The 144,179-nt window shown below is 43.0% G+C and overlaps 2 protein-coding genes across 7 annotated transcripts in view; one reads left to right on the forward strand and one right to left on the reverse strand.

The window, feature by feature from the left end:
- Positions 1-8,696: 8,696 nt before the first annotated feature.
- On the reverse strand, positions 8,697-91,388 carry OPA1 (OPA1 mitochondrial dynamin like GTPase). 6 transcript variants are annotated; one of them, XM_048865483.2, is made up of 31 exons: positions 91,227-91,387; positions 87,566-87,884; positions 87,120-87,216; positions 86,204-86,311; positions 84,652-84,705; positions 83,935-84,002; positions 75,086-75,196; positions 67,206-67,259; positions 65,095-65,199; positions 63,849-63,935; positions 62,937-63,050; positions 60,683-60,763; positions 59,598-59,672; positions 59,293-59,364; positions 59,098-59,197; positions 58,254-58,384; positions 57,487-57,559; positions 57,322-57,394; positions 56,735-56,850; positions 50,665-50,729; positions 49,866-49,942; positions 47,163-47,328; positions 46,286-46,438; positions 43,433-43,541; positions 42,985-43,064; positions 41,216-41,356; positions 39,516-39,632; positions 37,579-37,672; positions 36,234-36,344; positions 11,724-11,801; positions 8,697-9,132 (listed from the first exon to the last, which is right to left on the reverse strand). In XM_048865483.2, the coding sequence occupies exons 1-30, from the start codon at positions 91,247-91,249 to the stop codon at positions 11,737-11,739; spliced, it is 3,039 nt and encodes a 1,012-aa protein (XP_048721440.1). In that variant the 5' UTR covers positions 91,250-91,387; the 3' UTR covers positions 8,697-9,132; positions 11,724-11,736. The 6 variants fall into 6 exon arrangements, with proteins under 6 accessions (XP_048721440.1, XP_048721441.1, XP_048721443.1 ...); XM_048865484.2 differs by lacking the exon at positions 84,652-84,705; XM_048865486.2 differs by lacking the exon at positions 75,086-75,196 and having other exon boundaries at positions 91,227-91,386.
- A 13,628-nt stretch (positions 91,389-105,016) lies between these two features.
- The window catches only part of LOC125643199 (putative cation-transporting ATPase 13A4), a 73,992-nt gene continuing 34,829 nt past the window's right edge, over positions 105,017-144,179 (forward strand). The window contains exons 1-15 of the mRNA XM_048865481.2: positions 105,017-105,421; positions 114,989-115,162; positions 117,984-118,121; positions 120,639-120,709; positions 120,801-120,881; positions 122,411-122,480; positions 124,265-124,399; positions 125,581-125,653; positions 127,307-127,438; positions 128,572-128,742; positions 131,809-131,966; positions 135,049-135,237; positions 136,858-136,919; positions 137,689-137,839; positions 142,463-142,549. Coding sequence (XP_048721438.2) covers positions 105,359-105,421; positions 114,989-115,162; positions 117,984-118,121; positions 120,639-120,709; positions 120,801-120,881; positions 122,411-122,480; positions 124,265-124,399; positions 125,581-125,653; positions 127,307-127,438; positions 128,572-128,742; positions 131,809-131,966; positions 135,049-135,237; positions 136,858-136,919; positions 137,689-137,839; positions 142,463-142,549 — 1,755 coding nt within the window. The 5' untranslated portion in view covers positions 105,017-105,358. The remainder of the gene's footprint in view (positions 105,422-114,988; positions 115,163-117,983; positions 118,122-120,638; positions 120,710-120,800; positions 120,882-122,410; positions 122,481-124,264; positions 124,400-125,580; positions 125,654-127,306; positions 127,439-128,571; positions 128,743-131,808; positions 131,967-135,048; positions 135,238-136,857; positions 136,920-137,688; positions 137,840-142,462; positions 142,550-144,179) is intronic.

Raw genomic sequence — 144,179 nt, forward strand, 5'->3', positions numbered from 1 at the left:
GGATGTTGATTTTCACATGAACCAGAACAGACCCATTGTAGAGAGCTGCAGTGAATGTGCCATATCTAAACACCAAGCGCTGCAGGAAATCACACTGGAGATTTGGCAAAACGCTGTTTTAAGAATTCTGAAATACCTGGAGTAGACTGTTCTTGCACAATTTTCCTCATATTTGGAAAGATTAATGACGGAGAATGGCATTAAAATCAACTGTTAGTTATTGGGCTGGATGCAGGACTCACTGGGTGAAAGTCTCTGGCCTGGGCTACGCAGAGGCCAGACTAAGTGTTCATAATAACCTCTTCCAGCCTTAAAATCTAGGAACATCTTGGCTGGGACAGTTCCTGTATGGTGGAGGCAGCAGTAGGTGCGCTAACTGTGGTTCAGGCTGGCTGGAAGGCAGAGCAGATTCTCCAAGGATTGTAGCCAAATCTTGGTCTACTCTTCCTGCCCTTCTGGAAATGCACTGGTTTTTAGACCTTGATAAATGAAGTATTGCAGCCAGTTGCTTCCTGAGAAAAAGAAAAGTATGGCCGGGGAGGCAGCATACCAGCTTGTTGGTCAGTGACAAATTAGTACCGGGATTATGAGGTTCCCTGACAGTGATCCCAAGACCCCACAGACTAGTTGGATGAGGATGTGGGGCCAGCTGTAAACAGGACAGGTTTGATCATTCACAAAGCACATTCCTGCTACTAAACTCCATTCTACACTTCACATTCACAAAAACAGAGGGACCATCACAACTGAGATGTTTAGTGTAACAAATTCTGTTACAGAAAAAGATTCCATAACAATCACCAAAAGGGCCTGACTCAAAGCACAATGAGGTCCGTAATTCTGAACTGATTTCAAAGGGCTTTGAATGAAGTCCAGAGGCCTGGCATTCCAGAAGTGTTTCCATTTCTCAACAAGAGACCAATGAAAACCTATTAATGAGCTTTATTATACACTTGAACATGTGAGGAATATCCTTATTTATGCGGCGTCCCAAACTCTGAATATCTCACCCTCTAGAAATATATTACATGAACTTTATGTATTTTTCAGCCATAGCTGTGTTCACCTAAAATATCAGATGAATTGCAACTAGTAATAACAAATAAAAATGCCCAGGTGATCAAATATGTAACACCGCACCTCTCGCCGGCTAAGAGATCAACTTGTTTCTTCTATTTCAAGTCTGACTACACTCTAGATCAGAATGCTTTGCTTTCAGCACATTTCTAGGTCTTTTAACTGTCCTGTATCTGAACCTCTAGATAACAATCTCTAGAAGAAAGAAGTCAGTGTACTTGAAAAATAAGCAACATTTCTGAAATGCTTTTGTTACTTTTTCATTGAAGAAATTCCCGAGAAAGCCTGGGTACATTCGTTCACCATTACATGAATGGGAAACGTCAATGCCAGGTAATATGTTTACAGGATAGCAATCGCTGTGCATTGGAAAGGAAATCACCCCTACTGTAGACAGCTGAGGGGTCAAGAATGAACCTATATCATCTCTCACAAAGCTGCACTAATGTTATGGCTTAATCTTTACTGCTTGAAGTATACAGAAATTACAGTTACATTACACAGCCTCTGAGAGGTGTCATGTTTAATGTAAAAACATTACATGCTTTTACAAGTCTAGTGCAATCATAAATATAAAGTGCTGGGAATGTAAAAGGTCACAGTTTAAGGTCGTTTCCCATCTATCTGCTAAAGACTTTGCCATACTGGTTTTACTTGTCACAAAATATACTGTGTTGGCTAGCTTGACTTTTTAAAGCACATAATGAGTTTTTGGATAATTTGCTCTTTCCCTTGTACAAATCATAATGGTAATTAAAGTAATTTTATTTTAATATAGTTTCAAGATAAATGTAGGCAGCAAATCTCTCTCATTATGCTGGTTTTAGATAATTAAAAGGAAAAATCCATTAAGCATTTTCTTTGCACTCAGACATCTTCATAAATGTCTAACTTCTGGTATTTTACCAACTGTAATCTGTCTTGTCTGGTTATGTTGCTGAATGGCTAATCTTTAATTACTGAAGAGTTAAGCCCAACCTCCTCCTAAATAGCAACTCCTTCCCCAGGCAAAAATCACTAACACAATATCAACATAAAATCAGCTCTGGTGAACAGGTAGGCTGGTTTCAGATTGGCTAAGACACAAAATACACTGGCACGACCAACCAGATAGCATCTTTTCAGTGAATTCAGATCTAGGTCATTCTCTCATTTGTTTAAAATTGCATATTAATGTAATAACTGGCACAATTCTGCCCCTTTCAAATTTCTATTGTCTTGCGTGAGAATTCCTCTGAATGACATTAATTTCCTGAAAAAAGACAAACCACCACCTTCCTTAATGCAAGAAGAACTTTAAAGAGGCAGGAACACATAAAACCAACTGGTGAACGTGCACAGATCAGGAAGTACATGCTTCACTTCTGTTTTGCTTTCTGAACGTTTCAGTATTTCAACTGGTCATTTAATTTTACAATGAGATTGTTAGCAAGGTACAATCTGTTTAATATAATTGACATGCCCTCTCAATTATCAGAGGGAGCTGTTAATCTGTACTGTATACTCAAGGCCCTTCATTTGCTGTTTTTATTTTGTTTAAAATTTACCAGGAATTTATAAGTGTTTATTACAAAAAATAAAAAGTGGATGAAAATTAGAGCAAAAAATGAACTTCACAGGTTTCTGGGTAAAGAAGGCCAATAGCATTTTGCCAAGAAGGCCAATGGCATTTTGGGATGTATAAGTAGGGGCATTGCCAGCAGATCGAGGGACGTGATCGTTCCCTTCTATTCGACATTGGTGAGGCCTCATCTGGAGTACTGTGTCCAGTTTTGGGCCCCACACTACAAGAAGGATGTGGATAAATTGGAGAGAGTCCAGCGAAGGGCAACAAAAATGATTAGGGGTCTAGAACACATGACTTATGAGGAGAGGCTGAGGGAGCTGGGATTGTTTAGCCTGCAGAAGAGAAGAATGAGGGGGGATTTGATAGCTGCTTTCAACTATCTGAAAGGGGGTTCCAAAGAGGATGGCTCTAGACTGTTCTCAGTGGTACCAGATGACAGAACGAGGAGTAATGGTCTCAAGTTGCAGTGGGGGAGATTTAGGTTGGATATTAGGAAAAACTTTTTCACTAAGAGGGTGGTGAAGCACTGGAATGCGTTACCTAGGGAGGTGGTGGAATCTCCTTCCTTAGAGGTTTTTAAGGTCAGGCTTGACAAGCCCTGGCTGGGATGATTTAGTTGGGGATCGGTCCTGCTTTGAGCAGGGGGTTGGACTAGATGACCTCCTGAGGTCCCTTCCAACCCTGATATTCTGTGATTCTATGAAATATTGATGTTAATATTTTGGGACAGGAGGACAGAAAAAAAAGCAACAAATGGAGAAAAGTGAGAGTATTGAAAATAAAAGCAGTTTTATGCTGTGGTTTTATTTAATAAACTGTACGTTAACAGTCTGTGCACATAACACACACGTGTGTATCTTCCACTACACTGCCTTACTTTAACAGACAGCCTCACATTTACACTTAGACTAACACATCTACCTAATGTAAGGGACTGGATTTTCCCAACGTAATCAGTACTTTCATGTACTTGAGTGTGCCCGAAATTTGGGTGAAAAAAAAATGAGTAAAAAAAACAAGTTTTTATAAAACCCAGGAATTTGTCAGTAAAAATCAGCACAAACGGACAGTGAAGGGCCTTCTATACACCACAGTGCGTTAAACTACTTCAGTGAGGAGAGGTAAAAAATGGTGACCTACCTTTTCGTAACTGTTGGTCTTCAAGATGCGTTGCCCATATGCCCATTGCATTCCAGGTGTGTGCACACCCACGTGTACGGTCGTCGGAGATTTTTGCCTTAGCGGTATCCGTAGGGTCAGCGGTGGTGCCCCCTTGAGTAGCCATGCTATCAAGTTCAGGAGGCTGCCATGGTCCTGGGACAGCAGGTCCGGACAGAGAGACAGCCGCGGTGGGGCGGCTACCGAAAGGTCCAGCAGCGTGCTGAACTAGTGCCAGTGAGGCCACTCAGGCTACCAGGATAACTTTTGCCTTGTCCTGTTTGATCTTCAGGAGGACTCTGTGGATCAATGGCAGTGGTGTGAAGGCATATATCAGGGCCCCCGACCATGGGAGCAGGAAAGCCTCTGACAGGGAGCCCCTGTCCATCCCCCGGAACAAACAGAACACGTGGCATTTCCTGTTCACGGGACGTGAACAAGTCCACCTTGGGAGTCCCCCACTTCCGGAAGATAATACTGACTGCCTCCGGATGGAGCGACGACTTGTGGCGAGATGAAAAGGTCCTGCTGAGGTGATCTGCAAACGTTCCTGGTTCCGGGCATATGCGCGGCCACCAGATGAATGGCATGCCACACACAAAAGTCCCAAAGGCGGAAAGCTTCTTGGCAAAGGTCCGAAGACCTGGCTCCACCCTGCCTGTGGATGTAATACATCACGGCAGTATTGTCCATAAGTACCTACACCACCTTGCCCCTCAGGTGGGGCAAGACAGCCTGGCAGACCAGGCGGATTGCTCTGAGCTCCCTGACTTTGATATGGAGGGCCAGATCGTCTCACAGCCAGCAGCCTTTTGTGCTGAGCCTGCCAGGTCTGAAGCATAACAGACCAGGGTCAATGACAGGGCCAGGGCCACGAAGGGAACTCCCTGAAACTGGTAGTGCGATACGAGTGGGGTAGATGCTGAAAGGACGTTGAACACGGTGTCCACCTGCTCGGCCATCTCCTCCACCTCTAGGCCCAAGTTCTTGCCCACCCGTCAAAGCAGAGCCTGGTGTTCTTTAAAATCGTCTGACGGGCTGGCCCTCAAGGGTCCTGCGACCACCTCGTCCAGGGACAAAGATGACTGTACCACCGGGGGAGGCCCCAGGGCATCATCCACCATGGGGGAGGGAGGTTGAGGGGTGGGTGCAGTATCCTCTGAGCCAGGTGCCGTTGGTACCGTCAAAAGTTGCTCTGAGGTGGCGGCATGTGCACGGTGCGAAGGGGGCATCGACATGACAAGCACACCCCACACACTCCAATAAGGCCACGGGCCACGCTGCCAAGGCAGCGCCGTTGTTGTCGACGCAGCCTCGGGTGCCCAATTGCGACGATGGGATCTGAGCAAGGGGCTGAACTGCCCTTCCATGCCAGAGGAATCCCCTTCCAGGTGGGGCTGTCGACACCTGAGTCTGCCTGCTGACCGTTACGGTAAGAAGGAACTGAGAGGGCGTAGGGCTGGCGGGGTCTGATATAGCAACACGTGAGCATGGCACTCAAGGGGACGCCACTGCTGACCCTTCGGATACCACTAAGGCAAAAAACTCCGACTGTGTGTGCGTGGGCATGCGCACACTTAAAATAGAATCGACATGAGCAAGGACTTGAAGAGTTTTGTTAGTAGAAGCCTGACATTAAATCAAAATAGTAAAAGATGTAACCTTTTATTGGTACCGGTACTCCTGTGTCTATGATTTAGGCTTTGCAAAACAGGTAAGCAACATCTTTAATATCTGTGTTACTTGTCAGGATTTTTTTTAATTGTTTTTGTAACATTTTCCTGAATCTTCAAGGCATGGTTTAGCACTCCAGAACGCACCTGTTGATAAGCTGACTTCCATTTCATCATAATTCTCAATTCCATTGTCTTACTAAACATCTGTGTGGTATAAGAGAATCTAACATTAAATCCTGGTACCCAGTGTAAAAGCCTGTGAGAATTTCACTTACACTGAGAAAAAGTTTTCAGAGTAACAGCCATGTTAGTCTGTCTTCGCAAAAAGAAAAGGAGGACTTGTGGCACCTTAGAGACTAACCAATTTATTTGAGCATGAGCTTTCGTGAGCTACAGCTCACTTCATCGGATGCACGGTATGCATCCGGTATGCATCCGATGAAGTGAGCTGTAGCTCACGAAAGCTCATGCTCAAATAAATTGGTTAGTCTCTAAGGTGCCACAAGTCCTCCTTTTCTTACTGAGAAAAACATCTATGAACGACCAAACCATGAGAAAGCTGATAAGCTTCTCAAGCAGGGACCATGTCTGGTTTATCTGTAAAGCACTATGCCTATACATAGTGCTATATTAACACTACCAGTGAAATACTGTAGTTTATATATAAGGCCCATTGGGTTTGGTTTTTATTTTATTTACAATTTCCTGGGAATTTATCAGTCTGCGTAAAAAAATTAAAAACAGGTGAAAATCGGTAAAAAAAAAAACTAAAAGGAGGGGCCAGAAGGCAGGAGAGGTGAAGGGATTGTTCCACTTCCTGTGGGCCTGGCTCTGCAGCTGTCAAGCATTCTTGGCTGCCAGGACACGACTCCCTGCCACTCTGCATGGGGCCATGCTGAAAGTCAGGAGTGGGCTCTGTCTGGCAGGTAGAGCAGACTGGGGTGGTCACCGGGTTCCCTGCCCATCTCTGGGGGAGCGAGACCGGCAGGGAGCTGGTGATAGGGGAGCAAGTTAGGCAGGAAGCCCCTCTCAGCTGTCAGGTCCCAGCTCCCTGCCTCTCACGCCTCCTCTGCACAGCAGCAGCCACCAAATGGCCTTTACTCTCTTCTGCCGCGCCATTCCGTGGGGGCTTTGAGGGGGCAGAATGTGGGTTAAAACTGGTAAAACCCAAATCCTGACTTTATCAAAACCCGGGGATTTTTCAGGAAAACCTGATAAAAAACAGAACCAAAGGGTGTTATTTATACATTAAAACAGTAGCCATATTCAGCAACTGCATAACGCTCCATGTTCCTAGATCTCAAAGCACATTACAAAGGTGGGGTACCTTTATCATTGTTTTACAGATGGGGAAACAGCCACAAGGAGGTTTGGTAACTTTTCAACTGTGCATACGACATGAACATTTTGTGTTCAAAGCCTGAACTTTATTATTTTCCCTTCAATTACATCTGCATTCAATAAATACCCAGCTTTCGAGGAACACATGATGCTAAGTCTCAGATCAGCAATAAATTACAACCAAAAAGTTGATATAAAGTTTAGTTGACATCATGCTGGAGAAAAGGTGCGTACTGACCACTGGATGTGACATTTTGCAACATTCACACTACACAGAGATTTCAAACAGTGATCTTGTCAAGTAAACGAAAAAGGGTTTTTGTACAGAGAGGGATTTCATAAAAGTACAGACTCATTCATGTGACAGACAATCCAGGGAATCTGCTTTCCTTCACAGTTGTGGAAACAACTTAAACTTCTGAAGCTACCCACAGTCTGTGCCAAAAGATCATATAAACCAATTTACCTTTTTTCTAAAATGCACTCATTTTCCTGTAATCAAGTGGTTTTAAGTAAAGAGAAGCCCCAATGCTCAATCTGTTCGATTATTTTGCCATGTTTAATTTTAAGCACCACTGCATGAAAACCTACACGTTAGTTTTTTTACACAGTGGTGCTTAAAGTTTTATTTTTGATTATCAAATGTTAGGGGTTTCCTGTTCCAGTTGCTCTCTGTGTCTGAGAATCAAAACGATAAATGTTCTTACATACTTATTTCTTCTCATTCTCAATTACTAGTAATTCAAATCGTTTGCCTCTTTCAGAGGGAAGAATACAAGGCTATGTCAATTTCCTAACCTACATTTTGGGGTAACTGCACAATGAACTGTTTTGAACCTGTCTAACATCCTCTTCCAGGGCAGTATTCAGCACCGTATTCAGCACCGTCTGTCAATTCTAGCTGGATTACTACACTTGTATTAAGAGTGTCTGGAGAAAAATAAAAAGGGGCTTTAAAAAGTCATCGGACTTCTGTGAAATTGTATTTAGATCATTTTCTTAAATCTGTCTCATTGACAATTTTAACAGCAATAGAAGCTAAGTTGAGATATGTAAAAAAAGACGATGTTCATTTATGTGGGGCTTATATTACACAAAATGTATAACTGGCAGACGAGATAACAGAAGAAACAAGTAAAATCAAGTGAGCAAAATTCTATGTGACACCTCAAAGAATTGGTGAATATTTGTTTAATCCACCAAGCTCTTGTATGTCACTTGCAGACTGCGTTGGGGGCAATCTGACAGACTGAAGGAATGACAACCACTGAACATTTATACCCGTCTAAACTACACAAAGCAAGTGGCTATGAAGGGATCTTGTGTATTACACGACTTTAAAGCAATTTTGGCCTCAAAGTCCCCAGTAAAAAGAAAATATATATTAAAAAATCTGGGTTTTGATCTTTTTTTTCTGAAATGTTTATTTGAGAGGGTCAAACCAAGTGAGTTACACTGTTAAATTATTTTACTGTATTACCCACACACATAATTAGCTTACTTTCCAACAGGATATGGGAAAAGTTAACAGGAAACCCAGTTAGTGTCCAGGCAACCCCCAAAATGAAATGTGATTGGCTATGATTCAGCATATCATCATCTACTAGGAAAGCAGCCATAAAATGAGCAGCTGTTGACATCATTTCCTGAGCCAAACTTTTTAAGGAGTCAATGAATGACAGCCTGTACTTTTCAAAATACAGGAACTGGCAGAATTCCTTGGATAATGCTCAAGCGCAAGTGCTTAAGTAAAGTCTCTCTCTCTCAGATCTCCCTTCTCACCACAATGTATTTAGAGGTGTACCCTAGTGATTGAGGATGCTTCACATACTGTATACAGATACAAACAATATTAGTTAGAAGGGCATTCATTCATGTATGTACAAATGATAAATCTTTATTTCAAACTCCCAGGATTATTTGCAGGCAAGAAACTGACACTGGATAAAAGCACGGTATGAATCTGCTCCAGTACAGCCACACTAGACCGCAGCCAAGAAATAAAAGCCTCTCCTTCCTCTCAGGAACAGAACTTAATTGGGCAACTTTGGCATTCCCTCCTCTCGTCATTTCAACACAACAAAAAATGGATTCTGCGGCCACGTTTGTCTTGCTTCAAAAATTCAAATGGGAGGTTTTGTTCAATACTTCTCAGTCCAATGGGAGAAATTACTTCCTTCACCCCCTTTGACAACGCAGGATACTTCAAAAAGGTACGATAGGAAGAAGAATGGGACAGAACAGCCATTTCATTCAGTCTTCTTTGTGCAATGCATTTTGGTAAAGGCCCGCATTCTTATGGTAAAAGTGCAGCTGAAATATAAAAAGGCAATTAATGTAATTAAAAACAGGTGCAATTATACTATACAGTTCAGTCATGATGCCTTATATACTCTGAGAATTAACACAAGAATTAGGTGATGGACATGAATGAAATCTGAAAGTGACACTCAGATCTGAGTGCTGACAATAATAATTTTCGCGTGCACTATCTAGCACTTTTCATATAAGGATCTCAAAATCCTTTACAAAAACAGAGGTATCGTCACATTTTGATTACAATGAGCTATAACTGATCTCACATTTTAATGTTGATACAAACTGTGCACTCAAAGTGTTTCATGAGACCTGAATAACTAACCTAGAATTGTAGCTGCACCAGTCCCAGTATACGAGAGAGACCAGGTGGGTGAGGTCATATCTTTCATGAGACCAACTTCTATTCATGAGAGAGACAAGCTTTCAAGCCATACAGAGCTCTTCTTCAGGTCTAGGAAAGGAACTCACAGTGTCACAGCAAAAGCTCTCCGACTCCACCTACTACAAAGAACTCAAAGATGACCCCATACCACAGTTTACCCAGAAACTTAAGGATATCATCAAATCCTTCCTCAAACACCTCCAAGACAAACTCATTCCCCACATACCCACCCCTTCTACATACAAGGGCAGACCCATCATATCTGGCCATGGCACTCTTACTGGAGGAATACTGGGACTCATACAAACCAACCTCAAACCACTCACCACACAAAGGGCCAGCTTCCTCCAGGGTACAACCAACTTCCCTCACAAATGCCACAATATTAACAGGCTCCCTCAGAACACCATCCTCACCTCCATGGATGTCACTTCCCTACACATCGATATCCCTCACAATGATGGCACGACTGCCTGCCTTCAATATTGACAAGACAATGGACAAGCCTCACATATCCACTCCAAACACATCACCAAATTCATTCATTTCATCCTCATCCATAACAATTTTACATGCAAAACCAAATATTTTGTCCAAACCATGGGGGTACTAGGATGGCTCCCAAAATGCCAACCTCTTCATGGGCCACCTTGAAGAATTTCTGGACAAATAAATGCACCATGACACCAAATGATATACTTGAGATATATCGATATTTTCATCTTCTGAACAGACAGCTTAAACTCCGTCAGAGATTTCCACCACAACTTCAGCTATCACCACACACCCATTAACCTTTCTCTGGAGCACTTCCACATGAGCATCAACTTCCTGGACACCACAGTCAGCTTCAACAATGGAACCCTAGAGACAACTATATACAAGAAACCCATGGATCAGCACACCTACCTTCATAGATCCAGTAACCACCTCAAACACACCAAGAAATAGGTTATCTACAGCCAAACACTCAGAGAACACGGAAGATGCTCAGAGGAGAAAGTCTGGGATATACTCTTAACACACTTAAAACTGTCTTCACCAAGCAAGGACATACCACAAGAGAAGTGGCCTGTATCATGGAATGGGCCACCCAAATACCCCAAGAGAACCTGCTTCAATACAGAAATAAAACCTTCTCCAACCTCACACCCCTAGTTGTCACCTACCACCCCACACTGGAACCCATATAAGGTGTCAACAACTACAACGGATACTCTATTATCTTGAACCTCCACTTCTGGCCTTCAAACAACCCCCCAACCTCTCCATGCTCATCATCAGAAGCAAGCTTCCCTCAGACCAGGACACACCAACTCAAAGTGACATCAGACCCTGCCAGAACAACAGATACAAGACCTGTAGTCATATCTCTACTGCTACAATGATCAACACCCCCCCAACACAACTTTCAAGATTCATAGATCCTACACATGCCTATCAACACGTGGTGTACCTCATCCAGTGCACTCAATGTCCCAACAACAAGGATGTGGGTGAAACCAGACAATCACTATGCCCTCGAATGAACTCAAACAGGAATATGATAAAAGACAAAAACACCCTATCACCCATGGGTGAACACTTTTCACAAAGTGATCACTCTATATCTGACCTCTCAGTCCTCATTCTCAAAGGAAACCTGCACAACACTTTGAAATGACAAGCCCAGAGGCTTAAATTAATTACTCTGCTAGATGCCAAAAATCATGGGCTGAACAGAGATACTGGATTTATGGCTTATTACAGCAATCTGTAACCCTCTAACCCTCTCTTTTTGTCCTATGACTACAGAGGTGTTTACAGGCCACTCTACCTTGAATGGTCCGTTACAATACATGTTAACTCCTTATGCTAAACAATCTGTTCCACCTTGCATTTTGCTGTGACATTCAGAGCATGTTTCCCAGACCTGAAGAGGAGCTCTGTGTGGCTCGAAAGCTTGTCGCTCTCACCAACAGAAGTTGGTTCAGTAAAAGACATATTACCTCACCCGCCTTGTCTCTTTAACCTAAAAGCACTTATACTATATTTCACATTCTTTTGCTGTTATAAAGACTAGAATCATAGCACTGAAAATTGAAATCAAAAAGGAAAGAAGCAAGGGAAAGCTGTAAAATGAAATGGATTTTCAGGAAACAATTCCTTCAGCATTGTGTGTGATGGGTTGTTCTGTGTGCAGAGAACAGTAAGAACATTGTACCTGCTTGAACAATCTACTTCTCCTGATGGAGGGCTTCAATGAAGGCTTCAAGTTTTTCCTGGATTTCCCGAACTTTTTCTAGAAAGATTAAAAAGATTGCCATTCAAATTTCTTGCTATTTTATTGAGGATAGATACAAAAAACCTCAACTATAAAGCAGAACAAAATCCAATTCTGTAAGCAATCATTATCCTAAATGTTTGATGCACTGAATGCCTTTGTGAACAGTGTCTGCATCAGACAAAAATACATACACTATCTTTTCAGGCTGTTTTTTTCTTTAAAGAACTTTTCCAAGTATATACCTTTTTCCATAAATGCTAATTTAATAATTCCAAAATGCAGCAAAGCAATCTGATACTGAAATAGCTATGTTTTGAAAAGCTCAGATTTCCACTGGCTCACACATGTCAAGTCAACTGTGCACCTGTTGTTATACTGTGGGAGTTGTTATCCATTAAGTAAAGTGCACTAATCCCTCTCTCTTTTAGCCCAATATCATTATTCTCCACATTAGTAGCACAAACACTATTAATCATTCAAGAAACAGTTAAAAGCTAGTGACCTAACAGGTAGAATTTCAAGCAATCAGACCTCAACGTGCAATAGACCTGGTACAAAAGACACAGTGCTTGGAGTGAAGAATCCTATCTGAGTTGAATATTCAATTACATATCTACGCTTGGTCCCCTGCATCTCAGCACTGATCAAAACGATGCAGTCAGAATTATATTCTGCAAAACCTCTAAATCTGGAATCATTTTCCCCATCAGCAAAACCACTAGCAGGACAAAACTATATGCAGTCACTGAAAACAAAATGTCAGTAGGAAATTTTAAAAAACCAAAACCCTTGATTTTTTTTTTTTTTTTTACCATCACTGTGTCCCTCTCTCCCCCTCAAGATCTTGTACAACACCCTTCACTGTAGTGTCTACATGTTATATGTAAACTGCAGTGACCTACAGAACAGACTTTAAAACTTAATGGGATTGAAAAGCCTGCATGCTTTTCTCCCCCTGCTTGAAGTTCCTTCTTGTAAACCAGTGGTTCTCAAACTTTTGCACTGGTGACCCTTTCACACAGCAAGCCTCTGAGTGCAACCCCCCCACATAAATTAAAAAACACTTTTTTTATATTTAACATTATAATAAATACTGGAGGCAAAGCGGGGTTTGGGGTAGAGGCTGACAGCTCCAACTCCCTGAGGGGTCACAACCCGCAGTTTGAGAACCCTCTGTTGTAAACCTACGTAGAGCCAGTTACTCCTTTTTAAGTGTGTGAAGGAAAGGGAAGAAGTGGATCATTGCACTTAGAATAATCCGGAAATCAAGCATTCAGCAAATGTGTGCAAATGTTAAAATCTAGTTTTAACAAACTAAGAATATCATCTGGGATAAAGCCCCAAATTCCCTTTGTGAGGTTACAAGGGATGCTTCTGGTTATCTTCTTCCATTAGTAGTTTTCTTCATTTTCCCAGCTACTTATTACATTTTAAAAAACCGAAGCACATGACTGAACAGGGTACGTGTGCAGCTGGGAGCAAGCACCAAGTGTGATCACCCGAGGGAGTGTTTGTAGGAGGTAGCTAGGAAAAATAATCGTTTCATCTAGCAATGAAATGACCTAATCCTCATACTTTACACCAAAGTGTGTTTCAGAAACAAAAACAAATTAATCATTGTAGGATAAAAAGGACATTTCAGCGGACCAGATTATTTGGCTAGCATTTGAAATAGATACAGTAAAACAAGGCAGTCAGCTTTATTTCATGTTAACAGCCTGGTCTGGTAAGCTCTTGCTTCGGTCTCTCTATGACCTCAACCTCAAGTTGGCTGGACCACCCCCTTGAAGACCAGACGTAGTTTAGTCTCCTAACCAACTTTGTCATGGGGCATTCTAATGAGCAAAGAAAGGATCTGTACACCAGAGTGAACTTAGTGATAGTGTGTGCTGACCTGTGTTCCTGACTACCCTACACTGGGCTAAAACTACCAAAAGGCATTTCATTAAAGACTTCAGGCGATCTTAGTCTATACTCGTCCTATACACAATGATGAACATGGGTGTCTGAATGTTTACCAGAGCTAAAAATTAAAATAATGAGATGTATGGTTTTCAAGTGCAGCTTTCTCTCCAATCCCCTCTGCCCCCTGCCTGGGAAATGACATGTATGTTTGTTTTGTTAATCTGAGTGCATTCATATGCATCCCTCAGAAGTAGTGCTATTCAGGGCAACCAAAGTCTTGGCGCTTGAGACAGTCTTTTAGCTATCCTGGGTCCAGATAATTTCTAGTCTTGCAGATACGGACAGAGGGTAAGTTCCTGGTCCCATTAAAGTCAATAGCACAAGTCCCATTGACTCCAGTAGGATCAGGATTGTACCCCAAAGACTTAAAATATGACTGGAGATGAGCCCTCAGTAAAGCCATGTTGCTAGAGACAACATGCTACTGCTGGATTCAAAACTGCTTAAAGATTGTTTTTTTGTTTCTGCGGGCGGGGGGGCGCGGCGCACAACCCAGATCTCTTTCAAAGGCTAATTTTGTATTATATTTGACAAACACATCACAATTATTTTTGTAATTATGATGTATACTTCTTGCTTTGGGGAGTAATGTAATTCTGAACTACTTATTTTTAGTTTGGGTTGCTTTATTCAGTCCAACATTCTTTCCTCAAATATGATTTTTATATTGATCAAGCTATTAGTCTCACTGAAAGCAGACAGATTTAACAACATTAAATGCAAATATTTTTCCTGTTCAACCCTTGGTTAGTGAAATAGTCCAGTGCTGGAAATTCACAACATCAACAAAATCCATAATTTATGAGTTCACCCTTAAAAAAAAAAGTGTGTGTGTGTGGGGGGGGTTCGGTTTGTGCCAACAAGATCTACTTTAATTTTTCGATCAAGGCATGTTAAAGTACCAGGATAGCCAATGTTTATTCCACCAGAATGCAGTTCGGCAGTTGTGGTTGTTTAGAGAACAGACATACTAAAGTTGCCTCCATAGTTATCATAAGCACTTTATCAGTTTTTACACCTGGATAGAATTGAAGTGACTCCTTAACTGTAATAATTATGAGGTCTTTAAGTAACTTAACTCTTTGAAAAAAAAATTTCTTAAATAGAACAGTTAAAAAGTCTGTCAAGAAGTTATAATATAGTCATACTAAGCTTTGTATTCGTGGTAGGAATACAGCTTATTGCACTGAAACAGATACTAATCAACAGGTAAAATATATTTTTTTTCTAAAACCCACAATGCAATACACAGTAATCGTGCCCTGCTATTTAGTTTGCTTTTCATTTAGCATAACGGCAGAAAGCGTATTGATACAACTGTGGTTAGTACAATGATAATTTGAAATTCTTGGAGATACTTATTTTGATGAGCAACAGAGTGCAGTGACTGAATACTTCACGGTAAGTATGTCAGTACCTCCTATCATTTACATTCAAACAACGGGACGATAACTAAAATTGACCCAAACAGAAACAACAGATATTAACTGCCTCAACGTTTGGGGATGTTTGCTTCTGGATCCAACACACTTTGCTGTGAGATAGATTAACACTTGCCCCTTCTCCCAATACACACTTCCCGGGGTTCTGCTCCAAATCTGGGTCCAAGCTTCTTGGCTTGAGCCCATCTTCAATTAAACAGCCCAATTGCAATACATTTTATATTGCAAATGAATACTTCCTCAAAATCCAATAGGTTTTTGGATTTCAAACCAGGACACTTCTTCACATGAGTCCACATTAAGGAGATGGCTATGACATATTGAGGGTATTTATGTTGCAATATTGTATTATTCTAAAAAATAACCCGCAGACTACGAGATAAACTTTTAACCTGCTAACAAGTACGCACTTCTCTAACATACTGAACTTTCTCCAGAGTTACTATCCAATGCTCCAATATCACATCAGGCTTCCAAGTGCTACAGTTCTGTTATAATTTACTTCTGAAGTTTATATTTAGATGTTTCTCATAACTCTGATAGTATTAATACAGATGTGGAGTTATGAATGCATGATTCTTACACCACCTGTTAAACAGTGATCAAAACTTAAGTGAAACCAGCGTAGGAAAACTATAACAAACCCCTTGTTTCTAGCTTTGGAACAATGAAACACACAGGCCTACAGACAATGAATACCCATTCTACTTTCCATTTACCCAATGTTTACCTAAAGGATGAGCTGTTCCATACATCAATTCATTATGTCTCCTGATTTGGTCATGAATATTCCTATAATCTTTTCCCAATATCCCATAAACCTCCACTGACACAGAATGAAGAAATTCTTTATTCAGGCGGCTTGAGAGACCCATTCATGCTTGTTCCCTTTTTATCTCCACATGAAATGATACCGCTGCCCACTCATTTTCTTTTCATTAATCCTCTGATACTGACTCTAAAAGGCTCAAAACCAGACTAATTGATCCGTAATTAGGATTTGAATACACAGTGAATACAGAAAGACACAGCCAAGGATAAGGTTTACTTTTGCTGTTAACATCAATTTAGGAAGGAGAACCCCCCCCCCCAAATATTCAGTCTCATAAAGACAGACTGTCTACTTACTGGTCCCAACTTTATAGCTACATTATTAACGTGCCTCACCAGTAAAAGCATTGCATGGAGTGCAATAGCAGTGCTGTTAAAATTGAAGCCAGTTACCTTCCAAGCAAAGCTGATGAGGTAGGGGTGAATAACTTAAAGCAATAAATCTGAAAGAAACTTTTCATATAATGCTGTAAGAGTAAGAAAAATAATCAGCTTTATAATCAAATGACTTTTTTTAAAAGAGGAATTTAGCTTTCCAGTGTAAGACATTTCTGTCATGACTGAAAACAAATAGTGGAAAAGTTTCCTCAGAAGCTAGAAATTTTCCACAGAGGTATCCCTGTAGACAAAGTTGTCCTGTTCACTAATTCTTCTCTTTGATGATATAAATCTATATTTTTGTTTAGTTTTTCAAAATACATACATTTGACTAAATATAGGATCACTTTTGCCTTAATCTAACATTAAAATCAACATAGCAATACATCACTGGCAATGACATTGCCTTCTCAGAATAACAGGTGCTTAGATGGTGTGTGCCACAAACTCCTAGATGGAGAAATGCAACTTGAAGACAGATCTACGAATTATATCCAAAAAACATACGCATGCACAGGATATTACACACACACACACACACACACACACACACAGTTCCTCCTCTGCCTTGGTGGGTCCTGCGCTTTTTGGTGGATTTGTGGATTTGCTCACCCCAGAGGTTCACGGCAGCTCTGTTTGGCCGCTTTTGCTAGAGGCTCAAACCTGCTGTTCACTCAGCTAACCTCATCACTGGCCAGCAAGGGGGAAATGGAGAACAATCCCCGCAGTCTCTGTGTCCCACCTAGTGGGTCGGGGACAGGCCAGATCCCTTTCCAAATTAGACCTTCCCTTCTGGTGTTGCTCACAGAGCAGGTCAACTTCTGTGTCCGATCAGGAGTTGAGGAGATGGGGGCAACCCAGGCCCACCCTCTACACTGGGTTCCAGCCCAGGGTCCTGTGGATAGCAGCTGTCTACAATGTCCCCTGTATCTGCTGTGCAACAGCTACAACTCCCTGGGCTACTTCCCCCATGGCCTTCCCCCAGCACCTTTTTTATCCTCACTGCAGGATCTTCCTCCTGAAGCCTGATCACGCTTGTACTCCTCAGTCCTCCAGCAGCACGCCTTCTCACTCCCTGCTCCTTGTGCGCCCCCTCACTAACTGATGGGAGGTCCTTTTTAAACCAGGTGTCCTGATTAGCCTGCCTGCCATAATTGATTCTAGTAAGTTCTTAATTGGCTCCAGCTGTCTTAATTAGCTTGCCTGTCTTAATTGGTTCTAGTAGGTTTCTGATTGCTCTAGGGCAGCCCCTGCTCTGGTCACTCAGGGAACAGAAAACTATTCATTCAGTGGCCAGTATATTTGCCTTCGACCAGACTACTGTACCCCACTGGCTTGGGTCTGTCACAATACACACACACACACACACACACTATATCTTACACACACACGTATGAATGTATGTATATCAAGTAGTGCAGCAGCAAGAGGAGTTGCAGGTAACCTTTCCCCTTCAAGTTTCAGAGGAACAGCCGTGTTAGTCTGTATTCGCAAAAAGAAAAGGAGTACTTGTGGCACCTTAGAGACTAACCAATTTATTTGAGCATGAGCTTTCGTGAGCTACAGCTCACTTCATCAGATGTAACTAACTAACTAACAACTAACTCAAAGGATCAGTTTAAATCTTTTACTACTAGACTATCCATACGGCAGCAGTAGCATGAGTTTCTGAAGAAGGTTGTCATCCTGGCCTTGGAATAATATTTAGGACTCAAGAAACCTCCTAGAGCTTGTCTGCTTGGGGAAGTTATACTGTTCTCTGATAAAGTGTGAATTTAAACTGCTTTAGTTACAGCACTTTAGCTCCTCATGTGGACATTAAATACAACAGTGTCATAAGAACATAACATAACATAAGAACAGCCAGGCTGGGTCAGACCAAAGGTCCATCCAGCCCAGTATCCCATCTTCCAAGAGTGGCTAATGCCAGGTGCCCCAGAGGGAATGAACAGAACAGGTAATCATCAAGTGATCCATCCCGTCACCCATTCTCAGCTCCTGGCTGGGAGCATGCGTTCGTGTCACTTTCACACACAGAGTCATTTTTTCTCATTTTCCAAAGCTTAGTTGCTCTGGAAGGGGTTTAAGCAAAACTGAAAAAGCCACTCTTATTCCAGAATAAGACAGTGTCCACACAACGAGTTAAAGTGACATAGTTATACTGCTGTAACTCTACTAGTAAAACTCTCCTGTGTAGACAAGCCCTTACTCTTTATTGTATGCCTCTGCTCCCTGATTCTGAGATGAATATGAAGGGAAAAAACCCTCAAAAACTATTTTTCTTTTAATCTACAGATGGACAGTTACATTGTAGGAAAGGGGCCAGAGCTGTCTGTACTTAGTGAACTAAATCATAATACTTAGGACTTTACAAACATTAAGAAGGAATCTACACAAACATCTCTGTCTTGTAGGAAGCAGTTAGTATTCCCATTTTGCAGATAGGAAAACTCAGGTAGAGAGGTAAAATCATCTGCTCAGAAATCAATCACACATTTAGATCCCTGTTTAGGTAAGCATTTAAGTACATTTAAGTGCTTTCCTACGTAAAAGACTTTTCTCATTCAGGGCCTTAGAGGAACGAGCACAAGGCTGGCAGAAAACCTTTTGAGTTCTAATGTCTTCTCTGCAACTAAGATATGCTGCCTCCCAGTCTTACAAGTTAGACAATGGGAGATGGTCATTAGTCCATTCCTTGCCTATACAGGATTGCTCCCAGCTCGATGATCTCTGGTTCTTTGTTCGGGCTACTTTTAAACAACCCAAGAAACCGGGGCATCGAACACGCTATAGGAATCTATTCTGCAGACCAACACATCTCTCGGCCAAAAGTTTCTCCTGCCCTTCAGCCTGAAACTTTTGCTCGGTATCAAACCATCACCTACAAAAAAAGTTTATTCTTTAAAAAGAAGAGGAAATATTTGCACAGCCATGACATATGCATGCTTTAACTGAGTGATCACAAAAGGCAGGCCTCTGACCCTTGCGCTTCCTTGCCCTCCTCCCTCCTGTTTTTGGTGTATGTTGCATCCTCACGTGTCCGTCAGTCTATCATTCAGAGTTTGAGTCTACAGTCTGATTGGCACGGAGCCCCACCAAAGTCAATGGCGCCCATTTATAGACATCGAATTGCAGGATCAGGGTCTGAGATTATAAACTCCTTGACGATAGGGACCTATCTTCTATTATAAACTTCGACCAAGCACCTAGTAGAATGGGGGCACTATAAAACGACACTTATAACCCCTATAAGTTCTGGCTTCTTGTACTTTGTTAAATAATTCCTCTTCTTTTTGAGTGTTTACAGCCTTCTGATATTCGTAGGTTTTGATCTGTCCTTCCTTTTATCTGGCACTTATATTTTAGTTCTTTTAAATCTTTCCCCTAAGTCAATTTTCTCCATTCTGTTCCCTGAATTCCTTCTACACAAGAAGTTAGTTTGCTACAACTCCTTTACGAAAATCTCTGATTCGCTGTTATGAACACATCATCTTTCCTTCAGTAAGCAGAAAATCCAGTCTATAGTCAGACTGATTAGCACGCCCAGCATCATACTAACTAGCACATTATCCCAGTTACATATACAAAACCACACTGAGCAAATATAAAGGGGGCTAAGTGAAACAATCTCTTCTTGGTTCAGCCCTTTGTGCCACGTTCTTCCATATTCTATAGGACCATAGAAAACTCCAGTTCTTGCTAAAACAATGTGGGGGAAGTGTTCTAAAGATTGTCCAAAAAAAGTCAACTCCCAAAACAACCCCTATACCCACAAGTTACAAAACTTGCATCAACATGCCTTCTCCCACCTCACAAATCTTGAAAGGCTAAGAAGAGCTACTATAATTTACTGATCACTGCAGGGTCATGTCCTGCTGAATGTTAAAAAATTCTTTGACATTGGCTCATCACATTTTTTTGCCAGTTTCCTCTTGCTCACATACCATATTTTGCTCTGGATGTGTCCGACGGGAAAGCTAAAACTAAGAAAAAAGGAAAAACCACCCAGGCAGCCCTTAAAGAGAGAGAACATCGTTTATCACCTGCAAAGACAGATTTATAAGAAGAGGGCCCCCTCTGTTCCTTTAAGACTGGAAAACAGATGGGAAGTGAATGGACAGTCAGAGGGTCAAGAAAACACATGGGAGGTGCTACTTGTCTGCTGTATGTATGTTCCCAGCATAAGAAAGAGGTCAAGATTGTAACTGCATGGCTGGGTGCTGGAAAGGCCCTTTCTTCAAGCTGTTACAAAGACAAACGCTGTTCCTCATCCTGCTGTCAAACTGTTATAAATATTGGTTTGTCAAAAGCCCTTCAGTGGCTGAAGTTTTTTAAAAAAGGCAGAACAGCAGGATGAATCATGTGAATGATTCTTAAACAATTAGCTCATTAGTGTAATAAAAGCACTGCAGTACTGGAGAAGTTTAAATGGAATTTATAATAGTTCATATAGTAAATCCATGAATCATTAAAAATATACAGACTTAAAATGCAAGCTTGCAGAAAAGCTAGTGTACCACTTCGTTACTGGTAGCCAACATAGAATGAACAAAGCTGCTAACCAAGGTAACACCATAGTAAAACTAACATTTACGGTTATCAAATATGTTTCTTAAATCTACTGTACCATGCAATAGATGCGAATATATGGCAAGATTAAATAAATACTTTCTGTAAATTTTGAACTTCAAAGTATATTTATTGGGATTGGATAATCATGACACAAAAGCGTTAATCACATCTGTGTATAAGACTTGCTTTACAGAGCTAGGAAGATAAAAACAGCACTGTGATGTTTAACTAGCTGGAGCCCAGAGCTACTGGCAAAACTTAAGCATGTTTGCACTAAATCACTTTTCCAGCCCTTGAAAACAGGCAGTTCATTTTGGGTGCTGCTAGAATCCTGGTATTCTTGGTGGTATGGGGAGTGGTGCGAGGAGGTATTCTGCATGGCTGAAAGTACAAGTGAGATGCTATTACAACAATGGATATTGATCTTACTTTCAATGGTTAGCATCTTCTTAGAACCCTAAAACAAAAGCAAAATATTTAGCACACCCATTTTATATATCTCCAAATATAGCCAGATCTCCAGGAGTTGGTTTAACACATCCTAGTTTTATGGACATGAGCTCTTCTATGACCTCCTGATAGTGAACTGACCAAGTACTTTGTTCAACTAGACCACAACAGGAAACATCAGGGGAGCCTGCTTCCCCACCACAGATAGAGAATCTGTTGGTCTCTCTCTCTTTTCCTTCCTGTTTCAGGGGAGGATTCAGCCAAAGGAAATTTAGAAACCCCAGCGTGTATGGTTAACATGCTATAAGCCAGAACCATGACACCAGGTCAAACACTGCAAGGAACTGATGCTAGGAACAGAGTCTGGATAGAAGATGTTAATAATCATTGCTCAAATCAATCTAGCTACCAGCGCTAACGATACTTTATCCTCAAATCATATTGGAGCAAAGTTATCAACCGCGACTTAAGAGCCCCACCTTTACTTCATGCTCGGGGATGGAGCAAAACCAGCAGTCAGAAAGCCAGCTTGTCTGAAGAGATTAAAGATACTTTCACAAGTACTTAGCATTGCCATTTTATTTTAACGTTGCTAAAAATGCTCTTAGGAAAAAAAAGACCCCCATAAAACATGAATTGTGCATTGTACTGATGAAAGTGTAGGCTACTAATTAATCAATGTCTTGACCCACACTGGCCTGAGGTCTGCACATGAGCCTGTCTCAGCTAATGAAACTGTTTCCAGCAACACATTTTCCCCTCCCCAATCAAATAGAACAGAAGCCGACTGTGTTTCTCAGAGTAGTCCCCAGGGCTCTACAGACTGGCAAACATGAAGTTATCACCCCATATCTGACAACGCAGGAGCATAGTATCAAAGCTGAGATAGCTAAGCGGAGGTGAAAATGACATCTACTGAGACTTTTGACCTGACACTAGTTACGTTTGAGAACTTGTCAGGTCCCACATCCCTGTACAAGGGAAGGTAATTAATGCCACAGCACTACCATAAACAGCGCTCAGAGCCTACCACAGGTTTCAAAATTTTCATTATGTATCGGATTTCCAATTAAAACTGTCAAAACGAGAGACAGAATGGAGCACACAATAGATGTTAGTCACATTGCTTAATGCATGCCTGGAAGGTGCCCAGATAACAGGGATGAGGAACCAACACAGAATAGAAATGTCTTGAATCAGCTCTACAATCAGGCAAAGATTTAATTGTGGAAGGAAACCTGTCATTTTCATTCACTGTATCAGAGCAACATGCCCATTAACTGGAGGGAGTAGGTGAAAAACAAACTGAAAGCAGACCATGAACACTATGTGATGACTCATCCAAATACATAAACGGTTTAAATTCCTCCAGCTGACGCACAGACAACTTCTGTGACTAACCATATTACGAAAGAAGAAAAGGAGTACTAGTGGCACCTTAGAGACTGACCAATTCATTTGAGCATGAGCTTTCGTGAGCTACAGCTCACTTCATTGTAGCTCACGAAAGCTTATGCTCAAATAAACTGGTCAGTCTCTAAGGTGCCACTAGTACTCCTTTTCTTTTTGCGAATACAGACTAACACGGCTGTTACTCTGAAACCTGTCATATTACGAAAGGCAATTACTTGTGTAAATCCCAGTGCAGAAATATGAATATTGATCTTTATAAAAACTAAGTGCTAGAAATTGATACATTTTGGTCCTCAAACCAAAGGAGGACTATACTCAATAGTTACTTGGACCACAAACCAGTAAAGCCTATCTACAACAACATTTATGTTATAATTTCAGACAGACATCTTCTCTTTTAATGATGAAATTTAACAAGAGAAATGTTTAGAGATAGGACTGATACCATGATTCATCTCTGCTTGTCAGGAATACAGACTAATTGCTCAAGTCTTCCTGCTCTGAAAGAGAAGACGTTACTTTATTCTTCATTTTCATTTTTGTTTGTATTGTCATATTAATTACTATACTTCTTTCTTTTATTTTATATTGCCTTCCATCTTGGAAGCTAGGTGAAAAGCCACCGTGACCATACTAACTAAGCTGGGAGAGAAACACTGATGACCCTAATTTCTTAGGTCTTTTAGGGTCTGATTAATATATTTCACAGCTTGGTAGTGGTTGATTCATCTTCTTTTGATTCATCCACCTGCAATAATTTTGCATTTCTACAAACACTACTACTTCTACATGAAAATCCAATTAACGATGTATATGGTATCTGAACACATAACTGATCAGTATTTTTTAAACTAGCACCCAACATTCTGTTTCCATCCTTGTAACGTGCAGTACATTTCAGGAAGAGATTAAATTTAGTAAACATAACACCAGAACAACATGCATCAAAGGGTAGATCATTGGACTCAGGCAAGATTAATAGGCAGCAAGCATGCCTTCAGTCCTACACCAATTTATCATTATCTTTCTATGTTGACTTTAAATGATGGTTTTGGTCTGCGAAGAATGTGCTAAACTTTGTGAGGATCTGTTTTTGAACCTGGATATTAGTGCCTGGCTCTTCATCAATAACATTAAGAAACCACAGCACTCCGATCTTTGCCATCTGGGATTTTGAAGTTAAGAAAACCATCGCTCCATCAGAGGAGGTTTACAATTGATGTATGCTCTCCCTAGAGGATTACTTCCCTCTTTGAGAAGACGCGGCTCTTTAAAGCCCTTTCTGCCATGACACAAAGCAGGAGCTACCTTATCTGCACTTTGACACAAACAATCCTACACATTCCTCTAGCAACTGCTTTAATTTGTCAGTTTCACACAGCTGTCCAAAACAAAGAACTGTTAAATTCAAGTTGCCTCCACTACCACAAAGTACATTTGCTTTAGCTGGGCTCATGCACTGAATTAAAAATAAGGCAAAGGTGACTAGGTACAAATAACAGCTATTTGCTCTATAACTGAATAGAACAGAGTAGGAACACTAAACAAAAATAGCTGAATACATTTTAATCCTAATGATAACGATCATATTCAGTGTGCATGTACAAACTATACATATGCTGTCTCTCTCTCTCTCTGTCACACACACACACCCTCCCCACAATTCAGTATGCATCTGGGGAGGGTTGAGAGGAAGCAGGTCATGTTGCCTCTAACATTTCCACCTTATCAGATACAGATGGTGTAGGTGAGCATTCAGTTTCTGGCTGAGACTGGGGCATAGATGAGGGTGCACTAAATAAGGAACAAATCCAGAGAAGACAGAGGGGGAACGAGTGGAAGATAACAGCCACCGTAACTGAGGGCATATACTGACTTGCATTTGCAGGTCTTTTTAGAGTAGCAGCCGTGTTAGTTTGTATCCGCAAAAAGAAAAGGAGGACTTGTGGCACCTTAGAGACTAACAGATATATCTGAGTATAAGCTTTAGTGAGCTACAGCTCACTTCATCGGATGCTCAAATAAATTTGTTAGTCTCTAAGGTACCACAAGTATTCCCTTTCTTTTTGCAGGTCTTTTTAGTTCCTCAGCTGCTTTAGATGATCAGATAGCAGGGATAGTCAGGACTGCTGTTGGATCTGCACCTGTTCAGAAGGTTACAACGCTTTCAGATGCAGATCTCACTACTATTATCCTTGCCTTTGTCACTTCAAGATTAGACTACAGCAATGTGCTGCTTATGAGGATATCTTAGGGCCATTAGGAAACCTGTACATAATGCAGCTGACCCTTGTTAAGTGGTGTAGCTAACTGGTTGCAAAGTTACCATCCTGTCTTCATTCAAATCTCTTCTAAAAGCTCACTTCTTCCATGATAATAATTAGTTCTAAAGATCCCTGTATGTGCTTCCTTCCTCTGGATTTCCAAGTCCACGTCTTCTCCATATCCTTCTTTTAGAGTCCCTTCTGGGGACTTTGGGACCCCACAATAAGTGCTTACAGAATTAGACCCTTTACCTCAATCTTGCAGAATCCAAACATATTGTTGGCAATAAATAAATGTTTTAAGCACCAATATAAAATGAAAATAATTGTGGCCAACTCTCTGTAATCGGCATTGGTTATCTATCGGATTCCAGGTGGAATTTAAGGTGTTGGTTTTACCCTAGTGATCTGGACCCTTCCACCCTGAGAAACTACTCCTCCCCCGTGGTTGTGACCAGTAGAGCTGCTAGAGTTTTATCAGTCCTTGTTTTTAAAAGATCTGATTTAGAAGGAAAAGAATCTGGAGCAAATGGAGTCAGGAAAGCCAAGGGAGGACAGGATTTTAAGGAACATATGTGATCAACAGGTCATGAGATCTGACCAGGAAGAGGTCAATAGTAACCTTGTAGTCATCTCAGTGGAGTGAAATACAAATATGGGATAGTCAGCTCCACACCATAAAATTAGTTTCATGCAGCATTTTCATTCTGCAGCTCATAACAATGAAGAAAATAATGTCACCATGCAGTACTATGCTACAGCTGCCCCCAAATTACTGCTAAGGGACTCTGGCACCAAGATCCACTTAAATGCATGACATTAAAAACTGGTGTGTCTTTAACCACCCTTTGTTCTATGCAGACATTCCACAGACACCAGGAGCTCCCTTGTTTAAGTGGAATCTAACAAATGGCCACATATTACCCAGAAACTCCAAATACTGGTTCCACAACACTCTCTGTATTTCAATTACCAGTCTAATCTGGGGAGAAACTGTACACAGATGTGCAACTGAACTACGATGGCACTCTGAGGATGCCCAATATTCAACCAACATCAATTGGGCACACTAAAAGGACACTTCCAAAATAAAATGCAACAGAGGCTTAAATCCAATTCTAATGAATTCATAACACACTAAAAATACAGTGACTTCAACAGGTAACAAAACCCAGTGTTAGCCTTAGATATAAAAAGCAGAAGAGTTTTTTGGAACACCAGTTTAGTTAGTCTTGATACACTTTGTGCTTTAGAAGAAAATAATTACAGCTAATTCTGTGCACCAAGATTACATTTTAGAACTATGACAGAATTTAAGAAAATCACCCTAAGTTAGGAATTTCTTTTTGTACACATTCAACTGCACTCCTCCATTTCAATAGGCCTTTGTGTAGAAAGAAGTCCTGACTAGTCTGACACCTGCACAGGTGTCAATGCCTTATGTGCTGACAAACTGACTTGGGGGCTGACCACTTAGTCATTTGAGAGTCAAGTTTCCCTCAGTATTCTGCTGATCCCTTGCCTCCTACTGTGCTCCCTGCCAACTACTCCCATTCCACAAATAGGATCTGCATGGGGTTTTGTTTCTGTTTTTGGGTTTGTTTGTTACAATACCTGAATTATGAGGGAGCAGAATATTGGATGAATAGCACACACAGAACTGTGGGAAGAGGCTTTGCATGTTAAATAATTCTTACATGCGCATATACTGGGCAGAAACTGGATTTTGAAGAAAAGTGGTCTGAGGTTTTTTAAGCAGCATTCATAGTTAAGCTCTTTAAAAGAAAGGACACCCTGAGATCTATATTAAGTTTCTTGGAGCAGAGACCGGACTGAAATCTTTACACTACCGAAGTCAATAGCAAGAGTCCCACTGACTTCAGTGGGGCCAGGGCTGCACTCCGTATCTTCCTGTTTGCATTGACAGCACTTAGCCTGTTGTAGGTGCTACTACAATATACGTCCATAGTCGCTTATGGAGCTTCAAAAGTGGAAAAGACCTTATGAACTGCTCTGTGTGGTTACTTTTCAAATGATTTGCAAGATTTTTTTCCTTTTGATTTATAATAATAGTTACTTATTGAAATTGATTTGTAAAGCCAAACCTTGCAATACAGCTGTGGTTAAGAATCTAGCCATGTAGCTAAGATAGAGAAAAAGCTTCACTGTCATTTCTAAGCAGTGCAAACTGCTGAGTAAGAAAGAGTAAAAGAGTAGAAAATAAGAGGCAAGCCCAGACAAGTGCTGTATCCTCCCAAAGGAAACAAACTTAACATCCGAGAAACACATGCTCGCTGCCTGGGCAGCCAAGAAACAAATGCTAGCTGCCTGGACAATGTGCAGGCATCAAACAGTAAAGAATAGTAAACAGAGTCTGGACGCCTGGCATGGCACGACTCCTGCTTGTCGATCCTTCTCAGTGCTGCCACAAAGGCCAGATGTTGCCATCTTGTGTTAGAAAGCTGTACAGCAACTTAGCTGCATCATGAAGTTCATGTTATTCAGGAAATTTACTTTGGCCCTTTATATTTTGAATTATTTTGACTGAAATTCTAAAAGAAATCAGTCAGACAGAGTGGAACTCTCAAAACAGTTAAATATTTCTGGGGCCCACTTCATTGGGAAGCTCAACAGCAAAGAGCATCTGTGTTAGGAAGAGTTTTGTTGGAAGATGAAAGCCACCCTCACAGCATTAATCTGTACAGGTTTCAGAGTGGCAGCCGTGTTAGTCTGTATCAGCAAAAAAAAATGAGGAGTCCTTGTGGCACCTTAGAGACGAACACATTTATTTGGGCATAAGCTTTCATGGTCTAAAACCCACTTCATCAGATGCATGCAGTGGAAAATACAGTAGTAAGATATACATACACACAGAGAACATGAAAAAATGGGTGTTGCCATACCAACTGTAATGAGACCAATTAATTAAGGTGGGCTATTATCAGCAAGAGAAAAAAAACCTTTTGTGGTGATAATCAGGATGGCCCATTTCAAACAGTTGACAAGAAGGTGTGAGTAACAGTAGGGGGAAAAATTAGCAGGGGAAATAGTTTTTACTTTGTGTAATGACCCATCCACTCCCAGTCTTTATTCAAGCCTAATTTAATGGTGTCCAGTTTGCTGCTAAAGTAACTATCATTTATTTTGTTTTAGGAAACAAATTACAAAATCAAGGGAATTCTGCATTTCAGTGCAAGATCGAAGTCATTCATCTGCATTATTTTCTTTACCATATAGGATACAAATCTGTGGTCTGATTCTGGACAACAGCACTGCACAGAAACAAGTTCTTCTAACTAAACCAGCAGAAAAGGTCTGAAAGCCTGCACCAAGCTTTTTGATGGCAACAAGACCCAGTAACCAACAACTCCCTGACGACAAAAATACACTAGCAGACCTACAAGTTTCAACATTTTGAGTAGTTATTTGCTCGCTTTTTAAATTTAACAACGTTCAATAAGACCAATGGAGAAACAACATACTGAAGTGTACAGCATTAACTACTTTGATGAAAGTAAAATAAGGCAGAAATGCAGTAGAAATCACTATGTACAGGTAAAACATAATAAAAGATTATATATTCCATTCAAGGAGATTCATAGACTAGCCCTTTTCCATGCTGTAACCATACAGATAACAGTATATCAGCTCTCCTTCATTTAAACAGCAGAAACCAGGCTAGAACTTTAACAGTATGCACAAAAGTTCTCTATCCAGCTGTGGCATTAGTATGGATTTTACTTTGCTATCAGTAGATGCTACAGGACTCCTTTCGTGCCCAAAGCAGAGACTTAAAAATGAAGGCGACAATGGGAGGGACGAAGAGACTGACAAGACTGAGTGCGAAATTTACTTTATAACATTTTTAAACATTACTGCTTTCATTCCTACTCCTCCGTACCAATGCTAGTAGATCCTGCATATAAAGTACATATATAAGGAGCTGTCAGGTGAGATTCTAAGGGTCGCTATGGAATCCGTGTTTCGTAAGTGCAACTTACTGTTGTGCCACTTGGGCTCCATCTGAACTACAAATACAAACAAGTCAGAGGACTCAATTACAAGACAGTTGCATTTTTGGTAACACACATGGGACTTCACAGTATCCTACAGATAGGCTAAAGATTTGGAACTGTTTTTAGACAAGCTACAAAACACAGGTAAAGTCCTATCTATACTACAAACTGAAATCATGTTGCTAAGGAGCTAGGGAACAAGTGAATTGACAACAGGTCCCACCAATGGCTGAATTTGTAATCCAGAAGCGTTGTAAGTGCCCAATTAGACAGGGAACAAGACAGACCTAGATGACCCCTGCACCGCCCTGTTTGCAGATGTTACACAAAATAATGAGCATGTCTAAACCTGTTCTTACAGGTAAACATCTGTGGCTTTCCGGTGGCAAATAATTTTAGTGTTTTGTTCAAGGCAATACATGTCAAACTTCTACGTCCATCTATATGCAAGGCACTTTTTAAAGACATTACATCACATTTCCCCCAGTCAATTACTTTTCTCCCTCTTTGTCCCCTTCTTCCAGGTGTTTCTGGTCCTAGGACTTCACGTTATTAATTTAACACTATTTGAAGTCGAAATAATAATACGACTATTTGGCATTTCTCTGAAATGAATGCACACACACTTCCCCCCCCTAAAAAGATCTTCAGTACAACCTTCAGAATCATCCATATTTTACACAGTTTGTGCTAAGCTGTGTAAGGAATCAATTTATGAGCAGACTTTGGAGTGTCTATAAATAAAATGTGGAAAGTAACATGCAGTGAAAGTGTTAGATTCAGGGCCCGAGTGGTATTAATGAAACACACGCAGAGTTAAAAATTCCATTCCAGGATTTAGAATACATGCAATAAAAACATGCATCAAATGAGAATTTTGTGATTTATATGTAGTCTCATTGTGAGGCTGTGTCATCCAAGCTAGAATACTAAACATGCCATCAACTGGCATCTCAGGGCAAACCAAACAATAAAACACTTTCAATGCTTTGGAGTTAAAAATTTGAGGTAGCATAGCAACACTGCTTGACTTTTGTTATCAGGAGACAAGTCCTGACATGTCAAGGGTATTTAAATAATCTAGACTTCCTTTACAAGTAGAGCTTCAAACTAGGAAGCTAAATCTCAATGGTGAATTAAAATCCAAACATTTAATGAGAGTGAACTGCGGAGTGAGGATTTCCTTTCCTGAAGTAGTGGAGTTTTAATTGCCACTTCATGTTTACGAAGGAGATTACTTGTAGGTCCTACTGAGACTTCAATGCCTGGTGTTATCAGAAAGGATCTCTCAGGTGTATGAAAATTGTAACAAAGAAAAACATTCTCTGTACACTAAGGAGAAAGCCAAGAAATCTTCTCTCAATCATCTGCTCATTAAATTAGTACCACTTAGCAATAAAAGCATGCACAAGAGAGTGAGGAGAATGTTTCTGAATTGACTGCAGAGCCAAGCACTGATGGTTTTAAAATCTTCCCAAAGGTACAATAAAACAGAACATGTCAACATACATCATCTTTCACTGTAACTGTGCACTGGATGAGGATTAGTTAATAAAAAAACCACCTGTGGTTAGGGTCTGTGACCTGCAAGAAACACGGGCATTTTTTGTTGCTACATTTTATTGAATATAAAATGCTAGATACCCACTGATATTCATGACTGAATTAATAATATATAAGTAAGGCCCTACCAATTTCAAGGCCGTGAAAAACATGTCACGAACTGTGAAATAAGCCCTGCCCCTAAAATCCCATCTCCCCATGCTGCTGGGAGTACCCGAGCTTGGGGATCCTAGCTGTTAGTCTGGGCCGGGTTAGGAGGGACAGGAGTTGCCCTTCCCCTGCTCTCGGTGGGGAGATCAGAACCACCTCCAGAGGCAGCACAGAAGTGAGGGTAGTACACCTTCATTTCTGCACTGCAACAGACCCGGAACTGGGCTCGGGGCTTCCGGCCCCCCGCGGCACCCACCAGGGCTTCTGCCCCCCTGTATCTCCAGCCAGGGCTCAGGCCCCCATTTTTCCAGGGGCCCCCCAAATTGGCCAGGACCCCTGCGTTAATCCGCCACTGGCCAGGACTAGCAGCTAGGCGCCTCCAGCTGAGGCGCTCCCAGCAGCTCCGGAGGGATTGGACCCACCTCCAGGAACCTCCTCTAGCTACAGGAAGCTCAGTGGCTGCTGCCTTCAGAGCCCAGTTCTGAAGGGAGGGTAGCAATCCTGTGACCTCCCCCTCCCACAACAACTTTGCAACCCTGCCCCGAATCCTATTTTGGATCAGGACCACCATGGTTATAACCCCGTGAAATTTCAGGTGTAAACATCCGAAATCGTGAATTGGCTAATTTTAAAACCCTCTGGCCATGAAATTGACCAAAATGGACCATGAATTTGGGAGGGCCCTATACAGAAGATTGCTATGTCCACAATTCATCCTTGTCTCACTGGAAGTCTTGCTTTCCGCTACAGATATCTTGTAGCAAGAAACATCAGTCTAATAAGGCTGTGTCCTTCAGTGAATGGAACTGGAAACCAGGATGGTCTGAGATATTTTAAAGTACTAAACACTTCCATAGCTGTCTTAAGTACCAAGTTTTTAGCTTTCATAATATCTTGCTTTCACTTCTAAGCATTATGTAAGTCAGCAAAAATCCACTGATTCATCTCTGAATACTGGTGAATCAGGGCAGAATTTTCAGAAGCCTTCTCGCTAGCTTGGAGCACTGAGCAGCTGGCCTCCAGTGATCTCACACACTATCCATCAATTTCCTTGCTGGTTGTTCCCTTCTACGATGACCTGCCACTATTACTTCCTTGGTCACTTTCTTGAGGTTATTTCCATTTCTGCACCTCACATGGCCAAAGTACATAAGTTTGTGCCTACGGATTTCTAACAGCAGGGCCTGCTTCCCCCCCAGTAATATTTTTAACATTAACAGTCATCTTCTCTTCATTCCATGAGATACACAAGAGTCTTTGCCAGCATCACACCTTCAACACTTCAGTTTTCTTCTTGTTGCAGCATTAATTTACCAAGCTACCTAAGCATTACAGTTTTATATAAATATAGTTTATTTTCTAAAAAATAATATCAGCTTTACAGCACTGAATACTGAAGGATAAATCAGTGCTAACAGAGAATCATGCAATGATCTGAAGCTTTTGCAAAGAAAAATAACGTATAGGTATTAAAGTAGCAAAATGAGTATTAAAAGGACAACATTTAACAACGGAAAATGAATAGGACTCCTCGCTAAAAAAGGAGATAATTTCTTATACTCATACTCTACTCTTTGTTTAAACACCTAATAGCTTCTAGTTTTTCTTTACACGGCTTGATGGCGAAGTGTTGAAACCTGGGCAAGCCTTGGGTAAAGCCCATTTCACTTTAAGAGTTACATTACAGTAGGACGGACAGGGGACTTCTGAAGTAATACGGATACTTTGTGCTGACAGCCAGGTGCCAACAACCAGAATGCATCTTCAGATCACTGCTATTTCACACAGATGCTAAGAAAAAGAAATAGACGAAAAAGACCTTGACTAGGCCACTTCAACATCCAATAAAAGTTCTCATTCTCTGTAATCCTAAAATACTACAGCAACACCTACAGAATCCCCCTCCCTCCCAATTACCTACACTTTTAATTTAAAGACAACACTGTAGGTTCTCAATGTAATCATACAGATTGGTGGTGTCAACAGCAGGTCCTTCTATAACCCTACAGTTTACAATACGCATAAAGAATTTGTTTTTATATAGCATTGTCAACTATCATAACCTTTTGCTAAAGAAAAACAACGTATATATACTAGGAAAATACAGCAGCAATTACATGCTCAGCTATCTATGAGATGACAACTGCTTGACTGGTTCTCATGGGTGACTTTAATTATCCTGGTATCTGCTGGGAGAGCACTACAGCGGTGCACAGGCAATCCAGGAAGTTTTTGGAAAGGGTAGGGGACAATATCCTGGTGCAAATGCTGGAGGAACCAACTAGGGGCAGAGCTCTTCTTGACCTGCTGCTCACAAACCGGGAAGAATTAGTAAGGGAAGCAAAAGTGGATGGGAACATGGGAGGCAGTGACCATGAGATGGTCGAGTTCAGGATCCTGACACAGGGAAGAAAGAAGAGCAGCAGAATGCGGACCCTGGACTTCAGAAAAGCAGACTTTGACTCCCTCAGGGAATGGATGAGTAGGATCCCCTGGGAGAATAACATGAGGGGGAAAGGAGTCCAGGAGAGCTGGCTGTATTTCAAAGAATCCCTATTGAGGTTACAGAGACAAACCATCCCGATGTGTAGAAAGAATAGTAAATATGGCAGGCGACCAGCTTGGCTTAACAGTGACATCCTTGCGGATCTTAAACATAAAAAAGAAGCTTACAAGAAGTGGAAGGTTGAACAAATGACCAGGGAAGAGTATAAAATGTTGCTCGGGCATGTAGGAATGATATCAGGAGGGCCAAATCGCACCTGGAGCTGCAGCTAGCAAGAGATGTTAAGAGTAACAAGAAGGGTTTCTTCAGGTATGTTGGCAACAAGAAGAAAACCAAGGAAAGTGTGGGCCCCTTACTGAATGAGGGAGGCAACCTAGTGACAGAGGATGTGGAAAAAGCTAATGTACTCAATGCTTTTTTTGCCTCTGTCTTCACGAACAAGGTCAGCTCCCAGACTGCTGCGCTGGGCAACACAGCATGGGGAGTAGGTGGGCAGCCCTCTGTGGAGAAAGAAGTGGTTAGGGACTATTTAGAAAAGCTGGACGTGCACAAGTCCATGGGGCCGGATGCGTTGCATCCGAGAGTGCTAAAGGAGTTGGCGGCTGTGATTGAAGAGCCATTGGCCATTATCTTTGAAAACTCATGGCGATCGGGGGAAGTCCCGGACGACTGGAAAAAGGCTAATGTAGCGCCCATCTTTAAAAAAGGGAAGAAGGAGGATCCTGGGAACTACAGGCCAGTCAGCCTCACCTCAGTCCCCGGAAAAATCATGGAATAGGTCCTCAAGGAATCAATGCTGAAGCACTTACATGAGAGGAAAGTGATCAGGAACAGTCAGCATGGATTCACCAAGGGAAGGTCATGCCTGACTAATCTAAACGCCTTCTATGATGAGATTACTGGTTCTGTGGATGAAGGGAAAGCAGTGGATGTATTGTTTCTTGACTTTAGCAAAGCTTTTGACACGGTCTCCCACAGTATTCTTGTCAGCAAGTTAAAGAAGTATGGGCTGGATGAATAAACTATAATGTGGGTAGAAAGTTGGCTAGATTGTCGGGCTCAACGGGTAGTGATCAATGGCTCCATGTCTAGATGGCAGCCGGTATCAAGTGGAGTGCTCCAAGGGTGTGTCCTGGGGCCGGTTTTGTTCAATATCTTCATAAATGATCTGGAGGATGGTGTGGATTGCACTCTCAGCAAATTTGCGGATGATACTAAACTGGGAGGAGTGGTAGATACGCTGGAGGGGAGGGATAGGATACAGAAAGACCTAGACAAATTGGAGGATTGGGCCAAAAGAAATCTGATGAGGTTCAATAAGGATAAGTGCAGGGTCCTGCACTTAGGACGGAAGAACCCAATGCACAGCTACAGACTAGGGACCGAATGTCTAGGCAGCAGTTCTGCGGAAAAGGACCTAGGGGTGACAGTGGACGAGAAGCTGGATATGAGTCAGCAGTGTGCCCTTGTTGCCAAGAAGGCCAATGGCATTTTGGGATGTATAAGTAGGGGCATAGCGAGCAGATCGAGGGACGTGATTGTTCCCCTCTATTCGAAATTGGTGAGGCCTCATCTGGAGTACTGTGTCCAGTTTTGGGCCCCACACTTCAAGAAGGATGTGGATAAATTGGAGAGAGTCCAGCGAAGGGCAACAAAAATGATTAGGGGACTGGAACACATGACTTATGAGGAGAGGGAACTGGGATTGTTTAGCCTGCAGAAGAGAAGAATGAGGGGGGATTTAATAGCTGCTTTCAACTACCTGAAAGGGGGTTCCAAAGAGGATGGTTCTAGACTATTCTCAGTGGTAGAAGATGACAGGACAAGGAGTAATTGTCTCAAGTTGCAGTGGGGGAGGTTTAGGTTGGATATTAGGAAAAACTTTTTCACTAGGAGGGTGGTGAAAGCCCTGGCTGGGATGATTTAATTGGGGATTGGTCCTGCTTTGAGCAGGGGGTTGGACTAGGTAACCTCCTGAGGTCCCTTCCAACCCTGATATTCTATGATTCTATGACTAAGGGAACGCTGACCAGCACGCTAGGCCACGCTTGATATCCTACACTACTTACACAAAAGCTATGTTAAAAGAAAGTTATGTAGTTGCGAAGTCCAGCATGTGAAGTTAGGAAACGCCAGAATTAACGTTTCCTGTGACCTGAATTTGGCCCCCTTGTGCATGTGCACTATGACACAGTCTTCAATTATGTGATCAGACTTTCTTTGCACAGTACATTTTCCTCTCTTCTGGAGGTTTTGCTCTGCTTGTAGGCTGCTGGGGCGAGGTACGGGGGCACGGTGAGCACAGTGCTCATGAAATGTTGAAGGATTTTGGTATTGTGCCAAAAAACCCAAGCTGTGCTGTGTGAAAAACAGATGGGCAACGGCAATTTTCATAAGTTTATAACTAGGCCAATTCTGAGCAGATTTTCATGAGGCCAGCAAAACACACTTCCCTGACACCAAGACCATCCCCATACCATATCTGAAAGGTCTGCTGCAATAATAGAGTGTAGAGTGCTTCAGAAAGGGTTCCAAGAATCTATTATTATCTGAAGCATTAAGCAGCCTAAAAGTAGAGGCAGCTTTTGTTCCCCAATAAGAAAAGCCAGATCTTAAAACTTCCATCCTGACAGCCCCATGGCACATGTATATGGGATCTAGGTTTACAGTTTCATCAGAAGGATGCCAACTTCAGCAACACACCAGTCCTCCAGCACTGCATGGTGTTGTCAGCACTTTGGGTGAGACCCAGACCTTCTAGCAGACGGGTAAGGATCTGTATTAACGTTTAGTATTGTCAGCAAATAGGCATCACAATTTCATGTGATAAAGGGCTCAGCTGCATGATCTATTTCCTTTTAAGTCCTATGTGAAATACTAGTAGAACAGCTACTCACTGAGATCCTCTGCCAGCTGGACCCTTTTGCCCGTTAGTAACTTAACCTTCTTGTCACTGTCCTCAGCAAAGTCTTCCAGCACTTCCTTTACATTCTTCTCCAAACGTCTGACTGTGAAAAATACATGTTAAAAGACTAGTGAATTCTTTGATAGGAAAATGTTTAAAATCAAAGGAATGTGCTTTCTTCTTTGCTAACACTACTTTTTTCATCCCCTCCAAAAAAGAAAAGAAAAATTCCTGGTTTTTTGGACTTGTGCAGTTTGTGGGGAGATATGGGCAAGCTGAGTTCACACATGACAATTTAAATAATGCATTCAGCTTCCTAAGACGATCTTGCCAGAAGTTTCATAAAATCTACGTATTTGGTATTAAAATATTAATTGCACTTAATTTCTAGTGTATGAAACGTGATATCTAGACACAGTTACAAACCCTGGTCTTCCCTAGAAACTCACATTTGCGCATTAATAAATTAATACCATGACAACTACTAATAATGAACTTCCGGCCATGAGTCACAGGCTCCCCTCAAACAGCCTTTCAGGGAAAGCCTGAGCAAAGAAATAAACCCTGCCATTTGCCCTGAAAAATCAACAATCCCTAAACATAGGGGATTTTATCCCTAGATGGACAAATCTAGTGACTGTCATTTTCAATAGCTCAGCTGATCTCCAGTGCTGGCTTGGAGCATAAAGAGAGGGTGTTTCTAAAATACACAGGACCTAACCATAAGGGACTCTAACTTGGATCCCCCAAGGAAGGCTGTTAGAATCCTATGGAGCCTAAGGATATTGTGCTGAGTATGTGAAATGCCCAGAAGAAAAAGCCTCAATCTCTTTTAACCAGTGAAGGTGGACAAAAGTACTCTTGGGTACCACTGTTATCTGGGGATCCAACAGGAGCCTAAGAACCACTGTACTGCAATTGCAAACTGTTTGAGAAATACCAAATACCATTGCAAACTGTTTGAGAAAAGTTCCTGAAGTGTAGGGGTCTAATGTTCCCTGCACCATTTCCTCAGGCTCTTTTGTTTTACATGGGCACAGTCTTAGCCGATTAGTTCTCATCTAGACCAGATGCTTGGGAAGCCGAGGGAACTTCCGGTGTAGGAAACATGAGAGCTCAAGAGTTGAGTGATATCAGCAGGATGATGGCAGTGCAGCTTTAAGAGCCTCATATATACATCACCAACATCAGAAATAATAAACACGTTAAACAAGTAGCCTTAGGCCTCTCGTTGCCCACCAAAACATGAAACCAAAGCCAGCCTTCTATTCTAACAAACTAGAAGCTTATTAACCTTAGCACTGTGTTGCAAACAGGACAGTCGCTATAAGCCTCACCTTCAGTGTTAGTAAGCTGCTGCCTCAGTGTGTTTGCTGTAATCGCTAGCATTCGCTGTATGCGCCAGAACAGAACCACATCATTGCATTCGAGCTGAAACAGGTAGAGGAAGGTGTTAGCGCTTCTTTTCCTTCCTTCCTTCCCCCAGGGGGACTCAACGAACTGTGTAGTCCCTTGAACAGAAAACTGAGGTTGCTCTGACATAATTCTTGAACACACTGACTATAGCATATACACATTAACTCATGCAAAGACATATAGAAAAGATGTGCTGTGCATGATGAAGAAACATACCCACAATGCCTATGCCAAAGGCCACTCTCAGTCTTGTTAAATATTTCTCCCACTCCCCCTGCATCCAGTTGTTCACCTTTCTCCAGTGGAAAGGGCCATGAAGGGTCAGCACAGGAAAGTGACCTGCAGGCACTACATACAAACTGGTACTGGGCACATGGCGCTCTGAAGGCTGTATTATACCAGCTTGAAGGAGACAGGCAAACTCCAAACTTTGTCTTGCTGCCTGACGAAAACTTATGAAGAACACGTGGGAGCTAGGGGCTTGCACAAGGGCTTGAAGGAGATACCCAAGGCCCATGGGACGCTCCAGCTTCATAGAGGGGTTACCAAAGAGGGTATAAGACAGAGGAGGAGTTGATATATGAACTCCTGCTGGGTTGCTGCCTGTATTCCTGACTGCATGCCTGGTGCCACAGGATGGCAGCTCCCAAGCTCCTCTCTGAGACCCCATCCTGTGCCACAGAGCCCTGACAACAGCAGTCCTGTAGAGAGGCTTCTGTGGTAGGGACGAGGAGGATTTCGGACTATGTTAATTGATTCTTTCCCTTTAATCATAGGGAGATTCTTTTATTTTAGCTTTTTTGGCAGTTTCTCCTTTATTTCAACACACTGATTAAAGAGCAACCCCTTCCTTTTGTGCTGCTGCAGGCAATGCTGCAATCATCAAACTTCCAACAGTTTAAAATACAAATCATACATGAAGTTACAAAAGGTGGCTCTCTCAGACATTTTCCTCATCTTTATCATCCCATAATTTTAAGTATAAATCTGTGATACACGTTGAGCCATTTCCATATCTCAAGGGATGACGTCCATTATCATGATCAAAAACAGATTTCCAAAACACTGTTTGCATCAGAACAAAACTGCCATTTCTCTCTAAACCTTCCATTTACAAATACTGGAGGCTCCACTGATATGCTAAAAGGTTCAGTAGAGGAGGTCTGATTGCTACCTCTGTGGTTGACTATTAAAAATGAAAATTACTTATATATGGCCCACATTTTATTGTGCCAAATATTAACCCTTATTTTTATTTCTAACACTACTGCTCCACCCTCTTCGCAGAAAAGCCACTCTCCTTAGTACCAAGGCTTTTCCTCTACTACAGCTTTGAAATCTAAAAGTCAACAAGGAAAGCAGACATTAATGGGAGAAGTGGGGGCAAATAATGGATACCAGCAAGACGCCAACAGTCCGTGAGGGCTGTCGTAACATTAAATTGTCATAACACACTGAAGAGTTAGAAGAAAAGGAGTACTTGTGGCATCTTAGAGACTAACAAATTTATTTGAGCATTTGTTAGTCTCTAAGGTGCCACAGGTACTCCTTTTCTTTCTGCGAATACAGACTAACACGGCTGCTACTCTGAAACCTGAAAAGTTAGAGTCAGGTAAAGAGATGCTTAGTTGATGACTGACATCTAGTGGACATTTTATGTAATTACCACTTAATGGAATTTTGTCCATTGAAAGCAGACATAGCCAGCTGGGATTAAAAATACCATACTGAATATTTAAAAGCATATAAAGAAACAGATTAATTTAAAAATGGTTGCTTTCTTTTTGGCTAGATCTCTATAGACATTGAGGCTGTTTGCATTCCCCAAACTGCAGTATCCATGTGTTCCTCAATTTACCTCAGAGTCTACAAAATGCCTTTGGTAGTAATAAAAGCCTCTTCGACACAGATTACAGTGGCTCAAAGCTGTCCTCAAAAAATGTCTTCTATAAACTTGGTGCCACGTGTCTTTAATCTAAAAAGAAAGTGGTTAAAATTCATGGATAAACTACATAAGCATTCTCCAGTTAATATTTTATGTATTTTAATAATCACATTTCACCTTAAGCACATGAAAAAAGTGCAGAATTGATTTGCACAATCCCTTTCCCTGTATACATTAGCTGTTATGCAGTTATCAGCTGGTGAATTAATGAAAGCTATACAACATATAATCAACATCTTAACTGAATCCAAGGAAAACATTAAAAAGGATTCTGTCAAATAGCATGTTTACATTTCTATTCTTCAATGTTTGCAGCATCCTCTCAGAAGTTTAAATTATTGTGTGCAGACATTTGTAAATGGCATACTGTTATTCTGAGTTACATGCAAGTTACAGGTCACACTCTGCGAAGACTGTCATTTGAGCACAACAGATCAAGCACTTTGAATGCCATACATTAGTTAACTTGCTGTTTAGACAGAAAAGGGCACAGGGAAGTATATTAGTGGATCTTAGATTTATGAAGAAACTACACGCCTTTAGAACTTTTTTTCTTAATTAGGTTTATTTAGACCCCAATCCTGCAAATTCTTATCCATGTACTCTGCTTTCTTATCAGAGCAGCGCATTCTAGTAGATGAAGCACGGTTCTGAGACTCAGAAGAAATGGATTCTGTTCCTGACTGCCACTAGCTTGCTGAGTGACCTTGGGCAAGTCATGTCACTTCACCTCTCTGCCTCCGTTTCTCCCATCTTTAAACAGGGGATAATGCTACTACCTCCTTTTGTAAAGTGCTTTGAAATTCTCTGATGAGAAATGCTGTATAAAAGCTAATTATTAATTAATTATTATTATGTACTTAGCTTGAGTATTCATGGTAGTAAAGTTAAGTAGGTGCATAAGTCTTTGTAGGATTGGGGCCAAAGTTACTACAAAAACAACACAGCACTAAAGAAAATCTCCATGTACCTAACACTGACAATATTTGAATTTTCTTATATAATTAGTTTTTTAAACTGCATGTTTAATGAAATGAAGGGCCTGGTTACTTTAAGGACCTTACACGGTTACAACTGTAAACCACTTTCCAAAAGATTTTCACCGTGGTGACACAGTCCCCTGAAGAAAGATGCTCCCTTTCGATAGAGTTAACTTCAACCTCTTTGGCTGATTCATCTCACGGATATAAATAGATGAACTTCAGTCAAAGTCAACTACACATACAACTAAATACAATTCACAACGTCTTCGTAAATACCAGAGGATAGGTTTAATCATTCCTCTGTCCCCTGTGGAAGATTTGCCTCCACTACACACTCTATGGATACTACCGCTTTGGGGTAGACATGCTGCAATATGGGCCTCTATCACAAGCAATGTATCTGGTTAGCAGATTCTGATTCCACTGTCAAATCCAAAAGTGCTGTACTACAGTTGTCTGACAGCCGACAAATAAGGCCCTACAAAAATGTATGCATTGCATGCAAGTATTCATTTAATAATTTATTCTGAAACATCTGGATTACAAGTTCAGTTTAGATAGTTGTTTTTATGATCGCTAGAAAGAGCATACAAACGCTTCCATATGTTCTGCTACAAAGTTACATCTTACCAAACATGGGTCCACTGCTACCCCTTTTGCTTCAAGATTCTTTCGGACAGTTGTCACCTCATCATTTGCAAGGTAAGCTGCGTGGTCTTCGTTGCATTTGATCATCTTCTCAAGTTCATTTTTTGTTTCATTGCGAATATTCTCAAATAAAAAAGAGGTTCAAATTCAAACACAGACAGTCCCACATTATTTAGAGTCAGTAGTTTCCCAGCACCACCATTCGTGTGAAGAGCCACAAAGGTAAGAATCCCAGCTTGATGTCACTCAACTTGCATAGCATACCATACCATGTCTATGCCATCAGCCCAGATTACAAAAACCCTTGTAGTAGTACAGGTAGTAATAATAAATATATCACATACTCAGTATGGACAAAAAGGCTGAAGTGTAGACTGCTTGACAATAGCGGTTTTAATTAAGGTCTGCATTTAAAACTCCACGTAGCTGACACAATCACTTGACCAGCACTTCTACATGGCTGCCACCCAACTCAACAAGTCCCTCAACTTTTTCTCTGTTCACCCTTGGCTGTTTAATCTCAAATCAACTCTTAGCTGCATTGTAACTTTATAGCCTGGTATCTCCTTCTTAGACAAAGTACCATGTCTCTCTTTATTCAGCCTTAAATTTTTTCACAGAACCAGCTATCTTTGAATCATGCTGGATCTTGAATGCCAGAGAAAGAAAGAAAATGCATCAATTAACTCTGTTACCCCTTTTGGGAAATCTTCAGAATTCAATCTTTATCTCGATTTTGCTGCTGTTAAATATTATGCATGATTCAGTCTCCTACCTGTACTATGTTATAGCATGGTCCTTCCTCCTAGGTCTTTCTATAGTAGAACCTCCGAGTTACGAACGCTCCAGGGAATGGAGGCTATTCACAACAGTGAAATGCTCATAACGCTGAACAAAACATTATGGTTGTTCTTTCAAAAGTTTACAACTGAACATTGACTTACTACAGCTTTGAAACTTTACTACGCAGAAGAAAAATGATGCTTTCCCTTTATTTTTTTGGTAGTTTACATTTAACACAGTACTGTATTTTTTTTTTTTTGGTCTCTGTTGCTGCCTGATTGCGTACTTCCAGCTCTAAACGAGGTGTGTGGTTCACCAGTCAGAACTCTGGTGTTCGTAACTTTGAGGTTCAACTGTATACAGATATTCTAAAAATAACTCCCTTTTGGGCAGAGACCCAACAGACACATTAAATTCATTGGGAGAAACTTTCTCACTTGCTCATAACTTGGAAGACTGGGCTAGAATAGAAATGCTCAGGTGACATTAACTAAAGCTATCCATAACATGCCAGCTATAATACTGTAGTTCATTACTGAAACGATGCCATTTAGCCATGGTGGGATACTGCACTGTGTGATTCAAAAGGCTAAATTAATTAACATCCTGCTTACATATTGGTTTATCTACCAAGAGAAGAACTTTCCTCATTACTACAAACATTCAGTTTAATGACTGAACAGTAAAAGACATCATTCCAATGAAGTAGAAAGGAAACAAGTTTACAATCTCTTATATTATGCACCTGCCAGGTCTCCAAAAGAAATAATTTCCTTTGGGCTAACAGTTACAAAGCTTAGAAATGATCCCTGGGAAACTGCAAACTGTATACACAATTACCCGCTTGGCATGTGCAATAGCAATAGAGTGCACAGGTCCATAATTTTAAAATCTAGTCATTAATAATCACCATGCTCACCACAAGACTATGCAGCTGCAAGACATCCAATATTTCTGTTTGCTTTTACCTGTTCTTTAGTGCGGCCTAGCCAGTACAGCCATCTTTTTTTCCAGTCTGGGCCTACCATGTCTTCAATAACCGATTCAGCTAGAAAAGGAAACAAGATATTAGATATAACTCAGTAAAATACATGTTACTAGGAAAGACGTCTATTGAACCAAAACCTTAAGTATGATCAAAGAGTAGACTTCTAACTCCTCTTTTATGGAACCCTCAAAACAATTTAATAATAAGGAAGTTTTCACATTCACTTTTTAAATTATTGAAATTTTCAAAGCAGTCAAGGGGATTTAGACATACCTTTCATCAAACTTTTTAACTAACTGGGCTAGGACTATAGCAGCAGTGAGGAGTCTGAAATGTACTACACACAGAATGTAATTGAGATTACATACACATACATCACTGCACAGAAAACTTTTTCCTATCATAGAATATGAAATGTGAGCACTCACTGTCCTTGAGGCGACTCTGGAGAGTATCCTCCATGAAGTGAATAGCTGCATCCCATTGCTGTTTATCAGATATTGACCGATCTTCTAAAGTATTGTGCTGTATCACTCGCTGGCAACGCAGAAAACAAATCTTAGATTTTATACAGGCCAACTTTTTAGTCGCCAAATGAATTAATGATTTAGAACCTTCCTTTAGGACAGAAAATAGCAAACAAAAAAAGTCAAACTTAGAACACTGTTTCGTATAATGAAAATATGCCCCACTCAAAGTGATTTTTTGAAAATAGCTCAGTTTTAGCAGTTTATGCTATTTAGACTATCTCTATGGACACAGCACTTACTCTGTGTGTTACTCCAGTAAGGGAAACTTTCTACACATCACCTAATAATGTTTTGCCATGAAATTCAGCCCTTTATGTTGCTGTGTCTTGCTGACAGGAGGCAAATATGTGGAATATCAAGTAGTAGAAAGACAAGATGGGTGAGGATCAACTTCTGTTGGAGAGAGAGACAAGCTTTCACGCCACACAGAGCTCTCCTTCAGGTCTGGAAAACATACTGGGAGCGTCACAGGTAAACACTGGAATGCATTATCTAGGGAGGTGGTAGAATCTCCTTCCTTACATATTTTTAAGGTCAGGCTTGACAAAGCCCTGGCTGGGATGATTTAGTTGGGGATTGATCCTGCTTTGAGCAGGGGGTTGGACTAGATGACCTCCTGAGGTCCCTTCCAACCCTGATATTCTATGATTCTAAGAAATACAAAGTGGAACAGATTGTTTCGCATAAGTTGTTAAGACCTATTTCAAGGGACCATTTAAGGTGAAGTGGACTGTTAACACCCGCCCAGTCATGGGGGGAAAGGAACTGGGTGAGGAGGGGTTATAAATATAAATTGTTGTAATAGGCCATAACTCCAGTGCCTCTATTCAGTCCATGATTTCTGGCATCTAGCAAAGTAATTAATTTAAGCTTCCAGGCTTGTCTTTTGAAAACGTTGTGCAGGTTTCCCTTGAGGATGAGGACTGATAGAGTGATCGCTTTGTGAAAAGTGTTCACCCATGGGTGATGGGGCATTTTTGTATTTTATCATTTTTCTGTGTGAGTTCATTCAAGAACACAGTGATTGTCTGATTTTGCCCATAGAGTTTATTGGGGCATTGAGTGCACTGGATGAGGTACCCCACATGCTGTAATAGGCATGTGTAGGATCCATGGATCTTGAAAGGTGTGTTGAGGGGGGTGTTGATCATTGTAGCAGTGGAAACATGTCTGTAGGTTTTGCATCTGTTGTTCTGGCAGGGTTTGCTGCCACTTTGAATTGGTGTGTCCTAGTCTGTGGGGAGCTTGCTTCTGATGATGAGCTTGGAGAGGCCGGGGAGTTGTTTGAAGGCCAGAAGAGGAGGTTCAAGAAAGATTTCTTTCAGGATGGGATCCCAATCGAGTATGGGTTGTAGTTGTTTGATGATACCCTGTATGGGTTCCAGTGAGGGGTGGTTGGGGACAACTACAGGTGTGAGGTTAGAGGGTGTTTTATTTCTGTATTGAAGCAGGTTCTCTCAGGGTATCTGAGTGGACCATTCCATGATGTGATCTACTTCTCTGGTGAAGTGTCCTTGTTTGGTAAAGGTAGTTTTGAGTGAGTTAAGGTGTATATGCCAGACTTTCTCCTCTGAGCATCTTCTGTGATATCTGGGTGCCTGGCTATAGATAACCAATTTCTTGCTGTGTTTGAAGTGGTTACTGTATCTATGAAAGTAGGTGTCAGGTTTCAGAGTGGTAGCCGTGATAGTCTGTATCAGCAAAAACAATGAGGAGTCCTTGTGGCACCATAGGGACTAAAAAATTTATATGGGCATAAGCTTTCGTGGGCTAAAACCCACTTCATCAGATGCCTGGAGTGAAAAATACAGTAAGCAGTATATATATACACAGCACATGAAAAGATGGGAGTTGCCTTACCAAGGGGGGATGGGGTCAGTGCTAATAAGGCCAATTCAATTAAGGTGAAAGTGGCCTATTTTCAACAGTTGACAAGAAGGGGTGAATATCAAGAGAGGGAAAATTACTTTTGTAGTGCTAACAAGGCCAATGCAATCAAGGTGGCATCTGATGAAGTGGGTTTTAGCCCACAAAAGCTTATGCCCATATAAATTTGTTAGTCCCTGTGGTGGTGCCACAAGGACTGCTTGTTGTTTTTTGTGAACGTAGGTGTGGAGATCTGTGGGTTTCTTATTAGTTGTCTGTAGGGTTGCATTATTGAGGCTGATCAGACAACTATATACAAGAAACCCACGGATCAGCTTGTCTCTCTCACCATCAGAAGTTGGTCCAATAAAAGATATTACCTGATCCACCTTGTCTCTCTAGTATCCTGGGACCAACATGGCTACAACACTGCATACAATGTCAAGAATGTCAACAAGGAATCCCACTGGAGCATGGAACCAGCCTACCAGAGGCACAGGTAAATGCTATGACTTTATTACATTTCTAGGCTTTATATTATCAATTCATTTTATTTGTGGATGTGATTTTCAGGCTGTGGTCCATGGGCAAAGAAAAAACCTCTGAGAACCAAACAGTGAGATTATTGGGTACTGGGAAGGTAAGCTGGTCCACGAAAGGTAATAAAGAATAAAATAAAATTAAATTAAATAAAATAATAAACCAAAGAACCACTGATTCAGATCATGACATTCAAAAGCAGAGATTGATACATTTCCTAGGACTTCTTCTAACACTATTAGGGATTTAACAAAAAAAATGCAAGCAAAATGAACATTCATCTTAAATCAAATGATTTCAAAGGCAACTTGTTTGGCAGCCACAAGAACAAATACCACTCTGTACCAGGCTGTCTTCTGCTCTCTCATTCCACTTGTGTCGTTTAATACTTTCTTCTTTGACAGCTTGTTTCAGTTTATCAAAGATGTCATCATGCTCTTTTCCTTTCTTTTCTGTCATGAAGTGAGAAAATTCTTCCTGCAGAGTCTCCCATGCTACCTAGAAAATTAACAAGAGAAAGGTTTCAGAGTAACAGCCGTGTTAGTCTGTATTCGCAAAAAGAAAGTGAGTGAAAGTGAGCTGTAGCTCACAAAAGCTTATGCTCAAATAAATTGGTTAGTCTCTAAGGTGCCACAAGTACTCCTTTTCTTTTAACAAGAGAAAGTTACCTTCTGAAGCAGTCCATTACTTTGAACAGCTGTATGTATTACAGTCACTAACATAATCTTACAAATATGCAGACAGCAATACTCACTCACCAAGAAACGGAAGATATTAGAATTCAGTGATTTGCTTTTGTGGCTCACATATAAAAGAAATTAACACTAAACTTTGCTCACTGAGCAGCAACAACAGATGAACACAAAGGGGAATTCTTCTGCTGGGAGGAGGGGAAATATGGACATAGTTAGCTTCTAGCTTTTTGCCACTTAAGAGCGATTTTTATTGGAAAACATTTAGTGAGACGGCCAAATAACACTGCCAGTGGTTTTTGTGGCGCACACCCCTGGAAGACAATAGCTCGCCAATCTCCAGTGACTGGCTGCAATGGTCAGGAGCATGGACATCCGGAATCGGAAGAACTGCTCCTCTACTGTCATTTACTTATAACTCCTAACCTTTTAACAGGCTTCCAACAGAAAAATAAAGAGCTGTAAATATGAAAGCAAGGAGATATTTTTATTTATAAAACTAAAATGCATTCAGCTAATTAAGTTCTAACCTCTACTGCTTTATTAGGCAGTTGTTTGTCAGTCCACTGCTTCAGCTTGATGTCCACAGTGGTGTTAAATGTCCCTGAATTCGTAGCTTGTGCTGCTGGCAGGTAGATGTTCTCAATCACATGAGTAGATACTCTTTCCCACAATGTTTTCTGAAGAATCTCCTCCCTAAATTGAAAGGTATAACATGTGATAACTTCCAGTCCGTAGAGTTCTAATCCATATGGCCAGTACTTTAACAGACTGACAAAACAGATGCCTTCTTGTACTTTCATTATTCCTAACACCAACCCCCAAACCATGAACTTCTCCCTACTTTCATTCTGCTGAATGAACAAAGATGGTATCTGGAATTTTTACGCATAATTCATAGGCTTGTTGACTGATGAAACTAGCTGAGAATTCCAACCTACAAGTCCATCTCATCATGAGTATATGTCAAAGTTCACCTGTCAAATTAGCTTCTCATGTCGCTATGGAGCTAACAACCATTTCTCCTATTTGTGTTGCAGTACAGACGTTAATATACAATCAAATAAAATATAGGCTTTATTAGTGATGATTCAACCCCCAAATTAATTTTTTTAAAATATGGTTTTAAAACATTTCAGAGAGACACGGTGGGTGAGGTAATATGTTTTATTGGATCAACTTCTGCTGATGAGAAGGACAAACTTTCAAGTGTACTCAGAGCTCATATTCAGCTCCTCACTGACCTTTTCTCTCTAATATCTTCGAACCAACACAGCTACAATGATACCGTATTAAAATGTTTTGGAAGATTTAACATTATATGAGCTAAAGAGGGCAGAGTTGTCATTAAAATATTCAGGACACAGCAGTCTCATGGCCAGCTGACATGCCGACTCAGGAGGAATGACTGAGGAACTTCTCAGAAGTGTCACTTCAGCTCCTTCCATCTCACTAGCATAATGACAAGTCAAATCTTTGCTTCACTGTTATTAAATATCCCTATTCTCCCCAAGCTGTGGTAACTTCAAAACTGTCTGCCTGCCAAGTCAATATAGACGGGGCTGAAGTCACTCAATTCTTTAAAGCTGGAAAAGGCTTTTAAATAGGTTTTCAAAGCTTATAAAACTATTCATAGGAACCTAAAAAGAACAAGTATTTAAGAACCAGGAAAGAATTCTGGAAAATTTACCATCAGTAAATAAAAATTATTATTGCCTCTGGCAAAAATGTTGGTTTCCTTAAAAGCTTTTGTTCAAAACAAGGTAATTGCTTCATCATTCACACAACCTCATTTATTTGAACAACACCACTACCACTACTGAGAGTGATGATATTGCATGATACTTTTGCTTAGGCCCGTGCTGGAACCACCAGGTCTGGCGTTTGTTCCTTACGATAAGCCACGGAGTGGGGCAGGATCTTGTGACTATGAGCAAATGCAATCTCAAGATCTTCCTTATTGTCATGCCAGTTTCATCAGATCAACAAATCAACCCTACCCAGGACATAATAGAAATTTTTAATGTATGACAGAAAAACGTGGAGTCCTCAGCAACTTGTCACTATCACGTCAGATGCACTGATCGCTTGATGCATATCATTCTGAACTCAATGGCTCACACAAGGATATTTTTATGGCCCAGGTTTCAAGTTTCCCTATCATCTATAGTGCACACACACTGGGTCAAACAGAGGAGCTAAGTGATGGGTTAGATTACCCAAGGAATGCACTGAACTCTGAAACTGCAGGCCAGAATATGAACTCAGAAAAATCTTCTGCACAGAAAACATTCATGGGCCTAGATGTGTTTTAAGGGAATTGTTTTCTTTAATGAACTGGAATCTTAGCATTGGCCCAGATTCTAAACTGTGACCAAGCTGCAGTTCAAGAGGTAAAAGGTGCAAAAGTGGCTGAAGCTAGAATGTACGAATGTTTGGGATATGCTCTTTTTCACCTGGCTACACCAGTCTTACTGGGACAGGACATGGATAGAATGTAGCACAGTGACTCTATGCTAGCCAAGGAGTCCTCTGTGTAGAAGGAATCCTCAAAGGGACTGTGAACAGAGTGCTAGGTATGAAACCCTGAGTCAGCACTCTGTTCGCAGCAACTCCAATCTGCTATGCCTGATTGGAGCTGCTGTGAACGGAGTGCTGACTCAGGGTTTCATACCTAGCACTCTGTCACAGGGACCGTTAAGCCAACTTTAGGGCTTAGAAGTATCTCGTCTTTCAACGCTCAAATCTCTGATTCTCAAAGAAGATACAGAACTTAATATTGTCAAGGTTGCGCATATGCGCACACACACACGTGTTATCTCAGCATATATGGTGGTAACCCAAACCAGGAAGATTAAGGGATTACAAAAATTCATCTTTAATGAGAACATGACCAATTGTTGAGTCATTATCAAAGTTTAAAAGCATCCTTGCTTTGCATGTTCATGTTCACTCCTGGAACTGTCGAGTGTGTGTTATATCAATTCTTCCTGAGGTGGCAGAAAAATGTACTATATTGACCAGGGACTACAAGCAAGTTTGGTGATCTAGAATAAGAAACATGTTATGGTGGAAAGGTGGACAAAGGAAATCACTCAATCAGAAGGTTAGGCAATAATTATCCTTTTTTATTTTAAATCTAAACAAAAATCTGTAAGATAAACAAAAAAACCCTCATCTGTTTTTGGAAGAGGAACATGTAGCATAAATTTGAAACTAAATAGTTACTGTACCAGTGCTTTGGTGTGACCTGGCTCAAACTTATAACCTCATCAAGGATTTCATTCTTCGCTTTTTCGAACAGTTCATTCTATGCAAAAGATAAGCATGAAAGTCAGTGAAGACTCTGTGATGATGACTTTATCTTGAATATGCCTGGACTGTAACTTTCTATGCAAGGCAAGGGAATACTTTTTCATGGCTTGTAAACCTAAAACGAAACCTTCCAGTTGTGTTCTGGCCAGCGTTTACGCTTGTACCATGCTATCCTAGTGTATCATGCTATGCTCTTCTGCACAGCTGCTCCATTCCTGTGAGCAAGCTGGGTATTAAAATATCCAAGAACTTTTACAAAGAACTCAAAGAAAAAGATCATTATATCAATATCCTGTCTTCCTACAAGGACAGGGAAGACAGGAAGAGTTGACAGAACAATAATCTACATGATTACAAAGCAACATCGTTCCTTGTTATTTTGACGAGTAGAGCAACTCTGTAGCGATTATAGGATTTTAACGGCACTGCAGCTATTTGAAAACTGAGACTTATGTTTTGTGAAACTCAAATGACTGAATTTTTGAAGTGACTGATTTCATATCACATAAGGCCTGGTTCTCATTTACACAGTTCTGGTAGCTGAAAGAGGCCTTAAAAGTGATGTAAATGTCAATTATGCCATCTTTAAGGTCCCTTTACAATGCCAGAGTGCAGCAAAGGAGCCACAGTACAAATGAGAATAAGACTCATAATTTCTAACCCATAATCTTAATAAACATTTTCTAACATATCAAGTAAACGTGTAATGGAATTTACCCGGTCAAGCTCTCGCAACCGGGGGTAGTTGTTCTTCCACTCAGTCTCAAGATTAAAACGTGTTGCTATAGAACGAAAAAGAAGAATCAGAGACATACATTTATTAAGACTCCTTTATAATCTGTTCAGAATGCCTGGCTATTCTAAGGACTCACCTGTTCTTTAAATTCCCATGAAACTTACTTGTGAGAAATCAATCTTGCATTTGACATTTCAAGTAAACCAAGTGACTGAGAAAAATCATATATTTTATTCTTCAGGCAAATTTGAAAGGCCATAACAGAAAGGGAATACATTTTGGCATTTTTGACCATAAAGCTCTTTAGTGACCAATGGTTACGTGATGACAACTCACAATTCCATCATCCAAAGCTGTGCTAAGATTTGTCCTTCACTTCCATGCTTTAATGTTAAGCAAACGCATTTCTCTGAAACTTTACATTTAGCAAATGATTTCTCTGTGGCTTTAACTATCATTTCATAATTACTCAATCCATTTAAAAAAAGTTACTAATTGCAACAGTTATGGAACATGAAAAAAAGGAAAAAGCACAAGATCAAAACGTAAGTTTCACAATAACGTACAGTTTCATAATTTTTCTTTCTGCCCATCATTTATGATTCAGATTATCTAAAGAAGCTTATTAACATTTCAAAATGTATGTTGTAAGATCTTATTTTCAACAGGAGCTATTAAACAGTACTGTTTTTAACTCTCAGCTGTTGGTAGTGCTTTCTTATCTTCTATTCTATTCCCTAGCTAAAGAGTCAATCGAACTCTCATTAAAGTCCAGGAAAAGTCTCCCACCAACTTCAATGGCAATAGGATCAGATCCTAACACGGGGTGAAATTCACTCCAACAGAGGGCAAGCACAAGACCCTAAGCCCCACCAAAGTGCTTAACGAAGGTTTTCCAGTCTAGTCATTCCCCCCTTTTCACCCCTGCCCCAACTAGGCAAGCATTGGACTTTCAACAGAACTAAAATGAACATCACAGTAGCAGCTGTTTGTGCATTGGCTACTTATGGTAGCCCAGCTTTGGGAAGAGAGTTTTACAGTGAACTGCTGGCACAGAGTCAGCACAATATTGCCCAGAACTACTAACAGGCATTGTTGGTTTGAATCTACCAGTGTTTGAGGGGACTATTCTATAAATGCCTAAATATTTATCATTGGGGCAGACTGCCATCAGACAGGAACAATTTGAAGGTAGGTAAAATATTAGGCTTAAACTATCTAGTGTCTGTCTAATCAAAGACATTCAAAGTTCCTCAGCCAATCCACTGTCTGCTCCGACTCACTGCAGAAAAATATTTCCTTTAAAATGTACCCCACTTACTGCTATCACAGAAGGAAATTAACCAACACTTAACACTCAGTTACAGCTTGATTTAATATCTTCTAAACAAATGTCACCCGTTTCAAAAATGGAATTGTAACATGTAGCCAATTCGTTCACGTTATCATCCATTTACTTGAGTGCCACCTACTATCATTTTGTCAGATTCAGCTTGGGTGTGTAACTCACTCACAGAATTTTTACCAGTATGGGATGCTTATGCAGTTACATCCTCAGACCTGGCTCCACTCAAATATGCTTCACTTTTGCAGTTTACTGGCAAATTAGCTATACAAGTGTCCACTCCAGAAAAGCGATCCATGGTCCAGAAAGTCCCGCAAGCCCATAGCAAACTTTAACCATATGCTCAGGAAAACCATCATGCCGAGTTCTTGGCTAACAAAGGAGCTTGTAGCGGGATTCTATGGGAAGAACTCAAGAAAACAGATCCCATAGCAAGCCCAGATCTGGTCCCAGTAGGCACAGCAAAGGAACAACTTAGCACAGAAGAATAGCATAGACGTTCCAGATTTCAAAGCTTTGCAGGGAAAGGATCAAGAAATAGTGAAGGTAATTAGGCAGCTGTCTAAGTCAGATGACAAACAAGGAACCTGGACTTCATTGACACAGAGTTCCCCATATAAAAGGCATGAATTAGAATTGTACATAGATGGACTGTTGATGTACCTTGAAGAGCATTTCCCAGTGTGGGCTGTACCATTTCAGCTGCACAGGGAAACAATCTACCTGGTGCAAGACACACAATCAAGAGGAAACCCAGGGGTATACAAAAGCATGCAGCGACTTACCTCCATAGGTTGGTGGTCAGGCATGAGGATGGATATGCAACAGTACTGTGAGAAATGTTTGGTTTGTGCACAGAATAATCCTACCCTCACAAAAAGAAATGCTCCCTTAAGATCTCAAAATGTATGAGAGTCCTTGGCAAGCTTTGCAAATTGATTTTGTGGGACCCTTATCAAAAACTCAAAGAGAAAACCAATATTTTCTTGTTATTATTGTCCAGTTCTCTAAATGAGTGGAAGAATTTCCTTTAAAAGCAAATACTGCTTTAACTCTGGGCAAAAATCTTGGTAGAACACGTCTTCTCTCGTTGGGGACTCCCCACTCAGATAGAGTCAGACAGTGGAAAACATTTTACTGGGCAGGTGTTCTAAAGATGTTGACAAAAACTGCACATGCCATACAGGCCCCAATCATCAGGGATGGCAGTGCAAACAAACTACACCATCAAACTAATGCTGCGGAAGCTGGTAGATGCTAATGGATGCAATTGGGATACCCTGATTTCACTCATTTTACTGGCACTCAGGGCAACTCCAGCTGCCTCCACAGATCATACACCCTTTGAGGTGGTGAGTGGGCGAACTACGTGAATGCCTGAGGAATTTTGTGGAATACCAGTAGCACACAGTTAGAAGAGGTTAAACGGGAAACCTATATGCAAGCATTACAGAATCATCTTAATCAGATTCACTTGCAGGTAGCTATTAAATTGGGAAAGTATAAATGGAAGGCAAAAGCCTATTTTGATAAAGAACAAAGAGAGAACGCTTGGGAAATTGGAGATCAGGTTATGCTCCTACCGTGTGCTGTACTGAAACACAATATATGTAACTGATGGACTGGGCCACCCTATATCGTGGATAGACTCAGTTCCTCTGAATACAGAATTAGGTTCAAACAGGAAAAAAGAAAAGTAGATAAATTCTATCATGTCAGTCAATTAAAATTGTACCTGAAAAGAGAGATTTCTCCATAGGCAGAGGAACCAGAGATGCTGAGTACAAAAGAGGAAGTGCAGGACCAGAGAGAGCCATCCCAGTAACAGGGAAAAGAAATTGTATGTCGTAACACTGATTCTGTGTTCATGCCTTTACACTGCACTGCTGACAGAGCAACAGACCATTCCAGCACAGCAAGAAATAAGAATAGTTGAGGCAAATCAGGCTCTATAGGCAAGACTCAGACTTGCCTATAGAGGCTCTGGATGCAATGATAACAGTGACCTGGACACGACAATGAATAAGCCAATATCAAGGATTGAAGGGAAGAACACCACGTATTTCAAATAAAGTTTTCTTTGAATGGGATTGTCAACCAGCATAGCAACAATTTATAACTAAGTCTTGGAATAAAACACTATTTACTGCATGGACTAACAGCACAACTTTGAAAACACATAAGATACAGATTCATGTCAGGTCTGCACAGATTAGGGTTACGGCTAGGATTAAAGGATAAGTGAAAGTTCGTATTGTGGGAAGATTTTCCATTTGAGGTCTAAAAACTTGGAAGGTACGTGCATTATTTTCCAAAAAACATAGTCAGTCAAACACTTCTTCCAACCACTCAAACAAGTTTTATTGAAAAGTTAAAGGAGCAATAGGTGAGAGACTTTTTCTTGCACATAACAGAAAAAAATGAGCAAATGCCTTTTGTAGATTGGAAAATAATCTCTCCCTTAATTAGGTAATAAGGAGCGGGGGAAGAAGATGTAAAACATATGTTACAACTGGAGGTAAATCTTCAACAATAAGTGATAGAATCCCATATGGATTATGGAAAAACAAATGTCAAAGCTCAGTAAAAGATGGATCATTGACCATATATAACCTAGATTATGAAAATGAAGGGGAATATGAAGCTGTATCCAAATTAAGTAGAAATACAGGCAATAGTAGTGGAAAAGGATTATAATTTGCAGGACCATGGAGAAAGTCCCGTTTTACATGAAGGCCCTGCTAGTGGTCTCATTGCTATGCCTCTACCAGGGGTATTAATCAATCAAGTACAATTTATGCATATCCCTTTTGTGTTACATTTATCAAATTGGCAACTGAGTGAATTCAGTCATTTTAAGGACACACAGGTTGCATCTTTCTTTTCAGTTCTCCTTGCGGCTAAAGTTGCTACTTATCAAATTGTCCACTGTAGAGGTTGTCCAAACCTGAGAGATGCCAGTTCTTTTAAATAAAAAGGAACACAAGACCTGACCGTTATAACTGTACAGGAGGAAAATTTGGACTGTTCAGAAAAAGAAAAAGAATCAACTTCTAATTTGGAACATTCAGAATCGAACAGTAAGGCCTCTCCAAAAGCCATGGTAACAAACGTAAAAACCCTAGATGGCACTGCGAAGATGACAGGGCCAAGAAAAAGGGAGATCCAGCTGTAGCACATGCAGCATGTTTAGAAACGCCAGTAAAACTGTTTCAATTAGAGGATGAGGTTTAGTTAGGATTTTACAGTTAACTGTGGGTGGAGCTTTGTGGAACACATGACCACCAGAATTTCGAGAAGGGGAAAGATCATTCAAAGGCACTGTACATCTGTTAGAGTGATGACATTTGTTTGGCAACAAACATTTAGACTCCTAGCTAACACAGTATGAATTTGGCTCAGCCATTACCCCTTTAGATTTCCACCTTCCTCAGATTCCTAGGGCAGTGGAGACTGAGCTGGGTTTCCTGAAGCTTTCTTGTGTGGAGGCCAGGGGTTTCTCACCACACCTGACTTATCACAGCCCAGGGTGGTGTCAGGCTGTGCCAAAGGTTGCTCCTCTGGCTCTAAGGAGCCCTCTTAGGGTATGTGTACACTGCAGCTGACAGTGAGACTCCCAAGCTTGAGCAGACGGGTTTGCGCTAGAGCGGCTCAAGCGAGCATGCTAAAAAAGCAGTATGGATGTTGTGACTTGGGCTGGAGTTCAGCCTCTTAAGCTGAAGGAGTTGGGTGAGCTTGAGATACACAGCTCCAGGCCAAGTTGCAATGACCTCACTGCTATTTTTAGCAGGCTAGCTCAAGTCTGTCTACCTGGGTTGGGAGGCTCGCTGCCAGCTGCAGTGCAGACAGACCACTATTGGCCGGGAAGGACAGAGTTCCTGTTCTTAGCTGAGCTGGGCCATTTAATCTCTCCTCCTACTGCGCCAAGGTTTTCCCTCCTATCCCTCCATTAACAAGGGCAGGGCATATGCCCAGTGGTTTTCTTCTCGGGTAAATTGTTTTGGCATTTCATTGCTGAAGGTATGATGTCGAGATGTTAACACTCCATTGTGCTCTCTTTTCTGTTCAGGTCAAGCCGGAACTGTGGTCAGGTTTCCACCGGTTCCACTACCTCATGTCACGTCTTTGAAGCAGATGCAGGGTTTGGAGGCAGATACGTTTTTTCGGCCATTTGGCCTGGGACAGTCAGTGTAGAAATAGGATGTCTCCCAGCACTGTGAGATTCATCAAAAGGCTCACTGGCAGAGAACACTTGGACTCTGTCCCACGTAGCAGCGTGGCTTGGTGCAAGACACATGTCCAGTCGTGGGTGGGTTTGATAGGGTCTTTTGCCAGGAAGCTATTTTAAGCTTTAGATCTGCCAATCAGAATGAGGGGAGGCTCATGTTCTGGCCAAGCAGCTATGTTCATTTCTCTCCTTCACATATTTACATTCTTGTTGTTTATTTAATAAAGTTGGGACCTTTGTGCCACGAACTATCCTTCACTTGAGATCCCCCAGGCAACATGACATGGCAATTTCTTATTAATGATTACATACAAGGAGTTATGGAGAGATGTGCTGGCCAGAGGATGACAAACCCTAGAATTACAGATCATTCACAGAGCCGTGCAATGGAAACTTGCAAAGTTCCTGGACACATTATGGCTAACTAGCCAATACTATGAGGCTTTGCCTTCAAGGGTATTAAATTAAACAATATTACCTTTAAAAGCATCTGCTTGCTGCTCCACCGACTCTCTCACCATCTTCCAAAAGCAATCTGACACAGCAAGACTCAGGTTCCTCGTTGTCACCTGGTGTGCCTTCAGCATACATGTCCTGTAAAGAAAGGGATACATATGTACATAGCAGTCTTTTTAAATGGTCTTTTCAGGGCTGTTATTCCCAGAATAAATCTTTGCTTTCTATGCTGAAGAACAATTTAACATGACAACATGCAGCATCCTAAAACATTGACTCTCTCCACAAAATATCCAGTGCACAGAATTGTATTTGGAGTTCTCCTTGAATTATGAGGAAAAAAACCCCGGAGGGAAAGTCTGGGATTTCAATGTCTAAGCAACACGAATCATATTTCTTTTCTCAGATAAAGTGTAAGTTTGCTAAGTTAGCAGAATCTCTTCACTTTACTGAAAGTGGGCCGCCCAAAGCTTTGAAGATTAGCAGACATTGCAACATATACACAGTGCTTTCACACTAAAAGTCTGTAAACAACGTTAAGCTCTGGGAATGTATGCTAGCATTTATTGATGAGATTCACTTTAATATAAAGTATAAATAGCAACATACTTCAACAGTTTTGAATTCTGAAAAAATTCCTCTTCATACTCTTTAATAGATTCGATACTTTCACTGCTGTTTCCTAGAGAAAGGAGAGAGTGCCACAACAATTCCATTTAGACATTGATTCTGTATCAACAAACAAAAAAGAACCGGACATAGAACTCTGATTACCTTTTCCTGTAACGACTGCAAAGTAACCCAAAGCCTTCATTGGGAAGAGTTTACCTTCAATGATTTGTTGTATCTATGCAAATAAGTACAAAAAATATGTTGATCTTGTATCCATTCTCTCATTTCATTAATGCAATATTAAAATGTCTCAAACAACATATAAAGATAGATTATGCAGGACTAAATCTTTCTTAGGAGATTACACAGAGGTTTTACTGCACTCTGAAAATTGTAGTTAAAGGAAAGACACAAATACAGGAAAAACTTAATACCAAAATGCACAGTACATAGCTAGAAGATGGAAAGCCACTTGAAATTTAATGTTGACTGGACTGCAGGTTTTTACAACAATTAGACTTACATAAACCTATTACTAATAAATGTTTTGACTATCTTGGATATTACTTAAAATAATAATAATTATAACTGCAAGTTAGTTAGCATTTTACTCCCATATATCAAAAAGCACTTTACAAAGGAAGGTAAATATCATTATACCTATTTTACAGATGGGGAAAATAAGGCACAGAGTTGAAATTACTTAACCAATGTCATATAGCAGAAATCAGTAAAAGCAAAAACCTGCACAGATTAAAAATAATAAAACCCTCATACTGGATGCCCTAACAGACATCTTTTCCTTCTTTTCTTTTCAAACCCTTCCCAAAAAGTTAGATGCACTTTCATGTTTGTATTTGCACCACAATTTTCTGCACAACTGTCCCTCTACATGCTGTGGCCTTAGAACAGAAGGCTTATATAGTCACCCTGTTTGGGCTGGACACGTTTTTCTCAGCAAGGTCCACCTTAGTCAAAACAAAGATTGTCCTTTTCCCGTGAGGATCCATTTGGCTGACTAAATCAGTGACAATGCTGCGTTCTGCATCCACCGACCCATCTGAAAAGATTTTTAAAGATGCCATTTCAAGACCTTTGGTAGGATAGACAGCACTCGAACTCTGACTATTCAGTGGGCACTACAGCTAATTTTTAGCAAATTGTTTAAGTTAAAAATATTAATGATAGCATGCCCCTCAGTATTTAGCTTTCGGCACAAGCAGTGCGAATTTGCGTATGTTCTTTGCATCAGAAAATTATTGTCCCCTGGTGACTAACGATAAAAATAAGTTTCCACTAAAACTAAAATACACCTAGACGTTAAACTATTCACCAAAATTTTGTTTGAAAAAAGTACATGACACAATTCTCAGTATAAAGATCTCTCTACCGTGGTCTCTTAGCTTAGGAACACTGTTTTGGGGAAATCTTGCCTTTAAATAGTACTACCACAGTCTTGGTTATATTTTAAAAGTAATAAAATTGTAAGCTTTTTTTGTATTAGTGGCAAAAGGGCCAAACAATGCCATGAATTTAAGAAAAAAAGAAAGACATCACAGAGTGTACTGTGGGGCCCACAGTGCAAATTCCCACAATATTTCAGATGACCTACCTAGAGAACATTTCCTAAAACTGCACCAAGAAATTAAGAACTGACTTCTGTTCAGGGTCATTTTTCTAGAAATCTAGACGAAAGATCTAAAGAATACACTGCAAGGTTTTAATTAGCACAAGCAAATGTCATTTTGATTATTGTCTAGCGTCCTAATTTACCTTGAATACAAAGGATGATGGCATTCGGGTTCTGCATATAGGCCTTGCTGATGCTAAAGATAGTATCCTTAGTATCTGGAGCCATACCTGACGTCACAGTCTTTAAAAAAAATAGAATATATTTTAAAAAAGAGAGATGGAATGAAAGATTGTTTCCTTTGGTAAGAGTGTATTAACTGACTGCTCTGTACTTACACTAATGACACCAGGCAAATCTACCAACACCATTCTCTGCAGACCAGGACCTTTCACATTTAAGGAGATGGTCTGTAAAACAAAGCTGGAATGAAACTTTTCACCATGGGGTATGACTTTTTTTTTTTTTTAAATAAGAGGTCAGATGACCAAGATGCCTGACAGCAGAACCATTTTTATGGTATAAATACATTTCTTTATACAGTACAAGATCTTGAAATAGCTACAAACTGATTGGACATAGCCTCATAATTGATGGGACAAGTACAAATGAGACTCTGCATGAAATGAATGGGGAGCCTTACCTCAGCACTGACAGTGCATCCTTCTTTCACACTCTTCCTCATTCGGATCTCTATCTCATTTCTCAAGGCTGCAAGCTGTTTTGACACAAAGATATCAGATGATATTAATCATTTGGCTCTAGACTGTTCTCAATGGTAGCAGATGACAGAACGAGGAGTAATGGTCTTAAGTTGCAGGGGGGGAGGTTTAGATTGGATATTAGGAAAAACTTTTTCACTATGAGGGTGGTGAAACACTGGAATGCGTTACCTAGGGAGGTGGTAGAATCTCCTTCCTTAGAGGTTTTTAAGGTCAGGCTTGACAAAGCCCTGGCTGGGATGATTTAACTGGGAATTGGTCCTGCTTCGAGCGGGGGGTTGGACTAGATGACCTTCTGGGGTCCCTTCCAACCCTCATATTCTATGATTCTATGGGGTCCCTGAGGTCCCTTCCAACCCTTATATTCTATGATTCTATGGGCAAATATTACTTGAATACTCAATAACAGACACCAACATTGGCAAACAAGATGACTTAGCAGCTAGGTAACACCTTTTATCCAAAGGTCATTGTTACAATCATTGACTAGGCCTCAATACACACGGGAGAAGCAGGTAAGAGAATATCAATTTTATAATTTGGTAAACTGAAGCACAGAAAGGTTTACTGATTTGCCCAAGGACTCTCAAAACTCAGTAGCGTACCCGGGAGCAGGAGTTGTTACACTCAGTCTCCTACTCTAACTATTATGCCCACTTCATTGCCATTCAGCTCTAGGTAGCAAGGACACTGAAACATAGTGTAACATTTAACAAAGTTCCAGAGTAGCAGCCATGTTAGTCTGTATTCACAAAAAGAAAAGGAGTACTTGTGGCACCTTAGAGACTAACCAATTTATTTGAGCACAAGCTTTCGTTATGGTCAAATAAATTGGTTAGTCTCTAAGGTGCCACAAGTACTCCTTTTCATTTAACAAAGTACCCCTCTTTGCTCAACAGTCTTCTAATCCCTATACTCAGTGGGCAACAGCCAGTATAGACATATATTTTTTCAAACAAAAATGTGATCAAGATTACATTCATCTCAAGACATTTCTTGTACTTACATCCTCTTCCTTGGTCAGATCAAACTCCCGAGAGCTGTCTTTGAACAAAGCCACATGGTGGGGACCTTCACTAAGTGTTACCTAATATTTAGGATGAGGAGATGTGTAACTAATAAAATCTTAATAGCCAAGATTTACAAGACAGAAACCCTCCCCCAAAACAAACAAAATAAGGGTTTTTAACATTTACCATCATTATTCAAAGGAATGTACTACCTAAGAAAGGTGCTTGGTTGACAGCTCTCTAAATGGAAATCCTTTAGACATTCTTCGAATTTGCTAAAGCTATGATTTTGGCACGGAGTTCATGGCAATCATGAATCTGAATAAAGTCCGTGACAAGCCCATCCCACGGCGGCAGCTCCTGTCTTGTGGGGCTGGGCCTGGTATAAGCACCAGCAATGGGGGAACCAAAGGGCTATCCTCTTCCCTGACTTTTTAAAACGTGGCTGGGAGGGAGCATGCCATGGTCCAGCCCTACAGGCTGGCACCCACTCTGCTTTATGTCATGTGCAATGTGCCAACTGGGACGCACTCTGCATCGTGCCGCATGATGGTGGCCAAGTCTTTACCTGCCAAAACCAAGGCGGCAGCAACTCTGGGCACAGGGGACCAGTCGGGTCCAGGAAGCTGGACAAATCCATCATCCAAGGGCCTCGGGCTAGCCAGCAGGGATGGTAAGGTAAAGAGAGTGGAGGAGAGAGGGATGGTGAGGGGGAAGGGGAATCAGGGGCTTCAGGAAGGTTGGACCTGTGTGAGGCGGTACAGCAGGCGCTGGGGGCAGAGCGTCAGGCTGGTGGGGTCATTCTGGAGCCCCCAGATGGAGACGGAGGTGCTGTGACTGTGTATGTCAGCTCACAATGCCTGGACGGGGGAGATGGGCCCAGCCCTGCGGGACAGGAACCGCAGCTGCAGGGTCAGTGAGGGGTGAGTTCTCTCTCCAACCTCCCTGCCTCTCCCAGGCCTCATCTTTCAGCACCCCCACTATATAATCCACAGTCATTTCCACCCACCCTAAACAGTACACGTTTTTGGTGTCAGTTCTTTTCTTTTGTAACCAACCATACTACCAACAACAAAAGTTACTGTTTAAATTATTTTTGGGGAGGAGGAAAGCATTAATGTAATATTTCTTAGTAGCAACAAGGATTAAAACATCATTTTTGATAAATCTGATTCAGTTTGTTTGAAAAAGGGGAAAAATTATTGCTTTTCCTTGTTAAAGACAGCAGGTAAAAATACATTATTTGGTGACCTTTCTGTGCCTTTTAGTTTTCTTCCTGCATCTCTACTGCGCCATTCACTAAAAATTTCTGTGCCAAAATTGTAGGCTTGGGAATGGACAATGACTGTACAAGCTTTCAGTTCTGTGTCTCAGCCATGATTGCACTGACTACCTCTAGGACTAAGAGGCTAGTTCAGTCTCTGTGCTCATTCAACCAGCGGGTGTCTCTGGTGTGAGTGCTGATAAGTGTTAACACCCGTCTGTTGGTCTCCGGGCCAGTTCCTAACAGTCAGATGGGAGTTATTTTCATATTAGTGGCATTTCACCCAAAAGCAGATAGTTTAAAGTATTATTTATTTATTTTTTCCATCTGCACAATCAGTTTCTAATAACTTTTTATCTTCAGCAAGTTTGGTAAGAAGATAGCTATGCATTTAAAATATTCCATAAGCAAAAAAGGACCTTGCCTACCTAAAATGCACAGGCACACAACTGATTTTCACCTTCACTGATGTCATAGGAGCTCTCTGCACAATAATAATACAACTAATAACAACACCTAGCTCTGATATAGCACTTTTCATCAGTATATCGCACAGCGCTTCACAATCTTTTCAATGCATTTCTCCTCACAACACCCCGCGAGTTAGGGAAATATTATTAATCAAAACGGAGGATGAGGCAGAATTAATGTGAACAGACATAAGCAGCACATATTTATGTATTATTCCTCATTTAAAAATTGAAGCCCCCATTCTTCAAATACGTCTAGGCATAGTGTTTACTTAGTGTGAGTAACCCCAATCGAAATCCATGGGACCATTCACATTAGTAACTGCTACACCCTGATAGTAAGTACTGGTAGGATTTAGCCCATTAGTAGAAACAATGCAACAGCACATTTATGCTTTTAAATGCTTTTAAAATAATCAGATATTCAAACAAAGATAACTTAGCTTAGATTAAGTGAATGTATAGTACTTGGATACTTTACAATATTTTGAATACCGTTAGGATACTGTTTCTTACCTTAACAGGAGAACGTGTCATCATTTCCCCAGACCCTCGAGGGAATATCCGGGCTTGTGCAATCATTTCCAGCACACTGGTTTTTCCTGCACTCTGATCTCCAACCACTACAACCTTAAATGAAAGTATTATGTATTAAATGAAAGTCACTGGCTTTTCATAATTAAGGCAGTTTCTTCAGTAGGACAGCTTAGTTAAACAATACACTGTAGCAACCAATTGAGAACATATATTAGAACTGGTTACATTTGATTAGTTTTGACAACAAATAATGAATTCCTTAATAGATAAACAACTGATTTTATTCATGCAAAAGTTTTTCCACTTGGGCCATTTAAAACTAGAGATAGGGCAAAGTAACAGTGTCTGGATCTGGATCAGGCTTTCTCTATGGTTCAAGGCCAGTTCGGGGTTTGGTTCAACGGTGATGAAGCCACATGATCTGTTCTCACAAGATTTTGGTCACATATGAATTGGAAAGTTAGCCTTTTTCAATCTGGATCTGAATTAGTACCAAACTGCAGTGGGATGTATGGATGCAGAAATTCAAAACCAAAAATGACACCAGCACCCAGCATTCAAAAGGGTTCATATTCAAGGCTGCAGGTTTGACAAATCATTTAAAAGTGAAATGGACAAAACATTCAGAACTACACTATAGGGAAAAGTCCTGCATTATCAGGCAAATGGACTAACTCTAATTTTTATCATTCTGGGATATATGAAGGTCTTTAGATTAAATATCTAGGCTGTTTTTTCTGCGTGTAAGATTAAAATCACCCCTAACTCTTAATCTGGGGTCTGCAAACCAACACGTACAACTTTTTCATTCATGGTATACTATATTACTCACTCCAGGAAGTAACATTTTCACTTAAAGTTACATAACCCTTTAAGACTTCACTGACTTACCCGAGGTAGATGATCTTGGGTATTATAGCTGGCATCATAGTCAGACAGAATGTCTAGAACTTCAGAGTACATATCAATCAAAGATTTCTAAAAAGAATTGAAATACAGGAGTGAAAACTAAACTGGTTAAAAGAGCTAAGACCAAGTGCCAACAGTTTTCATCTTGAGGTCCTATAAGAGAAGATTATTGTGTGCTTACATTCTCATCAAGGTTTGAGCCTTAAACCTTCAGTGCCGCAGCACAGACCACTTCCATTTTAGCTAAAGTATTAACTACAATAACTGGCAGCAGAAGTAGTCTGTTATCCTGTGCAGAAGGATTTCTAGCCTATTGAAACAATGGGGTGCATATACACGTCATGCCCAATTTTACAGACAGCACAGCCGAGTACTTAGGTTTGGCAGATTCTGAAACAGTGTAGTAAAGTGGCTGAATGATGGATTTCCCATATAAGAGATCTAGGTTCAATTTCTAGCTTGTAGAGAGGGTTTGCTGGATCACCAGAGTTGCAAATCCAATAACTAATAACCTCAGTCAGTACAAGTGTGACAAACTCATTATCTCCTGGTTCCAAGGAGGAAGATCCGTTTTGTCTGTGCCTCATTTGGAAGTACTCTACATGAGGGAGACTGAAAAGAGGTGGTGCACGCACAGTTTTGATAGAATGCTCAGAGCTTGAGACAGCAAGTGAAGAACAAACTATACTTTGCAAAACACTTGAAAATAGTGATTTTTTTTCAACAACTCTTTATTTCGTTAAATCTGCATGGATTTATATGGGGCCATCAAAAGATACTTCCTTGATCTCAGAACTACCTCTCTGCCAAGTTTCAAAGTCCCGTTTCAAACCATGGAGGTGCTAGAGAACTGTATACAAAAAGCTAGAAGAATATTTTTATAATTAAATTACAATAATGTAGATTTTAGTTACATAATGCTGCACAAACCACAAATCCAACTTTTTAATTTATGTAATCTTCAAGATAGACTTAGTAACTTTAGTTTTTGTTATACACATGTAATTACATACAGTTAAAGCACAGTTAGAAATGAGGTTCATTGAAATTGCTTACCCAGTATCCTTAAGTGTAAAGTCCACTCATCAATAGCTAAAAACATTAAGATGCATTTATGATGCTAAAAGACCAACTGCTAAATAAGTATTAATGAAGCACTGTAGCGCTCATGGACTAATTCTGGTCTCACACTTCTGAGGGACTACCATGTAACTATATGATACAGTACCTTTAGATTCCTTTGATGAATGCCCTTGTCATCTTTCTGCAACACCAGCTTTCTTAGTTCTTTGTTTTCCTTCTCTAAGCGCTCAAGAATTCGTTGATATTTCAGCTACAAAACAGTAGCACAAATAGAAAACAGTGTGCACAGATTAGCAAACTTTTCCCTATCTAAGACTTTTATTATATGGAAAAAAAACTCACTCTCCGAACATGTCCTTCCAAACCACAGAAAATATTTAACCACTGAAAGCTTGTTAAAATCCTACATAACCAAGTGAAAACTATTCAAAAATGACAGATTGAAGAACCAACTTGACTATACCTTTATCGTGAATGAAATGAAAATTTTTAAACAACCAGAAAAACACCTGAAATACATCAAAAGTCAGGGATAGGAGAGAACAAAGAGAGACCTTATTAAAAATGTCCTTTCATTTGATATTCCATTCTTAGTTAATCTAGATATAGAGGATGTAGTAAGAGCCTAAACCAGAAGTTATCAAACTATGGTCCATGAAGGATTTCATGGTGAGGGAAGCAGGGACAGGAATATCTTTCACTGATATTTCTTCTACAAATTGTGTACACTTTACAAAAATGCTTTAGACCAGTGGTTTTCAACCTTTTTTCATTTGCAGACCCCTAAAAAATTTCAAATAGAGGTGCAGACCCCTTTGCAAATATCAGACACAGTCTGCAGACCCCTAGGGTCCGTGGACCACAGGTTGAAAACCACTGTTCTATGGTAACGACAACCTTTAACAGACCCCTTAGACACAGTCCATGGACCACTGCATCTGCAGACCACAGGTTGAAAACCACTGCTTTGGACAGTATATTTTTCAGCTATCACAAGCAAAGGGTACCTCCAGCATCAGACTATTTTAGAACTACGGGACTAAGCCAAAATGTTCAAACTTGGAACATCTAAATTCATATTTAAACACCTAAAATGAGCAGCCTGAATTTCATAGGTGCTGGGCACCCACAATTCCCATAGATGTCACTAATATATCAGTGGAAGCTGTGGGTGCTCACCATTACCAAGAAAAAGATCCTTATATTCAGTGTCTACATGTGGATTTAGAAGCCTGCTTTAGGTCCATAATTGAACATTGTGGCCCCACTGCCCATCACAGTTTCTAGAACAACTGTTCCAATTCACTCCAGGCTGACATGAAAGGCAGACTATTTTAAATTGTTACAGCTCAAGGGGGAAAAAGTTTTAGAAGTTGTAAAGTGTCAGGTGTTTGAGCTTTTTTCAAGCCTTTATAGTTTAAAAAAAAAATTAAAAAGGGCTGGTCATCTGAAAAAGGTGGAAAATTGAAGCGCTCTGCCAGTAGTTGTCAGCATGGCTCAAGGTTGTAAGATAGTTTCCTGAGCACTTCTATTGGCTTCAGATTGCTAAAGTCCATCGATAAATGGACAAAAATATCCCAAGGAAAACATTATGTAACTTTGCCATTAGCAGCTGTTCACACTGCAAAGATATCACAACACCTCTTACAAAAATGGCTTTAAATGGGAGGGAAATGGTTACTGATTGGTGTAAACCTGTCTGGTAAGAGAACCACATATTCTAATTGTGCCTATGCCAACAATGCAACTCTTCTTCTGGAAGAAATGGAAACACCGGTTCTTGTGAATTCTACTGTGACTATAAACAGACTAGCATACCACCTTCTGTGGTTTTTAATATTACAGAACTTTCTCTTGTTCCACACTCAGATCCCTGGTGCTTGACTGTCGAATGCATTTTAAGAGCTTTGTGTCTCTCCTAGAAATGTGATTTCATGGATTAAGAGATTAAAATGTCATCTTTTTATGTATAATCCCATTTCCTTTCTATAACAAAAGTATGCCAGCTAAGCAAACACTAAAAAATCAAGACAAATCAACAAAGCTCTAAAATAAAAAAAGGTAAATCTAACACATTGTCCAATTCAGGATGGAGTATCAATTGTAGTGTAGAAGCATCTGATCCAGGCATAATCTTTAAAAAATTCCTTCAATTTCTGCAAGATGTCATATTTGAGGTGCATTTTTGTTCAGTCAATTTGAGTTTTGCACATATGGTCCTCTGAATTTTGGTTCCTTGTTACCTGGACTACGTACCTGAGTGTGCAGAAGTTCTTCTTGAAGCTGATCAATCTTCTCTTTGTCAGAGACCTACAACATTAAGAAACATAATCATGGCCATTGCTTGGTTATACAACACATATGTTTAGTTTATCCTCAGTGTGCAACTGAATCCCAAACCAGAAGCTTTATTAAACATAAAATAACTGATTAAGCATGCATTTCCAGTCAAATCGAGTTCTTAAATCAAATCATCATTTGGCATTTAAAGTGGCTAAAGGTTCCGCCAAAAGCAGAAACATTCTATAAAATGAAGTCTAAATCTTTGTGCAAGCCAGTAGAAAAATTAACACCTTCAGGACCAGATACTGAGAAATCAGGCTTAATGATCAATAAAATTCAGTAGCTTCCTCAGAGAATTTCTCCCCCACCAAGGGATTGATAAAGTCAGGTGGCCGAATTGTCTGGGCCTAAATATTTATTTGTTTAATTAGTATGCCACTTTGAAAATTCAAACACAAACTTGTATCAATTTGGTTCAACACCACTCCCCGCTAGGTATGCCAATACATAAAATCTTTCTAAACTATCAGCATCCTCTAGATTGTGCAGTGCATTCTTGTCAGGTGTTTATATTTAAGATTTATAAATGCCAGAGGTTAGGGATTACATTCTTTGTGTCTTGTACACAACTGAGCCAAATTATGTAGCCAAATTCTAAAAGGAACACTGTACTCTGCAAAAATATTAAGTATATTTTACTGTTCCATTATTTTAATTTGTCAGTATGCAATCTTGATGGGATGCTTTACATTAGCATACACAGTCACTCAGACAGTATTAAAATGTGGGAAACAATGTAGAAGAGTGATCATAATGTAAAATTTTTCAGTGACCGGTGAATTCAAGTGTGATCTCACTATAGTTGTGCAAACATGAAGGGACTTTTAGTCAAATCCTTTCAAAAATGAATTTGTAAAGTAAAGTAGATCTAAAAAAGAAAGTGAAAACAGATGGAACTTTCAATCTGTTTCTTCAGAAATGTAATTAAGGTCACAAGTTCAATATGAAATACCAAAAATAGGAATCATGCAAGTATTTTAAAACTAAGATGAAGCGTAAAGGACAATTAAGAAGGAATGATTAATGAAAAGATGAAGTAATAATACCAATATAAAGAAATTCAACTCAACTTTAAAATGAAGTCACTCTAAATATTTGCAATTCAAACAAATTAGCTTGAAGTGAAAGGAGAATATCAACTTAATGCATGGATAACATGTCATTTATAGGACACAAACCAATGCAGTCACTCTTTAATTTCATAGTAACTGTTGGCAGCTTGACAGTTCCCAGTTCTTCATGGCAATTGGCTTATTGGAGCTTCTTAATCTATAAGATACACATGCCCATGTATTTACTTTGCAATAGGCAATGCCAAATTACAATCCTCTCTATATCCAATTATTTTCTTATTCATTAGCTGATCCTTGAAGATAAAGTGCTGGAAGCAGGCCACCTTCTGTTTCCACCAGTGGACCAACAGCACAGGAAACATGAAGGCAACAGACACTAAGAAGAGTTCAGCACAGAGAAGGTGGCTTGATGCCTTTAGCAATATACAGTATGTCTAAACAAACAGAGATATATCTACCCACCCACACACCCAAATAGAAAGTACAGCAGGCATATAATGGGAGAGACCAGGATAAGAAGGACAGAAAACAGTGAAGGAAGAAAAGAGGAAAACACAAAAAAGGGAATACAGAAAATGTTTCTGGGCAATGCAGACATCCAAAAAACAGCTATGTCCCTCCTCTCAAAAGCATTTAAGAAAGCTTTTTCTGGAGGTTTGATAAATTTTTAATGAAATAGTGAAGGGGATTATACTAGTCATTGTTATGACCGCCTTTCATTTTGTTCACTATAAATATACCGCTGATATCTAGACAAATATTCAATATTCTCCCCCCAAAATGGTTACTGAAAATGCCCGAGGAATTTTAGGAAAAACAAACAATGCTTTTTTGGAATCCTAAGAATGCTCTCAGAGTGGGTCACAACTCTCCTTTCTCCACCTAAGCCATTTTACACTTCAGGAGTAGATGGGCAGATAATGCACTAATCTCTCTTCTCAGTAGACACGGGATGAAATTTGCTGTCAGTCACAAAGGAGGGAATTGTGGTAACCTTATTCTAGTTCCTAGAAAGCAGCCCTCTAACGATGTGCCACAATATACGGCAGGGAAATACGCAGCATTGAGACACTTCTAGCAGTAACGTACAGACTATGTCAGAACTAAGGACATGTGTACACTACAGCCCTAAATCAACCCACATTAGGTCGACTTACAGCCACCACAGTAATTACTGCAGGGGCGGATGTCCACACTACCCTCCTTCTGTCAGTGGTGCGTGTCCTCACAAGGAGTGAGTCCAACCAACTGAAAAGGGGCAGTGGGGGAGGCTGAGAGTCAAGGCTCTCAGCTCCCAGCTGGGCACACAGCTGCTCCTCTCTGCCCCGCCCCGGGCTTCTCACCTCCCTGCAGCCAGGCTCTAGCTACCTGGCTTTCTTGACAAGGCAGTCAACAGCTGATGTAAGTAACACAGCGTCTACACAAACACTGCATCACCCTAACCACACCGACATAAGCTCTGTGCGTCTTGTGGAGGTGGAGTCATGATGTTGGTGTAGCAGGACACTTACACTGATGGGACAAGGCTGTAGTGTGTACATTGATATAATTAGGTCAACATAAGCTGCCTTAGGTGGACCTAACTGTGTAGTATAGACAAAGCCTAATGTGCACCAGCAGAACACTATAGTGAAATCTGCAGTCCCATTGATTTCCCACTGAATCTGTGTGTCCCATTCATTTCAATGGAACTATTCATGTGCTTTAAGCTAAGTGTTTCATTTATTTTGCGTTTTTATGCCTGGCTGTAGTTAGCACCTTCATATTTTTCACTTAGAATATTTCATTCACAACAATATTCCCAAGCATTTCTACATTGGTCATAATTAAGGCTGTGAGTTTGTCACGGAGGTAACAGATTCCTTGACTTTCTGTGACCTCCATGACTTGCACTGGCCGATGCACCTGGCAAAGGGGCAACTCAGGCAGCCCTTGCGGCAGTCTCGGGCCCCCGCGCCCCCTCAACCTCCCAGTAGCAAGAGTTTCAGTGTCTGAGAGGGCAGAGAATTGGGGCATGGGATAGGGTGAGATGGGCTCTGGGTGGCGCTATCTCAGAGGCTCCCCAAAAGCAGCGACATCCCCCTCGCTCAGCTCCTAGGTGGAGGCGTGGCCCGGCAGCTCTGTCTGTTGCCTGTGCCCAGAGCGCTGTCTTTGCAGCTCCCACTGGCTGGGAGGCAGCCAATGGAAGGTACAGGGGCGGTGCCAGCAGGCAGAGACAGCATGCAGAGCTGTCTGGCCACGCCTCCGCCTAGCAGCTGAGTGAGGGGGATGTCGCCACTTCTGGGGAGCTCCCCAGGTAGGCGTCGCCCAGAGCCCACCTCACCCCAGCCCATGCCTTAATCCCCTGCCCCCTCCCACACCCAAACTCTGCTGCTGGGGCTCGGGGGGGGAGGGGAGGGTCGGGAGCCAGGTAGGGAGCCTGTCAGCTCTGCCAACACGCCCCCTTCCACCCCCCCCGCAGCAGGGCCGCCAGGCAGCTCCCCCCACCCCCATGTTTTAGTCACCGGTATTTTTAGTAAAAGTCAGACAGATCACAGGCCATGAATTTTTTTTTTTTTTTTTTACTGCCCATGACCTATCTGTGACTTTTACTAAAAATATCCATGACTAAAATGTAGCCTTAGTCATAACTGCAGTATTTTCCAGCAAATTACAGAGTAATAACATGGTCACCCATGCCTGATAATAATTGACATGATGAAAGAAACTGTCAACTTTTTAACAAAATATACAAATCCATTTATTACTTGTTTTAGATCTTATTTCAAATGCTGTGTGGATACATTTTTTTGTCAATCCAATTCATCCAAAAAACCATAAATGACCAAAAAAAAAAAAAAGAAAAACAACATAGGCCAGATAGGGACCAAGTCCTGGCACTTCTGAAAATCCCAGGAGGCACCTATTCGCATCTTTAGGTACCTACATACATTAAAAATCTGTGTGATTGTCACAAGTTTGATATGATATCACAAAACTGTCCCTAACCACGAACATCTCATAGTTAAACATTAAGAGCTATAACAATTCCCAGTGGCATCACTGAAAACGTCAATGCACAGAGATATGCAGCCATATGAGTTCTTGCTATGCAACAAACCCTTCAGCTAAATATAATACAGTATTTGCCAAGTGGGCAATAAAAGTCTACAGGGAAAGAATTACAAGTGTATAAGGGCATTAAAAAAATGAGTTATCAGGTGCCCTTTTAGTAATATTTTCATAAATTTCCATCTAAAATAGACAATCTACATTATACAAACATTTTAGACTGTAGATTAAATCCCAAATTAAGATGAAAATCTGGGAAATTTAGATTCTGCAGTTTAATTATTTTTATGACTGAGGAGAATCTGTATCACATGGTGCATGCAAGTCCCTCTGCTGCTTGGTTTGTTCATTACACATTCTGACAACGTCAATGAGATACTAAAGGAAAGGAACAGAAATACTCAGGCTTAGAGGAATGGAAATGAAAATCATATTTTCAAGTAGACAGGTAACATATCAGCTTGCAAAAGAAAAGTGAGGTAAATTTAGTCATGGCATAAGTGGCAGCAACTTGGCTGACTTCAACGGGAGTTGCACCTGTTTCTGCCAAGACAGAGCTTGGCCCAATGACTGAATCTTTACATTACATCCTCATTTTAAGGTGTGTACAGCAAGTGTTCTGTTTACCTGGCCATTCAATTTGTTTCACAACAAATGGGTTCGTTGCAGCAAAATAAAACTCATCATCATTCCTCGCCACTGGCATGCATCAAAGCACACAAAACTGCACATCTAAATGTTACAATCGGCTTTGATATTTCTAAAAGGAACGTGATGCTCAAGCATTCTGGACATAAATTTAGGACTTTCCCTTACAGGATTGTAAGTTATTTACTGAGATAGACATCAAATCTTTTCTGCAATTCCAAGGCCATGGAATTAGTTGCAAAAGAGCAATAATGATGGGGAATTCTCTGTAGAAATAGATTAATCCTGAAAAAATAAACTCTTTGCTAGTTACTCAAAAAATGAAGCCAAAGTTTAAATATCAAGTACTGTATTCCCTTTCCAGCAACTGTTTTAAGTTTTCATATATCCAACACTACACAAATAGGCACTCTTCTTAAAAAGGCTTTAGAAAAAAGTGGGGATTACTCCGTAATGTTCTTGCTTTCTGTTTCAGAATGTAGTCCCTTCAGCACAGTCAAATTAACACACTGCGCTCAAGACAAAAAAACTACCTAGCTCTGCCTTAAACACAGACTTTGCATGCTACCTGACAAAGGAATTGAAGGAGTCTCTCTTATTATGCAAAGGAATCAGTAAACAAACAGGCAGATTTAGTCGGCTAAAGGTATCCCTGGTCTTTTACCAGCAACATTGCTCTGGTTGGGAAGTGGGAAGGACTGTGTAACCTACTATTGGACAAATTCTTCTCGGAGTAGTTAGACTCCAGTGCATTACACTTTCAGCATCTTTTGAAGTGAGCTGTAGCTCACGAAAGCTCATGCTCAAATAAATTGGTTAGTCTCTAAGGTGCCACAAGAACTCCTTTTCTTTTAGCATCTTTATTATGTATCATGTTGTTTTGTTGAAGGCAGGACTTGTCAGTTTTCTCTAAACCCCCAAGGTATACTACCTAAATGAGCTAAAAAATTAAACATGAAGAAACGTACCTCTCCCCCTCACTACTCATCTTTCCCATAGTTGTACGAGGAGGAGGAGGAAGGGTAGTTCTTGAGCTGCAACGTGGCAAGGAATGTTCACTTGACATTTAACAGTAGCTTGACAAAGGATGCTGGAGACAGACTGGAGTACTTACATTTAAAATGCAACCTCTTAAGGTTTTCAACGCCTTCAAGCCCTTTGGTGAAAACCAACGCATGGCTACATACAACATTATGTACAGAACTTTATTTCAAGTCTTCTCCATCTCTCTCTCTCATACAACCTCAGATGCAGAGAGTGTCAAAGGTATGTATCCAGTGGTTAATTCCAAAGCTATGGAATTGTGAAAAGTCAGAATGAACTGTAGGTTCTGTGGACATGGGAACAACAGATAACTGTGTTTTCACAGGTTTCAGAGGAACAGCCGTGTTAGTCTGTATTCGCAAAAAGAAAAGGAGTACTTGTGGCACCTTAGAGACTAACCAATTTATTTGAGCATGAGCTTTCGTGAGCCACAGCTCACTTCATCAGATGTGTACCGTGGAAACTGCAGCAGACTTTATATACACACAGAGAATATGAAACAATACCTCCTCCCACCCCACTGTCCTGCTGGTAATAGCTTATCTAAAGTGATCAGCAGGTGGGCCATTTCCAACACAAATCCAGGTTTTCTCACCCTCCACCCCCCCACACAAATTCACTCTCCTGCTGGTGCTAGCCCATCCAAAGTGACAACTCTTTACATAATCAAGTCGGGCTATTTCCTGCATAGATCCAGGTTCTAGCACCAGCAGGAGAGTGAATTTGTGTGGGGGGGTGGAGGGTGAGAAAACCTGGATTTGTGTTGGAAATGGCCCACCTGCTGATCACTTTAGATAAGCTATTACCAGCAGGACAGTGGGGTGGGAGGAGGTATTGTTTCATATTCTCTGTGTGTATATAAAGTCTGCTGCAGTTTCCACGGTACACATCTGATGAAGTGAGCTGTGGCTCACGAAAGCTCATGCTCAAATAAATTGGTTAGTCTCTAAGGTGCCACAAGTACTCCTTTTCTTTTTGTGTTTTCACAGTCACAGAAGTGGTACAGAATTATACTGGCTACAAAAATTAGCCCTGAAGTACCCTAGACTACTAAAATTATCCCAATCTAGAAAGCAGTATGTCAGCAACGTGCTAATGCTAAAAATCCAACTCTAGCACCAAGTAAAGTAATGGATAGATGACCAACAGAATAGCTACACCAAATCAGCTTGGACTGTGATTTACGATGGAAGCTAAGCAAGAGAAAGCTACTGAGATACATTTACTAGGTTTCATAGAATCATAGAACTAGAAGGGACTTCGAGAGGTCCTCTAGTCCAGTCCTCTGCACTCATAGCAGGACTGTATTATCTCGACCATTCCTGACAGGTGTTTGTCTATATATTGTTTATATTTACGAATATCAGATTTTGCCTGGGCATTAGCCATCAGACACTGGTAACCCGCTAACGCTCACTATTGTGTTATTACTAATTTTGTCATGGGCTATCTTTATCATTGCAATTATATCGGGGAGTTTAATGTTTATGGTTTTATCCTAATACGACGTTACAGGTTGTTTTAGATAGAATTATCACCCCACTGAGAATAAACTGAACTAGGATATGTCTGAGATATACTTTATAAATACTGCATCTGATGTCAGAATTGGGAAGCTAAATCAGCATCTACTCAGTTTAAGGCTGACTAGGATTCTTTGTCCTCCCTAAATCCAATTTCTAGAAATACTGTATATTAATCTGAAATACAGGTCAATTTAGAAGTAAACAAAGGTTTCAGAAACTGAAGTTAAATTACTTATAAGACTGTCCCCAGCATATCCAGTCATTTAATGGCCCCCAGTTAGAGTGACAGGAAGCAGAACCAGTTTAATACCAAGTGCTCTTGCAAAAAGATTTTTGTAATAATTATTTGGGCCTGTGATCAGATTAAAATTAGCTTCTTCTACATCAAATGAAGGAGGCTGAAGTGTTTGGTTAATATGAATATAGTACATAGTGCCCTTTGAACCATCACCTTTCGCTTCTGCTGGGAAGAGCCCGTGTTATATTGGCCAGCAGCTCTGCGTGCTTCCTCTTCATGCTGTTGGATTTGCTGTTGTAATAGAATGAGTTCACCAAGCAGGCCCTGCCACGAGTTTACAACAAGGAGAAGGAAGGGAAAAATTGGGGGTGGGAGGAAAACAATGTTAAACCAAAGAGTGTTACATAAAAACAGATGAAAGACAGGAATGAATGGGTCAGTTCAAACAAAAAAGGAAACCTATTTGCAACAGCTATTACTAGCCGACTGGAAACAACTGGCCAGCCTGTAGGTCATACAGAACAACAAATAGCTACATTTTAGAATTAAAGTCAATTGAAAAAAAAAAAAAAAGTGTTCAAACGCTAAGAAGGTTTAAACTAGCCTTGTTTGAAGAGACTTTATGGAGATTTTTGGCACCACATCCTCAATTATTCACTTCAGAAGTATTTTCAGATATCAGCATTTTTTTTTAAACAAGAAGTAAAGGAAGTGCAATAAGAGAGACCTGATGCTTGGATGCTCTTCACAAAGTTGTTACACATACAGCTGTATGTACAAGATAACATGTTCAACTTTGCTGAGAATAAAAAAGTTTTTTTTGTTCTTAAATACCTCAGCTGCTTGGACAGTTTGTCAAAAGAGGATTTGCTCTGCTGCTCAACCTCCAGACTTGAAGGAATGAAAGACTTTTGGATGGGTATATAGGGAGACAGAGAGAGATCTCCCTCTACAGCACCTTGGCAGTGTCTAGTTAAACTGCATAGTTCCTCTCACCTATCCAGAATTGTCATGCTTAATACCCTTCACCTTATTTCCAAGTTTCTCCATGAACAAAGTGCCTAATTTTCTTTTGCCCAATTATTCTATTAATAGCTATGTGTCTTAAAAATTCACATTTGTTCAGAAATAGTGTGTGAATTAAGTTCCACTGGAATGTCTCATACAACTAGTTTTAAAAGTTGGAGATTAATATTAAATGTATTAACCTATTTAAAAAAACACTAAAAAGTCTTTGAACAATATTCTGCTCAAATGTAACATTACATTTTCATTAAAGAAAACATTTAATAGAAATACCAGTTTCAAAATAGACAGTACTTTGTTTAAAAACAAGCCTCAAATGTCAAAAGTTTGAATTTTTTTTAAGAAAAACAAATTAGTTCTTCAGAGCTCATGTATCAAACTATACATATACCACACAAAAAACCCACATACATAAGCATGTACACATAAGTACAGACACACACTATATGGATGGATACAAAAAAATAAACAGACACTGTCAAATAGGATAAAGCCCAAATTACAGGGTTTGGGGAAAAAAAAAAGCTTTATCCATCTTTGTAGGAAGAGAAACAGCTTCATATTTATATTTTGTGTTTGTTTTTTTAAATCTCTGCACTGCTGGAAAACCAAACACAAATGCATCATGCTAATGCATAAGAACCAGAAACGAAACCGATCCATCGAGTTTCACTGCCCAACAAGAACAAAAAAGCTAACGAGCGAAAAATAATGTACGTTTTTAGAATTCTGATGAGTAAAGTTGTTATTGCTACCAAGTAAAGAATTTCTCAAAATGACTTGACAGTGTCCCTTTAAAAATTATGTTAAGGGTCAAAACCTACAAAAAGAGGAACATATGGAGATAAAGCTGCTCTGGAAGCCTTAGCTTGCCCTTTAGTTTTTAAATAGGCATTGCACAGTGTGTAATGCCGTTCCATGTTATAAAACACAGTTTTTGTTTAATTTATGATTACTTGCGACAATACCTGTTCTCTGGGCCTGCTGTTCCCCGGAGATCTAAGGAAAAAAGCTTCTGAGGCTAAGTTATTGTCTTCAGTACAATATCAAACCAGAAACGGTGGTAGTGTAAGGAATGAGTCTGTTTTAAATATAACTTCCTTTCCTTCGTTTATAATTGGACCCATAGCATTATTTTATATACATTTCCTCTGGCTTTCTCTTGTCTTTAACGATTGCATTACAATTGAAAGAAAAATCTTTGAATACCATAATGCACACATAACAAACAACTATGTTGGCATAGGCAACAAAAGGAAAGAATGGTTACTTACCCCACAGGAACGGAGGTTCTTCGAGATGCTGTTGTCTGTGAGAGTCCCACTGTAAGTGTGCATGCTCTTCATGAGCGCAACTTCGGAGTCTTCTGAACAGCAGTATCCGTCGGCGCCACACACACACCCTCCCTTGTGAGGGCATAAACGGTGGAGCAGTAACAACCCTCCCTCAGGCTCCCTAAGAATCCAAAACCCATGTCTGCTGAAAACTCCGGAAGTGGGGACAGATGGCAGCTGTGGGATCCACACTCATGACAACATTTCAAAGAAACAGTTATTGTAGGATAAGTAACCGTTCTTTCTGCTTCAAATGTGTGTCAGTGTAAATCCCACTGTAGTTGGGTGGCAACTACCTCTGGATGGTGAAAATTAGGAGTTTCGGCTACATCAGTAGAACAGTGATTGCAGAGTGCTCTCCCAACCTTGGCATCTGACCTGTCAGCTAACTCCACACACAGTGTTTAACAGAGGTCAGTGGGTAACCCACGTCTCTGCCTTACAGATTTAGGATATTGGCACTGAGCTGTGGTGGAGTCTTAACACTCGGGGGAGAGATACACAAGCCATCTGGTAACATGTTGAGATACACTGTGTTATCTGCTTGGATAGTCTCTGAGATTAAAATTCTCTGACCATCTGACAGGCTGTCTATGACTACAAATAAATGAGGAGATAGTCTAAAGTAGCAGCCGGGTTCTGCCAGTGTAATAAAGTAAGGCTCTGAAGACATCCAGAGCATGTAGCATTTCTTCTGCCAGTGCACAGTGGGGCTTTGGGACAAAGACAAGTCAGCTAATTGATTGATTCAGGTGGAACTCTGAGATCGACTGAGGGATGAAGTTAAGATGATCTTAGGGTGCAAAGAGCATTCTAAAAGAGGCTCAAAGGTGGAGGTGGGGGCTTCCTGAGATTTAGAAGGAGAATACTGAGGACCATGTCGGACTGGGGTCTCTGACCAGTGGGTAAGCATGTAACAAGACTTTAAGAAAACTCAACACCATTGGGCAAGAGAAGATCAAGTATGACTAACCAGGAGAACAGGCAAAGACTGCCGCAATCTTCCTTACAAGCCTGTGGGAGTTGTGTCAGGAAAAGGGCCTCTCTCTCCCATGTAAAAAAACTGTATTTTGTGACTAGGGCCTGATAGTTCATGATACAGAGCTGCAATGAGATGGAGGAACACACCTTTGCCTGAAAAGGTTCTATTTCTTAGAGTTCTCCTCTTTAGAGGTGCCCTTTTCAGACTTGGATTTTTTTCTGTACCTTGAATTAGGATGGGTACAGAAATGTTCAGGGCCTTTTTATGGTACCTGGTGCCTCTTTTTGATTCTCTGATCAGAGAAAGAGTGGCTCGAGGATATGCTTACTGATGGGGAGGGCAAGCCTGGCTGGAGTTGAAGAGCCTGTAGGGTACTGGAACACCTTGAAGTTATCAGATGCTAGCCCGAAGGAAGCTCTTTTGGTGGAGAAGGAGGTTGCTGGAATTCCTTTGATATCACCTCTTCATGGAGAGCTACGAATGGTTCAGGCATGGGAGACCTGGTTAATGGTGACACTGGAGAGCAAGATCTCCTCCTCTTCTGTGCCATGTGGGAGAGAGCTCTGCTACAGGACATGTGAGGATAGCCCCCACTATGGCCTGTAGGGCCAAGATGGCATTTTACAATGAGGATTGAGAACCACTAGCCCACTGCCGCTTGTGGTTCGCCTGGGATGAGTCTCTGAACTGGAAGCTTCTAGTGCTTTCAGTAGGATCCCCTCTGATTGTATGGGAGACAGATCCTGGCTTAATATCAGCAAAAGCATCCTCTCAAATGGCAGCACAGTTAGGTGGGAGTGGCCTCAGTGCTGGCAGTGATGGTGCTGGCAGTGGTATTGGTGTGAAGGGTGTCCACAGTGGAGATATGGAATCCGCAATCAGTATGTGTCTCAGGACCGCGATGGGCCTCAGCACCAACGTTGGCACTGGTGGCAAGGCTGGTACTGGGCCACTCCTTCCTTGTGCTGTGCAGGTGGTTGAGCTCACAGCTTCAGCCCTTGACACTGTAGGGGATTTGTTTCTGGAAGACTGGTGTTTAGGTCCTTCCTTGTGAGATGGCCTGGTATAGTGCCTGGAGCTATACTTATGCTCTGTCTGGCCTGCTTTGTGGTGCCGGGCTTTGATGTTGGGACAGCTGGTACCAGCGTCTCTCTCTGCTCCTTGCTGTTGAATCCTGGCATGGGGTGTCTGCTAGAAAGGGCACTAGCTCAGGATGACTTTTTTGGCTCCAGTTTGGGGGGGGGGGGGGTAAGTCAGAACTGCCCCTTAAACCCTGCTATACAGGGGGGATGTCCTTTTTCTTTTTCGTTTGGGGGAAGTCCAAGTACAGCTAATTTGACTAGAAGAATGAGCTCTTCAATGAAATGTGTTTTTAAATAAGATATAGAGAGCACCAACACAGAAACGGGTCAGACAGTGCTGGGTTTCATCTCGGTAGTAGGAGGGAATGGAGGGAGGGTCATGGCTGTTCCACCCTTTATGTCCTCACACAGGAGCATGCACAAGGTACATGCGTGACACATACAGACACTGATAGTTAAAAGACTAATACTACGTGCACACCTACAGGAGCATCTACACTGACACATGCTCAAAGAACCACCTCTCCCTTCCATTGAACTTGCCACTGTTTTCTCCTAACAAAGTTAACCATCACTAAAATCTATTCATGGGATCTTGCATGAGAAAAACTCTGAATTAATCATTAAAATGCTACTTCTGTTATAAAGATCAAGACAGTTTTACACATTTGCTGACACAGTGGGTGGTACAAACTGCACAGAGGGAATGAGGATGCACAAACACATGGAATGATGAAGAACCACGGCATAGGTTCCAACTTTTACAAATGATGTTTTTTTTTTTCCCCCTTCATAACACAAAAGTAAGTAGTTTACATTAACAGAAAAATTTCTCAACTTTATCTATCAGGCTTTAGTTATATAGGGCCAAATTTTCAAAAGAATCATAATGGCTCAGGAGCCTTGGCTCCATTTCATAAGCATCTACGGCCTCCATCCTGCATAAATGTACACATGCTTAACTTTGCTCCCCTGAGTACAACTGAACCTAAGAGTTACAAACTGACCAGTCAACCACACACCTCATTAGAAACTGGAAATACACAATCAGGCAGCAGCAGAGATCAACACCCCCCACCCCACAAAAAACAAATACAGTACTGTGTAAAACATAAACTACTAAAAAAACCAAGGGAAAGTTTAAAAAGGTAAGGGAACTGTTTCTGTGTTTGTTTCATTTAAACTGAGATGGTTAAAAGCAACCATTTTCTTCTGCATAGTAAAGTTTCAAAGCTGTATTAAGTCAATGTTCAGTTGTAAATTTTTGAAAGAACAACCATAACATTTTGTTTAGAGTTACAAACATTTCAGAAAAATGGACAACCTCCATTCCCAAGGTGTTCGTAACTCCTGAGGTTCTACAGTAGATCCATTATTTCAATGGGGCTATTCACAATGGTGAAGTTAAGCACATGTATAAATCTTTGCAGGATCAGGGCCTAAGTTCCAATGACAGTTAAGTGACAAAGGAGCCAGAATCGCATTAAGTACCTTTGAAAATCGTACCCACAGTGCCTAATGAGAGAAGACCAATACATTAAGTTGAGATCTCTGACCAAAAAAAAGGTTTTGTGCAAAAATAGTCAGAATTGTTTCATGAAGACAAGTAAATCAGAAGTCACTGGACTTATTAAAATAATTAATACAAAAATAAAATCAAAATCACCTAAAGACTGACAACCTGTCAGACCTATACAATTTGCAAATTTTTAACCCTTGAAAACAGAAATTTATAGAGACCTCAGCAACAATCATTTCAGATCTGTGCTCTCCAGGCAGGCGGACTTATGAGAACAAAAACATGTAAATGTAGAATCAGGGAAGTAACCAAGGTCAGGGACTTCTGTATTAAGGTAAGCATACTACCTCTTAATCTTTAACAGAGCCTAATATTGACTAGAAATGGAATGCAACCTAAATGCTGATCAGAAATGGAATGCACAGTATGAAGAAAGGTCATCTAACCCATTGTCTAGAAAACATTTTGGTTGTCAGTAAACCAAGTGGCTATGCTATCTTCATTATCCATCAGCGAACGTCTTATTTCAATCACAACCATAACAACAGTATACAGTTCTGAATAGCCATGATACCTTTTAACCCTCAGTTTTGAGGAGTCATTCCCCCGCAGTAAGAAAGCTATTCCATTAGCAGAGCTGCTGGATACAATTAGTATAACAAAACCAAGATTAACTTTCGGAGGCCCATAGATTTAATCAGGGCCCATGTTTTCTGCAGCACAACCATAAGTTTTGTGGCAAACTGAAAGTTCTGTGGTCACAAGTAAATGCAAAGGCATTAAAAATTAGAGTGTTTTCCCTCTCTCTTCTGATATTCCAAACCTTTAAAGTAGCTACTCACTGTGTTATGGATTATTGCCCCTGCACTACAGCTGATTGCCTATCAGCACGCTGCTCCAGCTCTGCCTGACGGCATAAACAGATCTCACGTTCCTGAACAAAACCGAGGTACTATTTTATACCAGGTCCAGTACAGCGTTCTCCCATTTCTACAAGCATATGAACAGGGCCCCAATTTTAATGTTCACCAGAGCCAGCACCTCTTCCTCACAGCCAATTTAGTCCTCAGAAGCAGAATGAGACAGGAGAGCAGAGACACACAGGAGGAATGTGCCCAGGAAAGCAGGACAAGGTGAACAAGAAAACAGAATGAGAATTATTCCACTGCTCACAGGGTACAAATAAAAGGAAAGAGTGGAAAAGTGGAAACAATTAGGAAAAAAAATTAAAACATTCAAAACAAATCATTGCTAACTCACTAAGGAGGGTCAGTAGCACAGTAACACAGCCTTTTACAGGAGACCTGAATTCAAATTCTAATGCCTTCCATAAAACCTCCACTGAACTCAATAAAAAGATCCCCATTGACTTCTGCGGCAGTTGAACCAGGCCCATAAGCAGCAAATTCAAGTTTAAAAATGCTTTCTTGTGACCTTAACATTGTTTACCACCCAAATACTATGGCAATGAATGCCACAGAAAAGTCAATAAATAATAAACATTTGTAGACTCTTCTTCCTCTGTTCTCAAGTCCCCAGCAATATAGCATTGAGCTTAGCCAGTCACAGGCACGGGTAAAGAAACTCTGCATATGAAGAGAGGATCCTTGCATGAATTATCACTGGGAATTCAGATGAGTAGCCATAGCATTTCGTCTGATTGGGGGGGCAGTTAATCAATTGTTTCATTCAAATCTAAGTGGGTTTTCCACCAAAAGGTATGAAAGAAACAAGTTCTTCTTAAGACTGATTTATTATAAAACCACTTATTGCCTTGTTTTGTTTTATGACTTGATATTTGCATTTAGAAACCAAGCTTAATGAGCATTCATTATATGTGTGGTACTCAACAAAATATATATGAAAGCAAGTAATTTGGCATAGCTCCATAAATGATTTGTTAAGACAATAGGTAAGAAGACCTTTACTTCAAAAGTTGAAGTGTTTTACTCTTGGATTGTGAACAGTGAACACCTGTCTTAAGCAACCTTTCAAGGCAGACAAAAATCTGTTGCTAAACAAAGGTAGGCTTCTAATAAAGGGGAAACAGAACAGTATTCATTTCAAATGTGGAGACTTTGAGGTGGTCCAGGACAGGAGGTTGCCTAATAAAAGGTGATCTCTTGTACCGGTTTCACTGTAGGCATGTGCAGTAAGTGTGCACATGCAATAAAATGCAGCACACATGCATACATGCCTGCATGCACAGATATGTGTTTAAAATAAGAGCGTTATTTACAGTTTTGCTAAGACTGGGATGATAAACGTTCCCAGTTGTGAGGTATTCACAGTATTGATGGATAGATTCACACATGAGACAACTAGTTTTAAAGAAGTTCTCAGTATGTATTAGATTTCATTCTGATTTGCTCAGAAATTTTCAAAATGTACAATAGCAAAAATGAAAACTACTATAAAATGAGATTAAACAATCAGATATGCTATTTGGTGGTTAACAGCACTAATAAAAATAAGAAGTGTGCAATACTAAACTTTACTTTCCTCACTTGCAAGGCAAAAGTTGAACATGCATGCTAATAAACTTAATTAACCAGCGGATATAACATTTCACACAGCAAAGACATCTTCTAGGATCAAAACAAAAAACCTCCTTTTCTAGAAAATGAGCAGGCCACAAAAACAGTTGCTGCACTAAGTTTTGAGCAGAAAAAAAATTAAAGCCAAAACTTGATACATATCTAAATAGAAAGGGATCATAAGATGCAATACTTTAAGACGTATAACTGAAGCTAGTGCATGATGCAGCACTTTGGGTTTTATATTAAGGCCTGAACCAGCCAACACTGTCACAGTTACAAGCAGTAAGTGTTGGCAGGATCAGTCCCTCAGGCTGCATACAAATTTAAAATGAATACAGAATGACTAAAGTAACATTGCCATTACAACCTAAAGTCTTTAGAGAAAATCATTTTAACAGAAGGTTCAATGACTTTACATTACTCCCTTCTTCCCCACAAAACATTTTAACTTTTAGTCTAGCTGTTATAAATTGCAATATACTAAACCATTTCAGCTCTCTCAAGCTTCTTTAAATCTACATCTACAGTTCATTTTTTAAGCTTTGTGATTGAATGACTAAATATGTTCTGTAAATATACCTTTTTGTATTGTTTGTCATTTTCATATCCCTGGTCTGTAGCTCTGAATGCTGTTTCTCCTTGGGAACCTAGGAAATAATTACAGAAACTTACCAAAATGCCTTAGTACCCTGTTCAAAACCCCAAACCATGTCTAATAGGAGGTCCAATTTTTAGTACAACTCAGTACCCAGTATACAAATAACCTCTCTAAAGTTGCAATCATTCTACGGATTATTGTAAATAACCACAGAAACAGCTTAAAACTGATATGCGAACAACTGTACCAATCTAGCATCCAACTCAAACTGAATGGGCTAATATAAAAGGTAACAGGAAACTTCAACTAGACCATTTAAGTTCTAAAGTCATTTTTGCTGATGAAATGACTGCATGTGTTAGACATCAGATGATCGGACATAAATTAAATCATCATTTGTGTTGAGAAACACAAAATATTTCTGCATATTGTAAATAATTTTTTTCTGAGCAAACTTCTGAAAAATGCCTGAATTATAGGCATCTGTTTAGTGTTTTGACAGTGAGCCACTGGCTTTTCATTAGCACTGGGGAATTGAGTTTTCTTGAAGTAGTTATAAAATGTTTCCAGTTCAAGATTAACTTGCTGCAATAAATTGCATTTGCATTGTTATTCACTCCCTTTTTTAGTGTATCACTGTTTAATTAATTAATTTTAAAGAGGCATGTTAAGGGCAGTAAAAATGGCTTTTTACACACCTAACAAGAGAAGCAGATCAGAAGCTCCTATGACTTCACTAACCAAATTGTAACCTGTGAAAAACCAGCAAAAAAGGGGAAATAAAAATTATAAATACAAACAAATGGCAAAACAAAGATGTGAGGGATTTCAGTCTCAGAGTTCAGGGACCGAGCAGTCATAACCAATCTTGGTATGCTAACAAATGCAGCTAAAATGGATAACAAGTCACCCGTACCAAAGTCAAAATTACATTCTAATTAAGAAAACCCCAACACATAGGAGGTCTCATCTACTTGTCTCTGGTTTCTGATATTGCCCTTCTCATTACCCTCACACTTGAATCCCATTTAGATTCTGCTCTCTGTACATTTGTTTTTTATATATATTATGCTTTCTAATAATATTAAAAGTTGTGTCAGACAATGCAAGTAAGCCTGTTATGAATATGCAAATAGAACTAGAACAGTTACAATATTTTCAAGCACACTTAAATGAAAAAAATGTGATTGCTAAGAAGCTTTATATGTACATCCACATTTTTATATCTCTGTCTAAATTTACAATATACTATATTTAAATCAAGATTAGATGTGTTTCTAAAAGATAACCTTGAGTTCAGCCACAAAAGTTTAGGGGGCCTGATAATGTTTCACTTGTGCAGTAGGGAAGGGGACTTCCCTCCACTGCAGGAATGGCTGGGTGAATGTCCACGGCATGTGCTAGGCAGTAAATTAGACTAGATTCACAGATTCTAAAGACCAGAAGGAATTACTATCGATGACCACTGTGATCCTTTCTGGACTTAAAATCTATTCATTTCCACTACCAGAATACATTTTTAGAATTTGTTAAAATGAGAAAATGGTTAAAGATTAAATTCAGTAGGGTATGGACAATCAATCGAGTGTGCAAATTTGACAATACGGTCATCCATTTGCCAGCTAGCATCTGGATTTTAGAGCTCATTCATCATCCTTTGTTCCATTCAGCCTGTCTTGTAGTCCTTTCCACATCCAAAACTCCCACTAACTTCAAATCAGAGTTTTGCTCAAGTAGAAAGTTGCCAGCTGAGCCCCCGAGAGACTACTAGGTTAGTCACAAATCTTCTGCATCTACTTGATGCTACACCCAACACAAACGGAGATATTTTGGTAGTTTTTTAAAAAAATAATCACCCATTGCCTGAAGCACATTTCTTTAACAAAATAATTCTTTTCTCCTACCATGAGCACAGTGATATATTGTTAAAGAGTACTGGCTGGACCTCTCCTCTCACCTTCACTGGCAACGTAGGTCCAGCATCTACACCTCACTGAAACATTAACATTTTCAATCTATTTGTTTTTAGTTTGACTGGGAGTCTAGAATTCACTGTTCAGTTTCACATCTCTCAGTTCTCATTGAGTATTTGTTACCACAATTTATTTCTAAACAAAAAATTGACATACTCGAACAGCACACAATTTCCACAAACCTTTTTCTTGTTGTTCTTTAAAGATGTGTTTGTGATCTCACTTTGTAACAATACACATTCTCATAAGTAAAAGAAAGCTGAAAAATTGTTCTCACCAGGCGAGAAAAAGCCCTTCAGGGAACTGAGGCTCTCTCCAATCTTGTCAAAGTCAGGTAGAAGTTTAGCAAGGTCTTCTGCATCAGGAAGGGCTTTGCTAAGTTTTTCTGGGGAAAAAGTATAAAAAGGTGAGTTTTTTTATAAGTGAGAATAATTTACACTGTAAAATCTAGCAACTACCTAAAAATTAAAACACACATTCACATGCTCATTCCGTTTTTCTTTGTCAGAAATCAAAATGCTTCTCTTCTATATTTTAATGTTTGTTTGTTTAGGTTTCTGTGTATGCGAGAGAGCATTTGTACAACACAATTACTGTAATAAACATTTCAAAGACAATATTTTCCTATTTTTCAATTTGTTTATTTGGTGCATTCAACAGCATTTTGTGGCTAGGCTGTTTCACAGTTCCTTCTGCATACTTAGTCAGATATCCCTTTTATTTGTATGGGTCTTTCACATAGCAACCAGAAAGAGAAATATTCACAAAAACAAGAATTTGAATATAACAAAAACAAGCCAAGTATAGCACCTGCTGCTACTTTTAATTCTTTCCTTTAAAAACACAAAAACAAAAAGATTTCAGGCTGACAGCCTACTTTAAATACCATCACAGAGTGTATGATTGAATTATGGAATAATTAGATTTTTTTGTCTAGTCTCAAGCAATGCACCCATGTGAGGGATAGATGCTGGAATAACCACTACCAAATGTTATGTGGTCTTTTCCTCTTAGAATGCATATATAAGATGTGTGCCTTCCCAAGACACACCCCTGAGCACTTATCTTATTAAAATCATGTTGTAAGAACATTTATATAGAAGCAACCAACTTCTGAACACCTATGTTCTTAAATCTAAGAGTTGCATACGCTGATCTTTAGCAATCAAAGCATATTTTAGCTTTTGTGATACCAAAGTCAATGTGTTCATCAAGCTCCCAAATGAAGTCAGGAACAATCCACTTATAGTCACTGAGATCAGGCAGCATCTCCTTCCATTGATCATATGTCTAATACACAAACAGAAAAAAAGTCATAAGACAAGCATATAAAATGTTCTACTTGAAAGAATTATACTTCAAATAATCTATTGCGCTAGCTTGCAATCTTACACACTGGCTTTTTGGCTTAGTCACAGAACATCTACAAAACAGTCATCAAAACCCAATCCCATTTCTGTCCAATACAATCTATTCTAGTAATTTAAATAACTTGTCCCTCTCTACCCTCATATTCTCCACTGTCTTTATTTGATCAAATGATGGCACTCCCCATTTTACTGACTGCAGCAATAACTACTACTCAGAAATGCCTGGCAGACAATATGAAACATATAAAATGGCCTCTGCAAATAAATACCTTTTTTGCTGTATAACCACCACCTACTGCAGATCCTAGTACAAGATAGCGAAGTTTTAGAAGTCTTGAAGCCAGTCTAGCTACCCAGAAATTTCTATGGGGCAGGTATCCATATTTTACAAATAAAAGTTTAGTTTTCCGTAGGGGAAGACGATTAAGAGAGGAGAACTGTTGAATTGATGTCCTTAATGGAGGTCTCTGAAACTTTGAACTTGTATAATGAGGATGATGAATACTTCGGGAAACAAGGCGCAATTTTTGCAGTGGTGATTTTCCTTTTACTCCATAGCTGCTATTTGCTAAGCTTTGGCAGACAACACTGGAAGAAAAAATAAAAATAAAGAAACAAATTAAGATTCTGTGACAGCTCTACTCAAAACACTTTTAGTCCAACTAGTCTTGTATCCTACCTCCAGCACACAAAGTATATGAGAGAGAGAGAGACTGATTTACAGAGGATGAAAAATAAAGTAGAGTATCATTCCAAAAGTTCAGTGCTTTACCATACAGGAAATTCCTTCCCTGCTACTAGCCAACATAGATCCTGTGGGCTCTCATAGCCTTTTGAATAGAATAACATTTGCAATTATTTTAAAAAATGTGCAATGACTATCTAATCCATTCTTAAATATTCCATAATGTTTTCATTTAATAGATATATAGTAATGTTTTGTTCCTATAAACACTACATTGGCTAACCCCCCATATATTAGCTTGACATATTAAAATAACATCATCTTCATCAATATTTGTATCCTAATCATAGAAAATGTTGAATTGGATAAAATACTTTGGTTTAAAGGATACTTACTGGATAAGCAACCTCTCACTTGTTAACAAGGATTTGAAGGACAGAAATAAGTATCAACGCTTGGGTTAGGACATCTGCTGTCTTATAAACTTAACTTCTGCAGCTGAAATTGGTGAATAAGTGCATAAGAACACAAGAACTTGGTTTTGTGCACGTTCAACTGGAGTGGAAAGTCTATACAGGAACATGGCTACAATGTTCTACTCCCATCTTAGGGAGGGAAGAAAAATCTTTTCACGAGAAGACATATATAATAGACAGTTTACTTAACTACCTTACCCAGAACTGCATGCAAAACCCCTACATTAAAAGATCATTATTAAGGTCACAAAGTCCTTAGGAACATTAGGAAATGCCAGTCTGTGCATCCCTAATTCGGCCCCCTTGTGAATAAGCATTATGATAGTTTTAATTACACAGTCGCATACTGTTTCACGTGCTACAGCTTTTCAACAAAATAGAGACTAACAAATTTATTTGAGCATAAGCTTTCGTGAGCTACAGCTCATAAGTATCCTAATCATAGAAAATGATTTCTATGATTTCTGTAGCTCACGAAAGCTTATGCTCAAATAAATTTGTTAGTCTCTTAGGTGCCACAAGTACTCCTTTCCTTTTTATGGATACAGACTAACACGGCTGCTACTCTGAAACAATATCCTTCAATTATTTCTATTTTGATAAATTATGAAGCTGTGCCTCAATAATTAAGTTAATCATCTAGCAACCAGCAAGGGACATGATCAATAGGAATCCCCATAATCCTTTCCTTCCCAACTATCACCACCTTGAAATGAAAACACAACAGGGTTAAAACTCATCACTTAGGACTTTAATAGAAACTTTGGCTTCGGAATAGTTGATGTGAAAGTGCTTCTAGCATGGAAGATGACCACGGAACCAGAAATATTTTAATTCCTTCTGCTTTAGGAGCCAATGACTGAGACTGAATATGGTCAATCCAAAAGGAAGCTTATGGCTGCACTTAGCTCTTTCATTTTCTGGGCCTACACTCAGTGTACAGAAATATTTAATCTTTTCAGCAGAAATGAAAAGATAGTAAATAGTGATCTGATGGCCAACTCTAGTTGTTCGTTTGAACCCAGCTTAAAGGGATATATGATAAAATCATATTTTTGAAAAAAAAAAACAACACCTGGATTTGAAATAAAAATCAGACAATGAAATTTTTTAATCCTGCACATTTATTTTTTGCCCAAGTTGCATTCCCTTAGATATCACAGCAGCTAGAACTTAGTTAACAATCATATTGTCATTTGAATAATACCAAAAATATCAACTCCCTTCTGCTTTAAAGTAAAGATTTCATGCCACTTCTCATAAAAGTAAGGGTATATTCCAGTGCCATGCCAAGATCTTTATTATCCTCTTAGCTGTCACATACTCTTGGTTAGAACTGGTCAAAATGTTCTCAACAGTAAAAGTCCATAAAAAAACCGCAGTTTTCTCAAAACCAAGATGTTTTGTGAGAACCTGTTGATTGACACAGGTTTTTAATGGAAAGAAGCTGAAATGTTTAGTTTCAATAATGCTGTTTTGTTTAATTTTATTTCAACATTTATATTATTACAACATTAATTTTAACAGTGTTATATTTATAGATTATATTTCAAAATATATAGTGTATCTTATATCTATTATAAAATATACAATTTATATAGAAACTAAACATTTCAATGGCCCTGATTCAAGTTTTCTTCTGAATGTTCATTTCATGAGAAATTTTGGCTTTCCAGTTCCACTGCTGGTGTCTGCCTGGTTGCCACTTCAGTAACTGCTGTATTGCAGTTGTGTTGTATAGATATCTGTAAAGCACTTTTTCTGATCTTATAGAGTACCCCGTGCTCTCATATCTAAGCACCTGGGATGAAAGTCAATATAACTGTAAACCATCCGTCATTAACATACTGTTTTCAGCTATGAGCAAGGTTTGAAAAATAATATACCCAGCCTCTAGGGTCAGGACATGACCAATCAATTTCAAATTTTGAAAATACCTGCCAAGCAGCAGTTGAGGTGAAAGAGAACTCCTAGGCAAAGCACAAAGAAAACACAATGGTGGAAAGTAAGCCATATGTGAAAATAAGCTGGGTAGGAGAGACTGGCTGCCATTTGCATCTGTCTCTGTGTCATCTTTGTGCCTAAGTGAGATTGTGTCTAACTGGGCAATGGAACCAGAGAATCAGTTGACATTTATTTAGACTTCCCCAGGGCCCGTGAAAAGGTCCTTCAGAAGCGACTACTAAAGAACCTAAGTAACTACAGGGTGAGAGACAAAGCATCGCCCTGGATCAAAACCCAGTTAAAAAGACAGGAGACAAGGAGTAGGAATAAATGGTCAGTTGTCATCATGGCACACAGCAGGGTGCCTCGAGGCTCCGCACGACGCCGGGGGGGGCTCGAGGTTACTAATCTGGAAAAGGGGGGTGAACAGGCCAGGAGCCAGACGTGACGATCAGGCGGTTCTCTCCGTCAGCCAAGCCCGGAAAAGCCCGGGCGGGGGGGCGCCTCAGAGGCGGGGAACGGGCGACCCAGCGGCAGACGCAAGTCAGCACGGGCGACCCCGGCGCATCGCAGAGCCCCCGCGCGAGCCCCCCGGGACGCCCCCGCGGGCCGCTGCCCCGGGACGCAGCAGGGCCACGGAGCGAACTCCGGCCGGCGGGCCGCGCCGGCGGGCAGGGGGAGGCTCACGCCGCCAGAGAGCTCCGCGGTCTGGCCCCGGCGCGACGCTCTGCGCAGCGCCCCGGCAGGCCCCGTCCCGCCCCAGGCCTGCGCGCGGGCTGGTCTCCCAGGGCCCCAGCCCGGGCCCCGGGCGCGCCCCGCACTCACCACACGGCCGCGGCCCGCCACATCCTGGGGCCGGCTCCGGTGCGCCCGGGCCCCGCCTCAGCCCCTCGCCGCCCGGGGGAGTCGCGGCCTCGCGCAGGGTGAGCCCGGAGCCCGCGCGACCGGAGCCGTCGGGCAGCGCAGCCGCTTCCGGGGGGGAGGGGGCGGTCCGTCCCCGAGCCCGGCCCGGCCGGAAACGCGGCCCGGCGGGAACGGTTCCCGGCCGGAAACGCGGGCCCGCGAGAACGGTTCCGGGCCGGAAAGGCGGCGCGGCGCCCTGTGGCTCCCTCAGCCGCTCCTGGCCCAGCCAGCGAAAGGCAGCGGCCCGTGCCCCCAGGTCCTGCGCCTTGCACCCGCGAGCTGGGCGTCCTGCCCTAGTCACCGGCCTGCTCAGGGCACGTTCATTGCCCGCCCCCAGTGCAGAGGGGCCCCAGCCCAGCCCGGCCACCAAAGCACAGGGGCTGGGGGCGGATAGAAAACGGGGCTACTAGCGACCGAGGGAGATCGCCAGGGAGGCTAAGTGGTGGGCACAAAAGGTCGGGGGCTGGGTGCCAAAGAAAATAAAAGGCCAAGCGCCCAGTCCAGAGCTTAAACCTCATGAGGGGCGGCAGGATTTGGACCGAGCGCTGTTCGCGCCCCACTGCCGTGTCTCAGTTCGAATAGTCGAATTAAGACGATGTTGAAGTCGCCGGTGTTGCAAGTGTTCATCAAAAGAGATTAAACTGATAGGAACAGATTTAATCATTTTATTCAGATACTGTGGCAGTAAAAAGAAAACGGTTCAGACTTTAAGCATAGAAGTTTCTGGTTATCGGGGAATAAGGGACAGATTATCAAGGGGTGTGAAATTCGGTTTAGGAGCGGGTGGCGTAAGGAATACATAATCTGCAATCTCCCCGACTCGGGGTAAAAGTTTAACGGGTCAAAGTACAGACATTGAGCTATGGGGGTATTCTGTCCATACAATGGCTATGTTCAGGTGTGGAGTATAATGAGCGGATACGATGATGGGGATGGATCTACCCTCATTTGGTGGGATTTAATGTTCAGGAGTACTTGTGGCACCTTAGAGACTAACCAATTTATTTGAGCATAAGCTTTCGTGAGCTACAGCCCGATGAAGTGAGCTGTAGCTCACGAAAGCTTATGCTCAAATAAATTGGTTAGTCTCTAAGGTGCCACAAGTCCTCCTTTTCTTTTTGCGAATACAGACTAACACGGCTGCTACTCTGAAACCATTTAATGTTCAGTGAGTTTATGGTTCCAGTTCATACAGTCCAATGGAAAAAGTCTCTCAGTCCCTTTCCCACAGTGGATGCACGATGTCGTACCGGCTCACACCTCCTGGTACTATCGATGGCCCGTGATGTGTTCGATGTACATGTCCCTGGACCATCGGATGGTGTCCGAGACCATGAGGTGCCGCATGAGCCGTGTGTAGCGTCGACCGATCCCACAGGTCCGCAGCACACGCTCGTTGCAGGGGTCCCAAGCGCCCAGGGCTCCGACGATCAGGGCACCCATCTGCACCTCGGAGCACTTCGCTCTCAGGGTGTCTGCCAGGGGAGCGTATTTTTCCAGCTTACAAGCTCGGGCTTCGCGGAAGGCCGGGGTCCTGTTCTCGAAGGAGACCGTGATGTCAACGGGGATGATCTTTTTCTGGGCCAAGTTGGTGATTACCATGTTGGGTCGCAACTGGCTGTCAGTACCAGGGATGGCACAGTTCACGGCGACCTCCCTCAGGCGCGGTGCGATGGCTTTCACCAGACGGTTCTGGATGGCGTTGTGGCGCAGCTGCCAGGCTCTGGAGTGGGGCCTGCAGCTGCACAGGACGTGGGGCAGGGTCTCGTTGGAGTAGCCGCACTTCCTGCAACGCTTGTCTCGGTTCCCGTGGCGGATGGCTCCGTTGAGCGGGACGCAGTTGAGCCGGGCACGGTGGATGAACCGCCAGTTGGCGAAACGGGTGAAGCCGCCCCCGGCGAGGAAGTGGTTGCTGGCGTCCCATTTGGTGGTCAGTTCGAAGGCTTTACCCTGGTCCGGTTTACGCTTCAGGGTTTCCATGTACAGCGAGCGGATGGCCGCCTTCAGGGTGCTCTCCAGCAGGCCCCTGGCGCTCGGGGTGACGACGGTGTTGTCCTCAGACCTGATCTGTGGCACCAGGACTCCCAGATCCTGGCGCTCCTCGCACCACTCCCAGTGGCAGCCGATGTGCTTCCTCAGGCGACGCGTGGCATTGCGAGCACGGGACCACAGTGAAGCGATGTCGCCCCGGTCTCGGCAAAATTCGCCATCCAGGGAACCGCTCAGGAAGCTGGCGGTGTCTTGGTTGGAGGGGGCTCTACCGATCCGCTTTTGTGTTGCGTCATGGAGGGCTTTTGCTGCGATGCTCCTTACCATGGCGTCGGGACACGTCAGCAGGCGGAAGGCGTGGGTGATCACCGCGATGTCACAGAGGTCACCCATGCAGGGGACATTGGCACCGCCATGTCTGTGGGTGATATAGACTAGCTCGTTGCTGGCTCTCTGGGGAAGGAATAACCACTTCTTCACCAGCTGCCGGATGATCTTGTCTGCCTTGTTGAGGGGTACCTTTGCCACGGCGGATCCCCTTAGGACGAACGAGATGCGGGGGATCAGGAAGGTGTTCAGGGCGTTTATCTTTTGCCACGGTGCTAGCAGGGAGGTGTCGGTCTTGGCAGCATTCTGTAAGATCTCTTGGATGGTGTCCTCGGGTGTCTGTCGGACACGGAAACCCGTTGGTGTGCCGAGGTGTCGGTAGGCCTGCCCCTCTACCAGGGGAATGACGGGCTCGCCCTGGATCTGGAATTCTGTTGCCTGCACCGAGTCCCTTTTGCTGCCATCTATGTGGAGGGATGCACACTTCTTTGCATTGAAGCGGAGCCCCATCCAATCGGCCGCTCGACTGGTGGCATCTAGCATACGCTGGAGATTCTCTGGGTCATCTGCGGTCAGGACCAGGTCATCCGCGTAAGTCAGGATGCTCACCCTCTCACTGTGGAGGTTGAAGCCATCTGCGCCATTGGAGATCGCTCGCAGCAACAGCTCCATGGCGAGGTTAAAGATGATGGGGCTGAGGGGACAGCCCTGCTTAACTCTGCTCTGGATCGGGATCTCGGTGGTCTCCCCTTCAGCCGAGCGAATGGTGGTGCTGCATCCCTCGTACACCTCTCGGATCACACGGAGGAAGTTCTCTGGCATCCCAAACTCCTGGAGCGTGGCAAAGATGTGGTGGTGGGGCATGGACCCAAAGGCATTAGCCAGGTCGAGCCATGCTACCGTGCACTGCCTCCGTGCCTTTCTGGCCGTTTCGATGGTGGTTTGGAGGACAAAGTTGTGTTCATAGCAGCCCTCGCAGGACATGAAGCCTTTCTGGGTGGAGCTGATCGCTCGCCGACCACACTGTGATCCTCGACACCAGGCAGCTGGCATAGAGCTTGTACATCGTGGAGCAGAGGGAGATGGGCCTCCAGTTGCTGGGGTCATCCCGCTCACCCTTCTTGTACACCAGTACCGTCATGGCCTTCTTCCAGGAGCTGGGAGTCCGGCACAATCACTTGCACTGGTTGAAGAACGTGGTGAGGACCAGGCAGCCGGGATATCGCTTTTTCAGAAGGCTGTAGGGGATGCCATCTTTCCCAGGAGCTGTGTTTTTTGTTTTTGAGAGTCTGGCCATCACTTCCTTGGGCGTAAAGCCAGTTTCCAGGACACCTGCTTCGTTGACACGGGGCAGGGGGCGGAGGCACTCTGGGCGCTGCATGTCATTCTGGGCTGTGCGGTCGAATACATCCTTGAAGTAGCTGTAGAGACCCTCAGATGGGATCGTGCAGTATGGCGAGGGCCCGTCGAGGATCTCCCTCATGGCTTTGGAGCGGTTTGCCCGGTACAGCTTTTGGATCCTTGAAGCCGCTGCTGGATCGTAGCGGCGGCTGGCGTCTCTACTTCTGGCTCCCCTGGTGGTGGTGCTGTGGTTTGGAGCAGGCATTCTGTGGGCAGGTGGGCCGTTCTCCTGGTTGGACCTTCTCCTGGGAGCGGTTTCTGCAGACAGTTCTTGGGTGAGCCTGTCTACGAGGAGGTCGAAGTCGTCAAAGAAAGCTGTCGCTTGTAGCTCCTCGGTCCAGGCTGCCACAGAGTGGCAGCCCTCACCATCAGCTGCTGGCCCTCATGGTCCTCGACCTCGTCCGGAGCAGGCTCAAAGCCTGCATGGTCGGCCTGCCGTCTATCTCATGGGTCAGGATTCCCTTTGGTTGGGTGCTGGGGTGGGATCTCTGGCGGGATGCTGGTGTTGCTAGTGGTCAGAGAGACGCGGTCCGGCTCAGGGGTTGCTGGGACACCGCCGGTCCTTCTAGGAGTGGCTGCTGCCTGGGCGGTTGCTGCTGGAGCGTGAGATCTCCCGTAGGCAGCGTCCCGCAGAATGGACTCGGGGGCCATGCTGGGCCATCTGGCGATGAGGGCCCGGTGCTTTGCTGTGGCTGCGGGGTTGGGTTCCTCCAGTAACGTCTGGAGCTCGCAGGGCGGTCTGAGGCTTGGCACTTGCTCCTCTGGCTGCTGGAGCTCGCAGGGCGGTCTGAGGAGCGGCTCTGGTTCCTCCGGCGGTTGGAATTCGCAGGGCGGTCTGAGGGGCGGCGCTGGCTCTTCCGGCAACAGGATCTCGAGCAGCTCTGCGCGGCGGGCCGCTGATCCTTCTGGGGATGGGGACATGCTGGGCAGGTGGCAAGGTAGTACCGAGTCGTCTCAGTCTGGAGATTTGGACGAGAAGCTGGATATGAGTCAGCAGTGTGCCCTTGTTGCCAAGAAGGCCAATGGCATTTTGGGATGTATAAGTAGGGGCATTGCCAGCAGATCGAGGGACGTGATCATTCCCCTCTATTCAACATTGGTGAGGCCTCATCTGGAGTACTGTGTCCAGTTTTGGGCCCCACACTACAAGAAGGATGTGGAAAAATTGGAAAGCGTCCAGCAGAGGGCAACAAAAATGATCAGGGGACTGGAACACATGAGTTATGAGGAGAGGCTGAGGGAGCTGGGATTGTTTAGTCTGCGGAAGAGAAGAATGAGGGGGGATTTGATAGCTGCTTTCAACTACCTGAAAGGGGGTTCCAAAGAGGATGGATCTAGACTATTCTCAGTGGTAGCAGATGACAGAACAAGGAGTAATGGTCTCAGTGGTGAAACACTGGAATGCGTTACCTAGGGAGGTGGTAGAATCTCCTTCCTTAGAGGTTTTTAAGGTCAGGCTTGACAAAGCCCTGGCTGGGATGATTTAACTGGGAATTGGTCCTGCTTTGAGCAGGGGGTTGGACTAGATGACCTTCAGGGGTCCCTTCCAACCCTGATATTCTATGATTCTATGAAGTTGCAGTGGGGGAGGTTTAGGTTGGATATTAGGAAAAACTTTTTCACTAGGAGGGTGGTGAAGCACTGGAATGCGTTACCGAGGGAGGTGGTGGAATCTCCTTCCTTAGAAGTTTTTAAGGTCCGGCTTGACAAAGCCCTGGCTGGGACAATTTAGCTGGGGATTGGTCCTGCTTTGAGCAGGGGGTTGGACTAGATGATCTCCTGAGGTCCCTTCCAACTCTGATATTCTATGATTCTATGATTTGCTTGGCGACATGGGAGGGTGAGACGGGCCTCCTGCTGGCGAGGACCTGGGTGATGTTCCCCGAGGCAGCAGGTACGTTCTTGATCGCAGCACCCCGTTGCGCTGGTCTGGCAATGGGGACAGGCTTCTTGGCGGCAGCTTCCACGATCGCTTTTCTTTGTTGAGGCTCAGGAGCAGCGGGTCGGTGCGCAGCAGGAGGGCTGGGAGCTGGGGCAGGAGACTGTGTTGTTCCCTTGAGGCGTTTCCTGCAGGCGACTCGGTGCGTCTTGCATTGCTTCTGCATCTCGAAGGGCAGGCTGCAGAGGGCACAGCTGAAGGCGACCCGCTTGCTGTGGCATCTCTTCAGGTGCCTGGCGATGCCGCCGAGGAGGTGGAAGCTTCAGGGCGGAGAGCAGATGGGGCAGATGAGCACGTCCACAGCGAGGGGGTACTGCAGGTAGATGGTGTCCTCATTACCTTGCAGCGGGGGGGGGGGGGGCGGGTTCCAGCAGCATCAGCGGCATCGCTAGCTGGTTCATCCTGGTGTGGGCGGGTGGGATCGAGAGGTCCGGCTGGGCGGGCATCCGGCAGGGACCTGGGGTCTCTCTGGGTGGTTTCAGAGGCTGGGCAGGCATCCGGCGAGGCGCAGGTGACCCTCTGGGTGGCCTCTGGAGAGATGCTGGTCCCGTCTATGGAGATTCCTCTCTTGATGGTGTGTAGAGCAGCGAGAGCACCACCAGCGTCAGGGACCTGCGCAGCTGTGGGGGTGGGAGGTGGTCGCCTGAGAGCATCTTGCAGCTGCAGAGTGGGGGGGCTCTCCAATGGCGGCTGGTGTTGCTGGAGAGCGGGGGGGCTCTCGGTCGGCAGCTGCTGTAAGGCGGGGGGGCATACCCTCGGCGGCTGGTGCTGCTGGGGAGCGGGGGGGATGTTCCTTCTGGTTGTGATGTCCCGACAGGCTGGCCTCAGGATGCAGGATCTTACTGGAACAGCATCTCGGAGGGGGTCCTTCGAGCAGCCACTGATCTTCCCCTTCGTGCTGCTGGTCTGTAATGTCCTGGAGGCACCTAGGACCTTCTTTGTAGTCATTGTCCGAGAGACCTTCTGTGGAGCAGCGGCAGCAGTGGTGGTGGTGTGTTCGATGTAGATGTCCCTGGACCATCGGATGGTGGTGGTGGTGGTACATGGTGCAGCTGGGGATGTCTCAGGAGCAGAGAGAGGATTTCCTGCCAAGGTAGCAGCGGCAGAATACACCTTCAAAGCAGCATTGATTTTTTCAAAAATAGCAGCCGGAGAATCCATCTTCAGTGCAGGTGTTGCAAGTGTTCATAAAAAGAGATTAAACTGATAAGAACAGATTTAATAATTTTATTAAGATAATGTTGAAATAAAAAACAGTACAGAGTTCAAGCATAGAAGTTTCTGGTTGTCAGGGGATAAGGTACAGATTATCAAGGGGTGCGAAATTCGATTTAGGAGCTGGTGGAGTAAGGATTACATAATAATCTGCCATCTCCCCGACTGGGGGTAAAAGTTTAACCGGTCAGAATACAGACATTGAGCTATGGGGGTAAGTTATCCACATAACGGCTATGTTCAGGTGCAGAGTATAGTGAGTGGATACGATGGTGGGGATGGGTCTACCCTCATTTGGTGGGATTTAATGTTCAGTGAGTTTGATCTTAGCCAAAAGGCCTTTCCCTTTGAGCCTGGGACTGATCTGCTCACTTCACCTCCTTGGCTTCCCAGAGTGCTTGTTATTTGCAGCATAGGTAAGGGGAGGAGAAAGGCCCAGGGAGGATGCCACTGTCCCCTATTTTATACCCTCAGTCCATGTGTCTGGAAAATACGAGGTCAGACATGGCCTGGTGGGCTTTGCTGCGTCACAGGGTTGAGCGATCCCCCTGCTGTGTATGTCACTAGTAAATTTACAGCATATTTCAGAAACAATCATACAGGAAAATGTCAAAACTTGATACACACTATTGATACACATATTTTGACAGAACAATGGGTTTCATCAGATCATGACCTTTCATATGCTATCTTACATGGCATGCTTTGTATGAAATATATCATAATTACGGGACATTGGCAAATATGGGGGTTCCAAGGTGCTGCTTTGAGGTACAGAGTGCCACAGGTGGCTCTCGCTGTGTACAGAGGGGGCCATTTTCAGCCCTGTGGGGGAGGAGAAAAGCAGGACAGTGGGTCTCTCGCGCACTCTGACGTCTCACAATAAACAAACAGCAAATAAAAAGAGCTCCTGATTTTGAAGCCAGGCTCGTAAATGCCTGATTCTTGAACACTTGGGGTGGGTAGTTTTTGCATCATGCTGCGGTGACATGATGCTGGGCTGAGGCCATTGGGTTGTGACAGGCTGATGCAACAGGCTTGCTCCGCGGCAATGCACAGCAGCTGCATTATCACGTGCCAACATTCCACAGGCCCCTAAGCAGGTTTTGGAACCCATCAGCCTCCTGAGGGGGTGACGGGGGGATGAGGGGGCTTGTCTGGCCCACAAACGTGAAGTGAAGTGGCAGCCCTCACACTGAGATGCCAAGTGCCAAAGCCTATCAGTCAGTGAGTTTAGTCACACCATGCTTCAAAAGCTTGTGCACAACTTTTCAGTGGATCAGGGCTTAGGACAAGAAGTGAAGCTGAAAATTGCATGGTTACTGCATCTGCTGGAGAATGGAAGGCCGAACAATGTAATTACCTAATGAAGAATTTTGCAAGCAGTGTACGTGTAGCCAGGTCAGTCCCAGGGTATTAGCGAGACAAAGTGGGTCATGCAATAGCTTTTATTGGACTAACTTCACCAACAGAAACTGATCCAGTAAAAGATGTTACCCCATCTACGTTGTCTGCAGAATTGAGAATGTGTCTACAACGCCACTTAGCTTGGTTGTGATTTTTAGAGACTTTTTGCAAAAAAAAATGGTTTTCATTTTTTCCTGTTTTTGTCAAAAAACAGGGGGGGAAATCATTTAATGAAAAAAAATTTCATTTTTAAAAATTACATTTTGAATGTGGGATTTTTTTTTCCAATTCCCTCACTTTTTTTACTTTCCCCTCCTTTTTTCTACTGGAAGCGTGGAATAGGGGGCAGGGAATTTTTTTTAAAAAAGTGGGGAAAAATAAAGCTCTCTCTCGTTTTTGAAACTATTTTCACACTTTTTCAGGAGGAAAAAGTTTAAAAGTATAAGATTATATTCCCCCCCTTTTTTTCCTTCTTTCTTACTTTTCCTTTGGAAAATATTAAATAAGAGAAAAGATGTGTTTTCCTTCTGTTCCCTAACTTTCTTTTCTCCTGTGTTTTCAGTGTTAAAAAGTAAAGTAAAGAAATGAGAGAAAGTGGGGAAAATACATTTTCATTTGGAAATAGTGGTTATGTAAATTTTAGACCTATCTGGGGGGGTTAAATATTTTGTTTCAAACTTTTTCAGATAAGTTTTGCTGAAAAAAAAACCCTTTTTTCCAATTAAGTCCCATTTTTTCACAAAAATCAACTTTTCTTTGAAAGTTTTCAACCAGTACTATGCCATACCTTGCAAAAAGTCCTCTGGAATCTTTAATGACCATACTGAATTATGCACATGCTTAATTGAAACACATTTAAAGCCCCAAAAAGTTTAGGTAGAGGAAAGGAGGACTAGATACAAGCAAAGACCAACAAGATTATAAAGCTTTGCAGTATTGACACACATTAACTCTACACACTATGAGACACACTATTGAAGTCAGTGGGATGACACACAGTGTATAAAGTTGAATAGATGTGTAAAATCTTTGAAGGATCAGAGCTTAAGTTACCAGAGTGATTAGAAGAACACATGACAAAATCTTGGACAAACCTTATTGAATTAAGTTTATGTATCACTGTAGGCCAGGGATTGTATGTAATTCCATGGAAGAGGGAAACCACTGAACTAAGAACAATGGGGAGCAGGTGGGCAAATTCACCACAGGCTGTAACACCTCCAGAGAGTTACCATCAGCTGGAGGGAGGCTCACATATAGTGGTTCAAACTGGATTCTCCAGGGACCAACAGACAAAGAAAGGACTTGATAGAAAAAAGACTGCATTAAAATGAATTCAGGGCAGTCTTTCTGGTCCAGCAAATGGACAGGATCACTGCTTCATGGAGGGTCCCAACAACGCTTAGAAGAGAAGAGCTGGAAGTACTGGAGCCCATTGGATTGTGTGCTAGTTCTGAGCTGAAGGTGTTATGAACTTGTCACCAGAGCAAAAGTCCCTGCGTGGTGTTTGAAGGATTAATCACCAACCAGAGCCCTTGGGGGTTGGGGGATGATCTCTGGTAAGCTTACTAGCATGCATGTAGGTTCTTTTATTGGTTTTAATACGTTTTCTCTGTACTGCTTTATACCTTACTGTGGACTAACACTGTGTAGGCCGGGAACTGTTCAGCCTGGAAATACCCTGGTCAGAAGAGAGAGACACACATGACTCCACCCAAAAGAACTCAGGCCTGAAATGTCTAGAGTGCGTGCCCTTGCTGGACCACGGAGGAGAAATACAAGTGCTTTAGTCCTGAACTGTGACAGAGCGTAATGGTTCCTTTTTTATTTCACCCTTGCTGTCGTCTGTTTTAGATTTGTTTCTATTAAATCTGGCCTTGTAATTGTTTAGTTTTACCTTTGCTTTATAGATGTTTTGATTTAACCCTTACCTTTTGATATTTGTGCATGTTGGTTTTGTATGCTCTATTCAATGAAGAAATGGATGAGAAAACACAACATTATCATGACAAGTTTCAGAGTAACAGTAACTTCATCAAATGCATACTGTGGAAAACATTATCATGGAGGGACTTTTAAATGTGCAGATTGACCACCAACATGTAATAGGTTTCAGAGTAGCAGCCGTGTTAGTCTGTATCCGCAAAAAGAACAGGAGGACTTGTGGCACCTTAGAGACTAACCAATTTATTTGAGCATAAGCTTTCGTGAGCTACAGCTCACTTCATCGGATGTAATAGTGACATTTAACAGTAGAGGGCGTCAAACTAAAAGACAATCCAGCAAACCCAGAAAAAAGTTTGCTCCTGATGAATCTGATCTGAAGCCCACTGAAGTTAATGGAAAAATTCCATCAACTTCAGGGGCCCTTTGAGTTACATATTGGGTTGGGCTATTAATACAAGGATATCAAGTTGCCAAAAATATAATAAAGCATAAATGTTTAGTTTCTTTTAAACTGCTTTTTCATTATTTTCAGTGTAGAGAAAGAACCCTCCATACCACAGACTCTTATGAAGTGAGCTGTAGCTCACGAAAGCTTATGCTCAAATAAATTGGTCAGTCTCTAAGGTGCCACAAGTCCTCCTGTTCTTTTTGCGGATACAGACTAACACGGCTGCTACTCTGGAACCGTTCACTGGAACAAGAGTCTTTCCATTGACTTTAATCAGAGTTGGATTGGGCCGAGAAAGCGGAATAGCTACATGGACCCATAATTGTCCCTTAGAGCCCTGCGTGGTTAGGACCCTCTGCATGCATTATGCTCCCCTTGCCACACAGAAGGGTGACTCAGCCACCTCTGCTTCACCCTTGCCCTTTCCCCTGACCCTGGAGTCCAGGGGTCTGTGCTGGGAATAGCAGCAGAGACTGGGCAGGCAGGGGAAGGATGGGTGATCATTTTGCCAATCCCAACCTTTAAAAAAAATCACAAGCAGGTCTCACAAGTCACGAGATTGTCTTTAAAAATCTTGAGACTTTAAAATGATGCACTGGAGGTTCATATATTTTGTCTCCTGGTTTTAGAGTCATTAGAAGACACCTGTTCAATTTCCTCTGCAGACATGAGGGATAGAAAATGAAAGTTGAGATTCTCAGGTAACAACTTGACTTCTGGGATAAAGAGAAACACCACATATCATGACAGCTGGCAACACCATAGGTGGGATGGAATGTGGTGTGTTGGAGGTGCCTATGGTTCCCTCTCCAGCCCATGGAAATCAGTCAGAAAAGATAACAGTTTGGAGCTGTAAAATCTTTTCCGAAGTCCCATTCCCTCTCGGGTAGCCTTGCCCGGTGAAGCCCTGGTAGCATGGCCCCACTACACCCAGATTTTAACCATTGTTTCTGACAAGGGTTTGAATACTATGCAGTTTTGCCAGAGCCTCCATTTGCATTTACATTGCATCCTGTGCCCGTTCGCTGCATCTGACCCTGGCAGACATTGGTGGCAGTATAACAGTTCAGGGGGACTGCACCTGTATTCCCATTCTGTGGGCTGCCAAGGGTACCCACTCTCAGGCTTCCAGCTCCCCAAACATCACCTTTCTTGGGCAGAGACATGGATCTCTCTCCCCCTCCTGACTGGGGTATTTCCAGGCTGAACAGTCTACACTGGGACATCCAAGACATACTGCCTAAAATGCTAGCATCCGTGCATTGCATTCCCGCCAGAGGCTATGAACAGCTTAACAAGCTGCACTCGAATGTTACCATGCAGCAATTTTTAAGGAAGTACATTTGTTCTCAAGACAAAAGCATTACAGAGAAAACGTTAGAAACCATACAAGAACCTAGATGCATGCTGATAAGCTTACCAGAGATCATCCAACAAAGGCTCAGTAGGTGTCAGTCCTTCAAACCCACACAGGGGATTTTTCTATCTTTACAAGTTCATAACATCCTATGCTCAGAACAGCACATCCATGAATAGTTCCATCTTTCCTTTATACAGCTTGCGCCTTTGATCTTCAGATGCCAGGAACAGGTAATCAGCACACAGTGGTTCGCTCCTCAGGGCATAACTTCAAAAAGCTGAGTTTTTGCATAACTGGAGATGGAAATTTGCATTCGCCTCCCTCTGGAGATTTCCAAGAAAACCACTTGACAGTGTTTGTCCCAAAAGTCCACTCTTCTGACTCATTGGTCAATGCAGTCCTTTGAACATCATAACACTTCCCAGGGTTCACATCCCATCTGTCCCTTAGAGCGGTTGCATACAATCCTGGCTCCCAATAATAAATAACCTTTGCATTTAATACAAAAAGACACTAGAGACACAAACTTAATTCAATAAGTTTTTTTTTCAAGCATATTGCAGGAAATTGCCATCTGTCACAGGTAGCATCAGATAATTTTCCGTGTGGACTGGCCTCCGTCTCTTCACCTCTCCTCTTTTTCTTCCTCTGAATCTTCTGGTCATGGTCACTTCAGGAAGTGTGACATTGGGCCAGAACTTGCCCAGTGCTGGGGATATTTGGATTTGGGGTTCTCCTGGGCCCATCTCAGATGAGAATAAAATACTAGTGAGTATAAAATATCTTGGGAAACTCTTGATTCTTACATAGTGTTTCAGCCATATTACAATAATTAGAGGAGTTGTGTTTGCTTGTTTTTCTGTGGCTCAGTTCCTATCTCTATTTCCTTCTATTTCCATGCTGTAGTCATCACCACAGTGTCCGATCCTTTGCTTGTTAAAACAAACATAAAAACAAGGAAGAGGGAAAGAACCAAAAAAACCCAAAAACCACTGGTCAGGACAAATAATTAAAATGAGTGAGAGTTACCGAGATGACTGAGAAGAAATGTTGGGCAAGTCAAAAGGCAAAGGAAGGGCAAGAAGAGGCAAGTCTGACAATTAAAACCATCCAAGAGACAAAGGGAAAGGAGGGGGCAAATTGCTGTGTTGCCCCCGTGCCTGCTTCGTCGGCTTGGCCCCAGTGCTGCAGTCAGATCCACCCATGAGCAGCACTGAAGTCAGTGGGGCCCCTCCGGACTCCAGGGTCCCCAGTGGCAGGATCAGGGCCCAGTGCTTCATCTAGTTTCTGCTTCATCCAGTGCTTCACACTGTAAGACCTGAAACACTTTTGGCATTCATAATAATAAATAATGACAACCCTGATAACCCGATATGGGCCCCAACCCTGCGTGCTGACTGGTATGGTGAGACTCTGGGTCCACCTGCACAGAGGAGGGCCATGATTTGGAATGTTAGGGCCCAGTCCTGGTTCTCCCACTGAATAGCATGTAATCAAGATTGAGCCCTTAGTTTCAACAGGTTGCTAAGTATGTAATAGAAGAATAATGATGCCTGCTTTTCTCTCTCAGGCACACTCCCTAGCCCAAATAAATCCCATAATCTTTCAAGGTGAAGTATTCTCCTTTTGCCCTCCCCTTAAGGCTCCCTGCCAGCAGTACTTGCTGCAGAACTGGAGCTGTGATTGGAAGTCAAGTCATGGCAGACACTCAGCAGATCTAACTTTTTTCTTCCTCCACCACCCTGAGCCGGCTTTGTATGTGGGACGTCTCCTTCCAAGCAGCAACTTCAGTTAACAAAAACAGCAAAGAGACGACAGGAGGGACATATACACCTGAAAACAAACCCTACAGATGGAGAGGAGCTGTCTTCTCAGAATACTGGTCGTGTCATAAGCAAGGTGTGCACTTAGGAGTTCCTTAGCATGGAAGGTAATTAATCACTTCAGTTCAAGGAAGTGACACTAACCCTGAAGATCTGTCCTGAAGGTGTTTTAGAGGACTCCAGAGCAAACACCATTTCATGGGGGAAAAGTTTGCCAGGAGTCACCATGCATTGCTCAGCAAGGGAGAGGAGAATGAAATGGTAAGTCACTGTCTTTCCTCTTATCCCTCTCTCAGCCTGGAACAATAGTCTTAGTGTGTTCTACAGCAAAATTCTACAGCCCAGAGTTTAGCTTTGGACAGTAACCAAGGGCTTCATTAATATTAAAATAAATTGACATGAAATTGTGTGGAATCAGTTTTAATCAGTTGGCAAGGAAGGGATGCCTGCAGTACCCTCAGAGGTTTGATTCCAGCTCAGATACGCAGACCCCACCTAGCTTTAACCGAGCCAGCGCAGATAATGAGCAGGGAAGGTGCCGCAGCATGGACTCCAGCATAGGCTCTTAATCCAAATAAGCACCCAGGGTTCCAGTGGGCTTGTTTAGCTGTGTTGAAGCCTGTACCGCCACATCTTCACTGCTGTGTTTAGCTGTGTTGCTAGGCTAAAGCTAGGGCGGGGATGCCTACCTGAGCTGCAGACATACGGCCAACTGCAGTGTAGACAGACCCTGAGAGCAGCGCTCCGAGGCAAGAGAAGAGCTCTCCACACAGCCTTCAAAGACAATGACTGATGATTACATAGCACTATACAGGTGCATGCCACTTAACAGACAAAGAGAAAACGGGGTCCTTCTCTGCTCTGAAGAGTATACAATCTACAAAGGGATGGATTCATTGAAAGATTAGGGCCTAAAACAGGACAAAACATCTCATTTTTAACCATTGGCTGCTGTGCAGAGTGGCTCCACAAATGCCTCCACTGGTCTTGCAAAAAATTCTAATTGTATTAATGTGACAAAGTGGGAATTTTCTGAGATATTTTGAGGAGCTGCTGTGTGCCTCAGTTTCCCCTATATGTAGCATGGTTACCTAGTGGGTGAAAAGGATCTGTTTGCTCTCAGGGCAGGCTAGGACACAGGTGTGAGCGGCACTTCACTGTCTGGGACTAAGTGGGCCTGAATCCCCATATCATTGGAGAATCCGTGAAGACAATGGCAAATTCAGCCACCGGGACACTCAAACCTGGCAACCGAGACTATGGATTGCGCCACCACTGTGGAGGGAGCCAAGCAGCATTTTTCCAGCTCTGGAACAAATGCCTGAGTGTGTGAGGTGGGAGTTAAGTGTTGGCTGCTGGAGGAGTCGGGGCGGCGGGGCGGGGGAACTGAGAATCTGACAGAGCAGGTCAGACTAAGTGACGGAGCAGAGGGACAGAGCTTTGGGCTCTCGGGGCTAACCAGAATGGACTCTGCTGTAACCTTCATTTCTGTAGGCTAACCAAGGACTGCTTATACTGTGTTGTAGTCAGCTAATAAACCCTACTGTCTGACAGTGCTGGCTGAGTGTCACTGCAGATACTGGTCCAAGTGCATTGCTCCCTCAGATTGTACCAGTCTCCCTCAGGGGTCTGTCTCAGGGGGACTCAGAGCTCAGGATGTGAAGCAGGAATGCAGAAGGTCCCAGAGGGCCAGTCTAAGGAGGCAGTGAAGCTACGTGGCTTACTCAGGAGGAAGAGGGGGTCTGGCCCACTGACAGGCTCCTCCCAGAGACCGTTTTAAAGCTGGGCCCAGAGCACTGATCCTGGGGATCCCTGACAATTACATTTTTAGTTTGTTTTTAGCATTAATTGAATCTTCCGGAATCAAATTATTGGCACACATTTCTTGACTCTTTGGTAAAGAGTGTAATAATGTTCCTGTTTACATTGTGCAGATGTCTGTTGTTTCAGACTGAAATACCATTGACAGTTTAAAAGTATGTTGACGGCTCATTTGAAAACTGGAGAAGATAATCTCATTTCTCAGAGAAACTTTCTATCCACCTTTGTTGGAGGCTGTGTGGGGAGCAGTAATGAGAAGAGATGTGAAACATTTCTAAGGTGACGTGTCCAGCGTTGTCCACTCTTTGCTGCCCTAGCTACGGCACAAGTGACAATGCCCATATGTTTAAGAGCTGTCCACCCTTCCTCGTGTCCATCATGGGACTGTTTGTGTGACTAAAGCCTACTTCCTTGAATAAGACTGGCAGGAGTGGATCTTTCAGAAGCTGAGGTTCATTTCCCTGGGGTCCCACAGAGCCTGAGCTTGTTGGCTTTCAGGGCATCTGGCAGACCCAATCGCCTTTCACAATGATAGTGGAAGGAGAAGAGTCTTTACAGAACAATATTTGCCTGGCAGAGGGTTGGTGGGTGGGTGGGTTAGGAAAGGGGATGGTTTGTTTTAGGGATTATCCTTTTTTCAAGAGATGCTGATCAAAGGTGGTTTTAATAGATTGTTCAGAGCTTTGCTTGGTGTACAGCAGGTGGTGAGTGGGAAAAGAAGGCTGCACGCTACTTTTGCATCCCTCTGATCTCCAGGGTGGCTATGGATTTATTCAACTCCTGGCATAATTTAGAGCAGCCAAACAGATTATAAACAGCCTCCTAGAGCCATTACATCAGCCAGGGATGGTCAGAGCACAACAAAATCCAGCTATTTCCCCCACCATACATACAACTAAGATATACTCAAAGACCTTACTCCATGCAGCATAACAAAGAGAAGGTGAGAGGTGACTTGATCACAGTCCAAGTATCTGCATGGGAAACAAATATTTACTCAAGAGATTTCAATCTAGCAGGGAAGGGTATAACATGATGCAGTGGCTCGAGGCATAAGCTAGACAAATTCACACAGGATATAAGGTGTACATTTTTAACAATGAGGGTAACTAACCATTGGAACAATTTACCAAGGGTCATGGTGGATTCTCCATCACTGCTAATTTTGAAATCAAGATTGGATGTTTTTGTAACTGATATGCCCTAGGAATTATTTTGAGGATGGCCTGTACTATGCAGGAGGACAGACTACATTAGTAGCTCTCAAACTTTCCAGACTACTGTACCCCTTTCAGAAGTCTGATAAAGAACTAGATAAATTCCTGGAGGATAGGTCCATCAATGGCTATTAGCCGGGATGGGCAGGGACGGTGTCCCTAGCCCCTGTTTGCCAGAAGCAGGGAATGGGTGACAGGGGATGGATCACTTGGTGATTCCCTGTTCTGTTCTTTCCCTCTGATGCACCTGGGATCGGCCACTGTTGGAAGACAGGATACTGGGCTAGATGGACCTTTGGTCTGACCCAGCCTGGCCATTCTTATGATTTGTCTTACATACCCCCAAGTTTCACCTCACTTAAAACCTACTTGCTTACAAAATCAGACTTAAAAATACAAAAGTGTCACAGCACACTATTACTGAAAAAAATCACTTACTTTCTTATGTTTACGATATAATTATAAAAGAAATCAATTGGAATATAAATATTGTACTTACATTTCAGTGGATAGTATAGAGAGCAGTAGAAACAAGTCATTGTCTGTATGAAATTTTAGTTTGTCCTGACTTCGCTAGTGCTTTTTATGGAGCCTGTTGTAAAACTAGGCAAATCTCTAGATGAGTTGATGTACCCCCTGGAAGACCTCTGTGTACCCTCAAGGGTACATGTACCCTTGAGTGATCACAATGTTCCCTTCTGGTCTTGGAATCTATGAATCGCTGTGGTAAAGTTTTGAAGGGGATGATGTAGAGTCAGGTACATCAGCAATCTACCCACCAAAGCAATCCTTCATATTGGAGGGATCCTTAGCTGCTTTACTAGGGGAGCTTTGACCCCTTTGCATTCCCGGAATGGTGGAAAGGGGCTAGAGCTGGGACCAGTATTTGGCCCTGTAGCTTTCTATCCTTTGACATAGAAATATTTGAATCCTCGCACAAGATGGACACTGAAAGGCCCAATTCTATTTCCACTGGAGTGACTGGTAGTTTTACTATTGACTGGGAACTGGAGCAGACCCTTATGAAAGAGTTCCTAGTTGTTATCTTATAGACTCCACTATTAGATTCCTTGTGAGTCCTTCAACCTGTCTTTCAAATCTAATCCTATTACCTGTTGTTATAGGAACAGCACTTTTAAACTGTTGCTCTCAGGTTACCATCCTGCTGTCAAAGCAGAAAAAACCTGGTGATGGGATTGACAGAACTGCAATACTCGATTGCAGATGTTTGGGCTCCTCACGGTTTGGTAAGGCCAGTTTCTGCCCTGAAGAGAAGACTGATACAAGAATTTGCTTGGCATTTACATTTACCTTCCGCTTTACAGGTCACTTGGAAAAAAAAAAGTTATTTTAGCCACAAATAACAGTGGTTTACATGACAATTGTGTAAATAATCCTTGACAGGAGGGAGCGGTGATGGGAAATGATTAACAACAAATTCTGCTTCTTGCTTCCAACAAATCTGTTCTCTGTATAAGCAAAGTTTCTGGCAACAGCAGCAAGCCTGACAGCTTTAGATTAATTGGTAAAGCCTCATAACACTATTGCGAGACTTAGTTTACTGATAGGTAAACTGAGGCACAGAGGGAGCAAATGACTCATGCTTGGTCCAACAATAAGTCAGTAGCAGGGCCACGGAGAGAATCCAGGGGCCCTGGGCCATAGTCACCTGCTTTAACCTCTAGCGAATGCTCACCCATTGATGTTAAGTATTCACTTTCTTTGCAGTAGCAAAGTAATCATTATTTAGCCTAAGTGGTTAACACATATTTCAGGAAATCTGCATAACACTTTCAAAAGATGTGACTGGGAGTTTACACTCATAACTTTGCGGGATATGAAAAAATCATGGACTGAATGTAGACACTGGCTTTATGGCTTATTACAATAATCTATAACCCACTAACACCCCCAGCTGCCTCTTTCCCTTCCTCCCTACAGCTGGAGGGGTGTTATCATGACAATAATCGTAGACTTTATGGACTCTGTGGATGCAGTTTCTGTTCTTTGTTCTGTAATTGGCCTGAACACAGCTGAAACCCTAAGAATTTGAGGCATAAATAAATCTGATACTTACATGACACTTTCTCGTTCCTTCCTTTTCTCAAACTCAGAACAAAAAATGACCGAACAAAATGGTTTTCAGTTAAAATTGCCCAGCAGCCATTGCTCTATGACCCAGCCTGGGGCAGAACCTGCCACCCCTTGGGAGTTAAATGATCTCCTCTCATCTGTCTCTCTTTCTCCAGCCTTCCTGACCTCTGTGCTGCTTTTCATGCTGTCAACCATGACATCCATCCTGGGACTATTTGCAGGAGTCTCAGAGAATTGGCCGCCTTGGTTTTGCTCCCATCTGTCATTTTTTTCAGCATGCAGCAGAAAGAGAGGCTGGTCTGCTGGATAGGGAGTGAGCCCTGAAAGACCTGGGTTCTACTTCCACCATGGACTTCCTGTCTGAAATTCTGTTCTTAAAGCACGGGCCTGGCATCAAAGGTTTTTAGGCACCCAAGATGCAGCTAAAACAGCGAGGAGTCCGGTGGCACCTTAAAGACTAACCAATTTATTTGGGCATAAGCTTTCGTGGGTAAAAAACCCACTTCTTCAGATGCATGGAATGAACATTACAGATACAAGCATAACTATACACTGGCACAAGAAGAGAAGGGAGTTACCTTACAAGTGGAGAACCAGTGATGACAAGGCCAATTTAGTCAGGGTGTATGTGGTCCACTCCCAATAACTATCAAACAAAGTGGTCCCCCCCCTTTTAAAAACTCTCCAGCTAAAAGGAAAGGGAACAAGGGTTGTTGTTAAAATGAAAACCTTATTCAATACGTTACATTTCAAATGGTTTAATTTTTTTCCTTCTTTTCTGTATCTTTAATAAAAAAAGTTTAAAAGATTTTTAATGGCGTTTGCCATGCAGCCAGGCAGGCTGAAGTCTCTGTATACCAAACCCTGAACCTTGTTTAAAATGGTTTAATGTTGGACAGTGAAAGGGTTATGTTATCTCCTTTGACTCTTTGGGCCCACCTATTCCATCTAAATTAATACAACTGGCCTTAGACCCTGTCTACAGTACAGCTTCTCTTGTGGTTGTACCCAGATTGTGACTTATCAGATTTTGACAATTCCACTAGAATCTCAGATGTTAAACAGCAGCTACAAAAGTTAGACATTTTAAAATCAGCAGGTCCAGATAACTTTCATCCAAGAGTTTAAAAGAGATGAGTAGCTGAAGAACTCACTAGACAACTAATGTTGATTTTCAATCAGTCTTGGAGCACTGGGGAAGTTCCAGAAGACTGGAAGAAAGCTAATGCTGTGCTAGTTTTTTTAAAAAGGTAAACAGGGGGACCCAGGTAATGATTGGCCTGTCAGCCTGACATCGATCTAGACAAGATAATGGGATTCAATTAATAAAGAATTAAAGGAAGGTAATGTAAGCAATGCAAATCAGCATGGATTTGTGGAAAACAGAACCTGTCAAACTAACATTTTTTTTTATGAGATTACAATTTTGGTTGCTAAAGGTAATAGTGTTAACATAATATACTTGACTTCTGTAAGGTGTTTGACATGGTACTGTGGTTTGAGCTTTGGCCTGCTAAACCTAGGGTTGTGAGCTCAATCTTTGAGGGGCCCATTTAGGGATCTGGGGCAAAAATTGGGGATTGGTCCTGCTTTAAGCAGGGGGTTGGACTAGATGACCTCCTGAGGTCCCTTCCAACCCTGATATTCTATGATTCTGATTAAATACTAGACCCATATAAAATTAACATAGCCAGTTTTTAATCCACTTAATGTGTACTAACTGAGAAGTCTCAAAATGGAATTGTAAATTCAGCCAAGTCTATCTTGTGGGGACGGGAGCCCAGAGCCAGGGCTCTGGTCCTCCCCCTATGCCCCAAACCAGCTGAGACTGATTCACTTCCAGCTGCCTAGCCCCTGCCCTGCCCGTTGCTTCTCCTCCGGCCTTTATCTCGCTTCCTGGGCCATGAGTCACGTGGTTGCATCCCACTCCTGGGTCTCAGGTTACGAAGGGGCAGCTATAGCATCGGTGCAGGCAGCTGGAGCAGCCTCCGCAAAAGTCACACCCCCTTATGCCCACCACCCAGACATTGGTGCAATACACAGGGAAACTGAAGCACACACACACATTCATGCAAAACAGTAAGACTCACAAAGGTTCACATACAACATAAGAAGGGAAAATCCCCACTTCGTTGCATGGCCCCCCTCAGTTTTTCTCATCTCCAGACTAAACAAACCCAATCTTTTTAATCTTTCCTCGTAGGTCATGTTTTCTAGACCTTTAATAATTTTTGTTAATCTCCTCCGGACTTTCTCCAAATTGTCCACATCTTTTCCTAAGTTTGGCCCCCAGAACTGGACACAATACTCCAGCTGAGGTCTTACGAGTGTTTTCAGTAGAGTAGAAGAATTACTTCTCGTGTCTTGCTTACAGCACTCTTGCTAATACATCCCAGAATGGTGTTCACTTTTTTTGCAACAGCATTACATTGTTGACTCATATTTAGTGTGTGACCCACTGTAACCCCAGATCCTTTTCTGCAAAGCTCCTGGGCTATATCGCTTCCGGGCTAAAGCATGGCAGGTGCTCAGCCCAGAGGTGACATTTTCTTCTCCACAAATCAGAAAAAAAACATGCATTTTGCTGTTTTTGAATTATAGCAATGCAAGAAAAAAAGTGTCAAGAATTTCCCTTAGTCAATTAACTTTCAAAACTAAGAAACAAATACTGCTGGAGGTGGTTTGTGAGTATGGCGTCACTTGCCCATTTCAGGTTAGAGCTATTTACTTATAAACTATCTTTTATTAAACCTGTATAATGGCTCTGGTCCAGCAAACTAGGGCTTTGATGAATCATCAGCCAACATCATCACTAACCTCTTCTGCAAAAGAAATGGAATATTTTATTCTAAATCAAAATAAAGATGGGTTCAACCCAACCACCCCTACCCTTGAACCCTGGGAAAGTTCAGACTAGGATCTGGATCCAAACTTAACCAGCTAGGTTTATCTTTGGACTTGAACCAGAATCTCTTCTCCAGACCTTTTCAAACTTTAGGAAAGCATCACTTTGGATCTGAATCTGGATCCCAACTGCATAGTTTGGGCCCTGCTCTCAGAAATGAAAGAGAAGACGTTGGTGTCCCATGTTTATCTTCCCCCTTCTCACTTTCCTTTGTAACTCCTTAACATTCAAATTTAGGAATGTCAGATGCCTCAAAGTGCAAACAACTGGATCTGAACCCATGTCAGTGCTCATTTCCACAAGGTAAAATATGCACCCTGCCAGGACAAACTATCAATGTTACAACAGCTTGAGGGCATCACAGAACTTCTCTTGTGGGAAGAAGATAAGACATGGAGCTGAATTCTTTTCCTGGCTCTACTGGTGCTTAGTGTTTCTCTGTCTCAGCTGTATAATAGGGATAATGATGTTTACCCATAAAGTGTTTTAAGAGCTACAATGTCAGGAGCTTTATTTGTGGGCCGGTGTTCTGGGACAACAATGGCCTGGAAATGTGCTTTGTACTTAGGTGTGGCCAGATCTCTGCCACTTGAGGATTATCTGTCATGGTATTTGGTTCAATGGCTTCCTGAGCAGATGAACTGCAGAGTTTCCCCCACCCTATGGTTCTCTGACTACCTCCCCTCTAATGTCCATCTCTGTGGGTCATGGATGATGAGCAGCACCTGCTGTTTTGCCATTTGATGCCTCAATCTGCTGCATACTTTACAGCACCCCTGTCCCAAAGCTACCAAAAACAGCCTGACTGACTCACAGTGCCACAGGACGCACCCCAAATGGCAGATCCACCTTGACATTCTGCAAGAAGAAATCACTGCCTCCCAAAATGCATTACACTGGGTGGAGTCACTTCTGCTTGCCTCTATTGTGTTATCATTTTAGGCTTGAGAAAACACGTGCATAGTGCCTCATATGACCTGGCACTGGAGCCCGGCATGTTCAAAGCAGGGAGGAACCGCTGCCAAATGACAATGGATGGCTATAATTGGCTGTCCATACAGGAACATCCCGGGGCATCTATCCTTTCCTTTAGTACTTATTTTAACCATAGACTTCCTGGCTGCTCAGATGGGTGTAAGAACACAAGGGAGTGTCTTAGACACCAGGACAACATGCATGTGGTGTCAGCCTCATGATTTCTCACCCTGGTATTTAAATCCTGTGTCTCCCGGAAAGGACCATTCTAGTTTTAGCATGTTCAGATGTTAATTGGAAGAGGTTGAAGAGGAGGCCGAGTTAGTGATTCTGCTTCTCCCTGGGAGTTCTCTTGGCAGCTTGACAAAATGGGGGGAACCCGGATCACTGCTAGATGGAGCAACAGGTCTGATAAGGCAGCACTGAATTTCAAGTGCTGAAGATGATTATTAATTATTATGGGTTAAGATAATGGCCTGTTAACAAGACTCAGAGCCCCAACATTCGAACCATAATGGAAGGTGGTAACGGCCCATCATTCCCCTACGCTTGGAAAGGGCAGAGGCCATGAGGCTGGGCTGCTGACTCCAGCCTAAAGCTCAATATTGTTCCATCCAGGCCTCCATGTTTTCTACAAATATGGCCTAAGGCTGTCATGCAACCAGGTGAGTTTTTTGTGGCTGGGAGTTTCACAGCACAATGCCTTTTAACCCCGGGGGCATTCACAGAGTTCTGGACGAAAGGATAATGTTGTGTTCTCAACATTTCTTTAAATAAAATGCTTCTCATTACCTTTTCTTTTTCTTTGCTCAACAGGAGATATTTGGCTACAAAACCCAGGGCTGCCGGAAAGCCATGTGCATTGCTGGATACATTTTGTCCTGTGGGGTTCTCCGGCTTGTGTTTTACTGGAAACCAGCATGGGATGTGTGGGCAAACTGCATCCCCTGCAACTTGCAAGAAGCAGACGTCACATTGCTCAGAACAACAGTGGGTGCCCATTTTCCTTTGTAAATTACTTGCTAGCACATAGAGAATAGGAAGTAGAGGGAATCCATATAAGCTGGATCTCTCACACTGCCGATGCTGAATAAAATAATAAAAATAACAACAATGTACAGTGGGCAACTTTCATCTAAAGGACCCCAAAGTGCTTTACAAGATACATACAATGCATGTGGAGTAGAGAGCATCAGCCACATGGACAGGATGCTTCACAATAATGTAGGGAGAGGCCCCATGTATCTTGTGATTCCATGACTGTGGCATTTGCTGGGGAATCTACCCTTTGCTCACCCAATGCCAGAGAACTGTGCTCCAGAATCTTAGCTGTCTTTTATCTGAGTCTTCTCTTTGGATGGTGTCCAAGATGTCTACTCCTCCCCATTTCAGCCTCCATGTGGGTCTGTCCCTCCCCACTGATGTTCGTGATGGAGTTTGGGTGGAGTTGTGGCCATTCAAAACCTTTCTCAGATCTCAAGAATGCTGAGCTGACAGAACTGGAGACTGAAACCCCCTGGTTACCCACAGCACAAGTGCAGCTGTGGCTCCATATTGCTGCCTGCCAATGTGCTTCAACTCTTACACAAAGGGACCATCTCTAGGGACGGAAGGGGAGCTCATGCTCCATGTCCAGTCAGTCCTTGCTCCCTCTGATGAGAGGGCCATCCAGGCTGTTAGAATGGAGGTTTTATTAGCTGGATTCTTGTCCACTGGGAACTGCACTGTCCCCATTAACCCCAACTTTGTGTCCTGTATGCTACCAATAACCAACAAGAAACAACCCAAAACTTCACTCCGAATTAAATCTGAGCCTGAATATTCTTTTGAGGTTTGAGGTCTAATCTTGCCTTTTTAATCCCAAGCTCATCTTGCATTTGTAATTATGGGTTCTCATGTGTCATTTTAAATGGATTTGCCATGCCAAGTACTTTCCAAACAAATGAGATTTTAAATTAGCCTTTATGTAATTAAACAAGGATTGAATAATATCTAACATTCTTGTTATCAGGGGCCTTTGTCAAAGTGTGCCTTGGGCAGCAGACAATTTAAAAGCTCCTTCCTGGGTTCTTTGCATCAAAACGGCACTTTTGTGTTTTAGCGTTTATCTGATTAGGTTGCTGTCATTGGATGGGAAGGGGGATTTCTCTTCTTCAGCTTATCCAATCAGCATTCATAATTTATCATCAGCTTCACTGTGACGGGTTTACAGCTCATCACCACAGAGGCTGGTTAGCTGACACATTGACTATCAAAGAATGTTTCAATCCTGGACAAACTGTGAGCCCTTCTCTTCTTTTCTGCCTCCTAGCTCAACTGCAGGGCTGGCGTATTAGCTTCATCGACAGTGATGAAAGGGCCATAACCTTTTATTCTTTTTGTTGGTTTTCCTAATTTTAATGAAGCAACTGGCTTTCTATTAATGTTATTTACCTGGTTCTGCATCTTAACTAAGTGTTGCAGGGAGGACAGATTTCCATGCAAATACCAGAGTTTGTATTCACATGTGAGTTGAATGCTTTGGACACTGATATTTGCTCACCTTCCATTACTTTAGGTTACTCATATTTAGGTTACTCTACATTTTGAGGTTGCTGGAGGATGTCACCATTACTCCTCTATCTTTGCTTACAAGACTGGTACTCAGCCTTCTCCATCCCCTCCCCATTCTTCTTTGAGCCTCCCTCCCACCTAGCTTAGAACCACCTTCCACTATGGGAAGGGCAGGGTGATCACAATCCTCAGGTCAAGAATCCTTGGCCTACAGCATGATATGTTTTATGTTGCCCAACGCCCTCCATACCACTTCAGCCCTGCAACAGGGCTGCATGGTGAGTGGGCAGAGTGGCCATGAAGGAGGGTCTCTGCAACCCCTGTACACAAAAGAGGGGCCTCCACAACTGATCCAAATAACCCACTATGGTCCCTAAGGGTGAATCCAGGGCAAGGATGTGAGATCCACACTTTCATGGGTCCAGGAGCACAGCCCCATAGGGGAAGGGGCTGCTCTTGTACAACATGGGATTTCTGGAATACATTCCTTCCCTTCCACCTCCCTTTGATCCATTCCTTCCCCACCCCCTGCTCAGGATAGAATCATAGAATCATAGAATATCAGGGTTGGAAGGGACCCCAGAAGGTCATCTAGTCCAACCCCCTGCTCAAAGCAGGACCAATTCCCAGTTAAATCATCCCAGCCAGGGCTTTGTCAAGCCTGATCATTTAGTCATTTCATTTAGCCTGATCATTTAGATACTCAGACAGGGAACAGGAACACTGCATGTCTTTACTGCATGTCCGGAGGGTGGGACTGTTTTGCTTAGAAAGCCCCTGAAAAGCCCAGGCACAGTAAGAAGAAAAGGAGAACGTCTGTGACACTGCGTGATCGACACGGTATTGTCTATCAACTCTGAAATGTCAATCAAATATAAATGTCAGACAGCATTCTGCTCACCAGAATCAAATGCTCAAAGAGAAGCGTGTGAAAAACAAATGCAAGTCCTGTACAGTCTAAAACCTTCTTTAACCTTTGTTCTTGTTAATAAAGCCTTAGACAATGAAAAGTGAAACCCCACTTTTCATGCTGAATGTTCCAGTTCCAGACCAGATCTTTGGCTGGTGTAAATTAGCATAGTTTAACAGAGGACAATGGAGCTATGCGGATTTAAAGCAGCTGAGAAGCAGGCCCATTACAGTTCAGCGTTATCATTCTCTAAGCCAGGGACTGTAATAAACATGCTTTCAGGACCTCAACTATGTGCAGGATTTCTTTGTGCAAATTTATGATGGCTTCTGGTTTCTGTTTCTCTAGGATGAATTTCAGATTTATTCCCGGAAGAAGGTGACATGGATCTCTGTGTCTGCACTGAACAAGTTTAGATCAGATTATCCAATCATTGCTGATGAAAACTCCATCATAAACAAAGCCATAATGAAACCAGATTTAAAAGTAAGTGACTTTAAAACATGATTCATATAACAGGAGTTAACATGTTCTTATCATGACTCCACATGCAAAGACTTGTATGCGGGCCACCTGAGACATGCCCCAGAATCCTTTGCACTAATCAGAGGCTGCTTTGGGGACATGCAAAACAAACAAACAAATAAATAAATAAAAATATGCGTGTGTGTGTGTGCGGGGGGGGGGGGGGGGTGTGACAGGTTGAAACCTGTTTGTGAGACATGCCTGAATTTAACATGGAATTAAGAAGCCTGCAGCTGCATGAGTGCCGTGGTCAACAGGTAGAGCTAGCTGAGTGAAGATCAGGGTACTCTACTGGCCTTCTCTGGGAAAAGACCTGTCAGCCAGGCCCTCTCCCTCACTCTCTGGGGGCAAGGCCATTCCTGCCTCCCCCACTAAAAAGGAGGAGGGGAAAGAAGACCTGTCATTCCTTCTGAGGGAGGTGCTGCATCAGTATTACAAAGGAGAGGGGGAGGAAGGAGGGAAGAGATGGGGTGGAGAACCCTCCAAGAAGCATCTTGCTGTAAGCACCCCAGAAGCCCCAGCCCTGGCGCAGGAATTAACAGACTGGTTTATAGGCTGCTCCTGGCATTAGAGGAGAAACTGGCTGTAAGTGACTGAGTAGTTGAGCTTCCACACCACAGTGAACACAGGGAGTGGGAGCAAGATCCTGACCCCAGACTTCACCCCAGACTTCAGCTGGTGGCCCAGTGTACGGCACTAGCTGAGAAGATTGAAGAGTGAATGAAATTGGAGATTTCTTGGTCTCCTCCCTCGCTCGGTGCTGCTATTTCATCCCCTCGCCCCAGGATGGCTGCACTCTGTCCCTGGCTCTGGAAAACATTTCAGTTTTTTGCCTTTGGCTGCACCAAACTGCATTTTACAACTGTTATTCCGAGGTAGGATACTACATATCCAACTGCCCCTACTAAGGCCTTATCCTTCTTTCCCTCTGCAAACGGTTCAAACACAATTTGGAGAGCCAAGCCAAGGAAGACTTCAATAGCTCAGACATAGGTGAGAGGTTTATTGCAGGAGTGGGTGGGTGAGATTCTGTGGCCTGCGTTGTGCAGGAGGTCAGACTAAATGATCATAATGGTCCCTTCTGACCTTAATATCTATGAGTCTATGAGTCTGGGGAGATGGTAGGTGAGTTATTGATTTGAGGAGATCTAAAAGCCCTCTATAGATGTGTGTAAGCACCATTATCCCCATTTTACAGATAGGGCAAGTATCACCTTGAGAAGTTAAATGACATGCCCAAGGTCATACAGTAAATCAGTGTAATCCCTGAAACTAGAAGTCCAGGTCTCTTGATTGCCAGCCTTTTCCCCTAGCCCCTAGGCCACAGGGCTGGGAGTCCCATGCAGAAGTTATATGCATCTTCAGTAACTACATTCCTGACTTGTTAGCATTTATTTTGATGTCTCCAATAAGGTTTCTAGCCAAAGCTACTGATACAGTTTTACACCCTTAACTGGGTCTGAACAAAGCTTTATTTCTCCTGGGAATATATAAACATCCATATGTAAATTTAGTGCCAGTTACTTCAATCCACAGGCATAGTGTGAAAGTGGAGAGTGACTCATAACATTCTTCAGGGGATGGAATTAATCATGTTTTAAACCCCCCATAGTCCTCAAATAACAGAGCCTTTCAGCAAATCTTGCATATCCGTCAAAACATTTAAGTAGACAAACAAGTTTTCAAAGCGGCCAAGAGCAAATAGCATAATCCTCTAATCCCAGGTCACAGGCCCCTTCCTAAAAGCCAGTATAAAATTGCCGTGCCTTCTAAACTATTTATTGCAATGGAGAGTTATTGTAATGTTACAGTTTGATTCTGCAAGGAGCTGAGCCCTTTCCTCTCCCATTCAAGTGTGCAACGTCTCATGGGACCGGGCCCTAAGAGGGTAAATCAGAGAACACATGAGCAGAGTTTTCCCTCCACACTTCTCATGAAAGCAAATGGCCTTGAATGTGACATGGTATTCTATGGCAAACCAGTGCAATGAGGTCATAGGCCTGATGCTCGCGGAGCTGAGGAGAGAGGATACTGGATTCTATACCAGTTAGAATTTCCAGGGGGCTGATGGCTCCACAGGTAGGTACACTGCATCGCCGTAGTCCAGCCAGGAAGTGAGAAAAGTTTGTGTCTCTGAAGCTGGGTTATTGTCCACCAGGAGGGACAGAATCATCTAGCCAGCCACAAGTGACAGTGTGGTGGTACACGTGAGAGCACTTAGTGTCAGTGAGAACTTCAGGAGCACTCCTAAACTCCGGGCTAAATTAGACAATTGTCAGTGTGTATTTTCGACCAAAGGAGACTGCAATGTGGCTGCAAACGCCTCCAAGTGCTTTCTGTGCCCTCCCCAGCACTATAATCAGTCTTGCTTGAATTCAGCCCTAGTTAGCGTCCCTATATTTATAGAACTATGAGTAGAAGTGAGCACGTTTTTGTTCCATACCTTGCAAATGCTGCTGTTGTTCTTTGGTTTGGCAGGTAAGATGCATCCAAGTGCAGAAAATCCGGTATATTTGGAACAACCCTGAACAACAGTTCCAGAAAGTTGGGTGAGTTTACCTGCTGGGTACAAAGTTCTCTAAGGAAATGGAGCCTCTTTTGGAATGACATCATCAGGAAAACTTTTCCTCTGTCTTCTAGGTCCCTAGAAGACAGTCACACTTGTTCAGATATACACGCCAAATTTGGTTCTGGTTTGCGATGTGAGGAACAGGAGATCAGGTAACACTGCAACATGTCCTAAGTAGTTAGTACGATGGATTTAAGTCAATGTTTAGGACCAGATTTTCACGTGCTTGGTGCTGGCCTCTTTTATAAACACTGGTCCTTAAAGGGGCAATTGCCTGAATGTGACTGATAATTTTGCACAGTCCAATTGTATTTACACTATTACCGGTGAGTGTAATTTTGCTCGTACTACTTGTGCGCACAGATGTAAGTGCATGCAGGACTGTACATGAAAATGATTTTACACGAAAAATTATTCACAGACAACTAGAGGATGGGCTCAGTTCCCTACTGAAACTTTTGGAAATGTGTCTCTGAATGTTTATCACTATTACGTGTTTCCATTCAAAAAGTAACCAGAGCCTTCCAGTCTGATTTATTTTTGAGTAAGAGAAATAGCAAACTAAGAACAAAAGTCAAGTCTCCATAAAACAGCACAGATTAGCTTCTAGTGGCGCTCCCTCAGCAGAGCTCAGTGTAAATAAATTATTGTTAGAAATTAATGAGTTCTAACAATTGAGTTTATTCCCGTAAATTAATGCATTTCTGGAAAATAGGGTCCCGACCCGACTGGAGTCTTTAGGTGTTTCTACAGTACAAATGCAAAATAAATGAATAAACTTTTGCATTCATTTGTTTGTATATTGCAAATAATCCAACTCCTAAACTGAGTTCACATTCAGTTTTACATTCAGAATGCTCTAAATGGTATGCAGAGAGATTTGTATGCAGGGTAGTCGTAGCTGGGTCGGTCCCAGGATACTAGAGAGACAAGGTGGGTGAGGCGTGATCTATTTTATTGGACCAACTCCTGTTGGTGAGGGAGACCTCACCTATCGTGTTGCTCTAATACCGTGAGATTTGTATTTAAAACATTTAGTTTTAGGTCTGGAATTTTTTGATACCGGTTACGAGGGATTTTTGCGTGAGAGAAACATTTGTTTCTTTAAACCCATCCTCTGCCGATGAGCTGTGCATGCAGATCTTATGGATGGGGAGAGACACTGACACTGACATCTATGGCATAGATGTTTATAATTGTATGCATGCAACCGGATGTGCAAAAATGTGGGCATATCATTTGTGCGCTTACTTATGATTGCATGCTCAGCTGCGATGACTGCACTTGCAACTGGCCATGTTTATATCTTACTGCCGATTAGCACGTGCAGTTTCTTCAGCTATTTGTGCAGTCTATTGATTGGGTGTGCAAAGTGTGCACTCACACTTTTGTGTACACAATAGTGCATAGACAATTATGTTATCCTGGGCCTGTGCTTCTACCGGCCACAGAACTGATGCATCTATGTAACTAGCACATGGAAAACATCACATCTTGTCTCTTTCTCTTTGGAGCCAAGGTTTTTGCAGCCTTGTGTGTTTATGTTTTAAAATGGGATAAGTACTAACTCTCACTGGAGGTGGGAGCTGCAGCTGCTTGAGTCGCATTGTCAGGGTGCACAGTTAAATGAGTGAGAAAATCAGATTTTCCTTTAATAGCTCTCCATCCTTACCCCATGCAGGAGGCTAATATGTGGGCCAAATGCCATTGATATTCAGGTTGTCCCTATTTGGAAACTACTCATCAAAGAGGTAAACTGCATTTCCATTGCTTTTATTTTGCTAGCTATTTGGGCACGAAGAGCAGACATATAGTTCATGGGTGGTTGGGCATTTGGCTCACCCTCCACTAAGCACGCTCCCTCTCCTCCAAATTCCATCTTAAAAACCTTCCAGGTAACTGTCACACACGGATCTCCTCACCATTCCTCCCTCCACCCCCTTCCAGGCCTGACCTGCTGCTTTGTGTTTTCTGTCTGCGCCATGGGCAGGCTTTACAGCCCCTTTGTCTTGTGAAGGGCTGTGCACATCTAGGATGCTCCACAAGGAATGTATCATTAACCACAAAAGTAATCTTTTAACTGACAAAAAGTTTAGTTACCTGGTAAAATAAATCCAGCAGCATCAGCTGGCTAGGCTGGTTCCTCCTGCCAGCACAACATGGCCTGTGTGACTCCACCCTCGTTCCACGGTCTGAACTTTCTCTGCTCCACTTCTCTTAGAGAAACGGGCTTGAGCTGAGACCTTCACACCCAAACTTCCTTCCCCACCGATCAAGGGTGTTTGGATCCAGCGTTCCAGATCGGATCCAGCTAACAGAGACGGGCCCAGGCTGTGCAGGTTGCAGCCAGCGCTGTCAAAGTTAGCACGGGAGAGCTTTGATTTAGGCTCATGGTTCTCAGACTTTTGCACTGGTGACCCCTTTCACACAGCAAGCCTCCGAGTCCGACCCCCCTTCTAAATTAAAAACACTTTTTTACATATTTAACACCATTATAAATGCTGGATGCAAAGCGGGGTTTGGCGTGGAGGCTGACAGCTCGCGACCCCCCCATGTAATAATCTCGTGACCCCCTGAGGGGTCCCGACCCTCAGTTTGAGAACCCCTGATTTAGGCCCATCTCTAACTGGATTGAATGAGCTGAATATATCTGAGCAGTATAAATATGCCTTCTTTACGCCCCAGTACTGTAGGATTGCCAACTTTCTAATCGCACAAAACCAAACACCCTAGCCCTGTCCCTTTTCCGAGGCCCCGCCTCCTGCCCCGCCCCTTCCCTGAGGCCCCACCCCATGCTCACAACATTCCCCCTCCTTCAGTGGCTCGCTTCCCACACCCTCACTCATTGTCACTGGGCTGGGGCAGGGAGTTGGGATGTGGGAGGGGGGCGAGGGCTCCAGCTGGGCGTGCGGGCTCTGGCGTGGGGCCAGGGATGAGGGGTTTGGGGGTACAGGAGGGGGCTCCAGCGGGGGGGTGAGGCCAAGGGATTTGGTGTGCGGGAGGGGGATGTGGGTTGAGGCAGGGAATTGGTGTGTATGAGGGGTTACAGGCTCTGGACTGGGGGTATGGGCTCTGGAGTGGGGCTGGGGATGAGGGGATGGGGTGCAGGAGGGGGCTCCAGGTTTTGGGGGGGGCTCAGGGCTGGGGCAGGGGGTTGGGGCACAGGCTTACATCGGGTAACTTGCAGTCAGCAGGGCTAAGGCAGGCTCCCTGCCTGTTCCTGGCATCGCGCTGCGCTCCAGAAACAGCCAGCAGGTCCAGCTCCTAAGCAGGGGGCCAGGAGGCTCCGCGCACTGCTCTCGCCCACAGGCCCTGTCCCCCAGCTCCCATTGGCCCTGGTCCCCAGCCAATGGGAGTGTGGAGCTGGTGCTTGGGACAGGGGCAGCACGTGGAGCCCCGTGGCCTCCCCGCCCAGGAGCCGGACCTGCTGGCCACAGCACCGCCAACCGGACTTTTAATGGCCCTTTTCGACCAGGCGTTCCAGTCGGAAACTGGACACCTGGCAACCCTACGCTACTGTTCTGTCTCCAAACAGGTCTTAAATCCATTTTACGTGTTCCAACTCTTCAGCGTGTGTCTGTGGTTCGCTGAAGATTATAAGGAGTATGCCATCGCTATCATAATCACGTCCCTCCTTTCTATCGCCTTAACCATATATGACCTCAGAAAGGTGAGAACCCCGCCCCGCGGAGAGGGGAAAGGATTACTGTTGCTGCCAGCCAGCCAGCTCAGAGGACACTGCATGTTACACACAGCCTGGTACAGAACAAACAGCTAGTTCTTCACATTGGCGGCAGGCCAGCACTGTTACAGTTTCAGTCACTATTCAGTAATAAAACTAGGCTGAATCAGTGCCGTTGTTGTGGCCTCTGACTGAAAGCGCCTGGAACCACAGCCCTAAGAGTCAATAGTGAGGTACATAACTGGGAGCTTACTGACCATGTCTGCACTGCAGGTGTATCCACCCACCCCCTGCAAGGGTCCTGAAATCTTGCCTCAGCATGCAAAACCTGGAATGGGTTCTCTGGGGTTGGGCTCTTTGATTGTCCCCAAATCCTGCTCAGGAAGTGGACTCTGCAGCACAGGAAGGTACATTAGAGAGAAGATCACCTTTTCACAGTGTACAATAGATCACTGGCACTTGGTCCGCAAATGTGATTTTCCTTTTGCTTAAACAAGTGCTAAATTATGGAGTAAATTCTCCTCCTTATCCCTGGGTGTGGTGTGGATGAAGTCCCCTGGCACCAAGATAAGGACAACGACAATGTAATGGTTAGACATTGCCAAGGGTCTGTAGATTCCTTTAGTTTGGGAAGATTCTGGCCCTGTCCTCTCAGCCATGAACAAAGCGGCACGAGGAAAAGCTGAAGAATCTGAGACGTTTAGGTTGTCGAAGTGATTATACCGGGAAGGCTGTCTCTCAGTGGGAGCTGCTTGATATAGATATAGATGAGTAGGCTGGGATAAGGCTCCTTTGGAGATCCCAGCCTTTATAAATGATAGATAAACATTTCTGTATCTTGGAACTATTAGTTAGTCCCCCTGGCAAGACTAATAATCTCTGTAACAATCTACCCTCATCCTCCCTTCCACATTCCCGGGTGTGGTTTGCTACACCCAGCTGTTACACCTTGTCTACAATGAGATGTTACTGTCTGCACTTTGCAGACTCTATCTTCCTATACATTTGTACATCTCCTAGCGCAGTCCATCCCGACTGAGGCTCTGGTAGATGCAGCAATACCAACAACAAACAACAGTAAGAGTTAGTTACTGAATTACATAATGTCTTTCTTTGTACGGCCGTTAACACTGAACGCTTCATTCTGTCTCTCCCTCCCCGATTTGCAGCAATCTATGAAACTGCACAGGCTGGTGGAGTCTCATAACAGTGTCAGGGTCACTGTGTGCAGGAAAGACAAAGGTGCGTCCTGTTCCATTTTTCTGTTTCTTTTGTTTTCAGTTCCAGTGTTACAGCAGCTCATGTCAGCACTGAGAGAAAGTAGGGCAACAACTGACCTCTTCAAATTTCTTCTGGGACTGTTTTCCCTTTCTTCTCGCTCCAGTCAATTGGCTCACATCACTAAGAACGCTGAAGTGTGTTCTCATGCATCAATCTCATAAGTACAGTATCATTAGTGTGGTTTAAATGGCCATGCCTTGCCTTGGTAAAACTAACCCATTGCACGGGGGAGTAGAGTCGTCTTTGCCAGAGCTACCATGTACCTCAATGGTGCCTGTCAAACCTCTGCAGCTGAACATTCCCACTAGTGTGGGCCCCACGCAGCAACAAGAAATAGGGCCAAGCGAGGAGGATGGATTCAGATTGCTCGGTGGCAGGGTGTTTGGATCCAAAGTTCTTGTTTGGACCCATTCAGGAGATAAGTCTCAGTCTCCGTGTTTGGATCCAGATCCAAACTTTCCCCAGATGTGGGGGGGGGGGCGAGAGGGGGGGTTGCTTCCAGGATCCTTGTTCAGACCCCTCTGCTGTGACAGATCTGGCGTTGTTTTGTAATAATGATGAACATTGCACGGTGATCTGCTAATCGGGATGTTTATGAATACGTTAGTTTAGGTCAGGGGTTCTCAACCTTTTCGAAATCATGCCCTCACTTAGGGTTTTTTTTTACCTGAAGCCCCCCCTTCTGCTAGCGGGAAGGATATTCATCCTGCCCTTGTGAAAACCCCTTCTAGAGGCTCAACTTTTCTGGGAGGTCCAAACACGAACCCCCATGAGCGAGCGGTGCTGCCACCCCAGGTTGCAACACCACTCACTCAAATTTAGCCCAGCTCACCGTGCTCCCCCCACCCCCGAAAGTCTGATGCACCCCCCACAGTTGAGAACCCAGGGTTTAGGTTAAGGGGGTCTGTAGGGAAAAACAAGCAGGAAAGGAAAGAATGGCTCAAGATAAGCCACTTCTCTGCAGACATTTGACGTTAAGAGTCAATGCCAGGACAGGCAAAGGCCCAGGAACGCCCAGGCTGGGTTCAAAAGGCATTCCCTCAAGAGAGGGGTATTTGTTTGGGGGAACCAGACTAAGACACAAGCATCTGCTGGGGTGTCCGAAGAAGTTAGGCCTGCTTCAGTTACCATCGGGGAGGGTAAATCTTAGGTAGGATAGACATTCATGTATCCTGATTGTTATTTTACAATCCCTTTTCTCTAAAAGCTTTGTTCCGACTGTTACATCCGCAATACATTGGTTTCAGCAGGCTGGCCACTGTGCACCACTGCTCACAGATTCCCAAACCACTGGCACCAAGCCCAGTCAGACCGTGGGGTAAGCACAGCTGAGACCCGTGGTGCTGTAGCCCCAGGCTCAGTCTAAGAGTGGGAGAATGGTGGAATTCCACCCTGGGATGGGTAAAGGCTCCAGGCCGGACACCCGAGAGGGTGCCCTTAGAGAGAGACCAGGACGGGGCTCAGAGGCGCAGACAGACTGGCAACTATGCCCATCTGTACTTACAAAACCTTACAAAGCAAGGAGCAATTGGCCTTGTCAGGGGTGTGCTTGGAACTATTTTTTGCTTACGTGAGAGATCAGCGCTAAAGGTTTGCATCTCATATTGTCGGCAGGCTTCCAAGAGCTAGAGTCACGCCATCTGGTGCCAGGAGACGTGCTGGCTTTGACAGGGGGCAAAGCCCTTATGCCATGTGATGCCATCCTGATCAGCGGTGGGTGCATTGTAAATGAAGGCATGCTGACAGGTAAGGACGGTGCCTGGCCCATCTTAAAGTCACAGTCGCCACAAAGCTGTGGCTTTCCAACAGTTGCATAAGACACATTTTTTTGGAGAGAGCAAGTCTTTGAAGAGAAAACTGTCAGGGCACAATCTTGTACTTTGCAGTGATGGCAGAGGAGATAAGCAGTAGGGCAGGGCGAGGAACTCAGAGGATTTATCTGAGGACAGGGGATCAGAGAGTTTGAGCTGCCTGACTACTCCTGCACTGACGGAGCCGGCTGACGTTCAGCACTGCAAATCCGTGTCAGGTTAGGATGCAAAGCAGCTGGTATACTCAGCAGCCCACTGGGTGCGTTCTGCTTGGACAGAGCTAAAATATTTGTTAGCAGAAGGCATGTGACTAAAAGCTTCCCCTTGTCTTGGGTAATGAAATATTTAAACTGCCCTAGGGAATAACTGAGTCACTTGAGTGTCAGATTTCAAACAGCCAGACACCTGGGAGCCAACAGGCTGGATGCTGGTAGCATCAACTCAGGTCTTCGTTTACGGTGAGCAGCTATTGAAAGCCTGTTCTTGAAATCCTTACTCAGGTGAGGAGTATCATTGATCTCAGTGAGCAAGGACAAATCAGGTCTTAGATTTACCTGGGTGAGTCAGGGCGCAGGCTTGACCTGAGCGTGGACTATTCACATGCAGAATCTGGACACTTATTCATTTGCCTGTGCAGCCCCATGCACACCTGAGAGGGACACACCCGTGCAGGCATTGATGCTCCAGTGGTCAGGGCACTTGTAAGGGATTTGGGAGAGCCAGGTTCCCTTCCCTGCTCTGCCATGAACTCACTTGTGTGGGCTGGGGCAAGTCACCTATTCTCTCTGTGCCTCCATGCCCATCTGTACAATGGGCCAACAGCCCCACCCTGCCGCACAGGGGGGTGAGAGGATAAACACATGGAAGATTGTGAGACACTCAGCCGCTACAGTCATGAATGCCAGAGATAGAAATAATAATAATTTTCCAAACTTGTTTGTCACCACTTGGGCTAGCTGCTGCTTACCACAATACACACTACAAATGGCTGCTGTGCAGGCTTCAAAGGGATGCACCCAGGATTCGGAAGGCACTGCAGTTTCCTTAATGCAATCCGATCTCCTCTAGGGGAAAGCATTCCAGTAACAAAGACCCACTTGCCCCAGGCCGATGACTCCAGGCCCTGGAGAATGTGCTGCGCAGAGGATTACAAAAGACATGTCCTCTTCTGTGGAACAGAGCTCATCCAGACCAAGGCGGACGGCAACGAGCCAGCGAGAGCTGTTGTGCTGAGGACCGGTCAGTCAATTCACTCTTCATGGTGCTTTTTCTCTGATGCAGTAGCTTGCCCAGGCTAAGGGCATGTCAACACTGCAAAAAGAGACCCTCAGCAGCAAGTCTCAGAGCCTGGCTCAACTGACTCGAGCTCGCAGGGCTCAAGCTGCGAGGCTAAAAATAGCTGGATAGACCTTCAGGCTCAGGCTGGAGCCCAGGTGCTGACACCTGGCACAGAGCACAAGGTCCAGCCCGAACCCTAACATCTACACGGCTATTGTTAGCCCCCTAGCATGAGCACTGCAAGCCCAAGTCAGGTGACCAGGGCTCAGACTTGTTGCCACGGGGGGGTGGGGGGATGTGAGTTTGCAGGGTAGCTGTGCCCTACGAGCCCAATCCTCTGTCATACCAGTCACACAGATATTAATGGATTTACTCCAAATTTATCCCAGCCTGGCTGAGAGCAGCGTTTGGCCAAGATCTCTGTCTGCACCAAACTGCTATTTCTTGTTTGTATTGCTCGGCATAACCCTTTAAAAAAAATATGACAGCATGCTACAGCGTTAGCCCTAAAGCCTGCTTCGCCCAGGTATACTGTGTGGGACCATTACTGTACAATAACACAGTCCTAAATGCTAGAACAGAGTCCCATATTCTGCTCCTCTCCAGGACCTGGCTAGCTGTGGGATTGACACCCTCCTGGTCTGACACCATGGCCGCTGTGCTCCAGCTAACAGTCCCCCCCAGTTCAGATGCCTGGTTAGAGGGTGCTTTTGGCAAGGGGTTTCCGACTCAGTTCAACAGAGCCCAGGTTTGCTGAGCACCACCCTGGAAGGCCACGCTCTTGTCCTGTGCCCGAGTGGTGGGCTAGGATGGCTCAGTGAGGATGGCTTTTCTGTTGTTGGTGATTTATTTTGTGATCAGGGAAGAGCTCCCTTGGGTGGGGCATCACATTCTGGATGTGTGTCCATGTGTTTGCACAAGCATCTAGCTTTGTAAACAACAGTGGATATGCCAGGCCGCAAGAGTTAGTCTGATCCTGAGAGTTTGAGTTCAGCGCAAAGGAGACACACCAGAGTATAAAGGAATGAACAACACCCGAGTGTGCTCAGCCTGCTCTGCCAGTGCCTCACTGGGGGAGAGCCGGCAAGAGACTACACTGCTCTGACCCTGCTGTAGCCTTGGATGAGTTTAGGGTGAAAATTGCACAAGTCACTAACAGGTTCTCTACTCAGGTGGCTACATGAGAAATTTCACTGAGTTGAGATGAGTAAAGCACACAAATCAAAACATGAAGATGGTGCTTAAAATCCAAATAAAACCAAGCATAACTATACAAAACCAGATATGTATAACAAAACACCCCCTGGATCATGCATGCTTACAGCCTTAGGCTGGCTTCACATAAAGCAATCCCCCAATGTTGACATACCAGTCTCCTTAAAGTTGTAAGTAACAGCTAAGATAAAAGAAAAAGTAGAGATCATTACAGGGGGCTTGTTTGTAGTCAGGCTTCAGCCATTTGGTCATCCTTGGTGTCCCAACTAGGGGCTGGTTTGACAACCTTTCATACACCTTGTTCCATTCCACCCACATGCATCTTCCACCCACATGCATCTGGACCATGTATGATCAAGTCACAGCCCTCTATTCATATCTGGTGTTCTGGAAGCCCAATTTTAGGGTTCCAGTTGTCCATATGTGGTATGCCAGTTGCCCATAATGACATTTCCGATAGTTAAACCAATCATTTGCATCTGTCCATTTCCCAATAGTTTTGATACATCACCGAGGTTAGCTCTGACTGCAGAAAGCCCATAAGATGTTACCATCTGTTCATTGATGGGTTTACCCTGTTTATCACAAGATGCATATTGCTAACTTCTAGGCCTCACTCTAAGCCTGTAACACTTAATACTTAAAACCTCTCGCCAAGCCTATTCTTAATACATGTATTTTAGTTTTTCAGCTTGCTGTTACAGCTTCAGAAACTTCCATTTTTATTTTACCCAAAACTATAGACTCTCCAAGATCAGGTCAGGGGTCAACAGTCAACACTGCTAATGCTATATCAGGTGGGTGAGGTCAGATCTTTTATTGGACCAACTTCTGGTGATGAGAGAGAATGGCAGATGCAGAGGATTGGAGAAAGAGGAGCAGGTCCACCTCTCCATGTCTTTCCCTTTCCCCTAAAAGTAGTAAGAGAGGACAGCAGACCAGCCATGCTACCCCTCCACCCTGCCACCCACTGAAGAAGTTGAAGCAGAAGAGGAGCTAGAGAGGCACTTGCCTCACCACAGAAGATAGCTGAGGGCAGCAGCAGAGTAGGTCTTTTGGAGGATGGAGGGATCTCAGAAAATGCCTTTTGATTTGATGCAACTCGCCTGGGTGCTTGTTTTAGCCAAATTTCAGACTGAGATTCTGAGTTCAGGTGAATTTGAAACTCAAGGTAAAAATCTGCTTTCCCAAGATCCAGTAGTAAGGTTCCCTGAAACTCATCCTCCCACAAACCAACGGGTTTCACAGAGCCCTCATGAGGACTGGGTTAGCAGTGGGTGGCACAGCTCAGCCACAGACGGGAGACTCCAAACATCCTCACAATGCTCTTAATTTCTTCTGTATGGTAAAACCAGCACTAAAGACCAGCACCTGCCACAGAGAATCCTCTAGCTCAAGCAATCACTTTAAAGAATCCCCGAGGTTTACAGTACAATGTTGTCTGATCTTTAGTTGAAGGCAAACCTATTAGACAATCAACGTTTCTTGATCACTGAGTGCCCAATCACACAATTACTTACTATTGTGTTTAGTCCTCCCGAAGTCACCCTATGGGTCTGCTGATCATAGTAAGTACCATGTAGTGAGTGTTTGCAGGATTGGACATGCTGATGGTTGCTTAAGACAAATATCACAGTTTCTGGAAAGAATGTTTCCATACAGTAGCTTTTATAAGTTGTAATGTGAGATCTGGGTCTCTCATTTTAAGTTACAGTAGCTGTGAATCTTCTCATTCCACCATTTTTCTTAATGAACTTTTAGAACCAATTTCACCATTTACTGATGTCTTGTGGGTTTGGTTTGTCACTTCAGGTTTCAACACAGCCAAAGGGGACCTGGTGAGGTCTATTCTCTACCCTAAGCCCATGAATTTCAAGCTGTACAGAGACGCCTTACGGTTCCTGATGTGCCTCATAGTGCTTGCAACCATTGGAATGATCTATGCAGTGTGTGTTTTTGCACTAAACGGGGTAAGTGGGAGAAATCACCACAACAAAATTCAGAAGGCACAAAAATGTGGAGTGTCTTCAGATTTTGTTGCACTTATGAAATTTGGTCTTATTTTCACTACATATTTGCACTAGAATGTGGGGTCATTTTAAAATGACATTGTTTTTACAGAAACAAAAACAAAAAAGCACCATTTCACATTTTCATGCTAAGGTACAAACTCCCACCAATATTCTATATTAACATTTCCTCTGAAGTCTCCCCAGTGTGTCCTTTAGCTTGCTCTCTGAGATGAAGGTTCTCTTTATAGCTGGATCTCATACGGTACTGAGCATGCTGTCAATGCTCACATGTTCATGTCAAAATAGCCATGATATTTCATGAATGCAACAGTTCAGAGCAGGAAGGCAGGTGATGTGAAATGCAACAAATACACCACCGGAAGTATCTGCAATATGTTCTGCACTTTTGCACATTCCTAGTTTCTGTATTTAAAAAAAATCACAAATGGGCTCCGGGGTGTGGGTGACACACAGACAAGTGCCAGACTGGAAAAGGCAGCTTTCTGAAAGCTGCTAGGAACTGTGCCATGTTTGGAGAAGCCAATGAAAAGGCCAAATCCCCAGAGGCAAAACATTTTATTCTGCAGTTTGTTCCAAAGGGGAAAAATATATTCCCTAGTCAGTCTTCAGACACTTGGTTCGGAACGTGAATTTACCTCAAGCTGTTTTCCAGGAAAGTGTGTTTAAAATGCAACCCAGTCCTGGTCTACACGTCTCCTTTTATATTGAACTTTCTCACTTGGAATACATAACGTACACGGTGAGACAATCAAAGCTGCAGGAACCTGGCTATCCATATTGTCAGACTTACCTGAAATTCAGTCCTGTCAGATACTGAATGTGTCAGCTCCCATCAGTGCTGACATACTAACAAGAGAGACACCTTTGAGTTACCTATGACAAACAGAAAAATCCAGTGAGATTGGTGCACCGTGTGGTCTGATGTAGTAACAGTGGGGGAGGAATGGTGAGCACAGCCTGGACACTCGTAACGCTTCAGATATGGCACCTTCTAGTGGTTCGAGCTAGGAATTCCTCATTCAAATCCCAGTTCTGCAGCGTCTCCTGTGGTCTCGGGTGAGTCACTTAGGTCCATGGTTTTAAAAGTGGCTTTAATTTTCAGTGCCTTAGTTTTGCAGGCCACAGCTTGAGACTTCTTGGGCACCATATTCAGAGGTGCTGAGCATCTGTGAACATAGCTGAAACCAGCAGGCATTGCAGGTGCTCAGCACGTCTGCCATTCACACCGTAGGTATCTCCAGCTGTCCCTCAGAAATTGAGGTGCCCAAATTAGAGGCCACTTTTGTAAGTGTGGCAGTGGTCTGCATCTCCTGTCCAGGAGCGTGTGAGCCGCTTGCCCACTCTAGCGCAACCAGGGACAGCTGCCAGGGAGCCTGGCACCTACCCCAGTGAGCAGGGCTGGGAGCCGTACAGCCACGCTGGAGGAGTTGCCCGGGCTGGGCACTGGCTCCTGTGAGCAGCGGCCCGACAGGCTGCTGCTTTGTCCACTGCAGTTCCTGGTAGAGCTCTGCAGCTCCACCGATATCCTCTTGATATCGGTGGGTATCTGCATCCGCAGATATCAGTTTTGTATCCGCACAGAACTCTACTAAAAAGATACACTGGAATTGGAAAAGATACAGAGAAGGACAACAAAAATGATTAGGGGTATGGAACAGCTTCCATATGAGGAGAAATTAGAAAGACTGGGACTGTCTAGCTAGAAAAAGGACGACAAAGGGGGGGATATGATCGAGATCTGTAAAATCATGGCTGCTGTGGAGAAAAAGTGTTAGTCACCCCTTCACAAAACACAGACACCAGGAGTCACCCATGAAATGAATAGGCAGCAGGTTTACAACAAACCAAAGGAAGCATTTCTTCACACAACACCCAGTCAGCCTGTGGAACTCCTTGCCAGAGGATGTTGTGAAGGCCAAAAGTATAACTGGGTTAAAAAAAGAACTAGATAAGTTCACAGAGGATAGGTCCATCAATGGCTCTTAGCCAAGATGGTCAGAGGCACAACGCCATGCTCTGGGTGTCCCTAACCCTCCGGCTGCCAGAAGCTGGGACCTGACAGCAGGGGATGGGTCACTCAGAATTGCCCGGTTTGGTTCATTCCCTCTGAAGCCCCTGGCACTGGCCACTGCAAGGGTACTGGGCTGGCTGGACCATTGGTCTGACCCAGTATGACCATTATGATCAATTTGAGAGACAGTCTCAGTTGAACTCATCTTTAGGACAAGACAAAAAAGCAAACACCTGCCTGCCTAGGATCATTAAAGATGCTGTGGCAATTTTTGCAGTAATTAGGGCTGTTGCCCCAGTAAACTGCCCTTCTGGTGATTGCCTTCTGTTTTCCTAATGTCCTTCTGCAGAGTCAGAGTCAGCAAAGCCCTCGGCTTTAGCCAGAACACACAGGGCATGGAGTGAAATGGGGATTTAAAGCTATTCCTTGCACTGCTCCACTCCTGGTGCTGTTTTGTCCTGCACTGTGTTACAGCAGCCTGAGGTCTGCTCTAATTAGACCAGCCTGTAATGGCCCCAGGGTGCCCGAAATGTAGCCCAGGATTGGCATCTCATAGGAGTATCCCAATCAGACCCCATTTTTGTAGCTATACTTTCCCAGCTATGCCAACAACAGGGGAGGGGGTGTAGCATATCAGCAACTACATCTGCTCTCCACCTCTGCACAACCCACCTTCCACCTGGGTAATCTTCATAATAGACAGGTTTTACTGCCAAGGGTATGGCACTAGGTGGCCACATAGGACCCCAGGATATGGTCAAGTATTTTTCACTTCCTGCCCTCTAAACTGTTGTATGGTGTTGCTGGGATCTTGTAAACAGCTCCTATGTTCCACCCCAGAAGTGGCTACATTTCAGCAACAGGGAAGTGATTTTTGCACATGTGTCAAGATTTTGGGCACAACCCTAGTATTATTACCTGCTTGCTGATGAAGTTCTAGTCTTGTGTCCGCAATCCTTAGTGCAAGCTTTTGTTCTCTTGCTGACAACAGCATTTGTTTTGTGTCAGGAAGAGGCAGGAGAAGTGGTGAAAAAGGCACTGGATGTCATCACTATTGCAGTCCCTCCAGCTCTCCCTGCGGCTTTGACGACAGGGATCATTTATACGCAGGGCAGGCTGAAGAAAAAGGGAATCTTCTGCATCAGTCCTCAGAGGATCAATGTGTGTGGTCAGCTCAACCTCATCTGCTTTGACAAAGTGAGTGTGATGGACTCGTTATTGTTTTATTAAAAGCTGGGAGCGCTTGGAATCAAACCAGAGGGTAAAGTGAGACTGCAGAAACCAGGAAGAGAAAATGTTGCACTTGTGACAGACAGCTAGTGGGAGAAATTTTCCATTTTATCTTATTTATCCATTTGCTGTGCCAAATAAGATTCTGTCTCCCTAGAGAGAGGGAGACCTGCCAGAGATTTAGTCTGAAAGGGGCTCAGACTCAAACCAAGGCGAAATGAGATGGCTACAATTACTGCCAGAGCACCCTCTCCCACAGCATTTCAACTCAATCTTCCAGTACATGGCCTCAATGGAACCATAACCAAACCCCATTGTTTGTATCATTTCTTGTATTGCACTTTCTCTGTTTTGTATACACATGTGATATAAAATCATGACTGGTGTGGAGAAAGTGAATCAGGAAGTGTTATTTACTCCTTCTCATAACACACGAACCAATGAAATTAACAGGCAGCAGGTTTAAAACAAACAAAAGGAAGTATTTCTTCACACACCGCACAGTCATCCTGTGGAACTCTTTGCCAGAGGATGTTGTGAAGGCCAAAACTATAACAGGGTTCAAGAAAGAACTAGATAAATTCATGGAGGATAGGTCCATCAATGGCTAGTGGGCAGGGATGGTGTCCTGAGCCTCTGTTTGCCAGAAGCTGGGAATGAGCGACGGGGGATGATTCCCTGTTCTGTTCATTCCCTCTGGGGCACCTGGCACTGGCTGCTGTCGTCAGACAGGACACTGGGCGAGACGGACCTTTGGTCTGACCCAGCCTGGCTGTTCTCATGTTCTTATGATATGGAAGCAAAACCAGACAGTATGGCCCCTTGGTGCGGTATAATTCAGTGCTCATGGTGCATTGTGAGATGTGCATTTCGAAAGGCTGAGTCTCTATTACTGACATGTGGGGCTGGTCAAACACTCCAGGAGTGCACTGCCTCCCCTAGGCATGGATCTTCTAAAGAAGTGAGGCCACTCCATTATGTGGCTGGAGTCCCACAATGACTCTTCAAACTCTCAGGCTACGTCTGCATTGCAGTCAAAGGTGTGATCTGCAGCACCGTAGACACACGGACCCTAGCTTCAATCTAGCCAGCATGCTAAAAATAACAGTGAAGATGCAGCAGCAGGGGCTTCAGCATGGGCTATACAAGGCTCCCCGGAGACCCTTGTACGTGCTCACGTTGTGACCTCATGTTGAGGTCCATGCCGCTGTGCTAGCTTGCTGAAAGTCAGCAAGGCTATGCCTACCCATGCTGCAAGGCAGCCCCTCCATTGCAATGTAGACACAGCCTTAGTCCAAGACATCCGCACACTAGAATGTCTACTAGCATTACAGTCATTTAGACATTTCCATGGCATGATACAGAACTAGAAACTGACCCTGTACTCTTACACACATGTGAGCAGTCGCAGTGACTGAGCTCCTCTGAAGCAGCTGGCAGTGGCTCAGTGCCCCATTACTCTGAACTGGTATGATATTTCCTGTGTTCCCATGCAGGGATCTTTTGAAACAGATCCTGATTTTACTCCTCGTAGAGGTCATATGTCTTTACAAAGTGAAGTTAATGCAAATATCCATTTTAACCTAGACTGGCACCTTAACAGAAGATGGACTAGACCTATGGGGGGTGAGCATTTCTGAAGGAAACAGGTAATGGTCTTTGACAATAGACGGAGCTTGTGTTTTGTTGGATTGTGCCTGGATTTGGTCGCAGTAGTTCTCCTTCATTTCACAGCAGCAGGGTGAGCCCAGGGGATTGCTAATGGGGTCATTCAACAGTCCGAATTTGGCCACAATAGGTAGTGACTGAAATTTGCTACTTCCAATGGCTGTTCAGTGGTCTTGTGAAATGAGCTGGTTGTCTCAGCCAGATCCTGCTGATCCATGTCACAGAATACCACCATAGCTGTCACTATTTCTCACCCCTGTTGACAGTTTCAGCAGACTGAAGGGCCCCGGAGGCTGTACTAACCTCTCCCCCTCTCTCACGGCTGAGGCATATTGGCAAGGCAGAATGGAGCAGTCTTGCTGTGCGCATTCAGGGGATACATAGAGTACACCCGTTTCTAGTGCCATCCACTGAGCAATTCGCCATCTGTGGAGCCAATTTCATGAAAAAATATTTATTTTTTATTTAAGATCAAATAAACCAAGGTAGGCACTGAGCCAGAGGCTAGGTCTGCTTTACTGTGAGATTCGAACATACGATGACTTGCTCAGAAGAGTGAATTAAAGAATGACACATGCGATACACATGAAAGAGAATCAACTCTACCAAGAGCAGAATTCATGTGGCCTGATCACAGGACAGGGATTCAATCGGCCCTTTGTTCGTGCTGTGGTTTTGTAGTTTTTACGATTAGAGGAGCTGTAGTTAAACCATGTAACGCAGCTACTTTTATGCTTTCTTATAAACCAGATTTCAGAAAGTCCACAGCTTCGCCTCTGGTCACAGCTTGCCCTGGGGACCAACGTGCGGCACCATGGTGAGCTGTCATTCACTGATTGTTCTGGATGGGAAGATACAGGGAGATCCACTGGACCTGAAAATGTTTGAGGCAACCAATTGGGTAAAGCTTTGTCTTTCTAAGATTGGGGAAAATCTTGGTACTGGCACAAGGTGGGGGCCATTCCTTACTCACTGTTGCAGGTAGTCTGCTCCCAAACAGAAACCAATGGGAAGGGTCCTCCTCTGCTCAAAGAATAGATATTGGGCAAAGAAAGTCCCATCCTGAGTCCTTTCTTCCACAAGGAGGGCAGGGATAGCTCTCCCTGAAAAGAGCCCTGCGTTCTCACCACTCCACTGTCTATGATTTTCTACTCTGGCATTTCTGCAGATTAGATGGGGTTGGTAGGTTCACGAGCCCCACCTGTATTCCCAGCCTAGTTCCTTAGGCCTGGTCTACACTTAAAATGTAGGTCAACATAGCTTTGGCATGCAGGGGTATGAAAAATCCACACTCCTGCGTGCTGTAGCTATGCTGACCTAGACCCCTGGGCAGCCGCAGCTAGGTCATCAGAAGAATGCTTCTGTCAGCCTAGCTACTGTTACTCGTAGCTACCAGCTGGGTGACTACAAAAAATAATTTTCCCTCTGTTGATACTCACACATTCTTGTCAACTGTTGAGAAGGGGCCACATCTACCGCGATTGAATTGGCCTCGTTAACACTACAAAAAGTAATTTTCCCTCTGTTGATATTCACCCCTTCTTGTCAATTGTTGGAAATGGGCAACATCCACCCTAATTGAATTGGCCTCAATAGCACTGACCCCCCACTCGGTAAGGCAACTCCCATCTTTTCATGTGCTATGTATTTATACCTGCCCTTCTGTATTTTCCACTCCATGCATCTGATGAAGCGGGTTATAGCCCACGAAAGCTTATGCCCAAATAAATTTGTTAGTCTCTAAGGTGCCACAAGGACTCTTAGTTGTTTTTGTCCTGTTTGGGATGCACAGACTGCCAAGGGAGCTAAGATTATTCCACAGCATGGACCAAGACCTGGTACTTATTGGACTGGGCTAGAAGTAAGCTAAAGTAGAACATCCGTCAGTTGTCAGAGGCAAAGACACGGCTAGGTTGTTTTAATTCTAGCCCGTAGAGGGTAGGAGCACACACATACAAGGCTAGTGTATTACAATATATTTTGCTCAAGCAGGCTGAATTCTGCAACAAAGGGTATTTCAAGAGCCAGGAAACTGAAAGACGAATGTCTGTCTTACTCAAGGATAGGACCGTTAACCAATACTGCAAATCATAAGGTGGAGCGAGCTTCTGGAACTCTGAAAGTCATAGCTAGACAAAAACCATTTCAGCCGCTTAATTAACTCTTCCTCCTTGTCAGTCAGTAATGTAATGATGAAACCAGCACTAGCCTCTTATGTTTCATTTCTGAGACACATTGTGGGAATGGAATGCTGGATTTTTAAAACAAGCCTGGAGGAGAAGAAAAATTTGAATCTTGGAGACATTAAAACATCAGTGTTCCTATATACCCTCTGCCATAAGTCAAAAACAATGGGACAGTCAATGAAATTGAAAGGCAACATTCTGAAAGTGATAAAAGAAAATGCATTTTTACACAATCCATAATTAACCAATGGAATTCATTGCCACAGGACTTCACTGATGCCAAGACTTAGCAGGTTTCCTAAAACGAGTTAGGATAAAGGTGGGTAAAGAACATCCACCTTTATATTAGATAGGAGAGATTACTTTATTTCTACAAAGGATATAAACCTTCACGTTTCAGAGCCTAAATCAGTCACTAATGACGGGAGATAGGAAGAAACTTCCCCTGAGGCATGTTGTTACTGATTTCCAGTCTGCTTTCTTATGCCTGCTACTGATCATGGTTGCTGTCAGGGACAGGATTCTGAACCCGATGGATCACTGTTCTAATCCAGTGCAGCAACTCCTGTCTTCCTTATATTTAGCCCATCCTGGAAGTTTACATTTGGCTTCGTGATGACATAGGCAAACAGGATGGGGTAAATTTAACTTGCATCTAGTGGCTGATTGCAGTAACTGCAGCTCTAGAGTGAAGCAACAATGCTTTAACTGGCAGATGAAATACAATGTGGATAAGTGCAAAATAATGGATATTGGAAAATATAATCCCAGCTATACATACAAAATGATGGGGTCTAAATTAGCTGTTACCACTCAAGAAAGAGATCTTGGAGACATTGGGGATAGTTCTCTGAAAACATCCACTCAACATGCAGCAGGAGTCAAAAAAGCGAACAGAATGTTAGGAACCATTAGGAAAGGGATAGAGAACAAAACAAAAAATACCATAATGCCACTCTACAAATCCATGATATGCCCACACCTTGAACGCTGCGTACAGTTCTGGTCACCCCATCTCAGAAAAGATAGATTAGAACTGGAAAAGGTGCAGAGAAGGGCAACAAGAACGATTAAGGGTGTGGAACAGCTTCCGTATGAGGATAGATTAAAAAGACAGGGAGTGTTCATCTTAGAAACGAGACAACTCGGAGGGATGTGACAGAAGTCCATCAAATCATGACTGGTGTGGAGAAAGTGAATCTGGAAGTGTTATTTACTCCTTCTCACAAGAACCGGGGTCACCCAATGAAATTAACAGGCAGCAGGTTTAAAACAAACAGAAGAAAGTGCTGCTTCACACAACACCCAGTCAACCTGTGGAACTCCTTGCCAGAGGATGTTGTAAAGGCCAAATGTATGATTGGCTTAAAAAAAGAACTAGATAAATCCATGGAGGATAGGTCCATCAATGGCTATAAGCCAAGATAATCAGGGATGGTGTCCCTAGCCTCTGTTTGCCAGAAGCTGGGAATGAGTGACAGGGGATGGATCACTTGATGATTCCCTGTTCTGTTCATTCCCTCTGGAGCACCTGGCATTGGCCACTGTCAGAGACAGGATACTGAGCTAGATGGACCTTTGCTCTGACCCAGCCTGGCCGTTATTATGTTCTTAACTAACTTCCATGGCCTGTGTGCTCTTTAAAGGGCAGCATCAACTAAGTAAAACACAAACCAACAAATGAAATAGAACCTGACTTGTAAGCAGTCACCTCCAGAAGGACTTGGACTGCCAAGATACACAGTGTAGGGATGGGATCTTCCCTAGTGAACAGAGCAGGGTCTTGGGAGTCGTGATTTCTGGGATCTGTTTCCAGTTCTGTCATTAACTCTTGTGTGGCCTTGGGCAACTTACTGTATGCCTCAGTTTTCCCATCTGTAGACTGTACATAATGACATAAAAAAATCCTAAATAAAGAATGTTAACGTTGCCCACCTCCTCGGCTCCTGTCTTCCACTGCTTCCTCCCCATTCTGGCTATGCCCCCCAGCTTCTCGCCACCCTCTGGCTCCTGCAATACCCTCTCCCCATCCCTCCCCCTTTCCAGTTCCTCACCCTTCAGCACTCAAAGTGCAGCGGCTTGCTCCTCCTCTTTGCTGCCCTACAGCCAGTCAGGGGAGCCCTGAAAGCAAGTGCAGACAGTCTCCTTGCTCTCTCAGTCCTGTGCCTGGAGCCACAAGGAAAGTCCAGCTCAGCCCCTGCAGCGTCAGCACGCAGCATGCCCAACCATTCCAGTCTGACGCAGGAGATGTGCAGGGCCAGAGGACGCTGAGGCTAGATGGAATCTTTGGAGAGTTTAGCAGCCACTTGAATAAATCTCTACTGAGCGTGTGCAAACTGCAACTTTCCAAAGGCTTAAAACTTGGCCAAATTTGGGCAGATTTTCATGGGAGGAGCAGCAACAGGCACAGCCCTGACCCTGGGCGACCCCCTGCCAATTGTCAAGCCCCTGCTCCAACACAGAGGGCACTAGAGCTACTAAAAAAATCCGAAACAGCTCATTTGTTAACGTGAGCAAAACAACATTTCCCCCGATCTTGTCCCCAGAACCTGCTGAATCATTTTGGCTGAATCTTCCCATGAAAACCACAGCCTGTGGCAGACACCTGGCATGGAAGGTTTCAAGCCAAGGGTAAAAGTTTGGCAAAGTTACTGCCGTCCTTTTGACCTCCTGAGGTCCCTTCCAACCCTGATAGTCTATGATTCTATGTTGCCTAGGGAGGTGGTGGAATCTCCTTCCTTAGAGGTTTTTAAGGTCAGGCTTGACAAAGCCCTGGCTGGGATGATTTAGTTGGGGATGGGTCCTGCTTTGAGCAGGGGGTTGGACTAGATGACCTTCTGAGGTCCCTTCCAACCCTGATAGTCTATGATTGACAATGGTGTAAGCCCCAGCGCAGTTCAGTTGCTCTGCGTTACGCCACAGCGTCACGAGCGGCTAAAATGCCCCATTCTCGAGCAGCAGTCCTTGGCACAGATAGTGCAGGCATAAGGCGTGGGGCCAGGGGATGAAGCACCTGCATCCTCCAAGCACCTGAGCTGTGCTGTGCTTTCCTTTTCCCTCTCTGTGTGGTATTCTCTCTCCACTGCCCCTCCGGAAGCAGGGTCTGATCACGGGACGTATCGGGCTACCTACACCATGTATAATAATATTTACCTTCCTCACAAGGGATATTGTGAGGGTCACTAAAAGTTTGCTGTGAAAGACTATGAAAGTATTGGATGAAACCTGCTGGTGCGAACTTGATTATTAATTCACCATTGACCTTCATTCAGTGCAGATTGTAGAATATATCTTAAAGTGTACGAGCTAAAAGGTCCTCTTTGTCTTTGAATAAACAGGAGATTGAGGATTCCAGTGAAGATCATGTTAAGAATGGCGAATTCGCACACACTGTTGTTATTAAACCTGGACCCAAAGCCGGCAATGTAAGCTTTTAATCACGTACACACCATCTATAATTAAGTTAAATTTGAGACAACAATAATTAGCTGCTCTGTCAAGAAGTCCTCGGTCACCCTGCCCCTTTACATTTTGCCAGTCCACCGTTGTGCTTGGATCGAGGCAAAGAGCTTTCTCTCTAATCACTAGAAAGAAAACGGGCTGTGATTGTGGTGCTCACTGGATTGGGCGCTGCAGGCCACAGAGCAGGGAGGTGTTATCTCCGCAGCGCTGCCGTTCACTTCACCACTCGTCCCTTCCTGAGCAAAGACCATCACTCAGCCTGGGTTGTGAGGTGGAGATAACATACCCCTGGGGCTAGGCTGAAGTTCCCTAGGTTTCTACACGGCCAGAGTGTGCCTGGCCCTTAGGCAGGGGGCATTGAGGGGAGGAAGGGCACTAGGATACTCCTCCCCTCCTTGTGTGGCCTGTATAAAGGCCAGGGAGAGTCATGGTCCCTATCCTTGTGGGAGTGCAGGGGCTGCTGTGTCCCTGCTCCCCTGGGGGTGCTTGATACCCCCAAAGGGGGCAGGACCAAGGGTCCGGCTTGGCCCATGCACCTGCTAGCAGAGCTGGACAGGGAAAATAAATGAAAGGCAAATGTCCCATAACTGCTTCAGGCCGGTTTGAAAATAATCCAGCACTTTCCTAAGGGCTGGGTTGTGACACCCTTACCTCCTTGGAATCGATGGCTCTACTAGGGGCTACTCACCAGTGGGGAGAGGAGCCCTCTGTTATTATATCAGAGAGATGTATCAGCTGGGGCTATGGACCAGTCTATTAATTCTATGTTAATTCACGAGTGACTGGTCACATAGATCCCGTGACTTGTGTGTTTAGTGAAGTATAAAAACTGGATCTCACTGTCCAGGAAGGTTTTCCTGAAATTCAGCTTACAGGTTTCCTGCCTAAAATTTCAGCGTGATGCTCCTGACCCCTACACTCCTCACTGAATCATTCCCCTCTGCTCTGGGAGTTATCACCCCTCTGACAGATCAAATGATTGATTTTCTTCCTCTGAAGCATCAGGGCTGGCCGGGGCTGGAGATCGGATATTGGCTGGGGAGGGCGAGGGATCTGAGGGGGCACTGAGCATTCTCTCTCTCTCCCTCGCTCAGGTGCTTGGCTGGCTGGTTGGTGCTCACATGCACAGGGTCTAACTCATCGCTGTAAGTGAGGTTGGGTAGGAATTGTCCCCCAGGCCAGACTGGCTGGGACCTTGGAGGTTCCTCTCCTTCCTCTGCAGTGTGTGGGTGCGGGTCACTTGCCAGGATCATTTGGGTGCATCTCACATCATCCTTTCCCTGCCATGGCAGGGGCTTGGGCACTGGTGAAGCTCGGTCCATCCCGTTCGCTGCCTGTGGCACATCAGTCTGCTCTCCGGTGGCCTGGGATACTTATTCCGGTTGTTGGGTTTATCGTGCAGGTGCTGGGGGCTGCTGGAGGCCTGGGAGATACAGCCAGTCAGCCCAGATGGTCTGGTTGGCCCTTCTGGCCTTAAATTCTATGACTCTAACCACACTGCACAAAAGCCCAGAAGTCACAGTTTGTGCTCGCACGTGGCTCAGCCCTAGCACCCTGCGATGGCCCTGGGAGCAGCACAAACCCCTTTGACTT

This window comes from Caretta caretta, chromosome 9, assembly GCF_965140235.1.
Source record: "Caretta caretta isolate rCarCar2 chromosome 9, rCarCar1.hap1, whole genome shotgun sequence".
Lineage (NCBI taxonomy): Eukaryota > Metazoa > Chordata > Testudines > Cheloniidae > Caretta > Caretta caretta.

Excerpts from the sequence above, each read along its gene's own strand:
- OPA1 (XM_048865483.2), bottom strand. The coding sequence starts at position 91,249 with ATGTGGCGGGCCGCGGCCGTGTG. Across the intron at positions 87,217-87,565 it reads GTGGTTATACAGCAAAAAAG|ACATATGATCAATGGAAGGA; the intron begins GTATTTATTTGC and ends TTTGTGTATTAG. Across the intron at positions 65,200-67,205 it reads AAGAACTTCTGCACACTCAG|CTGAAATATCAACGAATTCT; the intron begins GTACGTAGTCCA and ends ACTGTTTTGTAG.